At 42.8% G+C, this 144179-nt stretch overlaps 1 protein-coding gene across 1 annotated transcript; it reads left to right on the top strand.

The window, feature by feature from the left end:
* Positions 1–38078: 38078 nt before the first annotated feature.
* RGS5 (regulator of G protein signaling 5) lies at positions 38079–119619 on the top strand. The gene is made up of 5 exons (XM_030207344.1): positions 38079–38199; positions 83500–83610; positions 94728–94789; positions 112162–112328; positions 117192–119619. Exons 1-5 carry the CDS (start codon positions 38156–38158, stop codon positions 117351–117353), a joined length of 546 nt encoding a protein of 181 aa, XP_030063204.1. The 5' UTR covers positions 38079–38155; the 3' UTR covers positions 117354–119619.
* Positions 119620–144179: the final 24560 nt, after the last annotated feature.

Genomic DNA, 144179 nt, shown 5'->3' with positions numbered 1-144179 from the left:
GCATTGAATTTTAATTGCCAAACCTTAGACCATTCTTCTAGCTTATACAGTATAAAGTGAAGAGATTGGCAGAAAGTGACTGGGAGAAAAATCTTTGACAGTTTTAATTTATCATTGTCTGATTTTCAGGGTTTGGGTATGGGCAATCTCTTGGATTCTATATATGGTGTCCATGTTTGAGTGCCCTGCCAAGATGCATGTGCAACTTAATTGGCTAATGAGCTGTTAAGAATCAATAATTGGATAGTAGCTACCAATTATTGACATTAATTAGCACCAATTAGGATTTGCATGCGCATCTGGTTGTACACTATTCCAGAACACTGGGCCCCTAACTCCCATAGTACTTCCCAAAAGAGGGTGTGGCAATGGGAAGGACATGGGTGGGTCATGGAAGTTCCAAAAAGTTGCATGTAGTATGATAGAATAATGGGTCTCTGTGCTGTACTCGGGTATCAAGATTTACACCAAGTTTCAGCAGGCGTAAGTCTGGTGCTCAGAGTTGGGTGTGGAAACGGCACTAGTGCTCTTCCATAAAGGGTCACACCTCTATAGAATAGTGCTGCGTGTCAAACTTTTCTGGCACCCATATTTAAGCATCCTGCTTTTTTATATTGATGCTTCCTTGATTTAAACAGCCTGTGAATACAAATTCTCATGGGTACTTCTTGAACCTGAAATCTTCTTAACTAAAGAGGAAAAAGAACTCGGAACTTCAACAATCGCTGTTTCAAGATTGCAGCATGCCAACCACTTTTATCAGTTGATTTCCTCATCGATCTTAAAAAGAAACCTAAAATTGTTTTTAATTTATCTATTGTTATTTTTTTACTATATTTTTTTTTACTAAAAGTCCATATAAGCAACTGGTAGAAAACTTGATTTGCTTTGTTCCTTACAGTCTATACTGACCGCCCAATCCGACGGAGCACATCTGATTCGTCTCTGCTTTTCCAAGGGCTAACTCATTCGTCTTCACAAATGCGACCTTAGATCGGACATATCTTCCTTGTTGTTTGAAGTCCATTTGAATTCCCCCCAATATGATTAAAATGTGGCTTAAAACTTTTAATCTAATTGCGACTAGGTTAACCCCTAAAGGGGAGATTCATCAGGTGATGTTAGGCCTGTAACACAGTTTATTTGACCCTTAATTTGTGTTATTTGACCCTAACACCACTTGACTTAAAATACCGCCATATAGCATGACAAAATTTAAGTCACCAAGTGTTAGGGAGTAATGAGATGCAAAATTTTAAGGTGGGATTAAGCATCCTGCAGTACCAGGATCCCACAGGAAGCTGAATCCCACGGGAATCTCCCACATAAGTATACTTTAATATGACTGTTGGAAAACATCTACCATCTCTATAACTTTCAGAAAGGCAGAGCCTTCAATTGGAAAGACACTGAAAGAAAACTCAATCTTTGGAGGATTTATTTAGATTTAGAGAGCATCTATGAATTTTAAAGGATGGAGATTCCTCAGAGCATAACATGGTTTATCTCTGAATGGTTCTCTGAAGTGAGTGATAGATGATGTCACCTCTTTGAATTATTAAGGAAATTTACACAAGTATCAGGTTCTAATTTGGTAGTGGACTATGGATTGACTGCACTTCAGTTTAGTATGTTCTTTCAGAAGAACACTGAAGAGTTTTAGAGACTCTATGGGCTGGATTCTTAGGAAGACATTAGTAGAAAACTCTTTCGTACTAATGACCAGATTTTGAAACTGAGATGCAAGAAAGTTGGAGGTATTCAGGATAAGGCTGAGGGTTTGAAATCAAAACAAACTCTAGAACCTTTTGATTGGAATCATTAGAGGAGGTGGAAAACAAATTGGATAGTTGTAACAGTAAATCCTGTTCACTGGATCTGGTTCTGATTGTTTACTTGAAAGAGTATCTTGTTATTTTTTTTGGATCAATGTCTGCATGAGCTTTCTGAATGGTTTCAGTCAGCTGAATTAAAAGTGGATTTGAATAATAATTTCTATATGTGGTTTACTAGGAGAAAAAAAAACCCTGAAATGTCCCTTGTTATTGATGGGTCTTTATTAATAGAGAGGTCAGTTCTTTGCAATTTGGAGATCCTTGTTAATATGGATCTGTCCTTTAATGATCAAATATCATCTGTGGTACTTCTAGCATTTGCAAACTTATGCTTATTCTGTTGATTGTGTTCCATACAAGATCATGAATATTTTTTAGTTCAAACCTTTTGTATTAACTTTTAGAAAATATAACAAAACATAATTATTAACATGTAAGAACATAAGCATTGTTATAATGGGACAGTCCAAAGGTCCATCAAGCCCAGTATCCTGTTTCTACAGTGGCCAATCCAGGTCACAAGTACCTGGCAAGATCCAAAAAGAGTAAAACAGATTTTATGTTGCTTATCCTAGAACTAAGCAGTGGATTTTCCCGTCCATCTTAATAACGGCTTATGGACTTATCTTTTAGGAAATTATCCAAACCTTTTTTAAACCCTGCTAAACTAACTGGTTTTACCACATTCTCAGGCAACGAATTCCAGTGTTTAATTACATGTTGAGTAAAGAAATATTTTTTCCAATTTGTTTCACTACTTAGTAGCCTCATAGTGTACCCCCTAGTGCTTATATTTTGAAAACAGTAAACAAGCGATTCATGTCTACCTGTTCCACTCCACCCAGTATTTTATAGACCTCTATTTCTCCTCAGGCGTCTTTAGCCTTGCCTCATAAGGATGTTGTCCCATCCCATTTATCATTTTTGACGCTCTGTACGTTTTCCAATTCTACTGTATTGTTTTTGAGATGTGGGGTAATCAAAATTGCACACAGTATTTGAAGTTTGGTCACACCATGGAGCAATACAAAGGGATTATAATATTCTCACTTTTGTTTTCCATTCCTTTCCTAATAATTCCTAACATTCTATTTGCTTTCTTAGCCGTCACGGCACACTGAGCAGAGAGTTTCAACGTATCATCAACGATGACACCTAGATCCTTTTCCTGGTCGGTGACTCCTAATGTGGAACCTTGCATCATATAGTTATAGTTTGAGTTCCTCTATCCTACATGCATCACTTTGCACTTGCTCATATTAAATGTCATCTGACATTCGGATACCCAGTTTCACAGTCTCATAAGGTCCTCTTACAAGTTTTCACAATCCTCTTGCAAATTTAACAACTTTGAATAAATTTGGGGCTCATTTTCACAACACTTAGCCTTACAACAGTTCCATAGGTTACCATCAGGCTTATTTTCAAAAGGGATCGCCGGCGATCTTCCAACACAAATCGGGAGATTGCCGGCGGTCTCTCAATCCCGGCCAAATCGGTATTATCGAAAGCCGATTTTTGCCGGGCACAATTGCTTTTTCGTTGCGGCGCCGGCCAACCTTCAAGGGGGCGTGTTGAGAGGGTAGCGAAGGTGGGAAGGGGGCGGGGCGGGGTTACGAGATGGCCGGCTTCACCTTATTATGAAAAAAGAAATGCCAGCTCGAACGAGTATTTCGCCAGGCGGACTTGGTCCATGTATTTTTAGGACCAAGTCCCAAAAAAGAGCCCCAACTGACCAGATGACCACTGGAGGGAAGCGGGGATCACCTCACCTTACTCCCCAAGTGGTCACCAACCCCCTCCCACACACACATAAAAAAATTAAAACATTTTTTGCCAGCCTCAAATGTCATACCCAGCTCCCTGACAGCAGTATGCAGGTCCCTGGAGCAGTTTTTAGTGGGTGCACTGCACTTCAGGCAGGTAGACCCAAGCCCATCACCCCCCTACCTGTTACACTTGTGGTGGTTAATTTGAGCCCTCCAAAAAAACCCAAAACCCACTGTACCCACATGTAGGTGCCCCCCTTCACCCCTTAGGGCTATGGTAATGGTGTAGACTTGTGGGCAGTGGGTTTTGGGGGGGATTTAGGGGGCTCAGCACACAAGGGAAGGGTGCTATGCATCTGGAAGCTAATTTTGTTTTTTTTTAAAGATTTTTTAAGTGCCCCATAGGGTGCCCGGTTGGTGTCCTGGCATGTCAGGGGGGCCAGTGCACTACAAATGCTGGCTCCTCCCACAGCCAAAGGGCTTGCATTTCGTCGGGTTTGAGATGGCCGGGCCCGGTTTCCATTATGGCTGAAAATCAGAGCTGGCCATCTCATCTAAACCCGGCGTTCCTATTCTAAATCCGGCGAGCGATTTGGCCTGCGCCAAGCGTATTTCGAAAATACGCTTGGCTCCGCCCGCTTACAGTGCCGGATCCGAAGATGGCCGGCCATCAATTTCGCTGGCGCCGTTCGATTATTCCCCTCCATGGGGGTCTTTTACTAAGGTTCAGTAGCCTTTAGCTCACAGTAAAAATCAGCTGGTACTAAAAGCTATGACGCCCATAGAAATATAACGGGTGTCTCAGCTTTTAGCAGCAGCTGATTTTTAGCGTGAGCTTAAAATGCTTGCACAGCTTAGTAAAAGAACCCCTATGTAATTTTGTAAGATTTTGAAAATATACTTCTTTGTGTCATCAACAAATTTAGGGTCCCTTTTACCAAAGGGTGGTCCACTGTGGCATCGACATGTGAGATTCCCATGTGCCGAGGCCGCTTTTTACCACCGCCGGAAAAAAGGCGTTTTTTTTAAAGGGCCATTAAATGGTTGTGCAGTAATTAAAAAATTACTCCATGGCCATTTACTGCTGGAGCCTTTACTGCTTTCTATTTAGGAGGCAGTGAGGGCTCCGGCAGTAATTGGACAGCATGTGGTACTCCCCGATTGCTGCCAGGCACACCCCAGCACTAGAAAATACAAGCACTGGAAATGGTGCACGAGAAAACTGGAACTACCACCAGGCTCCTGTACAAGCCCAGCAGTAGGGCCGATTTGCCATGCACCTAGAGTTACCATATGTCCGGATTTACCCGGTCCGGGCAATCGGGCGGTTTTGCCAATCTCCCCATTTGTCCAGTAATCCAGACAAATGGGCAGATTGCTAGCCTCCCCTCCCCTTACTTACTACTGCCCTGGTGGTCTAGTGACCTCTTCCGCCTTCGGGGCAGGAAAGAGCCCCCTCTTTCCTGCCCGGAGCGCTGCCCTGCATGCATCCTTCCTGTTCCTGATCTCGGTGGCCGATTCAAAATGGCCGCCAAGAGTTGAAGTGACCTCGCGAGACTTCAACTCTCAGCGGCCATTTTGAATTGGCGCCGAGATCAGGAACAGGAAGGATGCATGCAGGGCAGCGCTCCGGGCAGGAAAGAGGGGGCTCTTTCCTGCCCCAAAGAGGTCACTAGATCACCAGGGCAGTAGTAAGGTAAGGGGAGGGGGGTGACGGGGAGGGGGAGTGACGGGGTGTGTGACAGGGGGGGGAGGGAAAATGTGACAGGGGGGCAGAGCGAAGGCGTAAAAGGGGGCAGGGCGGGGTGTGTGGTGGGGGCAGGGCATGTGACCTCCTTTTTAGGGGACAAAATATGGTAACCCTACGTGCACCGAGCCAGCAGTAGCCCTACCACCCTTTGGAAAAAGCGCCTCTTCATTACCTCACTAATTATTACTACTACTTATCATTTCAATAGCGCTACTAGACGTACGCAGCGCTGTACACTTGAACATGAAGAGACAGTCCCTGCTCGACAGAGCTTACAATCTAATTAGAACAGACAAACAGGACAAACAAGAGATAAGGGAATATTAAAGTGAGGATGATAAAATAAGGGTTGTGAACAAGTTATTCCCATCTCTAGATCATTTATAAATACAGTGCACTCTAGTTAAATGCAAGGGCTATGAACTGTAACCATTTTATACCGTTATTAAAGAAATCACACAGAGCCAATGTAGCTTAAGTTATTTATTACAGTACTGTTATTGGACTGTTAACAATTTTCTGAAAAAGATCATAAAACATAAATAAAATTTGGCAAAACAGAACTAGTGTTATTTAAAAGGTATAAAAAATCTGTAATTATTTTCTGTACAGTGTTTTGTCTATTTGTGTTGTAGACAAGGTTCAGTAGGTCATAATAATGTTTATAGCTCGTCCTTGGATGCACCCCAGAACTCTTTTGCAATGAAAGCCTGACATTTCTTATTGTCCAGTCTTTTTATAATATTGATCCTATCTGTGAGTGATAGCACTTTACACATGCGTGGTGACACAGCCATTACTGTACAGGCAGAGTGTTTAGGTACTCAGTTCAAGTTTGGAGGCCACATATTTGATACTCCGTTGCCACTACAGCCTACAGTTTTTGGACAGACACAGAATCAAACTTGCATTTAGGTGTTCAGTTCAACTTTACAGGCCACACTTTTGATACTCCGTTGCCACTACAGCCCACAGTTTTGGGACAGACACAGAATCAAACTTGCATTTATGGTTATCGGAAGAGGAGCAAAATGATTGGCACCCTCCACCTTTACTCAGCATACAGGCAAGAATTTTTTGGCTCTCCCTGTTCTGATGCCTATGAAATGTTCAATTTGCATTTACCTGTTTCCACTCCACTCAGGATTTTGTGGACCTCTATTGTATTCCCCCCCCTCTTCCCCCTCTGCCAGCTATCTCTTCTGTAAGGGCCCTAATCTCTTAAGCCTTTCCTTATATGAGTAGTAGCTCAATGCAAGTTGTATATGCAGGTACAGTGGGTATTTTCCAGACCCTGAATGGCTTACAATCCCCTGTTTAATAAGCCGTGCTGGAGGCTGCTGCTTGGCAGTGCCAACACAGCCCATTTAAAGTGAATGGACTGTGTTGGCATTAGTGCACAGCAGCCAATGGTGTGGCTTAGAAAACAGGGAGGTATGTTTGTACCTGATGCAATGAAGTGTTAAGTAATTTGTCCAAGATCACAAGAAACATCAGCTATATAAATGCTATTAGTAGTAGTAGTAGTGGGATTTGAACACTGGCTTCCTGGTTCTTAATTCGCTGCTCTAACCATTAGACTGTTCCACCACCTCCACATAAGAGTGACAAATCCTGTTTTCTCAGTAAATCAAACACAGTGGTTATCTTGTTCTTAACCAAATGAGTATTAATTTTTTATAAATTTAGCATAATAGAGCTTGTAATCTTATCATTTTCCATATATAGCTCTGATATAAGGGTGAATAGTGGCGTAAGAACTTAACCCTCCATTGCCCCAGGTACAAATAAGTACCTGTATACAATATGTAAGCTGCACTGAGCCTGCCATGAGTGGGAAAGCGCGGGGTACAAATGTAACAAAATAATAAAACAAAATTTATTATGATAAGAAAGGTCTCCTTAAAACAAATCCCCAAAAGATGATGGAAATTCAGAAAATAGACACTGTATTTTCTTGGAACTTGAAGCAGAGAAAATATTTATACCAATTATTTCCCTTCCAAGACTATCCTAACCCCCAATCACATTCAGATCATTGTTGACTCCTGATGCAGGCACTTAGCGCTGAAACATGGAACCATGTCGAGTCTGAGTTTATCTTCTGAATTTCCACCAACTTTTGGGGATTTCTTTTATGTAGACCTACACTCTTTTTTTTATCATAATAAACTTTATGTTTTATCAGTTCTTACTTCAAGGTTCCACTATTAATTTTTATTAGTCCATCCCCGCTTCCTTGTCTTTGTCATTCCTTTTGTAGGGGACCTTTCTCTCTCTTTTTTTCTTCTATTGATATAAGGACAACAATAGAAGGAGGTACTCAACTGAACAATTGTGGAAAGGATTACAAATCGAAGTGGCCTAGTGGTTAGAGTACTGGTCTTGCAATCCAGAGGTGGCCAGTTCAAATCCCACTGCTGCTCCTTGTGATCTTGGCCAAGTCACATAACCCTCCATTGCCTCAGGTGCAAACTTAGATTGTGAGCCCTCCTGGGACAGAGAAATAGTCAGTGTACCTGAATATAACTCACCTTGAGCTACTTCTGAAAAGGTGTGAGCAAAATCCAAATTAAAAAAAAAAAACCGGTGATTACAGGAATAGTGAGTCTCATGGTCTCTATGATCTCGCCAACTAACCTAACCAAATAGGGAAAAGGTGAATTATACTCACATAATGGTCAGCCCAAAATGAACCAACAAAGCATATTTAATAGTCATATGAAATGATGTACAAAGCGCACATCCCTATTATCATGTCCCTTTGCCAATGTGTCTATAGTGACATGCAACAGATGGCGCATTTTTTAATCAGAGTCCAGTTATGGCATGATAACATCTTGAAGGGGAGAGGGCAGTGCTCACCACCTCCTATGTCCAAATATCCTGAACTATGCTGTGTTTTTATCATACCCCCAATAAGGGAAGAATAGCATTTGGGACAGAAGTATCTCAAGTGGAGTCAGACAAGTCAATCAAGTAAAAAGCTGCAGGCAGTCATGGTGTTTTCCAACCACAACTATTTTTTCATCTTAAAAAAAGTAATATCCTGCTGGGTTTGTGCTGACACAGACCTCATAACTTTATGTATTCTCAGATCTAAATCTGGCTTGATCTTGGTCATGGGACAATATCCCTTTCTGCTCTCTCTTTTTTTTTTGTTGCTATTTCTTCCAGGGTAACCTTTAGCTGTTTTCCTTTGTCATTATCTATAAAACCTAATCTCCATCCATGAGGAAAATATATTGAGGCCTGGTTAATACGTACTGTGTTGTCCATAACATATTTTTCTGCTTAGACATGCTATCTAATAGTTCTTTAGGTTGCCAACCTGTGAAACTTTGCATCTCTGTGGTAAGGGGACAGCAGCTGAAAGCCTTATTGTAACCTTATCATGGTTCACTAACTATTTCTGAGCCCATGATGAAAGAAACAGCATTCTGTGGTGAGGCAGTTTCTGTGCTTTGCTGCTATTCATGCTGTATCTCTTCTCTTGGGACACAGGGCTGTGAAGCTAAAATTTACATAGAATGTAGAGATGGGAATTGAAATGTCTAGGTTGGAATGAGGACAATTTCCACCCTCCTGTTTTGTGTAAAGCCTGCAGTTAGCTTAGCAGGGTTTAAAAGAAGTTTGGATAATTTCCGAAAAGAAAAGTCCATAAGCCATTATTAAGATGGACTTGGAAAACTCCACAAGCCATTATTAAGATGGACTTGGAAAACTCCAAAGCATATTATAGGGCAAGCAGCATAAAATCTGTTTTACTATTCAACAGTTAACTAGTTACAATAACCACATAAATAGTACCACATAAAACACAGTCCATTATCGCTTGTTGATTTATTAGCCTTCCCTTCCTTAAAACTGAGTTACCATTTCAGTGCTACAGTTACATTTGGTTTTCCTTCAGCTAGGAATATCCTCTAATATATTTTCACGATGGCTCCTTTTGTTATCTGTCTAGTAAGATCTGGAATTTGTTACCTTTGCAGATTCAGATTTTAGCCAATTATTTTCAATTTTGAAAAGTTTTTTAAAAACTTTTCTTTTTAGTAAATTTTATAATATTAATTAGTGAATTTATTATTTTTTATATTCTAGTTTGGTCTTAATGGTAAGCCAGCTGTTTTCAGGGAGATAGTTTTTGTTACCTGTTTTGATACCAAATACCAAGTGCCAGAATAGAATAGAATGGCTCTGTTGGTCCCGCCCCCTTCTGACACAGACTTCCTGTTTCTGAGGGGCAGAGCCAACAGAGCCATGAGCAGCATGGCCTAGATGGCTTTGCACATTTATGTCATATTTTTTGGCAGGAAGCTAGAGAAGCTGTGCTGCTGGACTGGGGGGGGGGGGGGGGGTCCATCCACAAAAGTTTGCTCAGGGCCCCATAGGTGGCTAAAGTGGTCCTGGTTCTGAGTATAAGTAAAAGTAAGAAAAAAAGGATGTACTGGCAGGAAGTGTCAAAATCAGGTTTTTTCGGATGGAGCACATTCCTGCAGCAATAAAATGGTTTCTGGCCAAGCAAAGAGCACTTTATATGGAGTTGTATTACAAAAGCAGAAATGGGTAAACAGTCTTGCATTTGTTCTGAATTACTGTAAAGTTTGCTTTTTTTATTCTCTGGTGAAAGATGAGAGAATTACAAGCAATTTGCTGCCAGACATCCAGACATCAACAAAACTTAGGAATTGCTTAGGAAGGAAAATATGTGTTCTAACTACAGGTTTAAAAATATTGGAACACAATGAAAATTTTGCTCATTTGGGAAAGAAAACAAGGCTGCCCTACTCTGCAAAGACAGTTATATTCTTCAGATTAATGCTTCCTCCTTTGAAATATTTCCCCAGGCTGTGCATTTTATTTCCTCATGTGAGATCAATTGTAGCCAGTAACAGTTGTCTGTCATGTAGAGGGAGGAAGTTTAAATTAACCATAGCCAACGAACTGACTAAAAGGCTTCAGTCCATTTAAACTATGGTATTTTACTGTCACCCCATTCCTTCCAGCCTGGTTGAACTTGTTCTAGGTGATTTAACTCCCTGGCTGTTGACTATTGTCAACTCTAGTTTAGATCAAGCCTATTTTGCTATAGCACAAAAGCAAGGAGTAGTTAGGCTGGTCTTAAAAATGAGGGACTTGACACTGAAATTACTTATCATTCATTTCCAAAGAAAGCTGATTATGAAAGTAAACTACCTAAAATTATAAGATTTATTTATTTATTTTAAAAATGTATAAACCGCTCTATCTCACAATTCTAGGCGGTTTCTAAAGCAACATGCATAATAAAAACATAAAATTAAAAAAGCATTTTAACAAAAATTAGCATTAACTACTAAAACAAAACATAGTAGATACATGCAGCAGTTAAATACAGTAATTCTCCTACATAGCAGCTACTTCTAAATATCAGCAAATGCCTGAGCAAACACATATGCCTTCAGTTGTTTTCTAAACTGCATAAAAGAGCAGATTTCTTGAAAGAGGGCCATCTAAGACAGCCAATGTTTAAACTAGGTTGTGGAAAGAATTATAAAACGTGCCAAAGGTACACAGAGTCCAGTATCTTGTCTCTGACAGTGCCCATTCCAAGTCAATAGAAGCTTAGCCGAGATTGGGTGGCGGGGCTGGTGTTTGGGAGGCGGGGCTAGTGCTGGGCAAGACTTCTACGGTCAGTGCCCTGAAAATGGCAGATTACAAATCAAGGTAAGATACACAAAAAGTAGCACATATGAGTTTATCTTGTTGAGCAGACTGGATGGACCGTGCAGGTCTTTTTGTGCCGTCATCTACTATGTTACTATCCAGCTTATTTTCGAAGGAGATCGCTGGCCATCTTCCGACACAAATCGGGAGATGGCCGGCGATCTCCTGAACCCGGCCAAATCGGTATAATCGAAAGCCGATTTTGGCCGGCGCCAACTGCTTTCTGTCGCGGAGCCAGCCAAACTTCAAGGGGGCATGTCGGTAGGGTAGCGAAGGTGGGACGGGGGCATGCTCACGAGATGGCTGGCTTCACCCGATAATGGAAAAAAGAAAGCCGGCCCTGACGAGCATTTCGCCAGCTTCACTTGGTCCCTTTTTTTTCAGGACCAAGCTTTAAAAAGGTGCCCCAACTGACCAAATGACCACCGGAGGGAATCGGGGATGACCTCCCCTTACTCCCCCAGTGGTCACCAACCCCCTCCCACCCTAAAAAAAAAAAACTTTTTTTGCCAGCCTCTATGCCAGCCTGAAATGTCATACCCAGCTCCCTGACAGCAGTATGCAGGTCCCTGGAGCAGTGTTTAGTGGGTGCAGTGCACTTCAGGCAGGTGGACCCAGGCCCATCCCCCCCCCCTACCTGTTATACTTGTGGTGGTAAATGTTAAGCCCTCCAAAAAAACCCAAAACCCACTGTACCCACATGTAGGTGACCCCCTTCATCCCTAAGGGCTATGGTAGTGGTGTACAGTTGTGGGGAGTGGGTTTTGGGGGGATTTGGGGGGATTAGCACCCAAGGTAAGGGAGATATGCACCTGGGAGCTATTTTTGAAGTCCACTGCAGTGCCCCCTAGGGTGCCCGGTTGGTGTCCTGGCATGTCAGGGGGACCAGTGCACTACAAATGCTGGCTCCTCCCACGACCAAATGCCTTGGATTTGGCCGGGTTTGAGATCGCCGGCATTAGTTTCCATTATTGACCATCTCTAACCCGGCCATCTCTGACATTTGGCCGGCCCCAACTGTATTATCGAAACGAAAGATGGCCAGCCATCTTTTTCGATAATACAGTTCGGGACTGCTCTTTGCGGCGCCGGCCAAATAGATGGCCGGCCATCTATTTGGCCGGTGCCGTTCAATTATGCCCCTTCACGTTACTATGTTAATAGGAAGTGCCTGGTAGATCCCAAAGAGTACACCCCTTCCACGGCACAAGCAGATTGGATAGGCGGCCGGAAAATTTTTGTTTCATATTGTTTCCCATGTCTCTGGAAGTGTTTGTTTCGATCATTTTCGTTTGGTCACTTTTTTGTCGTGGGAGCAAAATCATACAAGGTAGATTCAGTAAATGGTGCTCAAAAATCGGTGCCAGAAAAAGTGCCCTTTACAGAATAGCGGGCAGCACTGATTCCTGCGCCCATAAGTGGACACCAGCACTTGCGCCTGCTGAAACCAGGTGTAATTCCTTGCGCCCAACTGAGCACACATCTCCGATATTCTATAACACTGTGTACAAATTTTCAAAATGCCCTTGGCCCGCAATGCCCATCCCATGGACACACTCCCGTTTCAGTTGCATGAAATGGGATTAGGGCCTCCAGTGTGTTATAGAACAGCTCGCAGCCAGATGTGCACACAAATCCTAATTGGTGACAATTAATGTCAATAATTGACTGTTAGTGCCCGATTATTTCTGTTAATTGACTCATTCACCAATTAAGTTGGGCGGCATCTCAGGATCATGAAGTTTTGACACACATTTTTGGGCAATCTTTATAGAATCCAAGGGATAATGTGCATTCTTTCAAAAAAGTGCATCTTATTTGGAAAAGGGACATGCTGTTACCATGCTGTAAACCATCGTGCATGCACAAATAGTGCACTGTTTTCCTTATAGCATGCATGTGTGCACTATTTGTGCATGCACGATGGTTTACACAGGCATAATAGCACCCTATCAGGAAAACAGTGTGCTCTTTCCCAAAGCACTATTATCAGCAAATAAAAAGCACGAATATTTATGGTTTTTCTGCTTGTTTTCAGGTTTTAATGACATGCAATGACATGGGATATTTGTCGATATTTCCTATGTAATTGCAAATGACAGCCTATCCCTAATAAGCAAGGTCTTTCTCCAAAATCCAACCAGCTAATAATTGTGCATAGACTTTTCCTCCAGGATCTTGCCAAACCCCTTTTAAACCCAGCTATATAGATGTCTTGATCACATCCTCTGGCAATAAATTCCACAACTAAATTCTGCACTGAGTGAAAACATACTTTGTCCAATTTGTTTTAAATTTTCTGCTGGCTGGGTTCATGGAGTTCTTTCTACTTCTAGCATAATTTAAAAGTATAAATAACTGTAGATGGTTTAACTGTTCCACTCCTTACATTTATAAACCTCTACAATCATCTCAGGGTTTTTTTTTTTTTTTAAAGCATTTGTGAATAAAGCATGTTTTAGCTATTATAGAATTGTGAGAGTGAATATACACAGACAAGTACGTGGTTAACTGATACTGACTATAAACCCCTATGATTTGTTTTCAATCTGCTGGTTGTTAGTTTCATGGAGTGCATTTGGGGGCAATTGTATAACTTGGCCAGTAGGTATCCATTCAAGGTGCCTGTGTTGCGTACACACCCCCTGTCAGACAGTTTATCTGCATTCTCCCTCCTGCCTCCCCTCCCTTGCATGCCTTCAAATCACTTCTGTTCCAGTCTTCAGCCAGACAGTGGCAACAGCACTCATAGGCTGCCTGGGCCTGCACCGGGACTTTCTCTCACTCTCAACTGTCCTGCCCCTTCTGATGCAACTTCCTGTTTTGTGAAGGGCAGGACAGTTCAGAGTGAGAGAAAGTCCCAGTGCAGGCACAGGCAGCCTATGAGTGCTACTGCCTCTGCCTGGGCAAGACTGGAGTGGAGATGATTTGAAGGTACGACAGGGGAGGGGTGTGGAAGGAAGGTACGGGGGTGGGTGGGAGATGCACCCCTGTGAAAAATTCCTGGATACGTGGCTGAACTTAGCACCTCAAGTTAGGTGCCTTGATGCCATTATAGAATTGATGTTCAATGCATGGCACTAAGATTCCGTTACAGAATACTTGTGGAACCCAGCCCGTTTCCTCAACAATGAAACAGGCCCTAGAAAGGCTCTCTTGTAAGCAATTTTTTGTCTCTCCCCTGCCCTCCTCTCCTCTCCATGTCCAGCGATTCTTCCCTTCCCTCCCATCCCATCCCCTCCCCTCCATGTCCAGTTATTCTCCTCTTCCCTGCCCTCCCATCCATGTCTCACGATTCTCTTCTCTCCTGTCCTCTCCTCCCATCCCATCCCATCCATGTCCATCGATTCTGCTCTGCTGTGCCCTGCCCACCCCTCCCCTCGATGTGCCATAATTCTCTCTTCCTTTGTACCTCATCGTTTTATGGCTGGCCTGGCTGGCTTCCCTTCCATTGGTAACATCCTGACGTCAGCTCGCCTCCAGCGTTCTCTTCCTTCTCACTGTTCCGCCCTCTGACGTCATAAAGTTTTGACGCAAGGGCAGGGCAGTGAGGGGGAATGGAACGCTGGAGGCTGGCTGACGTCATGAGATGTTACAAACCCAGGAAGCCAGACAGCAATGGAACGTTGGAGGTGCAAATTATTATATAGGATGAGTGTAAGTCAACATCGATGTGCCTATATTTAGGCATGTCCCACTTACTCCAGGTCTATGGCTGTCATAAGTTGGTGTCTCTAAGTGCACCATACAGTCCGTGCAACATACAGTTTTCTATAAGGTGCACGTGCCCCGCCCATGCTCAACCCATGTGTGCACATCCCTTGCAATTTCTTGCTATAGCACTTATGTGCTCCCTTATAGACCAGTACTTAGTGCACTTGCAAGCTAAGGGCCAATTAAGGCATGACTCACGCATGAAAGATGAGTGTAACTGCATGTGCCCGGTTATATAATTGCCTCTTTTGGCTTTAGTTTTGTTTGAACGGTTAAAACAACTGTCCCTTATTTAAGTATTCCATCCACTAATGATTTTATAAACTTCTATCATATTTCCTGTCAGTCATCTCTTTTCCAAGTTGAAGAACCCTAACCACTTTAGACTTTCTTTTCAAGGGATGCATGGATTGCATTTAACACACACCTTCTCAGTACATTTAAGTACATGATTGGGCATTTTCTTGTCCCCAGAGGGCTTACAATCTATGGGGCTAATATTAAGCCTGAGGCAGTCAATGATCTTATAGGTGTTCAGTGCTCCAGCAATAGCGTAGCCAGACTTGGCATTTTGGGCAGGCCCATAGTCAACATGGATGTGCACTAGGCACCTATCTCTCCCCCCCCCCCCCCCCCCCCCCCCCTCTACAGTTCTGGCATCTCTCTCCTCTGTGGCTAGTCAATGTTCAAACTTAACCAGCCATGGCTTAACAGGCAAAGATAGGAACACTATTTATGTGGTCTTATTTGCCTGTTAAAGCCTGGCTGGTTAAGTTCCGAATATCGGAACTTAATCGGTCATGCCCCCGCAATGCCCTCAACATCGCTGGCTTTATTTTTGGCGCTAACTGGGCATTTTCAGTGGTGATAACCAGTTAAATGCTGCTGAAAATGATTGGTTATCTGCCGAGACACCAATTAACTGGTCGACGACCATTCCCAGCCAGGTAACACATGCTGAATATCGGCCAGCACTTGCTTACTTACACCTTCAAACACATCAAATTGGTATGGCTTCGTCAGGGGGTTGTGGTATGTATAACTTTTCTTAGTGAGGCTTGCAACATGAAGAATATTCAAACCACGGCTGCCTATAAATTTAATCAGTGAGTGAAATGATGGCCCCATTAACAGATAAGTATTAGGCACACGCAAACATATATCTATGTCTATATCTATCTATCTATCTATCTATCTATCTATCTATCTATCTATCTATCTATCTATCTATCTATCTAAAATGTTGTCTTAGAGGCTCCCACATTAATTAGAGGCAGCAATTTTCCCCAACTTTTATGGAGAAAGGAACAAAAGGAACAATGGTTGATTTTCCACAAAGTTGAGTGTTGGGCTTTTTTGTGATTTTTCTATTTTTGTGACTTTTCATTATTTTTCATCATTTTAATCTTTTCAATTTCATTTTTCATATTTCAGTTTTTCATTTACACTTTTTAAATCATTTGCTTTGGTTGACATTACTACTACTTATCATTTCTATAGCGCTAATAGACGTACGCAGCGCTGTACACTTGAACATGAAGAGACAGTCCCTGCTCGACAGTGGTTGGAAGGCTTGTTTTCTCCCCCCACCCCCCCCCCCCAATGGCACATAGTTTTTCCTCCAATAGCATAGAGTTCCTTTATCATGTGAACCAAGTAGTTAAAACAAGGGGTGTGACCAGTTGGTGTCAGCATTCCTCATTAGGTTTGAGAGAAGGCTATATATGAGGTATCCTCTCCTACACTGTCTTGTTTTTCAGTTCAGTTAAAAAGATAAGGTTTGAACTTTGTGAATTTTTGATATGCTTTTTGAATGTTAATGATTTTTATTTCCAGGAACTGACACAGACAATGAACAATTTATTAAACAATGAATTTTGGGTTCCTTGAAACAGCATTTTGGGAAACGTGGTCCGTGTCGGGATCCTATAAGGTAAATCAATTACACATTTTTGTCCATCTCTCGATAGAAGATTATATGTGAGTTTTTTTATGTTGCATAAATGTCACAAATGTGAGATTGATGATCGTTGGGACACCTTGAGGGGCATAATCGAAAGGGGCGCCCACGTTTTCCTGAGGACGTCCTCGCAGGACGTCCCAGTGAAGGGGCGGGGGAAACCCGTATTATCGAATCAAGATGGGCGTCCATCTTTCATTTCGATAATACGGTCGGGGATGCCCAAATCGCAAAATTTAGGTCGACTTTAGAGATGGTCGTCCTTAGAGATGGTCATCCCCGATTTTCGGCAATAATGGAAACCGAGGATGCCCACCTCAGAAACGACAAAATGCAAGTCATTTGGTCGTGGGAGGAGCCAGCATGCGTAGTGCACTGGTCCCCCTGACATGCCAGGACACCAATCAGGCACCCTAGGGGGCACTGCAGTGGACTTCAGAAATTGCTCCCAGGTGCATAGCTCCCTTACCTTGTGTGCTGAGCCCCCCAAACCCCCCCCAACCCACTCCCCACAACTGTACACCACTACCATAGCCCTAAGGGGTGAAGGGGGGCACCTACATGTGGGTACAGTGGGATTCTGGTGTGTTTTGAAGGGCTCACATTTACCACCACAAGTGTAACAGGTAGGGGGGATGGGCCTGGGTCTGCCTGCCTAAAGTGCACTGACCCACTAAAACTGCTCCAGGGACCCGCATACTGCTGTCATGGAGCTGGGTATGACATTTGAGGCTGGCAAAAAATATTTAAAAAGGTTTTTTTTAGGATGGGAGGGGGTTGGCGATCACTGGGGGAGTAAGGGGAGGTCATCCCCGATTCCCTCCGGTGGTCATCTGGTTAGTTTGGGTACCTTTTGAGGGTTGGTCGTAACAAAAAATGGACCCAGTAAAGTCGCCCAAGTGCTCGTCAGGGACACCCTTCTTTTTTCCATAATCGGTCGAGTACGCCTTCGCTATGCTTCCAACACGCCCCCGTGAACTTTGGTTGTCCCCGCAACGGAAAGCAGTTGAGGATGCCCAAAATCGGCTTTCGATTATGCCAATTTTGGCAACCCTGGGAGAAGAACGCCCATCTTTCGACATAAATCGAAAATAAGCCTGCTTGTGTGCAGTAATTAAAAGACAATATGGAGATAAAGAGGATTATTTTTTGATCTGTGGTGGTACCAGCACACTCACAGACGCGCACACACACACACACATATATATATATATATATATATATATATATATATACACACACACACACACTGGCAGTAAATGCCAAGATGACCTATATATTCCTATGGGTGTTTCAGCATTTATTGCCAGCTAATTTCTACCATGACCTAAAAACACTACTGCGTCTTAGTAAAAGACCCCCCCTTAAAGAATTACTGCAAATTAAGGGTAAGTTATCAATGTGGGCTATCTTTAAGGCATGTTATTTTACCACTTACTTGTGCTATTTTGGCACAGGTACCATTTTATGCAATGAGACCTAGTGATTACTAAACCAGGTTAACAGTAAAATAACCCATCTTAACAGTAATCCACTGTGAGGGAGTGGGTAGTATAAATTTGGGTTTACTTAGGAACACTCCCTCACTGAAGCATAGCCACCTTAAGAATAGGTACGTTACCCTGTCTGGCCAGGAGGACAGTGCTCAAGCAGAAAGCAGGAAATTAAAAGCCCTCTGGAAGAACAGGACGTCCCAAGCAAGGATCCACCCAGAGTGTTCTGGCTGGCTGCAGCACCTGAGGGGAGTTCCAGGGAAGAGGAGTGACTCTAGCTCAGACGCTTGCACCCTGTGTTGTAGGAGGCCCTAAGTAAAGAAATCTCCAAAGGGGAGACCCCAAGTCAAGAAGCTTCCAATGGAGCGGCCCTGAGTAAGGACCTCCCAGCATATGCAGAGGGAAGGCTACAGTACCTGAGGGAAGTGCCAAGGAAGAGAAGTAGCCTAAGCCTGAGAGGTTCCCTGGGGTGGGAAACTGTGTTTATTCAACTCAGCCTCCAGGAGTTAATTGTACATGTAAGGAAGACTGCCAACTAAACCTGTGAAGTAGCAGAGCTGATAACTGTCCCTTTCTGTATATAAACCCACAAAACTCTATATAGTGGGACTAAGGTTGCGTGCGCAAATCTGGGCATGTTCTGATTTGTGCACGCAATTAATTGGTTAAGCCAATCAGCGCTGATAATTGGATGTTAACAAGCAATTATGAGCACTAATTAGAATTTATGTGCACTACTCACTATAAAGTAGTCTGCATAAATCCTACCACGTGGATCTCTAAAGGGGGCGTGGCCATGGGAGGATCATGGGCAGATCGTGAGCGTTGCTAAAATTTACTCACAGTGTTAAAGAATAACCCGTTCTGTGCCTAAAGTTAGGCACAGGCATTTACACCAGCTTTTCATTGGTATAAATGGCTGTGCCTAGTCGCGTGGATGGCGCTATGCATATTCTATAAACCGCATCTAACTTTAGGCATGGTTTGTAGAATATGTGAAGGCGCATTTTCCATCAGCACCAATTTTTTGGACGATAAATATAGAATTTAGCCCAAAGTGTTTTGACTTTTACCTGCAACCTATGCCTGTGTGTGCCATACTTTTGTGAGGTCCTGCAGCCAGCCGCTAAGGCCACATTACTATACCCCAGTGGCGTTCCTAGGGCAGCTGACACCCGGGGTGGATCACCGATGTGCCCCCCCCCCCCGGGTGCAGCGCACCCCCCAGCGAAACGACCCCCCCCCACCGGTGCATTTTTACCTGCTGGGGGGTGCCGCGCGCCTGTCGGCTTCGCTCGTTCCATGCTCCCTCTGCCCCGGAACAGGAAGTAACCTGTTCCGGGGCAGAGGAAGTACGGAACGAGCGGCGCCGACAGGCGCGTGGCACCCCCCCAGCGGCGTGCACCCGGGGCGGACCGCACCCACGCCCCCCCCCCCCCCAGGAACGCCACTGCTATACCCACACTGATAACTTCCTTCTTGAATCTCTTTCCAAGGCTTGCATGAAAAGCAGCCTTATTAGTGGCCTCTTCCACAGTCATTTCATAAGTAGCACTTAAACTAGACATTTCTAAATGATCCAAATTCCCTGCCTCATTGCTACACAGCACTGAGTTAGAAATACAATAAGCTCTTGAAGTATCTGGCAGAGACACTTGATCTATATGTTAAAATATCTGTTTAAAATTTCCTTACTAGAAATCTTTTTACAAGCAGGACACTTAATAAATTGTAAAGCATTAAATCTTAAAGCATTTTCCAGCCTCTCTATTTTATTTTCCACAATGAAATTACCCTAAATTAAGGCCTTACTAGCTGATTCCATTGCTTTAATCCTAACATTCTGCAGCATCCTCCGTGTCTCTAGCTTGTCCATCCAGGGCTGAAAATCATTCTGGCAACCTACAGTGGGGGAAATAAGTATTTGATCCCTTGCTGATTTTGTAAGTTTGCCCACTGACAAAGACATGAGCAGCCCATAATTGAAGGGTAGGTTATTGGTAACAGTGAGAGATAGCACATCACAAATTAAATCCGGAAAATCACATTGTGGAAAGTATATGAATTTATTTGCATTCTGCAGAGGGAAATAAGTATTTGATCCCCCACCAACCAGTAAGAGATCTGGCCCCTACAGACCAGGTAGATGCTCCAAATCAACTCGTTACCTGCATGACAGACAGCTGTCGGCAATGGTCACCTGTATGAAAGACACCTGTCCACAGACTCAGTGAATCAGTCAGACTCTAACCTCTACAAAATGGCCAAGAGCAAGGAGCTGTCTAAGGATGTCAGGGACAAGATCATACACCTGCACAAGGCTGGAATGGGCTACAAAACCATCAGTAAGACGCTGGGCGAGAAGGAGACAACTGTTGGTGCCATAGTAAGAAAATGGAAGAAGTACAAAATGACTGTCAATCGACAAAGATCTGGGGCTCCACGCAAAATCTCACCTCGTGGGGTATCCTTGATCATGAGGAAGGTTAGAAATCAGCCTACAACTACAAGGGGGGAACTTGTCAATGATCTCAAGGCAGCTGGGACCACTGTCACCACGAAAACCATTGGTAACACATTACGACATAACGGATTGCAATCCTGCAGTGCCCGCAAGGTCCCCCTGCTCCGGAAGGCACATGTGACGGCCCGTCTGAAGTTTGCCAGTGAACACCTGGATGATGCCGAGAGTGATTGGGAGAAGGTGCTGTGGTCAGATGAGACAAAAATTGAGCTCTTTGGCATGAACTCAACTCGCCGTGTTTGGAGGAAGAGAAATGCTGCCTATGACCCAAAGAACACCGTCCCCACTGTCAAGCATGGAGGTGGAAATGTTATGTTTTGGGGGTGTTTCTCTGCTAAGGGCACAGGACTACTTCACCGCATCAATGGGAGAATGGATGGGGCCATGTACCGTACAATTCTGAGTGACAACCTCCTTCCCTCCGCCAGGGCCTTAAAAATGGGTCGTGGCTGGGTCTTCCAGCACGACAATGACCCAAAACATACAGCCAAGGCAACAAAGGAGTGGCTCAGGAAGAAGCACATTAGGGTCATGGAGTGGCCTAGCCAGTCACCAGACCTTAATCCCATTGAAAACTTATGGAGGGAGCTGAAGCTGCGAGTTGCCAAGCGACAGCCCAGAACTCTTAATGATTTAGAGATGATCTGCAAAGAGGAGTGGACCAAAATTCCTCCTGACATGTGTGCAAACCTCATCATCAACTACAGAAGATGTCTGACCGCTGTGCTTGCCAACAAGGGTTTTGCCACCAAGTATTAGGTCTTGTTTGCCAGAGGGATCAAATACTTATTTCCCTCTGCAGAATGCAAATAAATTCATATACTTTCCACAATGTGATTTTCCGGATTTAATTTGTGATGTGCTATCTCTCACTGTTACCAATAACCTACCCTTCAATTATGGGCTGCTCATGTCTTTGTCAGTGGGCAAACTTACAAAATCAGCAAGGGATCAAATACTTATTTCCCCCACTGTATCTCTAAAGCTTTCCATTTATTTGTAAAATCTCATATACTGCTAATATTTATTTATTTTTAAAAAATATTTATAAATTTCTCAATCCATAGAGGGGCATAATTGAACGAAAACGCCTATCTCCATGGGCGTTTATCTCCGAGAACGGGTCCGTGAAGGGGCGGACCGAACCATATTTTCGAAAAAAATAGACGCCCATGTTTTATTCAACAATGCGTGAGCTGGGCGTTTTTGTTTTTCAGCGATAATGGAAAATGAAAGCGCCCAGCTCAAAAACGAATAAATCCAAGACATTTATTCGTGGGAGGGGCCAGGATTCGTAGTGTACTGGTCCCCCTCACATGCCAGGACATCAACCGGGCACCCTAGGGGGCACTTTTACAAAACCAACAAAACAGGTAAAAGAGCTCCCAGGTGCATAGCACCCTTCCCTTGTGTGTTGAGCCCCCCAAATCCCCCTCAAAACCCACTGCCCACAAGTCTACACCATTACTATAGCCCTAAGGGGTGAAGGGGGGCACCTACATGTGGGTACAGTGGGTTTGGGGGGGGTTGGACGACTAATAAGCATTAAGCAGCACAATTGTAACAGGTAGGGGGGATGGGCCTGGGTCCACCTGCCTGAAGTCCACTGCACCCCCTAACAACTCCTCCAGTGACCTGCATACTGCTGCCAGGGAGCTGGGTATGACATTTGAGGGTGAAAATAAAAATTTGTGAAACATCATTTTTTTTGTGGTGGGAGGGGGTTAGTGACCACTGGGGGAGTCAGGGGAGGTCATCCCCGATTCCCTCCAGTGGTCATCTGGTCATTTAGGGCACTTTTTGGGGCCTTATTCGTGAAAAAACAGGGTCCAGAAAAAGTGTCCTAAATTCTAGCTAAAAACGCATACTTTTTTCCCATTATCAGTGAAATGCGCCCATCTTTGTTCGGCAGATAACCACGCCCCAGTTCCGCCTTCGCCACACCTCTGACACGCCCCCATCAACTTTGTCCGCATCCACGACGGAGTGCAGTTGAAAACGTCCAAAAATCGGCTTTCGATTATACCGCTTTATTCGGTTTTGTGAGATAAACGTCCATCTCCCGATTTAGGTCGGAACTTGGGCGTTTTTCTCGTTCGATTATAAGCAGGATAGTGTTCTAGGCGGTTTACAATAGATATATTCATAATATTAAATATGACATAATTAAAACAAAATAAACAACCACATCAAAGTCTGCATTTTCGTATTAATCTTACTGTCACCTTCATTCATATAAAGTATCTCTATATTCTCCAGAGTAATCTAGTTTATCTCCATCCAAAGGCATAACTGTCATGCCACTCACTTGTTCTCTGTGGTCTCCAGCAGCATTCTGTGCCAGGAGAGTCTGATTTGCTTCCTGGAAACTCTGTACTTCCTTTATAGCCCTGTAAGAGGTCATGACTGATGTCATTACTTCCTGTCTAGTGGTATATAAGAAAGTTCCTGACTAACACCCATTGCCATTGCACCGAGTCGCCTAGCCTATTCTAGAGTGTATTGCAGTCCTGTTCCTGTCAGAGTCTTTAGCTTTCTTCTAGCTTTGTTGCAGTCCTGTTCCTATCAGAGTCTTCAGCCTTGTTCAAGCCTTGTTCCAGTCTATGTCCTCAGCCTCATTCTAGTCCATGTTCTAATCCGTGCCTTCGGTCTTGTTCCAGCCTTGTTCCAGTTTGTGGCTTTTACCAGGTTCCAGCCTACTCCCTGGCCTCGACTCCATCAGGCCAGCCCTAACTTCTCAGAGCGCCCCCAAGGGCTCATTTAAGAGCTAATTCCTGGCCTAGTTTATCTCTGGCCAGCCCCCAAGGGCTCTTTTAAGAGCCATTCTCTGGTCTAGTCTTTGCCGGGTCATGACTCAGTTGCTGCCAGCCGGGGCCCAACCTGACTGCGGCTCAAGGGCACACCTACCTTGAGTCGTGACAACATCAATCACCAAATGCTACTGATGTCAGTATAGCTGCATTCATTCAAAAAGGTATACAAATAATAAAAATTACACAGTAATAAAATAATAAGGGGTAATTCTATATAGGGTGCCCTAAGTTAGGCACCAATTAGATGCCCAACTGTAGACATGAAAACAGGAGATAATAGTAATTGAGCGTAGCAGGTACACATGTAAGTGCATTTAGGCACTATTTTATAACTGGATGCCTATGTTTCTCACGCATAAATGCAAAAGGAGCATTCCCATGGCAGGGACATGGGTGGATCATGGCTATTCCCAGTATTTTGGCACACACTGTATAGAATACTCTCATTTATGAATGCAACTGCAGCATGAGGGTATGCCCATTTACATCAGCCATAGACATGGCATGTGGTCATGCCTAAGGGGTCCTTTTATCAAGCTGTGGTAAAAAGGGCCCTTCGCTAGCAGCGGGAGCTGTTTTTGCTGTGCTGTGAGGCCCTTTTTACTGCAAGGGGGTAAAAAGGCTGAAAAAAGACACGGCAATGTGGTAAGATCTCACTTACATATGGCAGTAAGGGCTCCCATGCTAACCCAGCAGTAACCAGGTAGCGCATGGTGCTACCCAATTACTCCTGGCTAACTGCCACACTAAAAAAAATAGGGCCCTATTTTCCCTAGCATGGGAAATGGCACACACTGGGTTGGAACTACCGCTGGTGCCTGCATTGGGCCAATAAGTACATAAGTATTGCCATACTGGGGCAGACCAAGGGTCCATCAAGCCCAGCATCCTGTTTCCAACAGTGGCCAATCCAGGTCACAAATACCTGGCAAGATCCCAAAAAAGTACAAAACATTTTATACTGCTTATCCCAGAAATAGTGGATTTTCCCCAAGTCCATTTAATAATGGTCTATGGACTTTCCCTTTAGGAAGCCGCCAAACCTTTTTTAAACTCCGCTAAGCTAACCACCTTTACCACATTCTCTAGCAACGAATTCCAGAGTTTAATTACATGCTGAGTGAAGAAAAAGTTTCTCCGATTCGTTTTAAATTTACTACATTGTAGCTTCATCGCATGCCCCCTAGTTCTAGCATTTTTGGAAAGTGTAAACAGACGCTTCACATCTACCCATTCAACTCCACTCATTATTTTATAGCCCTCTATGATATCTCCCCTCAGCCGCCTTTTCTCCAAGCTGAAGAGACTTAGCCGCTTTAGCCTTTCCTCATAGAGAAGTTGTCCCATCCCCTTTATCATTTTCGTCGCCCTTCTCTGCACCTTTTCTAATTCCACTATATCTTTTTTGAGATGTGGCGACCAGAATTGAACACAATATTTGAGGTGCGGTCTCACCATGGAGTGATACAAGGGCAATATAACATCCTCATTTTTGTTTTCCATTCCTTTCCTAATAATACCTAACATTCTATTTCCTTTCTTAGCCTCAGCATCACACTGAGCAGAAGGTTTCAACGTATCATCATCAATGACACCTAGATCCCTTTCTTGGTCTGTGATTCCTGATGTGGAACCTTGCATGACACATAAGCGCCGACTCCGTGGGTGCTGTGTGTGCTCGGGCTAGGGAAGGGGATGAGGGGGAGGGGGACAGGGAGGGGGACAGGGGAGAGGAAGGGGATAAGGGGGAGGGGGAGGGGGACAGGGAGGGGGGATGAGGGGGAGGGGGGAATGCACCACCTGTAAAAAAAAAAAATTAGCATCCCCAATTATTTTGAAAAGTTGGCTCCTATGGCATGACATAGCTATAATTCGGGTTCCTGTTTCCCACATGCATCAATTTGCACTTGCTCCAGATTGGCACATGGTAAGCCTGCATTGGGCTTACCACCTCTTAGTAAAAGAGCCCGTAAAGTTGGGTGCCTACATGTCAACTAGGTCTGTCACTAGGTGTAATCATCAATTCTACCCTGAGCATGAGGTATGTGCAGAAGATGATTGGGGTGATTTTTTCTAAACTCAGAATCATTAGGCATTTAAAAGATTATTTAAAGCAGGAGAACTTCAAAATGATTATTCAGTGTATCATTATCCCTCAATTTGATTACTGTAATAGCTTTCTTTTGGGGATATCTAAAAAAACAATGACTAGAGTGATATGGTTGCTGTGTTAGTCCACATTTAAAGGTCATAAATAGAAATAAAACAAAACAGAGAAAAGAAAATAAGATGATACCTTTTTTATTGGACTACTACTACTACTTATCATTTGTAAAGCGCTACTAGACGTACGCAGCGCTGTACACTTGAACATGAAGAGACAGTCCCTGCTAACTTAATACATTTTTATTAGCTTTTGAAGGTAACCTTTCTTCTTCAGATCAGAAAGCACATTACATAATTCAGCTATTACTACTGAAAATGCCTTTGCCCACCATCTAACTTTCCTATATTTATTTATTTAATTTATTTAATAACATTTATAGGCCGCTTAAACCTAAGCAGTTTACAATTTAGAACATATATAATCCACAATAATAATTCACATGCAATCACAATATCAAACTACTTCAATAATGTGCCTACTCATTTAAAACGACCAGCTAGGTAAACAATAAATCTCCATACCATCAAACTACTCAGTAGGGGAAAGCCTGAGCAAAAACTGCTGCAAAGATATACCCGACTTTAAATAATCAGGTAAATTATTCCATAACATTGATCATTTTATTGAAAAGGCAGCAGCTTTTGTTTCTGCAAAGTGACTACGTACCAGTGATGGCACAACAGTCTTTCGTGACCCATCTGACCTTAATGCTCTTGCTGGTTTATAGAGCTGGATAGCCTGCGCCAAATATAAAGATATAGGAAGCAAACCACTTTACAGACCAGTGTCAAGATTTTATCAGCAATCCACTGGCAATCTGTGCAGACTTCTTATCCCCAGTGTAATATGCTCAAACTTTCCCCATCCCAGGATCAGCTGTGCTGTGGAGTTCCGTATAACCTGCAAGGCTTTAGAGCGAGCCATTGGAATTCCTAGATACACTGTATTGCAATAATCTAATTTTGTCAAAACCAACACCTGTACCACTGTTCGAAAATCTTATGGTGTCAACATAGGTTTCAATCTACTAAGTAATCGTATTGGGAAAAGAGAGGATCTTATCAGCTGTCCGATTTGTTCCTGCATTGACAAACGTGCATTGAGAACAACACCTAAACCTTTCACCTGTTGTTTAATACTCATTTCCCCATCTACCTTGCAAATCGATTGAGGCAACACTTCCATAGTTTAAGTGATGGAACATTTAACAAGCTAGTCTGTGAGAACCAAAGACACCTACCCAGAATGCATTCACCAGCTTTTCCTTCAAATAGCTTGGATTTTGAGAATGTATGAACTTATAGGTCATCATCAAAGTTTTAAATCCACATTTACTAAGTGGGAGCCAATGCAGTGATGGTTACACACTTTCCCTTCTCCATACTTCTGTCAAAAATCATGCAGCCATATTCCAGACTATCTGCAATTTTAAGAATGCATATCACTGCAGTCTCTATTACTGAAGACAATGCCTTGCTTTCCAGATATGGACATAATTTTTTCACCAGATATAGCCTGTAGTCAGTGCACTGCTTTACACTAACAATCTGATCCCCACCCAAACCTTCCTGGTGACTATATTCTCAATGATTTAACTGATTCCTTCAAAGGAAGGGGGTATTGGCTAACATCGGTCTTGCACTTACTCTGCTTTCATCCAACCCTCCAAAACAAGGTCATTCAGATGTTAAGCATTTAGAACTAATCTACTGTCCAGCATCCAACCTTGAACGCATGTCAAGCATGTATTCAACTGTTCAATCTTCCTATTTAAGTCTTTGTTCAATAGTATCATCAGCATAAGTAAAAAATCCCAGATCAAATGACGGCACTGTAAAACTTTTGGCATTTGTATGCAGATAATGTAAAGTACAGATGCTGTCTAGCAGTTTATAGGGGTAATTTAGAAACTGTTTTTTGTCTCTGTTCTTTATATAAATCTGTCTGGGCTATTTCAGTCTTTTTCACAACCTCTCCATTGGAATATTCTAACGTATCTTTTGAAGATATCATATTCCAAGCCATGAGATCTGGAATGTTCTTCAACATCTAGTTTAAAAGCTGTTCTGTCTCCTTTTTAAATATTAGTGGTAGCAGCCCGATTCCAACCAGTGAAGATGGTACCTCTTCTTTCAGAATAGTCTCCCCCTTCCCCAAAATGTTGTCCAGGTCCTAACAAATCTAAAGCCCTCTTTCCTGCATCATTGTCTCATCCACACTTTGAAACTTCAGAGCTCTGGCAGCCTCTGGGGCTCTACATGTGAAACAGGATGTATTTCTGAGATTACTACCCTGTATGTTCTGAGTTTCAACTGAACTTTCTATCTAAAAGTCTACATTTGACACCTGTAACCTCCCTTTTGTATCTTCTAGAGCTTGACCGGATTTCCGTTTCGGTTTCAGCACCAAAACCGGCCCCAAATCCATTTTCAGTCTGTTTTTGGGTTCGGTCAAAAATCCCCTCGTATTTTTGGCTGGAACCAAAATTAGTGCTTTGTTCCCCAGCGTCCCTCCATCCCCCTGGACAGGAGCTACCCCCTCCTTCTACTCCCACCAGAATAGGAAGAGTGTCCCCCCCCAGGTGCCTCCACTCTCCCTGATCCTATCTTACAAGCTATTGTTGATCTAGTGGTGTAGTCGGTGCAGGAGCAAGCTCCAGTTGCTCGTGCCCCTGTTGGCTCTGTTCTAAAAATGGCTGCCATGATCTCTAGATGTGATGCTCATAATGTCAGTACAATACAATAAAACGCTTTAATAGGCAGCTGAGGGAGTAGCAGCTGAGACATATAGATGGACAAGCTGGATAAGACAAATTCATGGCAATAAATAGTTGATTGGCTAAATTGAAAGCAAATTACTGTATATGTACAGTTCAATATGATATGAGGAACTGGTCTTAGTTACAAAGTGTGTGGCAGACTAGTCCTGATATGGAATAAGTGGATAGTCAGTTGCCACTTGTATTAAAGGCTTGGAAGACAAGCCAGGCATTGGGAGAGGGGAGGGGGGGGAAGGGGGCTGGGAAGTGAATGGTGGGAATCAAACACAGAGAAAGATTTGTAACCAAAGCTCCTTTCTAAACATAAAGAGCCCAATGTTCAGACTGGGGGAGGTAGCTGAGCAGGGCCGTTTCTGATGACAGACATTGAATATCCGGGTGTATTTTGGCTTGTTTAAATTTAACCGGTCAAGCCAATATTCAGCACTGGCCGGTTAAGTTTAAACCAGTCAAAGATATACCTGCTATTTTGGTGGATAGCCAGTTATATCATGCAAGTTTGGCTGTCAAAATCTTTGGCTGGTTTAAACTTAACCAGCCAGCGCTGAATATCAGCTTAGCCGGTTAAAGTTAAGCCGGCCAAAATACACCTGGATATTCAATGCTGGTCACTGGAAATGGCCCGGCATTGAATATCTAGGCTCAGAGCCAACTGAGTGAGACAGCCTGGCTGCCTCCTGCAGTCTGAATATCGGGCCCCACAGTTTGATTAATATACTTCATCTTACTCCAGTCCATATGATTGTTGAAACAGAAAAGTTTTCAAATCTCTTTTTGAATCTGAATATCTCTAACAGGTTACTGACGTCAGACAGGGGCGGGCCCAGCAGGAGAAAGACGCGCCATCGAAGCTGGGCGAAGGCAGCCATCAGCTTTCTTCTTGCCCGTGCAGCGCCTTCGGACAGAGGAGAGAGGCGCTGCACGGGCCCGGTAAGAGGGAGGGGGGCCCGATGGAAGAGGGGAATGGCGGCGACGACCCCAAAAGGGGGCGGGGCACAGGACGGAGGATGTCGGGAGGCGGAGCTGAGGTGACAGAGTAGTGAGGAAGGGAGGGGGACCGGGGCAGCTAGCATTTTGCTTTTTCGGGGTGGGGGGGAGCGGCGGAAAGTGGCGAGCAGCGGGGGGGGGGCAAGGCCATCCGTACAGGACGCTCCTGATGAGCGCCCTTGCCCCCTCCCGACCCTTTTTTTTTATTTTTGTTTTGATTTGATTTGGGAGCCATGTGCTTGTGATTTGACTGTGTTTTGACTGTTTGTGGCATGCGCAGAGCAGCTAACATAACGCTTGGCTGCTCTGCGCATGATTTGGGGGCCGATTAACGATGTGTATTGTGATTCTTTGGTACATTGTACGTTTCAATACCGATCTCAGCATGTGTGACTTTTTTTTTTGGTGCATTTTTCGTTATTTTAAAATCGTTAGGGACTTTAACGATTTAGATTTTTTTACGTTTGGTTGCTGCATCTGCCTCATAGATAAATCTTGGTCCCATCATGGCTTACATTTGAGCAGCTTTAACACTTATAGGGACAGAATCTGGAAGAATGACACCTCTTTCTTTAGTTGTTGGGCTGCCTGCTTTTTTGCATATGCTTCTTAACTAGGAGCATCTAATCTCCCTGCAGCAATTTACCATGCTATAACAGCACTAACTCTAAGGAGTCAAATAGAAACTTTACCTCAGTGGCGTAGGAAGGGGGGGGGGCAGTGGGGCGGTCCGCCCCGGGTGTACGCCGCTGGGGGGGGGGGGGTTGTCTCCGCTTGTTCACTGCTCTCTCTGCCCCGGAACAGGTTACTTCCTGCACGATGTGATGTGTTGATGTGTTATAGCAGACTTGTGTCTGGTAAGACTTAAATTACTACTACTACTACTATTTAGCATTTCTATAGCGCTACAAGGCGTACGCAGCGCTGCACAAACATAGAAGAAAGACAGTCCCTGCTCAAAGAGCTTACAGTCTAATAGACTATTAAGCTATGGAACACTTCCTCTGGAGTCTACTTTAAATATAACTGAATTGTTGCCATATACAGATGTGTGTTTTTCACGCTTGTAAGTGCTTAAAATAATTGAGTTTAAAATATGTAAATTGTCACCCATGATGCATAACAGCTGGTGAAGCTAACTTATTATCTCCTAACTTTATAATCTTGCATGCTCAGTTTTACTCTTAACAGTCCTTTTCAGTAAGGTTCCCTAACTGATTTAGCCTGCACTAAATGCTGAAAAGTTGATTGAATACCTATGGGCTGCATGGCACTTACCACTGGATTCTACATATGACACCTTAATTTCCACGCAGAAATTGAAGCATATTCTATAACGATGCACAGAACTTAATTGGTTAACTAGCTAATCAGGACTCTTACTTGCATGTTAACAAGCAATTATCAGCACTAATTGACAATTGAGATTTATGCGCACAACTCACTGTGTTCTATAACGTGGTGCACCTAAATTCTAAGTTGCAAAGGTGAAAAGGGGGCATGGCCATGGGCGGGGTGTGGGTGTTTCTATAATCTATGCGCATTATAGAATACACCTGATCTGCGCCTAAGTTAGGCATCGGGATTTATACCAAGTAAAACATAGCCTAAATTGACGCTACCAAATTTGGTTGCATGGAGAGCCGCTTAGCATATTCTATAAACCACAAGGAACTTTATTTTTGTTACATTTGTACCCTGCGCTTCCCCACTCATGGCAGACTCAATGCGGCAGGCAATGGAGGGTTAAGTGACTTGCCCAGAGTCACAAGGAGCTGCCTGTGCTGGGAATTGAACTCAGTTCCTCAGAACCAAAGTCCACCACCCTAACCACTAGGCCACTCTTTAAGTCTATTCTATAAAATTTATTTACTTATTTATTACATTTGTACCCCGCGCTTTCCCACACATGGCAGGCTCAATTTAGGCATACTTTAGAGCATAGGCCTAGGTGGGGTTTTTCCGCGTGGATTTTTCAGGCATCATATATAGAATCTAGCTCTTAATGCACATTAATTCATTAGCACACGCTAAATCCATTAACGTACCTTAGTAAAAGGACCCCTCAGTGTGCAAAGTTGGGCCTTGCAAGTTATAGAATCATGTCAGTTATGCACATTACTTATTGGCCCTTTTACTAAAGCTTGGTGCATGTTAACGGACATTAGTACATGCTAAATGCTGCATTTCCTAGTTTCATTATCAAGTTTCTTTCTTTTTTGATATGCCGCCAAAGGATATACACCATCATAGCAGTTTAGAATTTCAATAAACAGGAGAGCCATAGAAAGAAATGAATTACAATATGTATAGGAAAGTCAGGAAAAGATACTAGCAAAGAAGGAGCAAGAGAGGGATACGGAGGAAGAGCAACTATTAAAAATAAAATGAAAGAGCAAAAAATAATGTAAAAGAAAGAGAGATAAAGAATCCAACATGCTTGATAATTCAACCACAGGTCTCAACACTACGAGGCCTGTGCAAGAAACACATATACTCAACAAGGCCTAAAATCAAGTAGCCAGCTCATACAGTTGCCTTAAAAAAAAGGGTTTAATGGCTGTTTTAAATTCTAAAAGGGAGCACAATCGCCACAAATCAGTGGGAAGGCTGTTCCAAATGGCAGGGCTGGCAACAGAAATTGTGGCTAAAGGTACCTCTTGCAAAGCTGGTATGACGAGAGCATGATGATCCATGGAACGGAGCACCTGAGTAGCGAATAAGGTAATAGATATTGAAACAAAATGGGAGGTTGACCAGAAGTAAGAGTTTTGTGAACTAAAAGCATACTTTGTACCTACTTTATATCTATGGGCCACATTGCACGTAGCATGTGCTAGTGTCCATTAACGCATGCTAAGCTTTAGTAAAAGTGCCTTTTAGTTGTTTAATTAGCTGTCAATTGGCATTAACAACCAATAATAGCTATAATTGGGGGTTAATTTGCACTAATTTGCAGTTATACTTGTAACTGCCCTTAGTTGGTATTCTACAAATTGTGCATGAAAAATCCAAAGTGTTGAACTGGAAGGTAGTGTGGACCTGGGAGTGGTATGGGTGGATCAGGAGTGTGATTAGCACTTACGCACCTGAGTTACAAAAGACTGGCAGTAACACGCCTATCAAACAATAGCTGAACACAAGCATTTACACCAGCCTTGCAGCTGACATTAGTGCTTATATCTAAAGTTAGGCGCAAAATTGTAGGCTTACGCTAGTATTCTGTAACAGCAAATACATGCGTCATTGATTATATTAAATTCACACAGCAAGCAGCATCCCAGCACCTATAGAAAATTACCTCCTATTTGTTTTCACAGTTGGGAGGATGATGAAGGTACATAAGTGTTGCCGTACTGGGACAGACCGAAGGTCCATCAAGCCCAATATCCTGTTTCCAACAGTGGCCAATCCAGGTCACAAGTACCTAGCAAGATCCCACAACAGTACAATATATTTTATGCTGCTTATCCCAGGAATAAGCAGTGGATTTTCCTAAGTCCATTTTAATAATGGCTTATGGACTTTTCTTTTAGGAAGCTATCCAAACTTTTTTTTAAACCCAGCTAAGCTAACTGTTTTTACCACATTCTCTTTCAACGAATTCCAGAGTTTAATTACACGCAGAGTGAAGAAAAGGGTAGGGAAGCCTTTTTACTGCTGGATTATGGGGTGGGATGGGACAGACCTATCTGAGCTATATTCAAAACCATCTGATCAGTCAGGAACCAGCTACGTTTTGTGGTCAAATCTGTCTGCATCAATAGCAGGTCTATCTTTGGCTGCTATGAACTTAGCTGGTCAACGGTGAGTATCAACTTGGCCAAAAATAAACCTGATATTCAATGCCATTCACCAAAAATGGCATGGCACTGTATATCTGGGCTCAGCGCGTGCTAAATGATAAGCCGCCCATAGGAATATAATGGGCTTCTTATCATTTAGTGTATGCTAATATCTTAGTAACAGAGTAGATGACGGCAGAGAAAGACCCGTACAGTCTGCCCAACAAGATAAACTCATATGTGCTACTTTATGTGTATACCTGACTTTGATTTGTATGTGCCATTTTCAGGGCACAGAGCGTAGAAGTCTGCCCAGCACTAGCCCCTCCTCCCAACCACTAGCCCCCCCCCCCCCCCCCCCCCCCCCACCGGCTCTGCCACCCAATCTCCGCTAAGCTTCTGAGGATCCAGCCTCTATGCCAGCCTCAAATGTCATACCCAGGTCCATGACAGCAGTATGCAGGTCCCTGGAGCAGTTTTAGTGAGTGCAGTGCACTTCAGGCAGGCGCACCCAGGCCCATCCCCCCCTACCTGTTACACTTGTGGTGGTAAATGTTCATTAGCATGCTAAATCCATTAGCACACCTTAGTAAAAGGACCCCTTAGTGAATGGCACCCAAATTTGGGCATCAAAAGAAAAATGAGCACTGATCGTTATTCTATAAACAGCACTCTGAGTTGGGCACCATTTATAGCATAGCACTTAGCACCGGGCTTCACACCCGATTTTGGGTACAAGGATTTTATACCAATTGAACCCTGGTGTAAATCCCTGTGCTTAAATTTTAGGCAGGGTTCGTCCAGATTCTATAATAGTGCACTTATCTTTAGGGAACGCTCCTGACCCACCCATGCCCATCCCATGGCCATGCCCCCTTTTCAGTTGCACGCTAACAAATTTATGCATGCATATTTATTTTATTTATTTATCATATTTATACCCCACATTTTCCCACATGTTTGCAGGCTCAATGTGGCTTACAGTAGACTAAAAACTCTATCATTAGTCCAGTAGTTATACAAATACTAGTAAAAAAGGCCCGTTTCTGACACAAATGAAACGGGCGCTAGCAAGGTTTTCCTCGGAGTGTGTATGTTTGGGAGAGTGTATGTGAGAGTGACTGTTTGAGAGTCAGAGTGAAAGTGTGAGTGTGTGAGAGAGAGAGTGAGTCTGGGTGTGAGTGTGTTTGTGAGAATGAGAGTGTGTGCAAGTGTGTATGTGAGACACAGTGTGAGAGATAGTGTATGTGTGTGGGCGAGAGAGAGAGTGTGTGTGAGACACAGATTCTCTGTGAGAGTGAGTGTATGAGACCAAGCGAGTGTGTGAGTGACTGTGTGGCACATAGAGAGTGAATGTGATACAGTGTGAGACAGAGTGTGTGAGAGTGAGAGTCAGAAAGACATTGTATATGAGAGAGAGAGTGTGAGCCCTGCCCTCCCAATCCATGCCCATCTGTCCCCTGTCCCCTCCATTCATCCCTATCCAGCAATTCCCCTCTCTCCCTGAGGCCTGCCCTACAATCCATATCCATCCATGCCCATCTGTCCCCTCCATTCATCCCTATCCAGCAATTCCCCTCTCTCCCTGAGCCCTGCCCTCCTAATCCATGCCCATCCATGCTCATCTGTCCCCTGCCCCCTCCATTCATCCCTATCCAGCAATTCCCCTCTCTCCCTGAGGCCTGCCCTGCAATCCATATCCATCCATGCTCCTCTGTCCCCTCCATTCATCCCTATCCAGCAATTCCCCTCTCTCCCTGAGCCCTGCCCTCCTAATCCATGCCCATCCATGCTCATCTGTCCCCTGCCCCCTCCATTCATCCCTATCCAGCAATTCCCCTCTCTCCCTGAGGCCTGCCCTGCAATCCATATCCATCCATGCCCATCTGTCCCCTCCATTCATCCCTATCCAGCAATTCCCCTCTCCCTGAGTCCTGCCCTTCCAATCCATGCCCATCCATGCTCCTCTGTCACCTGACCCCTCCATTCATCCCTATCCAGCAATTCCCCTCTCTCCCTGAGGCCTGCCCTGCAATCCATATCCATCCATGCCCATCTGTCCCCTCCATTCATCCCTATCCAGCAATTCCCCTTTCTCCTTAAGTCCTGCCCTCCCAATCCATGCCCATCCATGCTCCTCTGTCCCCTGCCCTCTCCATTCATCCCTTTCCAGCAATTCCCCTCTCTCCCTGAGCCCTGCCCTCCCAATCCATGCCCATCCATGCTCCTCTGTCCCCTGCCGCCTCCATTCATCCTTTTCCAGCAAGTCCCCTCTCTCCCTTCCATGACCCCCCCTCGCATCCATGCTCCTCTCTCTCCCATGTCCCAGCCTGGCCCGCCCTTTTCTCCCCCCCCCCCCCCCTTCGCATCCATGCTGTCGTTTCTCCCCTGCCCTCCCGCTCCCATTGTTCTACTTTACTGGCCACCCTCTTCTCTCCCCCCAACATCCCTTTTTGTTTTTTTTCTTCTTTTTAAATTTACCTCCGTGGTGGTTCCGGCAGCGAAGCGTCAGGGAAGGAGGCGGTGCTCCCGACGTCTAGCCTTCCCTTCGCTGTGTTCCGCCTTCTTTTGACGTCATCCTTGATGTCAGAAGAAGGCGGAACACAGCGAAGGGAAGGCTAGACGTCGGGAGCGCCGCCTCCTTCCCTGACGCTTCGCTACCGGATTTTTTTTTTCCCGCCCTCGACGTCATGACGTTTGACGCGAGGGCGGGGCAGAGACGGCTGGCTGGCTGGCTGGCTTGAAGGCTTCACACCACGAATCCACGAACCCTTCAGCCTGGGAGTGACGTCAGGTGGCTTCAGAACGTTGTCCTCAGAACGTTGAGGGTGCGTTTTATTATATTAGATGATAGATTGTGGTAGTCAGAGTGGATAGAAAGAACAGGGTATAAAGGGAAAGGGTAAAGGTAAGAGAGTCCAAAATAGTCCATTTATATGCTATTTTGAAGGACTTTGGGTTTTATGTTGGAGCTTGGGGGTAGGCCTTCCGGAATAGGCTGGTCTTGAGTAATTTCTTAAAGTTGAGATGGTTTTGAGTAATTTTGACAGCTTTTGGCAGTGCATTCCATAATTGGGTGCTGATAAAGGAAAAAAATGAAGCATATTTATAGAATACTGCCTAACAAGATGTGTGTATAAATTCAAATTGTTGCCAATTAGTGCCCAATTACTGGTGCTAATTATCTCATCGTTCAATTAAATTTTGAGCGCCATGTAAAGAATTTGAGAATAAGTGTAGATTTTTGTCCTCCCCAAGCCACGCCAATCCCATGTTCCCATCATGCTCTGTGTGCTATGAATCTCCACATGTAAAGAGTGGCTTTCTGAAATTGCCGTTTTCTTGTGTAAATGCTGCTATTTGCCCATTGCTTGCAGAAACGTGTACTTCCATCCTGTCCTTTTCAAATTTAAAACTCAGACTGACTTTCTACTACTAACCATTTCTATAGCACTACTAGACATATGCAGCACTGTATGCATTATATCCAGGTACTTTTTCTGTCCCTAGAGGGCTCACAAACTAAGTTTTTGTACCTGGGACAATGGAGGGTTAAGTGACATGCCCAAGGTCACAAGAAGCTGCAGTGGGAATGAAACCCAGGTTGTCAGGATCAAAGCATGGTGCATTAACCATTAGGCTGCTCCTCCACTCCTATCTGACATGGTGTTATATGACAAACCTAATTTTGTATTTAGCATGCTCACAACTATGATTAACACATCACATAATTTTGGCACTCAAGAAAAAAATATATGGCCACCTCCGGAATGGACAGCCTGGCATCTGACATGCATGCCAACTTCCAAAAGGGAAGAAGAGCAATATTAATGTTATTATTCTCAACACATAATTCCAGTTGTATCAATGGTGCCATAGGGAGATAAGGTGACTTGTCCAAAATCATACAGAGTTGGTGGCAGAGCCAGAATTAGAACTTAGGCACAAGGAGAGAAAATGGCTTGCCCAAGATTAAACTGATGCTAAGGAAGGAGCCAAACTTTTATTCAACCCTGGTCGTTTTCTTTTTGATTTCTAGGATCTTAATCTGATCTCTGGTGGTTACTCCCACACATGCAAACTGAGTTATCTTCTAATAAAATACAGTCGAAGCATATTCTTAGCTCCTGGAAATACATGTTCATCAACCTCTTCTGGTTTACTGATGCTCAAACAAAGGGATTTATTGACGCTCAAAGGAAGGGATTATGGGATTTGTAGTCCTGTATTGTGCACAGTGCCCTGAAAACAGCAGTCCCCTGAACTCCCAGAATGTAAAAACCAGGACTGGGTCCAAGTGAAGTACCAGAGATAATGCAGGGATGTCAGAAAGGTAGCGGGATAGGACTTTCATACACACACAAAAATTGATGGGGAGGAATACAACATTTTTCAGTCTGACTTTTATGCACCTGTGTTTACATTAGGATTCCTCATTCATAGTCACTAGTATTAAAAGCGTCTGGCTATATTCATGTGCATAAACATTACTTCCCAGGAAAAAAGAACCTTTGGGGGTGCCAAATCCTGTGGGAATTACCCTTCCCTGGACACAGTTTGCTCAATGTTGGAGGTGCTCAAGCACCCACAAAGCTGGCTCGTATGCTCATGCACAGTGATTGCTATGAAAAGGGCTCCGGCTGGATTCATGTACTGCCCAGGAAAGAACCCCTTCTGCCCTGCGTTTCCTATGCTGTCTGTTTTTCTAGCCTGCAGTCTCTTCATCAGCATGTGATTGGCTAAGAGTCTGGCTGGGCTCCAGAACGGAGCCTGTATATAATCCTGAAAAGAGGAAAGCTGATACTCAGTGGACCCTGCACACACGGTCAAGTTTCATTCAAGAGGAGCGGAGACAAAGCCAAATACCAAAATGTGCAAGGGACTGGCTGCTTTACCCCATACATGCCTGGAGCGGTAAGGGAAACTCTTTCTTTCTGTCACTGAAGGTGATGGGAGGGTGCGTGCAGTCTATTCACACGTTATTTCAGCTCTTCTACATGCAGAAATAGGGATTCGAGAGTGTTTCTTAGCAGAAAGTGGTGTGGTAACTGTGATAGTCCAGTTTTAAAGGTGATAAATAGAAATAAAACAAAACAGAGAAAAGAAAATGATACTTTTTTTTGTTAGACTAACTAGTCCAATAAAAAGAAGGTATCATCTTATTTTCTTTTCTCTGTTTTGTTTTATTTCTATTTATTATTTTAGCAGAAAGAAATGCTTTGGACATGATATAATGAAAGCTACTAGCTTAAATCTAGAAACTAGGACATACAGGTTGGATAAGCCAAATACATTTTGGTTGTATTAGCATGATATAAGAATTTTTTGAGAACTAGAAATACAAATTGTTCACCCTAAATAAATGATGAACAGCCCAGAGTAGGCAAAACGAATAACATGAAAGCAAATCATTCCAAAATTCTTCACTTACTATACTACAAACTGGGTAAATTATTATACAGGACAGAATAGTTTTCTGCATGGAATGTGTTAGTATTTTCGCTTTACGGTGTACAGTAACTTTTATTTTTGGATTTTATATGACTTTTATTGGAAGAACCCCTGCCTATGTACAAGGAAAAGAGTGCTAATGCCCTGCAAGTCAATTTGCAAGACTTTTTTTTTTTTGGCTAGAATGTAACCTCTTGCAACCTCAAGACAGAGATAAAACCCAGATATTTGCAGAAACATCTTTTGGAAAAATGCTGCCATGCTCCTGCCCCGGGGGCGGGGGGGGGGAGCAAATTTAAAATTGGGCAAACCTCCCTTCAAGTTATGCAGATTTTGCTTATGTATTTTTTTTTTCATCTGAATTTTTATCCCTTCAAGAGGTTGTATGAAATTAAATCCTTTAGTACAAAATTCAGTGTTTCAGAGTTGTACAGTGACTTGCAAACTTTTACCCAGAACTTAAATTTGGCCATAAGTATACAAAAATGTGCAATTCCTTTGCAAAACAAGTACTCCAAAATACTGTATGTTGTCACATGGAGTTTACAGGAAAGGTACATGGCAATTTGTGAGCAACGTAAATCATCTAACTTTATTTTTTACTGGAAAAAAAATATACAGAAATGAAGCTGTGAAAGGACTAAAGACTAATACAGTCTTATAACCAATGCCTATTTAAATGTATAAGATGCATCAAAATGTCTTCTGCTCTGTAATACTAAGAGAAATTCTAGGAATACAATAGAAACACTGAGCATCCAGTTTTCAGATTCAACAATGGCATGGCCTTGTGTACATCACAATTACATAACACTTGTGGTGCACTCTTACCCTAGCTGAGATAATATTTAACTATTTCTCTGACCTCATGTGCACCTTTCTTTAAATTAGTCACCTTATTTTCTAAATCCACTTACTCTATCTCTCTGATCTCATGTTTAACTTTCTGTAAATTAGTCACCTTATTTTCTAACTGTTCTTACTCTCTTGCCTATCTATATGTCCAATCTTTGCTTATAACCTACACTGTCAATTAATATGTTCTATTACGTATTGTGTTGACATTGTAAGTAGTATACTCACTCCATACTTTGTATTGTTATTTGAATATTTTTACTGCTGTAATTGGCTATTGCTCATGTTTGATTTATTCTTATTGTACACCACCTTGAGTGAATTCTTTCAAAAAGGCGGTAAATAAATCCTAATAAATAAAAAAATAAATTTGATATAGATATGTGTGTCTTCCCTTATAGTTATTATGAGATCACCAGGCACTATCCCCTGGATTCTATATATGGCACCTAGATTTGCACACCAACATTGTGCGTGAGCCCAAGATGTATATGCAAATTAATTGAGTAACTATCAATAATTGGGTGCTAACAATCAATTATTGAAGTTAATTGGCACTCATTAAAATTTGCATGTGCATCTGGCTGCTTGCTGTTCGATAAGGCATGGCGCCTAACTCTACTAGCATATAACTCAAAAGGGGGCATGGCCACAGGCATGTCCGAAAAGTTGCATGCCTAATTATAGAATATGGCCTCAGTGCACCTAACTTGGGCACCAGCATTTACACGAGGTTTCAGCAAGTATAATTCTACCAACTAGAGTTAGGCAGGGGAATCGGCACTAAGCACAATTTTTTAAAGGACCCTTTATAGAATTGCGCTGAGCGCCAATTTATTTCCCAGTGACGAATTTTGAGTACCATTTACTGATTCCAACCCTATGTGCTCAGCATCTGTGTTACGGTAGCGTCTGATTCTTTATTTATCTAGTTACAGGGCAGAGCAGGATAAATCTGCAGTCATTTGCAATGCTCCCTAGGTGACTTTGCAGAAGCCGTGGGAGTCAACAGCCCTAGAACGAGTGGCACTGCCATAGTAAAACTGGCAGGAGAAAGAATATCTAGAGCAGGCGAAGAACATCTGGACACACCTGTGGCCAGTGCCAGGGACAATGTTTCCGGTGTGCACCGATACTGCAGTTTCTGCGCCTGTACTATGCGACTGTCTGCATTCTCTACCAGCCACTGCAGTGGCATTCATTATATCTGAGGATCTTAAGCAAAGAGAAACTCAGATCAACGTGTCCAGTCATGTATTCTATGTGCACAGTTTTAAGACTCAAGACTTAAACAGCTCCTAGAGTAACACATTTACCCCCTCATTCCATAAATTGGTGACTAAATTTAAGTGCACTTTCCAGCTTATAATTGAAAAAGAAAAATGCCTATATTGCGGCCCAAATCGGGAGATAGACGTTTATCTCACAAAAACGAATAAAGCGGTATAATCGAAAGCCGAATTTGGACGTTTTCAACTGCACTCCGTCGCGGATGTGGACAAAGTTGATGGGGGCGTGTCGAAGGCGTGGTGAAGGTGGAACTGGGGCGTGGTTATCGGGCGATCAGAGATGGGCGCCTTTCGCCGATAATGGAAGAAAAATATGCGTTTTTACCGAGAATTTAGGGCACTTTTCCTGGACCCTGTTTTTCCACGAATAAGGCCCCAAAAAGTGCCCTAAATGACCAGATGACCACTGGAGGGAATCGGGGATGACCTCCCCTGACTCCCCCATTGGTCACAAACCCCCTCCCACCACAAAATATGCCGTTTCACAACTTTTTATTTTCACCCTCAAATGTCATAACCACCTCCCTGGCAGCAGTATGCAGGTCACTGGAGCAGTTATTAGGGGGTGCAGTGGACTTCAGGCAGGTGGACCCAGGCCCATCCCCCCACCACCTGTTACACTTGTGCTGGTAAACTCACTGTACCCACATGTAGGTGCCCCCCTTCACCCCTTAGGGCTATAGTAATGGTGTAGACTTGTGGGCGGTGGGTTTTGAGGGGGATTTGGGAGGCTCAACACCCAAGGGAAGGGTGCTATGCACCTGGGAGCTTTTTTACCTTTTTTTTTGTTTTTGTAAAAGTGCCCCCTAGGGTGCCCGGTTGGTGTCCTGGCATGTGAGGGGGACCAGTGCACTACGACTCCTGGCCCCTCCCACGAACAAATGCCTTGGATTTATTCATTTTTGAGCTGAGCGCTTTCATTTTCCATTATCACTGAAAAACAAAAACACCCAGCTCACAAATTGTCGAATAAAACATGGACGTCTATTTTTTTCGAAAATACGGTTCGGTCCGCCCCTTCACGGACCCGTTCTCGGAGATAAACGCCCATGGAGATAGACGTTTTTGTTCAATTATGCCCCTCTTTGTAAGTTATAGAATGCTAGAACTTACATAGGTAAACGGATGCTTGCGTGCGTAAATGATAGCTGTGCACTCGGCGCTAATCGATAAATGACACACACAACTCGTTTAGGGGTCCTTTCACTAAGCTGTGACAAAAAGTGGCTTTAGCTGGCCCTCATGCTAGTCTTTCTGCATGATAAGGCACTTCAAGTAATTGCCACAATAAAATCCTAGAGCTACAGTCCATTCAAAGGGGAAATGGGACTTGATATACCACCTTCCTGAGGTTTTTGCAACTACATTTGCGGTTTACATAGTATATTCAGGTACTAATTTTGTACCGGGGCAATGGAGGGTTAAGTGACTTGCCCAGAGTCACAAGGAGCTGCAATGGGAATTAAACTCAGTTCTCTGGATTCAAAGTCCACTGCACTAACCACTAGGCTACTCCTCCACTCCACTTTAATGCAGAGGCTCTCAATTCAGTCCTCAGGGCACACCAAGCCAATCTGCTTTTCAAGATATGCACAATGAATATGCATGAGATAAATATATTTATTTATAAATCCTTTAATATACCCTCTCCTTGGCAATGCCATTTGAGATGGTTTCACAATCTTACAATATAAAAATCATCAAATTATGTAAAAACAGTAAAAATCGCAACATATTCTCCTTCTATTTAAACAAAGGAATAAGGCTTGCACTGCCTCTGTTATATGCAAATCTATCTCATGTATATTCATTGTTGGTATCATGAAAACCGGACTGGCTGGGTATATCCTGAGGACTGGGTAAAGAACCCCTGTTTTAGAGATATTTAAAGTGAAAATGCCCTCATTTATCTTACTTTACCTTTCACTTAAAAACAGATGCACAACCTGTATTGATAAAAATAAGTCCTAGTCTGTGCTGTGGTCAGGTAATGACACTAGCTATCCAAAAACATTTAAATGCATGCAAACGTATGCATGTGTTTTACATTAGCATACCAATGTGTTTTGAAGACATGGTTTTGTAACATCTGGGATCTCTTGGCATACAGCCTAATTTTTTTTAGGATATCCAGGTCAGAACACAAATGTTTAGGTCTGTGCATGCCAAATTGCCATAGCATTTTGAAAAAGGCCAAGTAAAGCATGTCCTAAATAGACACAAATACATTTGGTCGCGTGGAGAGGCGCTCGGCGTTATTCTATATACTGCACGGAAATGTAAGCCCTTTCCATAAAATTTAGGTGTACCATAAAGAATATGCCAAGGCATATTTTTTTACCGCTCAGATTTTTCAGGCGCCATCTATAGAATCTAGCTCTATGTGCTTTGCGCATGTAAGAGCATAGAAAAGTATAACTTACAAGCATAAGTGCACTACATTGTATTCTATAAAGACGTGTAAGTACTGTAAAGTGCTTAAATGAAAGTGGGTGGAGCATGGGGGCATGGGCAGTGCAACTACTTATGTGCATAACTTACAGAATAATGTAAATTCTGCATGTTGCAAGCCATACTTAGATGAATCCATTTATACCTGCCATTGACCTAGCATAAATGGACACACCTGCATTTCGGTGCATTAAAGCAGATTTATGCTAGTACTTTATGGTGGAATCCAAGTGCCCAGATGCTGTTCTAGAATAGGCACTACCCACACAACACTAGAGTGCCTACAAAAGGGGGGAGTTGCCCAATTATAGAATTTGCACCCTAGCACATTACTTCAAATAAAACTCAAAGGGACTCATTTAGTCTTCCCAGTAAGGTGGTTGGGATTCCAGCTGTCGCTCTTTGCCTTCATTTAGGGTTGTAACTGCCACACCACACAGATTGCCCCTCCCCCCACGATTTAAGTTAGGATTATAACTGCCATTCCATTCAGGTTATTCCCTCCTACAGGATACCTCTCATGTCTTCTTAGAAGTGCAAAAAAACATTTCACTGCTTTGTTTAAGCTGACGTGCTCAATGTTTGGTTTCCATCCTCTTACCATTTGAAAATCCTCTATATTTATCCCACTTCTTTCTCAATTCTAGCACTATTTTTTTACTTTATCATTTGCTTCAGGATGGAGTCTACCACCCTCTCTCTGAAAAAATGTCCCAATATTGCTACTGAGCTAACCTCCCTGGAAAACGTTTTTTTGTTGATTAATGTCCTTCAGGTTTGAATATCTGTACGTACCTCCTTTCTTCCTTCTCTCCTCTGGTGTATATGTATGTAGGTCCTCAAGTCTCTTCTTATATGTTCTCCTGAGCAGACCCCATACCATTTTTGTTGCTTTTTCTGGAATGCCTCTTTATATTCTTACCAAGATATGGCCTCCAAAACCGAATACAGTTGTGTCAACATTCAGACGCAGTGGTGAGCATTTAAATCATATTGAGCGTCTCAGGAGGGAATGTTTAGCAGTACTTAGGATTTTGCGAGTACAAAAGCTTCTGTGGTTCAAACAAACATTCACTGAATCATGTCAGGAGGCAAAAAATGGTGCAGGTGGTTATTTGGAGCTGCAAAGGTAGATGCACAGTTACCAAATCCATTCCCACCCCCACCCCCCACATGGTTTGCTTGAACCACAGGAGTTTTCAGTTCTCATAAAACCCTAAGTGCTTCAAACAGAGGCTCACCAAATTGTGCGGCACTGGTGACTAGTTAGATGCTGCAAAGTTAGAGCTGAGATTATCTGTGCTGGGATACAGAAGAACAGTAGCAGGAATTGAGGTCTAGAGATACCCCTTGGTATTAAGCCGCATTTGGGGTAGTAGACACTTGTTCCGATTGCCTGAGTAAAACTGATTCAAATATTCAAAATTCACAACCTGGTCTGAATGTGCATTCTCATCCCTCCTAGCTGAAATGCTCCATGATCACTCTGACCTCATTCCAGATACAGGGTTGAAAGCCTTGGGGGTTGGGGTCATGGGGAGGTCACTGGATGAGTGGTTTTCAACCCAGTCCTCAGAAACCACCTGACCAGTCAGGTTTTCAGGATATCCACAATGAATATACATGAGGGAGATTTGCTTGCACTGCCTTCTTGGTATGCAAATCTCTCTCATGCATATTCATTATGGATATCCTGAAAAGTCGACTGGCCAGGTGCTAAAAATTATCACACACTAAGGATATAGACACCCATTATATTTCTATGGGTGTCTCTAGTGTTAGCGCACATTAAGTTTTAAGTGGTCGTGCCTAAAAGTGGTCACAGTTCCTGGTGCTGTTCTATAAATGGTGTCTGTTTGAGTGCTTAATAGAGAATAGCGCTAAGAGCTATTTTTTTCAGTAGCAAACAGTCCTAAATTTCCTAAAGTTGGGTTATTCCAGGGCAATGGTGCCAGCCTAAAAAGTGCCTTTTCCCGATTTGCCCCCCCCCCCCCCCCCCCCCCATTGAGCTCTAGCAAAAATGCAGTACCACCAATCTGTGATCCTGCAAACATCTGAAGTATTGCACTGGAGTATATGGAATAGTCATGCAATTTAAATACAACGGTTGTTGTTCATGCAGGATCTATGCGTTCAGCAAAGAATTTTTAATTTTACCCTGTAACACACCAGCAACCAATGATATCTAATATACAGTGGAGTAAGATGGTCAACTTTCCCAGCCTATCCTAACACTCTAATTGCCATATTCTGCAGTGTTTGTAGGACTTCAGTTGTGTACCTGGTATGCATATGCAATATTCTCATAATTTAATCTTGATATGACAAGAGCATGCAGCAAGGTATGTAAACTAGGCTCATCAATGGGTAATTTTATAAAGGCATTTTTGCATGTATGTGGTTACGTACATGTACTAATGGCCTCATTAAAATACCAACAAGTGTAAAACTATGCGTCTTGACATGATGGCACTACTTTGCTTGTAGGCATATACAGGGGCTCAAGTTGGGTGAAAAATGGGTGGAGTTCCCCAGTAACATACATGAGGGGCCATTGTATAACTGGTAACCTGCATGTACATGCCCCTTATGCATGTAAAGCACAGAATACTAGCACTTATGCACAGAAGTACACACTTGCCCATGAAAGTGTCAGCAGGGCATCTAAGAGCTAACCTGTAATGCGTAAGTAGCACAACACATAAACGCAAGGGGGTGAACACGTGGATAGGCCATAGGCTTGTCTCCCACTTATGCATAGCTTACAGAATACTGTAAGCTTCACGGTTCAACTTTAATATACTGTGACTCAATAAAAATCTAAGCGGTTTACAAAGACAAATATAAGTTAGTAGTAAGAAAAAGGAAAGAAACAGAGAGAAACACAAAAGAACTACTAGATTACAAAAATTTGCATTTATTAGGGGAGGGAATGATGTAGGAAAAATTAACCCTTGGTGAAACAAATGGGTGGGAGGGAATGATTGGAAGAGACTGCGCACAAGTGAAGAGTAGCCCAGGGCCTACAACACAAAGCCATTATTGGAGTGGAGGAGTGGCCTAATGGTTGTTGCAGATGTGAGGAACTGGGTTCAATTCCCACTGCTACCTAACAGATAGCAGTGGGTTGAGATCCTGGGGAACCAGGTTCAATTCCCTCTGCAGCACCCAAGTACAATATATAACTTACATTGTGAGCCCATTAGGGACAGTGTAAAGTACCTAATTGTAGACTGCATAGTAAGCTTAGGAGTTGTTTGCAGTATATCAAGTGCTAAAAAAATAAATAAATACAAATGACTAATCACCCTTCCCCTTTTTTATGTGATTTTAATATTAGGATGTTTATGTCTTAATATTGCATGTTTTATTACTGCAATTTTTTGTTCTTCATTTTTAATTTGTTTTCCTATTGATTGCATGTCTATATGCATGCTTTTTCATCATATTTTACATTTTTATATGTATGTTTGATTTAGTAGTGTGTAAATAATCCTCTGATGCAGCCTGTTTGGTGAAATGTGGCCACGTCAGGTCTATTTCAATAAAGATTTCTCTGAGCTCCAGGAGTACTCTGGTTTCTGTTCCTTAATCACGAGAGGCCATAGAACAGGCTTGTCCAACCTTTTTCTATCAGAGGCTGCATTTTATATTTTGTAACATTTGAAGGGCCAAAACACACACCATCGTATTTTGCCACATGTTTCACCAAATAATGGCAAAATACAATGGTGCATCGTCCCCTCACCGGCTTTCACTCAGTCTCTCTCTCTCACTCATGTAATGCCCCCCACCAGCCTTTACCTAGTATCTCTTGCTATGTAAACCCCCTAGCCTTCACCCAGTCTCACTCACTCCTATAACTCCCCAGCCTTCACCCAGTCTCTCCTGCTCATGTAACAACCCCTAGCCTTTCCACAGTTTCTTTTCCCTCACCTGGCTTTGGCTGCAGAAGGACCAGTGGGATTCCTGCTTTCTCACCAAGACTTGGCTCTCTGCAAGTTTGAGTCACATGATGGCAGAGGTTTGGATTGGTCTCATGGTTTCAAGCCTCATGAGACTTGAAATGTGAGATCAACTTGAACTTCTGACACCACAGGGCTCCTGTGTAACTCTTTGTGCCTGCAAGGTAGGCTTGATTTCTGTAATTTCATATCAGGACACCTGGTGTAAGAGGGTAAGTAGACACCTATATAGATGTCTGTGTGTCTTTATAGAATAGCACCGAAGTAGACACCTACCCTCTTAAACCATGCACCCTGTTATAAAATTAGCCTCATAGAATATATTTATATCCATTTATATACTCAACGTGTAATTAAACTCTGGACTTCATTGCCGGAGAATGTAGTAAAAGTGGTTAGCTTAGCGGGGTTTAAAGGAAAGGTCCATAGACAATTATTAAAATGGACTTGGGGAAAATCCACTGCTTATTTCTAGAATATCAAATTGAACAAGAGTAGAGCTATTATTCAGAGGGATAACTGCTGCTATAGGCTGCAGGCACAAAGAGTTACACTTGCTCTCAAGCAGGTACAAATGTTCACATCTAGAGGAGGAAGAACTGGTAACTTCTTGAGGAGAGGGAACCAGTTCTGTTGAGACCAATAGAGCATTTTTCTATGTTTTTATGTTTCTATGGAAGTAAAATTGAGCTAAGATTTGCAAAAACAAGTTATGAAATCCAATTGCTTATTCATTGTCTTTGAGCACATTTCAGTTTTACTTAAGATACTACTACTACTACTACTACTTAACATTTCTAAAGTGCTACTAGGGTTACGCAGCGCTGTACAGTTTAACAAAGAAGGACAGTCCCTGCTCAAAGGAGCTTACAATCTAAAGGACAACATGTGCAGTCAGCTTACAATCTAATGGACAACATGTGCAGACAGTCAAATTGGGGCAGTCTAGATTTCCTGGATAGAGGTGAAATGGTTAGGTGCCGAAGGTGACATTGAAGAGATGTTGATGTTTTAATACTAGGGAGAAAATAAGATGTACTAAATTTAGTGTACTTTGCTGCACTGGAAATAATTGGAGTTTGCAACTCATTAACATGCATAATAATACAAAGAATGCATTACTATGCCTACAGTGGTACAATCAGAGCAATGGTTTACTTCCTTTATTTATTTATTTATTACCAATATTTGATATACTATTGTTCATGCTGTGTTACATCATAGTGGATTACAAAAAAAACATTTGAAGCAACACAGTGGAAAGAACAAAAAAAGGACATGAAAAAATTATAGGAAGGGGAGGTTGAAAGAGGAGGAAGAAAAGAATGGGGGAGAAAGGGGAAGGGGTGTGAAGGGATTAATATAGATTTTTTGTATGCTAAAACCCCCATACGCATTGGAAGTGCACAAAACATCTGTGCTAAACACAAAATAAGCCACTGTTTTATTACGTTAATTCTATTGGGGGGGGGGGGGAGGAGAAAGACTAGGAAATACATAGGGTGGTTGATGCCTGGAATGCTCTCCCGAGGAAAGTGGTGGAGTAAAAAGCAGTGACAGAATTCAAAATGATATGGTCTGAAAACAGAGGATCTCCGAATAGAAAATGAACGGTATAAAAAGCAAAACCTTTTTTATTTATTTTGCCATATTTGTATCCCACATTTTCCCACCCATTTGCAGGCTCAATGTGGCTTACAATATGTCGTAATATCAATTATCATTTACAGAGTAAGAAGCTCAGTATATTGTTACAATTAAGATGCGAAGAATAATAGGTAAATTAAGGTAAGTAAATAAGTAACACATAACATAAAAGTGAGATTAGGATGAGATACAATGATCAATAATGATATTGTGATTGAGGTGATCAAATTAAAAAGGAAATCAGTATTGGTTGATTCAGGTGTAGTTTATGAGTCAAGTCATTGTGAAGGGTTTTTGTTGTAAGTCTTTTTGAACAAGTTAAAAAAAGGTAGATCTTTTCATCTGTGTAGGGTTGCTTTACATGATATTTCACCTATGTAAAACTTTAAACAGCAAAAGGGTTATGAAAAAACAAGTGTGTGTATATACTTTATAATTTAGCTTTATACCTTTCAGGAAATCTAGACTGCCCCAATTTGACTGACCCTATTTGACTGACTGTACATTTGTCCTTTAGATTGTAAGCTCCTTGAGCAGGGACTGTCCTTCTATGTTAAATTGTACAGCGCTGCGTAACCCTAGTAGCGCTTTAGAAATGTCAAGTAGTAGTAGTAGTAGTACTCAGCACTTCTTGGCTTGACACTTACGTTCACAAAATGAAGCCTCCTTTGACAATGTCCAGCAATAGTCAAAGCATTGATGGGCTCCATTTGCCCCATAGCATTTGTCCATTCTTGCAGTGCCCTGGTGAAATTGCTCATGTGTGAGGGTGGTAACAAAACGTCTTTGATTCAAGCAGCAGTGGATGCTAAACAATTTTCCTCCCAGGCTCCAATGAGTGTCTAGGTGGCCAGTCTCTCTTGATGTAATGGGGATATATCTTGCACAATTATCCCAGCTCGGAGAAAACAGCAGTACTTTTGTGTATCCAGTCTGCAGACCAAGAGCGCAACAACCGTTGTCACTGATGCTGATCCTAGTTTATGCAACTCAAAACTCATTTCATGTGGTTGATAGATTTCCTTGAAAGGAAGTACATAACCAACTGGAATTGATAACTCCCATTATGCAGCAAACAGCTGTAAGATTGTTCGTTGCTTCGTCATAAATGATGTCGAGGACTGTCAGACCATGGATAATACGGCAGGCTACAAGATCACCTTCCACTTTCAACGGTCACAGAACATCACCTGCCAGGAGATTCCACTGCTGTAGTCTGGAGTAGAGAGTTGCACTGGGTCCGAAATCATTCCTGCCCATCCCTGCCGCAAGTAATCTCCATCCCGGCCTGACTAACCCCTGCTGCACAGTAGTCACCTTGCTTCCCTCCCTAAAGAAAAATCTGCATTGAATATTTACTTTTATTTTGACTTATGAAAACCACTTGTCCCTAAAACATGCTCAAAACGGAATAATCCATTTGTACAAAAGAGATGAAGTGAAGATAGTGATTCCCAGGGCCGCCGAGAGGGGGGGCAAAAGTCCCTGGGCCCAGTCCCACCCACCTGTCCCCACGGCTCCGGGGCATGTGGTTTGCATGGTTGCATGTGTGTTTGCATGTCAAGTGGTGCTTAGATGGTGACTCTGGCTGTGAAGAACTAAGGCTAGTGCTGGGCAGGCTTGTACAGTCTGAGTCCCATATATGGCAATCCGGTTTAGGATGGGCTGGCGAGGGCTTCGACAATCCCAGGGCAAGCAGTGGCTTCCACCATGTCCATCTCAATAACAGACCATGAACTTTTCCTCCAGGAACTTGTCCAAACCTTTTTTAAACCTAGATATTCTAACCGCTGTTACCATATCCTCCAGCAAAGAGTTCCAGAGTTTAACTATTTGAGTGAAAAATGATTTCCTCCTATTTGTTTTAAAAGTATTTCCATGTAATTTCATTGAGTGCCCCCTGGTCTTTGTACTTTTTGAATGAGTGAAAAATCAATTCACCTCCACACCCCTCAATATTTTGTAGACCTCAATCATAGCTCACCTCAGCCATCTCTTTTCCATGCTGAAGAGCTCTAACCTTTTTAGCCTTTCCTCATATGGGAGCAGATCCACCCCCTTTATCATTTTGGTTGCTCTTCTTTGAACCTTTTCTAATTCTGCTGTATCTTTTTTGAGGTACAGTGACCAGAATTGAACACAATACTCAAGGTGAGGTTGAACCATGGAACAATACAGTGGCATTATAATATTCTTGGTCTTATTTTGCATCCCTCCCCAAGCAGGGGGCTCCTTTTCCCAACCAATTTGGCAGCAGCAGCAGCAGTTTAGCAAGTCTTCCTGAAGCCAGAGCGAGTAGGAGAAACAGTGTGAGAGCCGGATCACATTGCTGTTCCTGCCTATTCCATTCCTGGAGCTGGGCACTCTACCATAGAGTTGGCTCTCACAATAGGGCATCCTTCATTGTGGGGCCCCAGTGTTGCTGCTCCCCTCTACCCCATTATCACCACCCCTTGAGGCTGAACATTGTTCTAGGATCTGACAGGTACTTACTAGTGACCCAGACTGGCCATTGTTGGAGACAGGGCGATGGGTTCAATGGACCTGTGGTCTGAACAGGTGCAGAGAAACCACAGACGTGGAATGAACACTAATATCCAACGGGGAATCACACAGAGAGACAAAGAGTGGGAACAGAGTCAGGCTCTTCAAAACAGACCAAAGACACTGAATAGGAATAGCAAATTTTAATAAAGGATGACTCTACACGGTACCATGTTTTTATATGCTTTTATTTGTATTTGTGCAGACTCCTGAAGAAGGCTCTTTGAGTGCCGAAACATGATACCGTGTAGAGTCAGCCTTTATTAAAATTTGCTATTCCTATTCAATGTCTTTGGTTTGTTTTGAAGAGCCTGACTCCGTTCCCACACTTTATCTCTCCCTGTGGTCTCAAACCGGCATAGAACATTTTGGGAGTAATTCTATAAAATGGGCACTAACATATATGCACCAGTTATACAAGTAAATGATTATAATAATGGCATATACACACATATGTGTGCACATAACCTATAAATGCCAGAATTCCATCCAAGCGCTTAGTTCATATTTTACAGATAAGCGCTTGGGTGGAATACACATAGGCGGAGTCTGAGTGGAGCACGGAAAGGACTTACACTTATGTAACTTATAGCATACGAGGAATGGAGGAGTAGCCTAATGATTAGTGCAGCGGCCAAGGAACCAGGGGAACTGGCTTTAATTCCCACTGCAGCTCCTTGTGACTCTGGTCAAGTCACTTAACCCTCCAATGCCGTAAATACAAAATAAGCACCTTTATATCAGTGGCGTAGCTACGTGAGGGCCTGGGCCCCCACAGATTTGGCCCTGGACCCCCCTGCCGATGACTCTCTCGACCCCCCTCCAACCACCAACCCTCCCCCGTCGCTGTCGCCATCCAGTACCTTTGCTGGTGGGGGACCTCAACCCCCGCCAGCCAAGGTCCTCTTCTTCCGGCGCAAGGCTTCGTTCTGTTTCTGTAAGTCTGAGGACGTCAGGCTCACAGAAACAGAACGAAGCCTTGCGCCGGAAGAAGAGGACCTCGGCTTGGCTGGGGTTAGGGTCCTCCAGCATCAAAGGTAAGTGTCGGCGGGGGAGGGTTGGCGGTGGGAGGGGGGGTCAAGAGGGTCGTTGGCAGGGGGAGTCAAAGTTGTTGGTGGCGGTGAGGGGGGGGGTCGGGGGTGCTGGGGGGCTAAAATGTGCCCCCTCACGTTGGGCTTTGGACCTCCTTCCCGCCAAAGTCTGGCTACGCCCCTGCAGTGTATATAATAATATAAACTGCTTTGAGTATAAGCACAGAAAGGCAGTATATCAAATCCTATACCCACCCCATCTGACACCGGGGGCGGGTCGCCGCTGCGCACCCCCCCCCCCCCCCCCAGGTGCAGTATGGCGCACCCTCCTCCCGCTGGAGCGCACCCCCCCCTCGGAGCGCATACCTCCCCCCCCCCCCGGAGTTCATACCTGCGGCGAGGGACGGGCGGGAGGGCCGATCCGCCCCAACTGCACGTTGCTGGGGTGTGTCGGCTCTGCGGTGGTTCACTGCTCTCTTTGTCCCGGAATAGGAAGTAACCTGTTCCGGGGCAGAGAGGACAGTGCACCAGCGCGGAGCTGACACCCCCCAGCGGCGTGCACCCGGGCAGACCGCCCCCCCTGCCCCCCCTTCCTACGCCACTGGGCATGTGCTCTAAAAAATTACAAACTGCCCAGAACACAGCTGCTAGGCTTATTTATGGTAAATTGAGGTTTGAAAGCTCAAGACCGCTGTGTGAGAAACTGCATTGGCTCCCTGTCAAGGACCGAATAACATTTAAAATTTGCGCACTGGTGCATAAAATTCTCTATGGAGAGGCCCCATCGTATATGGACACCCTTGTCAGCTTACCACTTCGTAACTCTCACAGATCAGCTCGCTGGTACCCAATCTACAGAGGCCTCAAGTATAAAACCACCTACATTCCTACATTAGCGCACAATTGTGGAATGGTCTACCTAAATTTGTGAAAATCAGCCCTGATCATCCGACCTTTAAAAAGCACCTTAAGACCTTCTTATTCGGGAAAGCTTACACTCCTGACCCGCCCCGCACCGCTGCCTATTGAATTCCATTTCTCTTTCCACATTTCCCCACCTCTGCTATTACTTACTAGCCTCTTTCACTACAATGCCACTGACTGTTTGTTGTACACTTGATGTATGCTTTCTGTAAATTCCTGTTAGCCACATTGGGCCTGCCCTTGGGTGGGAATATGTGGGATATAAACGCTATAAATAAATAAATAAATAACCTGTCATGCTAATATTCCTACTTTCCTGCATAAAATGTGCTCCAATCAGGCATCCACTAGAAGACTGATATCATAAATTAGGTGCTGACATAATTGTACAGGTTAAGTTAATTCTAGCATATACACACATATGTGCAAGCCTGCTATGTAAATACTGTTCTTTAAATAGCTGCTTAACTTACATAGGACTAAATTCAGTAAATGGCACCCAGATTTGGGTGCTGAAAAAAATGCGCACTGAGCGCTATTCTATAAATAGTGCTCCGAGTTGGGCACCATTTATAAAATAGTGCAGTGCCGGGATCCATGCCCAACTTTTAGGCACAAGAATTTACACCAGCTGAAACCAAGTGTATATCTTGGCACATAAATTATGAACACCCCTGACTCGCTCATGCCCCTCCCATGGTCACACCCCCTTTTCAGTTGTGGACATAAAAATTTACACACGCGTCTTTTCAGTAGTGCCTAGCATGATGCATGCATTAATCCAAATTGTTGTCAATTAACACCAATACCTTCCCCCCTGCCTCACCCCCGCCCCCACCCCGCCACTGGTCTAGCATCTATTGTTCATCTTCCCAAGTCCAGCACCTCTTCTTGTCTGTCCCTCCCAGGGCCCAGTACCTCTTTCTTCCTCCCTCCCTCCATAGGTCCACTTTCCTTCCACCCCATCCCCGTGGTTTAAGCTAAGCCTGCTCTGTTAGAAACCTGCCAAACTGTAACAACAGAACCCTTGAAAATTATTGCAGTTGGACTTCCAGACCTAAATCTATAGTGTTGTAGTTATTAAGATTTTCTTGCAGTGCCAAACTGTATCACAGTAGCATAGCACATTTGAGACGTCATTTCACATCACTGCTTTCTGAGCAAACGGTTGCAGATCTTTCTGTGTGGTGAACCTCAGGCAACCTATTATAACATTCCTTGTGTCCTGCATTCTCCAAGAATTTATGACTGTTTGTATTCATGTTGTACTCTGCAGTAATACCCTTGCTTGATTTATACTATTTATGGTATTAGGATATGAAGTTTTAGATCTCCGGACTGTTTTTTTATTTTTGGTAAAACATTATAAGTTCCAAGAAACTGATTCAGATGGAGGTGCCCAGTTGCCATGAGTCTTGAGTGTTATAGCAGAATGCGAGGTCACAGAAGGGGCAGACAGCACCAGTGGACTGTCATCTACCCTCACCGCACAGAATCCACATTTCAGCGTGTATTATAGTGAGCAGTTTAAAGGGTCTATTTACTGAGGAAGTTTGTGGGGGGGGGGGGGGTTTAATCATTTTTTCTTTATTTGCAACAACCAAAATAATTTCACCAGACAAATACATCGGCAGTACAAACAACAATTGTTCTGAATTAGCAACAGAGCTTCTAATTCAAAGAGAAAAACTAAGGTGTTCATGTTCGAAAGAGAAAAAAAACATCTCAAACGCAGCACAAAGCAGCAGATGGATGTTTTCTCACAAAAACATCTAAGTCACGAATAATCTTACTGCGTGACCATGAGGGGCATAATCGAACGAAAACGTCTATCTCCATGGGCGTTTATCTCCGAGAACGGGTCCGTGAAGGGGCGGACCGAACCGTATTTTTGAAAAAAAATAGACGTCCATGTTTTATTCGACAATTTGTGAGCTGGGTGTTTTTGCTTTTCAACGATAATGGAAAATGAAAGCGCCCAGCTCAAAAACGAATAAATCCAAGGCATTTGTTCGTGGGAGGGGCCAGGATTCGTAGTGCACTGGTCCCCCTCACATGCCAGGACACCAACCGGCCACCCTAGGGGGCACTTTTACAAAAACAAAAAAAAAGGTAAAAGAGCTCCCAGGTGCATAGCACCCTTCCCTTGTGTGTTGAGCCCCCCAAATCCCCCTCAAAACCCACTGCCCACAACACTACACCCTAAGGGGTGAAGGGGGGCACCTACATGTGGGTACAGTGGGTTTGGGGGGGTTGGACGACTAAGCATTAAGCAGCACAATTGTAACAGGTAGGGGGGGGGATGGGCCTGAGTCCACCTGCCTGAAGTCCACTGCACCCCCTAACAACTGCTCCAGGGACCTGCATACTGCTGCCAGGGAGGTGTGGGTATGACATTTGAGGGTGAAAATAAAAAGTTGTGAAACATCATTTTTTGTGGTGGGAGGGGGTTAGTGACCACTGGGGGAGTCAGGGGAGGTCATCCCCGATTCCCTCTGGTGGTAATCTGGTCATTTAGGGCACTTTTTGGGGCCTTATTCGTGAAAAAACAGGGTCCAGGAAAAGTGCTCTAAATTCTAGCTACAAACGCATACTTTTTTTCCATTATCGACGAAAGGCACCCATCTCTGTTCGGGTGATAACCATGCCCCAGTCCCGCCTTCACCATGCCTCCGACATGCCCCCGTCAACTTTGTACGCTTCCGCGATGGAGTGCAGTTGAAAACGTCCAAGTTTGGCTTTCGATTATACCGTGTTATTCATTTTTGTGAGATAAACGTCCATCTCCCGATTTAGGTCGGAACTTGGGCGTTTTTCTCGTTCGATTATAAGCAGGCATGTCTTTTTTAGGGGCTTTTTACCCACTGCAGTAGAAAGGGCCCAAGTGCATGGCAAAAACGACCTCTACCACTACCACAGGACCCTTTTTACCACAGCTTGGTAAAAGGACCCCTGTGTGCATTGATATTTATTGTACTATTGGGGCTGGTTCTGGGTGCCTATTTTATAAGGGTATATAGGTGATTGTGGAGGGGCATAATCGAACATCGCCGGCGATCTATTTTGGCGGCGGTGCAACAGCTGGCTGGAACCGTATTTTCAGCGAAATCCAAGGCATTTGGTCATGGGAGGAGCCAGCATTTGTAGTGCACTGGTCCCTCTGACATGCCAGGACACCAACCGGGCACCCTAGGAGGCACTTCTAAAAATGTTACAAAAATAGACAGATAGCTCCCAGGTGCATAGCTCCCTTACCTTGGGTGCTGAGCCCCCCCAATCCCCCCAAACTCACTCCCCACAACTCTACACCATTACCATAGCCCTTATGGGTGAAGGGGGGCACCTACATGTGGGTACAGTGGGTTTGGGGGGGGGGGGTTGAGGGCTCAACACTTAGCACCACATGTGTAACAGGTAGGGGGGGTGGACCTGGGTCTGCCTGCCTGAAGTGCACTGCACCCATTAAAAACTGCTCCAGGGACTTGCATACTGCTGTCAGGTAGCTGGGTATGACATGTGAGGCTGGCATACAGGCTGGGCGAAAAAGTGTTTTATTTTTATTTTTTTTAGTGTGGGAGGGGGTTGGTGACCACTGGGGGAGTATGGGGAGGTCATCCCCCATTCCCTCCGGTGGTCATCTGGTCAATTGGGGCACCTTTTTTGAGACTTGGTCGTGAAAATTAAAGGACTAAGTAAACCCGGCGAAATACTGCTTAACGCCACTTTTCTTTTCAATTATCCACAAAAGCGGGCCATCTGGTAGCCACGCCCATGCCCACCCATGTCCCGCCTTCGCTTCGCCGCTGACACACCCCCTTGAACTTTCACCGGTGCGGCGACGGGAAAGCGGCGATGGTGTCAAAAACGCCGCTTTTGCGAGATGACTGGCGATCACTTTCGAAAATAAGCCTGTATCCTGCCTTTATAAAGCTAAGGGGTTCTTTTACTAAGGTGTGCTAATGGATCTGGCTCATGCTAAATACAGTGCAGCCCATTGAATACCTATAGGCATCATGGCACAATAGGGGGAGGGAATGGGATTTGATATACTGCCTTTCTGTGGTTACAATCAAAGCTGTTTACATATTACATACAGGTACTTGTTTTGTACCTGGGGCAATAGAGGGCTCAGTGACTTGCCCAGAGTCACAAGGAGCTACAGTGGGAATTAAATCCAGTTTCCCTGGCTCTCAGGTCACTGCAGTTACCATTAGGCTACTCCTCCACATCATAACTTGTTAGCATGCACTAAACCTGTTGGCACGTTTGAGTAAGCGACAATAAGCCTCATTATTCCTCACTAATTAAATAGTTATATTTATGGAATCTCAGAGAATGGGTAATATGGAGTCAATTTTCATCCATTACCCACATCACATTTCTTCTTAGATCCTTTTTCCTCACACACCATATACAAGCTATGAGTAGCCTAGTGGTTAGAGCCACATTCGTAGCAGCCTGAGGTTGCTGGTTCAAGTCCCACTGATATTGGGCAAGTCACCTTAGCTCTCCAGGGACAGAAAAAATACCCAGTGTACCTGAATGTAATTCACCTTACCTACTGAAAAAGGTGGGAGCCAAAGAAAACTAAATCTTATTTCAAATTCAAGCATAGTATAAATATGTCTCAGTATTCAAAATCTGTACTTTACGTCAAAATATTGCAGAAGGATATCATTCCTTCTTCCAATCTCCATGCAAGAATATATCAACATAGCACTATGTGTGGCCCAGCTATATTAGGAAAGATATTCCTGAATCAAAACAGTCCAGATAAAATTTAAAACTCCCTTCTGACACAGCATTTTTCTATAGCATGTGTCACAATGTTTTGCCTTTATAAAACTGACACCTGTTTGAATTTCTCATATAGGTACCCTGTTATAAAACCAAGGCAATCAAATGTCCAGATCAAACTGGGGGACACATGCATGGTTTATAAGTGTTCACATAAGGATACATTTCCCCTTTTTACATAGATATGTGTGGGGGGGGTTTTACACAGGTACATGTTATATTCATATTTCAGTTCTTTTCAAGTGGTTGGTTTTGTTTTTATATACTCACGAAGGTATGTTCACACGCATGTATATACATAGGTATATATAGGTATTCTGTATACTGTTCAGTTTATATGTTCACCTGTGAAAATATATATACACAACACACACACATATTTTATTTATTTATTTATTTATTTATTACATTTGTATCCCACATTTCCCACCTATTTGCAGGCTCAATGTGGCTTACATAGTGCCGTAAGGCGTTAGCCAAGTCCGGCAGAGGAACGAATACAGGTGATGTTGTGGTCAAATAGGGTACATTAGAGTCAGGTACAAAGGGGTTCGAAGAGAGGGAAGATTATATAAATGTCCAGTACGATCGTTGGTTTTACTGTGTTGCAGAATGTAGGCATTTATGTTGGGTCAGTAGGGTATGCCTTTTTGAATAGGTTGGTTTTTAGTGATTTCCTGAAGTTTAGATGGTCATAGATTGTTTTCACTGCTTATACACATATATATGTGTATACAGGTACAGATATATGTACTTTAATCTTTTTGTGTTTTTAAATATACTCTAACACATGATTTTGATTCTATTTACATTAAGTTTCTGCTTTATTCATTTCCATATTTATATTGTTATGTTGCTGTATGATTTTCTTATTTATGTATTATTTACAGACCCCCCTGAAGCAGGCTTTATAGATCCAAACACAGTCCCATGCTGGGTCCTTTTGCTTTCTAATAAACTACATCCTTGAGAATCCATCAAATGTATGTGTGATTGGTTGGAAGACTCATCCATCGATCTTACTGTTTGACTGTCTCCAGACTCCATAACGTCTTTCTCGTTCCTCCATTTTGGTGGTAGATCTTCCTCTGTACATCTTCTTCTGTAAAGACCAAAGCAAAGAATTCATTTAATCTCTCCGCTCTTGGCTTGTCCTCCCTTAGTGCCCCTTTTGCTCCTTCATGTGATTCCCTCACAGGCTTTCTGCTTGTGATGTACCTGAAAAAGTTGTTACTATAACTTTTCGACTCTGCGGCAAGTTTTTCTTCATAGTCTCTTTTAGCTTTCTTATCAGTGCTTTGCATCTAGCTTGCCAGTGCTTATGTTGCTTCTTATTTTCTTCATTCGGGGCTTCTTTCCATTCTTTGAAGGATGCTTTTTTGGCTCTAATAGCCTCTTTCACTTCACCTTTTAACCTTGCTGGCTGTCGTCTGCTCTTCTTTCCACCTTTGTTAATACATAGAATATATCTGGTCTGGGCTTCCATAATGGTATTTTTAAATAACATCCATGCCTGATTTAAAGTCCTAGCCTTTGCAGCCAATTCTGTTAGATTCTTTTTAACCATTTTCCTCATTTTATCATAGTTGCCCAGTGGACCCAACACCATTACCTCTAATACTATGCCCTCCATTCCGCTAAGGACTAGATTGTCGATTCTTGGACCAGTTGCTCTGAGAAGCAGTCATTTATTACATCTAGGAATTTTACCTCCCTAGTGCTCCCTGATGTAACACTTATGCAGTCAATATTGGGATAATTGAAATTGCCCATTATTATTATAATGTTGCCCAAGTTACCACCGTTCCTAATTTCTGTAAACATTTCTTCGTCTGTTCCTTCTGTCCTAGCAGACGATAGTACAGTCCTACCAGTATACTCTTTCCCTTCACACATGGAATTTCTATTCACATGGATTCCACGCTGCTATCTGTTTCATGCAGAGTGTTCATTTTGTTGGACTCAATTCCCTCTTTAACATATAGTGCAACTTCCCCTCCAATTTGATCCACTCTGTCATTGTGATATAATTTGTACTCTGACAGCACAGTGTGCCATTGATTGTCCTCCTTCCACCAGGTCTCTGAGATGCCTATTATATCTACCTGTTCATTTAATGCTATATACGCCAACTCTTCCATCTTATTTTTTAGGCTTCTAGCATTTGTATATAGAAACTTTATATTGTGTTTTTCCCTAGCATCTGCAAGCTGCTTTGAAATTGATGGGGATAATTTGTATCCTTTACTCTGTTCTCCCATTAAACACACCTGACTTTCTTTCACCATTATTGAAACCTCTCTATTGGGATTCCTTAAAAATCCCATTTCAATAGTATGCTCAAGGATACTCCACACCGAACCATGGGCTCCTAGGTGACTGTTGGCTCCCCCCACCCCCATTTTAGTTTAAAAGCTGCTCTTTCTCCTTTTTAAATGTTAGCGCCAGCAGCCTGCTATTCAGTATGATGTTATTTATAACTCGCTAAAGAAATGTAAATATATGTTTGAGAACATATGATTTAGTGAAGAAAAACAGATAGGTTGCACACTGAAAAACCAATTTTTTATTTGTATATATTTATTTATTTTTGGGATCCACTGCTGTGTACTTATAATATGTGTCATAGACATTTGTACCACCCAGAACAGGTATATATGTCTGTGCTACAATTTGTCAAGTACACATGTAAACTATAGCATTTTATAATCCATGCACGTGCTTGCATGCTTTGCCAGTGCTCTGCCCATACTCCAACCATATGCATGCCAACTGGCTCAATAAATGTCATCATTTCAAAGTGCATACTTTTGTGCCAGTCAGTACTTTAGAAGTGACACACTCACAGAGATAACTGAATGAGTGAAAAGTGAAAAAAAAAAATATATATATATACAAAAATGGAGGAAAACACCTCAGAACATGTCTGTGGACGTTAACTATATTGATGCTAATGTCTCAACAGACTCCACTTCAATCTTAGGTCAAAAAACCTCCAACATCTTTATATGGATACCTCCATACTAAAAAAAATAACTAATGGCTCCTTTACGAAGCTACAGCAAAAGGAGGCTTGCGCTGGCATCAGCGTGTGTTTTTGACCTCAGGCACCTGCACTAACCCGGCAGTAACTGGGCAGAGTGCAGCACTGCCTGATTATTGCTGGGTATACACAGGGGCTACAAAAGTAACAATTTTTATAGCGTTGGATAGAGGGCCAGCCCAAGGCAAAATGCCGCCTGAGGTGGAGGTTGCATTCCTCCTCTCCCGGCCGAGATGCCATCCCCCCCCCCCCCCCCCCCCCCCCCCCCCCCCGGCGCCTTACCTGGTCATGGTGACTTTCCAAGCCTGGCAGTGACAGTGATTCCCATATGCTGCTCTGCTGCTGCCAGCACCCGCCTCTTCCTTTTACTGCGGCTGCCTGAGCAAAAAATGTTATCTCAGGTGGCCTCAGTAAAGGGAAGAGGTGGGTGCTGGTGGCAGCAGGGCAGTGTATGGGAATGGCTGCTGCTGCTGGGTTTGGAAAGTCACCATGACCAGGTAAAATGCCGCAAAGCCGCCCCCCCCCCCCCCCCCCCCCGGAGATGCTGCTTCTAAAGAGTGCCGCCTGAGGCTCCCGCCTCAGGTGGCCTAATACTCAGGCCGCCCCTGGTCGGATATATGACATGCGCTAGGGGAAGGAACTATTAGCGGGAAAGCGCAGGGTACAAATGTAATAAATAAATAAACTACTGTCGGGCTGCTGCAATAGCCCGGTGATACTTCCCTTTTAGCGAGCAGTAAGCCCATGTTGGGCTTACCAGGACCCCTAAATGTGATGCAAATAAATCTCAATTGCAGACATAAATGGCAAGTTCAGAAGCACTACTTAGCTTATCTTTGAAATCCCAACGGGGTTCCCATTTCACTTGAAAAGCTTTGTCAGGGGAATTTCATGCTCAGAACCATATATTGATCTTGCAGGGAATTCATTTTAAAGCTGTCGACATAATTCAAAATGGTGCCTCATTATAACGAGAACACCAACCCGTGGGCCAACTACTGCATTGGTACACACTGACACCATTAATGTACATGTTTAGTAAATAGGTCCTATGGCACAAAATGGGAACTTACATTAAATAATGTGTGCTAATGCATGGTAGTCACTGTTCCCTCTAAGCCGAGCTTGAGTCCTCCACCTACAGTCCTGCCAGTGGAGGATGCTGTTCCACTATCACATTTTCAATAAGGACAGACAGGCAAGCTCTTCAGGACTCCAGAGAACCTGTCTGTCCCTAGCAATGAAAAACACAATATTAAAGTACCACTAGAGAATGACACGGGGACAAAGTTTGTCCCTGTCCCGTCCCCGTGGGTTCTGTCTCCATCCCTGTTCTGTCCCCACAGGTTCGATCTCCATCCCTGCCCCGTCCCCGCAGGAGCTGTCCCTGCAAGTTCTGTCCCTGCTCCGTCTCCATGGGCTCTGTCCTCAACTGCAGAAGCCACAAACAATTATGATTTTATATTTAAATCTTTTTATTAAAGTATAAAAAGGAACAATATGCTGTGCAACTATTGTGTATAAATTACAAATAGAAAACAATAATAACAGCAAGCAGATATAATAATCCTCCTTCACCACCACTCTCTACCCTTCCAATCCCAACAATAGCTGATTTCTACTACCCCAAGGAATCCTAATCTACCCTGTTAAAATGTCCACAAATACAAAATACAACCCGTTCTGTATGTCCTAGAGGGGAGAAATATGCCCTATGAAGCACTGTTATGATTTTTTAATCTGTGGATGAATAAGAAGTCATCAACAATCTCAGGATTCAGTCTAGCTCCCCTGTCTTCCACAGTCCTTCCTACAATTGAAGATGTTTTCTTAGAAGATGTACTGGTAGCAGGATGTACAGGATCCCCCGTGCAAATTTTGCTAGTTGTGGCTAGTATGTTTGCTTGTTTCCCCCCCCCCCCAAAAAAAAAAAAAAAATCAAAATATCGTTGTCTGCATCACTCAAACATAAATAACAGTCCAGTTTATAAACAGGCTTCAAAGTAGAAAATGGCACAGGGACAAAGTTTGTCCCCGTCCTCGTGGGCTCTGTCGCCATCCCCGCCCCGTCCCTGCAAGCTGTATCCCCATCCCCATCCCCGCGGTTACTTCAGGTCCCTGTCCCTATGTCATTCTCTAAGTACCACTTCCCACTGGCAGCAATGCAGTTGAAGGACTCCAGGTAGTGCCTGAATTTCGTCCCTAGTTTACAAATGGCTTGAAAACCAGGACCAACAGATCCAACCTAGTCAGGATAACTGGAAGAACTTTGGACTTGTGCTGCAGTGCAGTAAGCTCCAAATGATCCATCTCTTTAATTAGAAAAACATGTTCCTTTTATTGAACTCTAAGTAACCATTCCTGCAAAAGAATGTTTTTAAAAGAATTCACAAACTTCTCCTTAAGCATCAATCACATATCCAGAAGAGTCTGTTTCCCAAACCCCCAGACAGTGAGGAATGGTGTATGGCTGAGTAGCTTCAGAGTACCTTTGTTCTCAAGATTGCTCATTTTAATCGCAAGTATGCAGGAAGAATTCAGCCACCCAGCGTTAATTAGTTCCAGCGCAACTCGCCATCACTTTGGTTTTGTTTTTTTTTAGTTCCACTGATGAAAAGAAGAAATATAATGACAAGTAATTAGAATGTTTCTGTAAACAAACGTCAAAAGAAGGGTGGCAGAGTGAAGAGAACAATGGCTCTAGACTTGTACCAGGGCTGAGTGCTACCATTTCCTCTTCCTGCCTCTCATCACTGCTCTGCAGCATCTCTAATGAACGCAAGAACAAAGCCATCTTGTTAACATTCTCTCATCTGAACTGTGTGTGAACCACAAACTTCCAGGCTGGGGTTACTCTGTTTTTTTCACTGGAATTTAAGAACATAACTCACAAAGGGGTCCTTTCACTAAGCCGCGTAAACGTCTACGCATGTCCAATGCGTGCCAAAATGGAGTTACCGCCCGACTACCATGTGGCTGTTGCGGTAATTTCATTTTTGGCTCGTGTCCACTACGCACATCTGAAAAATATTTTTTATTTTCTAGCGCGCATAACGGACACGTGCCAAGTGGCATTTGGCATGCGTAAGTCATTACCACCTGGTTACCGTGTGAGTCTTTACCGCTAGGTCAATGGCTGGTGGTAAGGTCTCAGACTCAAAATGGACACGCGGCAATTTTCATTTTGCCACACATCCATTTTCAGCAAAAAAAAAAAGGCTTTTTTATGGGAGGAAAATTTCAGATTTTCCCAGATGTTTCTAGGGCTGTGCAAGTAAGGTATAAGCAGTTAGAGGTAAGAACTCTGGCCTTGGATGCAACTTTTTTCCTGAACTTTTCCCTCAAAATATCTTGTCACTTTTTCTGATGCTAATTATGTATTTTTGAGCCACAACAGTCAGAAAGACTTCTGTTAGATAAGGAAGACAAATGATAGGTTTTTTGCTGGGAATATTGTTAGACTACCTTAATGTATCCAGTAAATATGGATATATTATTTTGATTTCCTGTTTTTCTTTTTTTCCTTTATGCATTCCTGTCTCACTCTAGATGCAGGTTTTCATTTTGCTGTATATTGAATGCTGGTTGTGTTTAATAAATCAACTTGAAATAAAAGAAACTGGCCGAACGACGGACAACAGCAGGGGTGTAGCCAGAAGTCCATTTTGGGGGGCTCCCAAAGGTAGACTGAGGGGGCTTGGTATTCTCTTCCCACCCTGCCACCACTGCAACAGTAAAATATTATCTTTGCTAGCAGGGATGCTAAGCCCTGCATGCTAAAGACATCTCCTGCCCCAGCATAACTAAGCATGCAAGGAGAGCCAGTATTAGTAGCCAAAGTGCACCTGCTGAATTAAGTGCTGCTCATTCAGCACAGGCGGGGCTCATATAGGAAACGTCTTCAGCTGGCAGGGCTTGGCCATAAAAGCAGAGGAAGTCTGAGCCAAAGGTGAGGTCCACAACCCCCCCCCCCCCCCCCCCCCCCCCCCCCCCCCCGTGGCTATGCTACTGCAACAGAGGGTAATAGAATTCACTCGACTCACAAAAGGTGAGTAGCAGTGTACTTCAGCGATCAGTCTATGAGCTGGTTTTGTTTAAAATCTTAGAGAGTGACATTATGGTGGGGTTAAAAGGAAAAGTTTGTTGTTTGCAGATGACACCAAGATCTGCCACAGAGTGGTCATTCTTGAAGGATTAGACAGAAAGGAAATAAAAAATGTTGAAGAATACCAAATGATTGGCAATTAAGATTCAGTAAATATTGAATATTTATTTATTTTTATTTGTTACATTTGTACCCCACGTTTTCCCACCTATTCACAGGCTCAATGTGGCTTACATGTTGCCAGACAGGTGTTGGTAGACTCCAGAGTAAACAGTTACAAATACTCCAGACTCAAACTGAAACAATATCAAAAATATTTATTAAGAAACCCACATCATTCCAACCACATCCATACTAGCCACTCATATATACAACTGTTTAGACACAATAATTTTTTTTTGTTTTTTACAGGAGCCTTATATTGGACAATCGTAATTTTTTGATAGCAGCATTTTGTTCAGCTATCTGGCCAAAGTCAATCCAGTCGCTTAACTCCAAAAGCGACAATAAATAACAACATCATCCCAGAAGGAATTTCTTTAAACAGTTATATTGATATTGACTTTCATACAGCACAAACTGAATCTGTTACATTCCAGATGGAGATATTCCATTTTAGTCATCATCTCTTTCCTAATAATTCCTGAGTAGAGAGGTGTGGTAGCCATGTTAGTCCACTTTTAAAGGTAATCAATAGAAGTAAAACAAAATAAAACATGGAAAAGAAAATAAGATGATACCTTTTTTATTGGACTAAACATTTGCTTATTTCCGATCTGACAAAGAAGGGCAACCTTCGAAAGCTAATCAAGAAATGTATTAAGTTATATCCAATAAAAAAGGTATCATCCTATTTTTCCATGTTTTATTTCTATTGATTACCTAATAATTCCTAGTATCATGTTTGGTTTTTTGGCCGCCGCTGCACACTGAGCAGATTTCAGTGTATTATCTACAATGACACCTAGATCATTTTCTTGAGTGCTGACCCCCAAGGTGAACCCTAGCATCAGCTAACTATGATTCGGATTATTCTTTCCAATGTGCATCACCTTGCATTTGTCCACAGTAAATTTCATCTGCCATTTGGATACCCAGTCTTCCAATTTCCTAAGGTCTTCCTGCAATATTTCAATGCCCACTCGTATTTTAACAACCTTGAATAGGTTTGTGTCATCTGCAAATTTAATCGCTTCACTCATCATTCCGATTTCCATATCACTTATAAATATGTTAAATAGTACCAGTCCCCGTATAGATCTCTGCGGAACCCCAATGTTCACTCTCCTCCATTGGGAGAAATTACCATTTAACCCTATCCTCTGTTTTCTGTCCAATAACCAGTTCCTAATCCACACCAGAACCTTGCCTTCTATCTCATGACTTTAATTTTCTCAGGAGTCTCTCATGAGGAACTTTATCAAACGCTTTATGAAAATCTAGATATACTACATCAACCGGCTCACCTTTATCCGCATGTTTATTCACACCTTCAAAGAAATGAAGCAAATTGTTGAGTCAAGGCTTCCCTTGGCTGAACCCATGCTGGCTCTGTCCCATTAAACTATGCTTATCTATGTGTTCCATAATTTTATTCTTTATAATAGTTTCCACTATTTTGCCCAGCATCGACATCAGGCTTATCGATCTGTGTGAATATGAGATGAGAACAAAAATGAGAGTGTGTGCGGGACAGTAAGAAGAGAGAGAGCGTGAGAGACAGGGACAGCAAGAAAAACAAGCAAGAACTGAAGGAGGAAGGAAGATCAAGACGATGTTTGTGGGATGGGGTAGAGAGGAGAGTTAAAATAGAAAGAGAAAGCTGGGTGAAGGATGGAGAAAGTGTGTGAAGAGAGGAGAGAGCAAGATGGGGGAGGGAGAACAAAGGTGGGGAATAGGCAGGAGTAACAAAAAGAGCTAAGGGGAAGGAAGAGGATCAGGGGTGGCAGAAAATGGAGAATATGAGGACCCTGGGCTAAGAAAGGGAAGGAATCCAAGGTGATAATGTAGGAGAAAGCGGTAGAGAAATAGTGAAAAAAAAGAACACTTAGGATAAGAAAAGAAGACATAAAGGATGAGGAGGAAGACAAAAAATGAAGGGGACAGAAAAGAGAGAAAAGAAAGTATTTGCTGTTGTGGAAAAGAGGTAAGGAAGGAAGAGAGAGAACTGAAGTAGAAAAGAAGAAAAGAAGGAAGCCTCTAGAAAGAGACTAGAAAGGGAAAAGAATTTGAAAAAGGCACTGAGCCAGAAAATCAAGCCATAAACATCAAAGGTTGGAAACTATTTTATTTCCTGAGAGAATATTAATTAATTAGAAAAATGTTCCCTGGTTGGAGCTGGGAGGGTGAAGAAAGAGACCCTCTTCCTGTCATCTCTGCTTCAGCCTCCCCAAATAAGCAAGTCACCATAATAAAACAGAAAACAGGTGGGTCACCAGAGAATTGCCTCCCTCTTTAATGTTTCTGTCCTGGTTATCTAAGATAAGAAAGCTTACTACAACAGAAGCTTTTTAGCTGCTTCCAAAACTCACATACAATCTCCAGCATTCTGACCTCTAAATGCAATTTGTTTCACTCCGCTGGAGCAGCAAACGAGAAAGTCCGGTTATGAGTTTCAGCAAGATGAAAAGCCTCACTGATGGAATCATCAGCTATCATCAGACTGAAGTGAGCACAAAGGCTTATACATTTTTCAAAGAGTACTACTAATGTACCATGATTCATCTCCACTGAATACAGTGCACCAGATCAAATAGTTTGAACTTAATACACAGTAGTAAAAGTAGCCAATGCAAAGCTGGTCATTCCAGTCATTACTCACACACCAGTGTATTCTGAGGTAGTGATGTGCAGTCTTTTGACGCAACATAGACCAATGTCATTTCCTGTTGTTTTCCTACAAAAACAACAATAAAAACCTGAAATTCCATTTCATTTTTTCTGTCATTAATAGCGCACACTGTTGCAAAGGTAATGCACTGTTTTTTTTAATAGTGAGCAATGTTTGCAAATAGAACTCATTATTTGCAAATACTGCTTACTATTGAAAAATAGAGTGGAGGGCGCAAATGAGTAGTCTGATGGTTGGAGCAGCAGGCTGGGAACAGGTTCAAGTCTCACAGCAGCCTCTTGTGGCCTTGGGTAAACTATTTGACTTTCTATTGCCTTGGGCTTACTGGGGACAATGATCTGCCGTGGAAATTATCACACCCATGGCAGCCCCCATAAGGGATTCACAGCTTAATGCTTGTGTGCAGGGGGAACTAACCTGAAATACATTAGGTTATTCAGGGGTTCTTGTACAAAGGCACGCTGAAAAATGGCTTGTGGTAGTGTAGGCGCGGGTTTTGGGTGCGTGCCAATCCATTTTTCAGCGCACCTGTAAAAAAGGCCTCTTTTTTTGCCGAAAATGGATGTGCGGCAAAATCAAAATTGCCGCACGTCCATTTTGGGTCTGAGACCTTGCCGCCAGCCATAGACCTAGTGATAAAGAATCTGGGCGGTAATGACCTACGTGGGTCAAATGCCACTTGGCGTGCGTCCGTTATGCGCATCTGAAAATAAAAAATATTTTTCAGATGCGCGTATCGGACACGCACCAAAAATGAAATTACCGCTAGAGCCACGCAGTAGTCGGGCGGTAACTCCATTTTGGCATGTGTTGGGTGCACGTAGACGCTTACGCAGCTTAGTAAAAGGGGCCCTCAGCTTCTTATTTTTATAAGCTACTTAAATCTATCAATTATAATAACTGGGTTAAAAAGTTGCTGGGAAAAAGATTTAAATTATACTTTCCAGGAGGGGGCGTGGAACGGATTCTGGTCCACTACTTTCTCTTCATCCAGATCTGCTACACTAACTCAGTCTATGTATTTTCTCACACATAGGGGCCCTTTTACTAAGCTGCGGTAAAAAGTGGTCTATGGTAGCTAAATATCCATACCCGAGCACAGTAACCATACTATCAATAAATTACCAAACAATAAGTCATACAAACATACTAAATCAAGCATAAAAACTCTCAAAAGACACATTCATTCAAATAAAATATATTTACTATATCCATGTCTCTGTGTGGCAGCCCTTCTCTGAATCTAAGTTATTGGTAGACCAAAAGCCAGTGTATAATAAACCAAAGTACCTGAGATTAAAGAGGTATCAAAGATTCCTCTGTCTCTATGGCCTCATGTATCTCAGCTATATGTGTATGACCAGAGACCATAACCTTGCTCTTACTTAAATTAATGGCTAGACTGTTGCTAAAAATCCACTCTTCAGTGACGATCAGATATTTTGACACATTCAAAAATGCCTTTGTTGGAGCGCAGTCAGCATTGTTTTAAAATATCAGTCTCGGTATTTAAATAAGGCCTGTTTTTAATCAACCCCTATGTACAATTACACTCTGTGGTAAGTAGGGTATATTCAGTATATATCCAGTCTAGTGATGACCACTGAACTGCACATAGTTGTGATACCAAGCCACTACCTTATAGCTAAATGGTGACATTTAGGACAGCCTTTATGCTTTGTAGATTACAGGCCCTATACAGTATAATTAGATGCTTCATTAAAGTATCGGTGACCCTGTTTGCCCTTCCCAATCAGCTTCAGTATTCAGTATTCAGCTGGAGTATTGTGTTCAGTTTTGGAGGCCGTATCTTGTTAAGGATGTAAAAAGAATTGAAGCGGTGCAAAGAAAAGCTACGAGAATGGTATGGGATTTGCATTACAAGATGTATGAGGAGAGACTTGCTGAACTAAACATGTATACTCTGGAGGAAAGGAGAAACAGGGGTGATATGATACAGACGTTCAAATATTTGAAAGGTATTAATCCGCAAACGAACCTTTTCTGGAGATGGGAAGGTGGTAGAACGAGAGGACATGAAATGAGATTGAAGGGGGGCAGACTCAAGAAAAATGTCAGGAAGTATTTTTTCACGGATAGAGTAGTGGATGCTTGGAATGCCCTCCCGCGGGAGGTGGTGGAAATGAAAACGGTAATGGAATTCAAACATGCGTGGGATAAGCATAAAGGAATCCTGTGCCGAAGGAATGGATCCTCAGGAGCTTAGTCAGGATCGGGAGGCGGGGCTGGTGGTTGGGAGGCAGGGATAGTGCTGGACAGACTTTACGGTCTGTGCCAGAGCCGGTGGTGGACAGCGGGACTGGTGGTTGGGAGGCGGGGATAGTGCTGGACAGATTTGTACAGTCTGTACCAGAGCCGGTGGTTGGGAGGCAGGGCTGATGGTTGGGAGGTGAGGATAGTGCTGGGCAGACTTATACGGTCTGTGCCAGAGCCGGTGGTTGGGAGGAGGGGCAGGTGGTTGGGAGGCGGGGATAGTGCTGGGCAGGCTTATACGGTCTGTGCCCTGAAGAGCACAGGTACAAATCAAAGTAGGGTATACACAAAAAGCAGCAAATATGAGTTATCTTGTTGGGCAGACTGGATGGACCTTGCAGGTCATCTACTATGTTACTATGTTCAGGTACCTGATGTAACTGTTGTCAGTCCATTAGAGGTCTCTTCTTTGGAGATCTGTACAAAATCTGCAGGAGGTATTGGGACAATGACCACCACATCAGGATAGCTCCTGTCCAATATGGAAGAGTCTTATCTTTCTATCCTACTTCTACAGGGCCAGTGGGGGGGGGTGACAAACAGAGTAATTGCCCTTGGCTTACAAGCCTGCCTCATGCTAAAGGAGTCATAGCCTATAGGCAAGTTTTAGGGCTCCTTCCCAAGTTTCTGCCCTAGGTCCCTGTATGCTTAACACCAGCTCTGCACTTCTAGATTAGATCCATTCAAACTCCTAGGAGAATTAGGCAGTGTATCTATTGATATCTCCTTTTCCCAGGAGGTCCTCATGGAGTTTGGCTAAAGCAATGTGAGTAATAATTTATTGCTGGGAACTGGATGAATTGCAGCCAAATTCTAAGGGCTGGGATTATCAGGAGATTAAAGGAACAAGAAGAGAGCACGCAATGAAGCTACTAATAGTAAATGTAAAACAAATCAGAGAAAATATTTCTTCACTCAATGTGTAATTAAACTCTGGAATTCACTGCCAGAGAATGTGTTAAAAGCAGTTAGCTTAGCAGGATTTAAAAAAGGTTTGGACAAGTTCCTACACGAAAAGTCCATAAGCCATTATTAAGATGGACTTGGGAAAATCTACTGCGTACAAAACCCCAACCTTGGCTGACTTCTAATATCCGCTACCTACGTTCCTGTACCCGCTCCGCCGAACGCCTCTGGCGGAAATCTCGGGCCCTTGCTGATTTCTTACACTTTAAGTTCATGCTGACCTCCTTCCAATCTGCTCTTTTACGTGCCAAACAGGATTATTATATCCAACTGACCAACTCTCTTGGCTCTAATCCTCGACTTCTCTTCACCACATTGAACTCTCTCCTCAAGGTGCCCCCTCCCCCAACTCCCCCTTCATTATCTCCTCAGACCCTTGCTGAATTCTTTCACAACAAGGTTCAAAAGATAAACCTTGCTTTCTCTACCTCACCAGCTCTCCCTCCACTAGTCCATTCCCCTCTCTCTCCTTCCCCTCATTCCCTTTCCTCCTTTCCTGAAGTTACTATTGAGGAAACTACACTTCTCCTTTCTTCCTCAAAATGTACCACCTGTTCCTCTGATCCCATTCCCACCCACCTTCTTAATGCCATCTCTCCTGCTCTTATTCCTTTTATCTGTCACATTCTCAACCTCTCACTTTCCACTGCGACTGTCCCTGCTGCCTTTAAACATGCTGTGGTCACACCTCTCCTTAAGAAGCCTTCACTTGACCCTACTTGTCCCTCTAATTACCGACCCATCTCCCTCCTTCCTTTTCTCTCCAAATTACTTGAGCGTGCTGTTCACCGCCGCTGCCTTGATTTTCTCTCCTCACATGCTATTCTTGACCCATTACAATCTGGTTTTCGCCCTCTCCACTCAACCGAAACTGCGCTTACTAAAGTCTCCAATGACCTATTACTGGCTAAATCCAGAGGTCAATATTCCATCCTCATTCTTCTTGATCTTTCTGCTGCTTTTGACATTGTCAATCACAGCATACTTCTCGATACCCTGTCCTCACTTGGATTCCAGGGCTCTGTCCTTTCCTGGTTCTCTTCCTACCTCTCCCTCCGCACCTTTAGTGTTCACTCTGGTGGATCCTCTTCTACTTCTATCCCTCTGCCTGTCGGCGTACCTCAGGGTTCTGTTCTTGGTCCCCTCCTCTTTTCTATCTACACTTCTTCCCTTGGTTCATTAATCTCATCCCATGGCTTTTCCTACCATCTCTATGCTGATGACTCCCAAATCTACCTTTCTACCCCTGATATCTCACCTTGCATCCAAACCAAAGTTTCAGCGTGCTTGTCTGACATTGCTGCCTGGATGTCTCAACGCCACCTGAAATTAAATATGACCAAAACCGAGCTTCTCATTTTCCCCCCCAAACCCACCTCCCCGCTCCCCCCGTTTTCTATTTCTGTTGATGGCTCTCTCATTCTCCCTGTCTCCTCAGCTTGAAACCTTGGGGTCATCTTTGACTCTTCTCTCTCCTTCTCTGCTCATATCCAGCAGACCACCAAGACCTGTCGTTTCTTTCTTTACAACATTCGTAAAATCCGCCCCTTTCTTTCCGAGCACTCTACCAAAACCCTCATCCACACCCTTGTCACCTCTCGTTTAGACTACTGCAATCTGCTTCTTGCTGGCCTCCCACTTAGTCACCTCTCCCCTCTCCAGTCGGTTCAAAACTCTGCTGCCCGTCTCATCTTCCGCCAGGGTCACTTTACTCATACTACCCCTCTCCTCAAGACCCTTCACTGGCTCCCTATCCGTTTTCGCATCCTGTTCAAACTTCTTCTACTAACCTATAAATGTATTCACTCTGCTGCTCCCCAGTATCTCTCCACACTCATCCTTCCCTACACCCCTTCCCGTGCACTCCACTCCATGGATAAATCCTTCTTATCTGTTCCCTTCTCCACTACTGCCAACTCCAGACTTCGCGCCTTCTGTCTCGCTGCACCCTACGCCTGGAATAAACTTCCTGAGCCCCTACGTCTTGCCCCATCCTTGGCCACCTTTAAATCTAGACTGAAAGCCCACCTCTTTAACATTGCTTTTGACTCGTAACCACTTGTAACCACTCGCCTCCACCTACCCTCCCTCTCTTCCTTCCCGTTCACATTAATTGATTTGATTTGCTTACTTTATTTATTTTTTGTCTATTAGATTGTAAGCTCCTTGAGCAGGGACTGTCTTTCTTCTATGTTTGTGCAGCGCTGCGTATGCCTTGTAGCGCTATAGAAATGCTAAATAGTAGTAGTAGTAGTAGTAAAATCTGTTTTACTCTTTTGGGATCTTGCCTGGTACTTGTGACTTTGATTGGCTACTGTGGAAACAGGATATGAGGGGGTCCTTTTACTAAGCGGAGGTAAGCACTAACCTGTTCTTACCATGTGGGGAAAATGCACTATTATGAGCATCCAGCGGTAGTGTTGGCATCTTTACATGCTTCTCACACGCTAAAAAATACTTTTTCTTTTTTAGCGCTGGGGCATGTTTGGGGGCAGAGAGTAGGCATGCCCAGCACTAGTGTGGCTACATTGCCACGTGCCTACCGTTTAGTGCATAGTTAGCATGTGAGCCCTTTCAACCTACTAAATAGATGTTGGTAAGGGCTCACATGCTAATGGCACACTAATTGGGAAATTAGCACATGACAATTGAGAAAACTAAAAATCAGCCATTTTACAACTGCTCTAAACATGGCCTCAGCACATAGGGAAACCCACGCACTAGTCATAGCGTAGGCGACCTTTTTGCACAGCTTAGTAAAAGGGCCCCCGGGTTTGATGGACCTTTGGCGTGTCCCAGTATGGCAATGCTTATGCTTTTATCTGCTTATGTTAAGAACTCCTCCACTCATGGAGGAACAGACTGAACCAGTTCTCCTGTAATTACCCCAAACTCTCCTGATAGTTCGAAGGCTGCATATTTTCAGATCACCCAGAAATGTATTCTGAGGATGTAATATTTTGAGGTTGCTTTTAATGTTTTGGAATATTAACAGAAGATAATTCACCATTATTCCTCAACATAAGTACTCCTTTGAAACCACAATCACCTGACTACAGCCAGCTATGATGATTTGGAATATGGCTAAAGAATTCTTAGAGTAAAATATCTGCTTTTACAAGAGGGGTTGTTGCCATTTTACAGAGGGGCTTGGCCAGCCCTATAGAGAGTCATTCATCCTCTGATTCACTACACCACCTGATTGATCATTGAGGGCCCTTTTGTGGAGGGGGAGGGGATACATTTAGAACAGGTGTCTAGTGAACAGTAATCATCTATTGTAAGCCTATTTTATAAAGGCACATAGGCCTAAAATCAGCCAAACTCATAGGTAAAATTTGGCAGGGTACATTTATACCAGCAGGGAGCAGGAGTAAATGTACACTGCTAATGTCCTCGTGTAAATGTGTGTTTTATAACCTATGGGACCCTTTTATAAAGCATTGGTAAGCCCAAAGCAGGCTTACCACATGCTAAATTGGAACTACCGCTGGCCCCAGCTACTGGCGGTAGTTACAGCTCGAGCATGCACCATTTCCGGCATGCCATTAAAAACATTTCTAGCGCGGCGCTAACCCAGTGGTAATCGGGCATCGCTGTGCACTGCCCGGTTACTGCCGGGTTACCACAGGAGCCCTTACTGCCACCTCAATGGGTTGTGGTAAGTGCTCCTCGCCTCATGGTCATGCAGTAAGAGTTATCTCACCACATGGTCATTTTTTGGGTGGCTTTTTACCTGCTGTGGCAAAAAGGGCCCTGATGCTCAGGAAAAATGGCCCCTGCCACTACCACAGGGTCCTTTTTCCCACAGCTTAGTAAAAGGACCCCTATATGCATACTCTACCCATGCTATGCCCAAACTCTTCCCTCAAACACATCTACAGTCAGGTCATGTACAAGTATATCCCTACTTACCATAGAGTGTACTTGTACATGGGGGCTGATTATATGAGTTCTTTTATGTGTAAAAAAATACTTTATAAAACTTCCTCCTGTTATGGACTTTGTCTCAGATAGGAGTTACATCAATAAAATCAGTGTATCGTCATCAAGAGTCATATTCATTGTGTTCCTTAAATCCTTTAATCAGTTTACTAGATACTGTATGAGGAAAATAAAGAGAAAAAAGTTATTTTGTGAAGCCGTGATGAAAACAAGGAAACGTAATTATAAAAGTTCCTGACATTGTGTTTGAGTATTTCAAAGACATTTAAAAGAAAACATCAGGATTTGTATCTGCCAGCTGGCATGTTCTTAATAACTTAGTGTTCGGAAATGCACTTTTGTCCCCCTCCTTCAGAATTAGCCACTTACACGTTTTCATGATGTAAGTCATTAGAGAGAGAAAACATGGTAAAGATTCTCTTGAACTGAGACAGGAAACCTTTACACTAGGCAACATCTGCGTGCTAAGACTCAGGAAACCATAAACCTTGATGGGAGAGAACATTCCTCCTCTCAGGGTAGCTCGCCAAAGGGGAATAAAATGGGCCATGCTGCAGATAACTCAAGTTAAGCTTTAGTTTAAAAAACCCTAATTGTCACTCGTTGCCCCCTGGTCCTGTGTCTTTCTTATTTTACATTTAGGATTATAAACTATGTCCCTATCTCAGAAGGGGGACCATTGCTTTGTGCCAGAAAGAGTCAGCCAAAGTAAAGGCACTGAAATATTAACTTGGTTACCTAAATAAAAAAGCTGATAGAACTCAGATAAATTTGAGCCTAAACCAAAAGACAGAAAAAATAAAAATAACTTAAAATGGTAGGTTTCTTTCTAGAGTGTCCTTACATTTCAGCATTTGTTTTTCACTATTATGCATAAACGAGCCTTGAACCTACAACTTTCACATGGGAACGCAGTCACCTTCCAGTAGGAGCTACATTGCTTCTTGAGCAATGCTTTGTTGTGTCTTATGATGCTGGTAGTCTGTTTCCTGAGTGGTCCAATAATAACTTGTTCAGGGCAGGCTTGAGCATTTCTGACACACCTGTAGGCTTGTTTCCTGTTGCTGCCATATTGTTTTTGTCCAGTTGTGCCCAAATAAAATTACAAAAAGAAAATGTAACAAAACAAAATGCTTGAAAATGACACACAAAACCATAGAAAATGAATTTTTTGGCCTCTCATCCCTAGTAAATAACTGTGACCTGTTCCAACTCCCTCCTGATTTTATAAACCCCTAGCATATCACCTCTCAGTCATCTCTTCTTTAAACTGAAAAGCCCTAACTTGTTTAAGCTTTCTTGATTAAGATCACCTATTTATCATTGCGCTGCACCATCTATATTGTTTTTCAGATGGGATGACCACAACTGTACACAATTCTAAAATAATACATTTACTGACTAGATAGATACGATTTCATGAGACTGAGTAAGCCTGGGTTTAATAAAAAGCAAGTCTATAGGGCCATTTTACTAAAGCTTAGTGTGTGCTAATTCCATAAGCAAGTGTTAAAAGCTAAGGGGTCCTTTTACCAAGCTGCGGGAAAAAGGAGCCTGCGCTAGAGGCGGGGGCTGTTTTTCCTGCACGCCAGGGCCTTTTTTACCACAGCGGGTAAAGGGCCCCCAGACACACATGGCCATGCAGCAAGGGAGCCGTTACCGCAACCTATTGAGGTGGTGATAAGGGCTCCAGCGCTAACCCGGCAGTAATGCTGCTCGATTACCACCAGGTTACCGCCGTGCAAGCCATTTCTGGGGGGGTTTCTTTCCCCCCCCCCCCCAGAAATGGTGTACGCTTGGGGGTGGGACTACCGCTGGCGACCGTGTTGGGCTGGTGGTAGTCCCAGAAGAGCACGCGGTAAGCCCGTGTTGGGCTTACCGCCGATCTGTAAAAGGGCTCCTAAGAAACCTATAACTATAAAATGGGCTTCTTAGCATTTTCCTCCTCATTCTATTAAAGTTGCCAAAAATTGTGTGCACAAATTTGGACATGTGCCCAATTTGCTTGTGAAATTCAATTGAATAATGAGCTAAGTAGTGCCAATAATTGGCTTTTTAACTAGCAATTATTGGCACGAATTAGATTTAGGGGGTCCTTTACTAAGATACGCTAGCATTTTTACCTTCTGCTAAAAAATCAGCTGGCGCTAAACACTGAGATGCCCAAAATGGATTTGCGCACGCAGCTTAATTAGTTAAAAAGCCAATCAGTGCAGAGAATTTCCAATTAACAAGCAATTACTGACAATAATTGGCATTAATTAAAATTTACACACAAAACTGTCTAAGCATATTCTGTAACATGATGTGCGTAAATTTTAAGTCACATAGTTGAAAAGGGAGCATGGCCATGGGCGTGGAATGGGTGGGTCATGGGCATTTCTAAAATCCATGCACGTTGTTATAGAATACACCCAGTCTGTGCCTAATTTAGGCGTTGCCATTTATACCGAGTTTTACGTGGCATAACCGCCCGCAACTAAATTGTCATGCAGACAGGCGCTCAGCGTACTCTATAAACCATGAGGAATTTTAGGCATATTCTACAAAGTAGGCCTAAAGTTAGGAATTATTAGGAAAAGAATAAAGAATAAAACAGAGAATGTTATAATGTCTTTGCATTATATTTGAGGTGAGACCACACCTCAAATATTGTGTGCAATTCTGGTCACAGCATCTCAAAAAAGATGCAGCAGGATTAGAAAAGGTACAGAGAAGGGTGGCGAAAATAATAAACGGGATGCAATGACTTTTATAGAAGGAAAGGAGTGTAGGGATCTTCATCTTAGAGAAGAGATGGCTGAGGGGAGATATGAGAGAGGTCTATAAAATCATTTGTACAGTGGAATCGGTAACCGTGAATTGCTTGTTTACTCTTTCCAAAAGTACAAGAACTGGGGAGCACACAATGAATTTACTCAATAGTCAGGGGCGACCCAAGACAATCTGCCGCACCGGCTCCTCCACCGCCACCCCCCCCCCCCTTCCTTCTCCAACCCCCTTCCCTGAAATTACCTTTTCTTGTTTTTCAAAGGAAGATGGTGGCAGTGACTCCCATGGGCTGCTGTCCTGCCAGTTCAGCTCCTTCTTTCTATTACAGGCGGCCCAATTTCCTGTTTCCCATGTTGCTCCTGCCGCCAGTGGCTCTGTGTTTTAAATGGCAGCTTCGTAAGAGTGCCCTGGGAGGTCGCTGCCACCATTTTGGGAATAGCATAAGCAGGAGATTCTGCAGCCCTGCTATGTGTCTGATTGGCACAGCCTCCTCCTAAGTAATTTGCCACTAAGAGGGGTCATTGTGTTCATGCCATACTCCTCTGATGCTTTTGTCCAAGTGGGTTATCTGTTTAAAATTATGCACGTAATCAGTGGAGCTCTGCACGACGTCTGAACCCTGAGGATGCAGGCATAACTGTTAAACAGATTGCATGACTTCTATTGCAGGCATTTATATGCCAAAACACGTCTCCGTGTCAAGTCTTTTGATACTTCAATGAACATTGTGTCCTTTCATTTATACCTAGAAGCCTCATATTGGGTTGTAATGGAAGGCCAATTCTCCAGTCCTGATTTTTTTTCTGATGTGTCTAACTAATGCCCAGCATGATGGTCCCAGGCAGTATAAACAGCGCAGCTTGTGAGTTTGATTATAAGCTGTGCTATTCATATACTGCAAGAGATACTGCAAGTCGGTTGGTCACTCCCACGGGAAATTAAGGTGCAGTAAAAGCCCAACTTTTAACATATCTTAATAACAGTTCCAGTTACAATAAAACTTTACATCTTATCCTACGACATCTTAATTTCTTCAGAATTCTCTAATGAGAAACTTTACGAAATGCTTTCTCAAGAAACAGAACTATTTAGAATGCAAAGTACATAAACATCAACAAACAATCTCTCTTCATCAAAATATTTTCTTTGGAAAGGAGGAAAAGACCTCAGATATCCCAAGCTTATCAAAATCGACCACTCTTTAAGGATTCCACGGTCAAAAACCTTCATACATTTTCTTTATTATAACTCTCAATGTTTAAATTGTTTAAAAATTTAATTATTTTTTTAACATCCTTAAAAAAAGTATGGAACATTTTTAAAAAACCAATAGCACTTATCTTAAAGCTCAATGGAGCTGTCATTTCACCCTGCGTGCTCTGTTTTCATTCTTACAGTAAGACTTTCCACATATTATTCTATGGCATCTTAATTTCTTCAGGATTCTCTAACAAGAGACGTTATCAAATGCTTTCTCAAGGAACAAAATGGCTCACTCTTACGTAGACTTCCCTTGGCCCCATGTTAGCTATGATCCTTTAGGGCATGTCTATCAAGATCTTCAGTCATTTTGCTTTTGAAAATAGCCTCTATCGTGTTGTCTGTGGTTTTCCAGATCTGGGGTCCTGCACACAGAATAGGCAGCATTTTGAGAATTCTAATATGGAGAATCCGGATTTCAATTTTCTGCCTAAAAGCCTAAATTTGGCCTCCAAAACTTCCCTCTTGCATTTTTTCTAAGTGAATGATGGTTTTGTACCTTGACAATGAATTGCTAGGTGGAATGTAAATCTAATAAATGAAATAAGAGATAAATGTACCCAACACCCCATCTAAGAGATGCATGAGATCCATTATGTCTGCACCAGGCAGGCATGTAACCAAGCAGTCCTCAGGATCACCAGCCACCCTTCTATCTACATTCCTAATACTCAAGGGGTAGATATTCAAATCAATTTAAATGGACAAAAATGGCTTCTGGCCATTTAAATCACTGATCCAGGACTAAACTGGTATTTAAACTGACAGTGCGGCTGAAAATGTCTGGTTAGCTCCAAAGCAGAAACCAGCTATTTTGTGGGTTTTACTAAGGCAGAGTCATTACTTACGGCCCTGTTACAGGCAAATAGCCTTTTTAGCACATGCTAAAACATTAGTGCGTGCTAACCATATAGATGCCCAAAATATTCTTATGGGCATCTACATGGTTGGCATGCACTAAAAATGATAGTGTGCCTTTGTTCGAAAAGGCATACCACAATGATCCATCCTAAATACCAGACAACAAAACCCATACCAGAACGGGACAAAACCGAACTCTCGACACTGGATTGCTTAACTGTTTTTTGGCACTAATGAACTTTATCGTTATACCACTCTATTTCTCATGCCAGAAATGAACTCGCTACACTTGATTGCTTAATCTACTCTGTCACTTAAGAACCATTTTGTATTTCTCAATCCGGAAATGGCAATCGCCATTACGGCATTATGTAAGCCACATTGAGCCTGCAAATAGGTGGGGAAATGTGGGATACAAATGCAACAAATAAATAAATAAATAAACAGGGCCTTAGCCAGTTAAGTGTTGATATTCAGCACTCAGCTGCATAGTGAGGGGATGGGATTTGATATATCACCTTTCTGTGGTTACAATCAGTTTACATGTTATATACAGGTACTTATTTTGTACCTGGAGCCATGGAAGGTTAAGTGACTTGCTCAGAATCACAAGGAGCTGCAGTGGGAATTGAAGCCAGTTCCCTAGTTTTCAGGCCACTGCACTAACCTTTAGGCCACTGTAGGTTGGCATAAAGCACAGTCCTATCTTTATGTGGTTCACTTTAAATAGAAGGAAGTCCACCACAAATAAGTTATAACAGCACTAAAAAGTGTTCACAGGCAATACAGTAGGAAGAATGACTTCAGGAGGCAGCTTGAGCGAACGCTAAGCATTAACAGTAACAGCTGGACAGAATCCCCTGAAGAAGACTAGGAGGGGGCATAATCGAACGTCGTCAGCGAAATAGGTCGCCGGCAATCTATTGTGGTGGCAGCGCAACAGCTGGCCAGAACCGTATTTTCGAAAAAGATGGCCGGCCATCTTTTTTTCGATAATACGGTTTAGCCCGCCCAAATGCCAGAGTTCGCCGGATTTGAGATCGCCGGTTTTGTTTTTCAGTGATAATGGAAAAAATGGCGGCCATCTCAAACCCAGCGAAATCCAAGGCATTTGGTCATGGGAGGAGCCAGCATTTGTAGTGCACTGGTTCCCCTGACATGCCAGGACACCAACCAGGCACCCTAGGGGGCAATTCTAAAAATTAAAAAAATATATACAAATAGCTCCCAGGTCCATAGCTCCCTTACCTTGGGTGCTGAGTCCCCCAAATCCCCCCAAAACCCACTCCCCACAACTCTACACCATTACCATAGCCCTTATGGGCGAAGGGGGGCACCTACATGTGGGTACAGTGGGTTTTGAGGGGGTTTGGAGGGCTCAACACTTACCACCACAAGTGTAACAGGTAGGGGGGATGGGCCTGGGTCCACCTGCCTGAAGTCCACTGCAACCAACAAAAACTGTTCCAGGGACCTGCATACTTCTGTCAGGGAGCTGGGTATGACATTTGAGGCTGGCATAGAGGCTGGCAAAAAAGTGTTTTATTTTTATTTTTTTAGTGTGGGAGGGGGTTGGTGACCACTGGGGGAGTAGGGGAGGTCATTCCCCATTCCCTCCGGTGGTCATCTAGTCAATTGGGGCACCTTTTTGAGGCTTGGTTGTGAAAATTAAAGGACCAAGTAAACCCGGCGAAATACTGCTTAACACCGCTTTTATTTTTTCCATTATCCGCGAAAGCCGGCCATCTGGTAGCCATGCCCATGCCCACCCATTTCCCGCCTTCGCTTCGCCGCCAACACGCCCCCTTACACTTTCGCCGGCGCGGCAATGGTGTCAAAAACGCGGCTTTTGATTATACCGATTCCGCTGCTTTTGCAAAATCGCTGGCCATCTCCCGATTTATGTCGGAAGATGGCCGGCGATCACTTTCGAAAATAAGCCTGTAAGTGAAACAGGTGCCTATTGGGATCCAGCACGTTATACACAAGGCAGCTAAGTGTCACTGAAATGTATTTGCTGCTTTCAATTGAAGTTTTTGCAATCATAAAGATCATAAATTATTTGTGGGCCTGAAAAGGTTGTTGAAAGATTGTAAGAATTAAATGAAAATATAAAAATAAGAAAAATTAAATTTAAAAAATGCAGTTAAGAGGTTTCCAAGTTAACCAGCATGATTAAAGTCATGGTGGCTGGTGAAAATGGAGGTTTTTCAGACCAATGATTGAGTCATCGCTAAAAACAGTTATTTATTGTCCACGTTTCAGTTCGTGGTGAGAAAAACTCTGCAATTTCTGAGGTCTTTTCCTCCCGCTCTATGTTGCCTGTGAACATTTTTTAGTGCTGTTAAAACTTACTTGCAATGGACTTCCTTCCACTGTTTGAGTTTCAGTATTTGTTTTGATATTTGTGGAAAATTATTTGTGCCTATTTTGGGATTAAGAGTTCACTTAGGTGCTCCATACTTAACCAGCTATGTTTTCACTGCCTGAATATACTCACCTTTTGATGCTGCTTTTAACTCCTAACCCTTATTCACTTGTTCAGAACCCTTATTATATCATCCTCTCTTTAATATTCCCTTATCTCTTGTTTGTCCATCTAATTAGATTTTAAGCTCTGTCGAGCAGGGACTGTCTCTTCATGTTCAAGTGTACAGTGCTGCATACGTCTAGTAGCGCTATAGAAATGATAAGCAGTAGTAAATTCAGTGCTGGAGAACGGATATGACCTAGCATTGGATTTTCAGGGATAATTCCAGTGGCAGTCAGCAAAGTTCTGAGCACCAGCAGCTGAATATCTACCCTGAAATTACTAACCACAGCAGCAATTCCCACCCCTGGGCAATGTGAATATTACCAGCATTTTCTGCAGGTAAAAATGTGTAGAGGCTTTCCTGGGGAAAGGTTAGGGTAAGGACTGCCACAGTATGTAGAATTTTGTATTTCCAAAACAACATGTGTTGTTTTTGCTGACCTTTGCAGTAATGCGGACAATGTAAGTTTGCTTTCACAGTGTCAGCCTGAGAAAGAAGGGTGATGCACTCCTGTGCCCTACAGCACTTATTTGTATACCAAGATACATCATACGTGAGCTGTGTTGTTCCATTACATGCTCCCAGATTCATTCTCATGCTGTGCTCTTATGTTATTTTTTCTCCTCCCCCCACCCCCCACCCCCCGCAGTGCCAAGGAGATTAAGATCAAGCTAGGCACCCTTCTCCAGAAGCCCGAGAATGCCATCGACTTGATCATCCCATATCCGGAAAAACCCGAAAAGCCAATCAAGGTCCAGAAGTAAGTCATGAACCTTTATATTCTGCTGAACTATATTTCTTTACTTTGCGAAAACTTGAATTATGCTGATCCAACAACAAACATTCCCTCAGTGAAAACTACACATAATAATACCACAACATAAACCAGACATGTCTCCTTGCTGGACTGGGTCTGCAAGGTATGATTTTCTTCCTCCCTTCTCCTTTTCTGGCCTATATTCATTGTAGTTCATTTCCTTTCTTGAGCAGTTGGAATTAGGTTACTGTAAACCAGTCAGAAGCAGGGCAACCGATAGACAGAGCCAGGCCCGGGCAGGGTCTCCCCTGCCCTGACCCGCCCCCCTGCCCCAGGGTTCTACGCTGACACCAAGCTGCCCAATATTTATCCTATGGTAGGCAGCAATTTTTTAAACCCTGACTGCTACAGGTGTTTCTAGGCCCTGATATACAGCGGCAGACCCCAAATAGCTATCTGGGCAAATGGGCACATCTTTTTCTTCGACCTCACTTGTATGAATAACTATTTGGCACCAATTCTGAATATTGGCGGTACATAGATAAATTCTGGTTCTGCCCTTGCTCCACCTACGAAGTGTTGGTACTATCTGGATACTCCTGGTTAAGTGCCGCTAAATATCTGACCAAGAATCATTTAGTGGAAATTAACCAGGTAGGAGTCACTTTACCTGGTTAACTCATGCTGAATATTGACCCCAGTCGATTTATTAAATTCATTGATGACCTAGAAAAACTAGTAAAGATCACACAATATTATCCAAGATTGCCATTACACAGACTGGCTGTGAGGACCTACAGGAGAACCCTGTCAGACTGGGAATCTGGGCGTCTAAACAGCAGGTGGAATTTAGGACAAGACAAATGCAAAGAGACGCACATAGAGGAAAAAAATCCAAACAGTGGGCACAGTGCTAGGTTTCCATACTAAGAGTTAGCTTCCAGCTAAAGGATCTCTATACCAGTCAGCAACACTTAACTGTTGCTGCAAAATACTGACCCATGAATAAATAAAACCAAAGGCAGAGGAATTTGAGTAACTTAATCCTGCCTGGACAAACAAAACTTATCATGGACAGATCATTTTCTAATAAAACTTTTTATAAAGTGCTACCTAAAACAGATGGGCCCAAACAAATTTTGGAAGAAAATTTGAAACGTGAGAAATCTGACTACTGAGATTTTCCTGAAGGCCTTGTCCTACCCCCATATGGGTGAAAAGTAGACCACAGAGTGAAACAGGTTGATATCTGGAATGCACAATTGGCAACGGTCGTAGAAAAAAAATGGCGGCGGGGGGGGGGGGTCGGCAGTGATAGGGGGGTCGGTGGCACCGGGGGGGGGGCTAAAATGTGCCCCCTCACCTCAGGCTCTGGACCCCCTCTCCTGCCGAAGTCTGGCTACGCCCCTGCTATGGGATCCAATTACTAAGGTGTGCTGAAAAATGGCCTACGGTAGTGTAGACATGTCTTTTGGGCGCATGCAGAATTATTTCTCAGCGCATCCTCAAAAAATGCCCTTTTTAAATTTTTGCCAAAAATGGACGTGCGGCAAAATGAAAATTGCTACACATCCATTTTGGGTCTGAGACCTTACCACCAGCCATTGATCTAAAGGTAAAGTCTCACGTGGTAACTGGGCGGTAATGACCTATGCGCATCAAATGCCACTTGGCGGACGTCTGATATGTGCATCCGAAAATAAAAATTATTTTTCAGATGCGCTTATCAGATGCACGCCAAAAATGAAATGACCACAACAGCCACGTGGTAGCCTGCCGGTAACTCCATTTTGGCACACATTGGGTGCGCGTAGACACTTACGCGGCTTAGTAAAAGGGCCCCTATGTTATTTGAATGTTCACCTATTAAAGTGTTTCATTTGTATAATGATGGCATTATGAGCTTCATATCTATTTATATGAATGTTCTTCCGTGCTGCTTATTATGGTATTATTGTTTTACTATTATTTTTTGGATTTTGTTCACACTGTTTTCAGTAGTTGCTCAAGGTGAGTTACATCCCTGGAGGACTCACAGCCTAATTTTTGTGGCAGTGGAGAATTAAATTGCTTGTCCAGGATCACAAGGAGTAGCAGTAAAAACGTAAAACAAAGGGATTTGTTCTCTGTGCAGTGCCTAAATGGAACAGATCTACTTGATATTCACGCTGAAGGTATCAGTGGATTGGTTGTGATGTCCATATATTTATGCTATCTCAAGTACATAAGTATTGCCATACTGGGACAGATCGAAGGTCCATCAAGCTCAGCATCCTGTTTCCAACAGTGGACAATCCAGGTCACAAGTACCTGGCAAGATCCCCAAACAGTACTATATATTTTATGTTGTCTATTCTAGAAATAAGCAGTGGATTTTCCCCAAGTCCATTTTAATAATGGTCTATGGACTTTTCCTTTAGGAAGCCATCCAAACCTTTTTTAAACCCTGCTAAGCTAACTGCTTTTGATATATTCTCTGGCAACAAATTTCAGAATTTAATTACATGTTGAGTGAAGAAAGATTTTCTCTAATTCCATTTGCATTTACTACTTTCTAGCTTCATTTTGTGCCCCTAGTCCTAGTATTTTTGGAAAAAGTAAACAAGTGATTTACGTCTACCTGTTCCACTCCACTCATTATTTTATAGACCTCTATCATACCTCCCTTCAGACGTCTTTTCTCCAAGCTGAAGAGCCCTAGCCGCTTTAGTCTTTCCTCATAGGGAAGTCATCCCATCCCTTTTATCATTTTCATTGCCCTTCTCTGTACCTTTTATAATTCCACTATATCTTTTTTGAGATGCGGTGACCAGAATTGAACATAATATTCGAGGTGTGGTTGCACCATGGAGCGATACAAGGGCATTATAACATCCTCATTTTTGTTTTTCATTCCTTTCCTAATAATACCTAACATTCTATTTGCTTTCTTAGCCGCCACCACATAGTGTAAAAGTGTAAAGTATATATGCCTTAGACTACCTTTGTTCATTTTCTATACTTGCCAGAATGTCTCTTTTCCAGGTGGCAGTAAGTATGCCTGCTAAAAAATCCATTGAGTTGCACAAGGCTGATTTAAGTAGGCTAATATTTATTTTATACACATAAAAGGCTCAAGAGTCTGGCTGTATCCACATCATGCCCAAACACAGAGCAAGGTTTAAGGAGATTGTCAGCATTCAGGTGAGCAGCCTGATTTATAGATCTGGGGTAAAAGTGGGCCCAATTGCATACATCTCTCTCTGGAAGGAGAATCATTTATCTGATTTCCAGAGTTGGAGCTGCAGTGCAGCTGTTCAGTGTAGCAAGGCTGCCTGGCTGTGCATCCCTCAAGCTCTGCAGATGTTTATTCAGACACCGCAAGCCATGATCTGCTCTCATTATTGACTATGAACTTCACTGAACAAGGCCTTAAAAGCAAATTCTGTTTTATGTTATTGAATGGTACTGTGACTCCTGGACAAAATCACAAAGAGGTTTTCAGCCAGCAAAGCCCAACTTCAGCATGATTAAATAGGTTTCTGTTTAATGCTTTACTTCACCTTTCATTTTCGTGATGGTGAAATACAAATAACATAATCAGATGCATGAAGAAGCTGTAATTAATTATGCAAAAAATGTGTATGGAATAAAAACACTTCAGAACAAGACCAGTCATAGAAACTCCCTGAATCTGAAATGTCATGTAACTGATCATGATAGGTCATAAAATCCTCCACTATTAACGGGGCAATTCTATATCCTAGGCGCACCTAGGTGTGTGTAAATGGTAGCATAGCACCCAAGTGCTATTATGCCATTACCTGCTTAACTTACTTAGCACATATCTGCAAGGAGGGCGTACAAAGCAGTGGACCATGGGTGATGCATAGGCGGGACTTCCACTTATGCACATAACTGCAAGTGCTTAAATGTTAGGCATGTTAATGCCTGGTTACGCTAGTATTCTATAAGGGAAGTTAGGTGCCTACTTTCCTTTATACACCAACCTTCTACCACGCACACTCGGAATACACCCTGTTCTGCCCCCCTCATTTGTTTACAACACAATAAGCGGGGTAAGCACGGCAGGGGGAGAGGCCAATATTCAGGGGGCACCAGTGGCTGCTCCCGCTTACCTAATGTGTCAAACCTGCATCACAGCACCATTGGCATAGGAGCGTGTGCTGTGCTCCACCAAAATCATCTTCTGCAAGACCGCAGCTGCTTCTTTTCCAACCTAGTTGAAGCAGGAAGTAGTTCATCTTTCTAACGCTGTACCAGCAGCAGCCATATGAAATGGGAGGCAGACAGAGCAGTGGCAGCAGAGACATAGAGGGGCATAATCGAAAAGGACGCCCAGGTTTTGCTGAGGACGTCCTTGCAAAACGTCCCAGAGAAAGGGTTATCAAAAAAGACATTTAGGTCGTCCCTAGACTTGATCGTTTCTGATTTTCGGCGATAATGGAAACTAAGGATGCCCATCTCAGAAATGACCAAATGCAAGCCCTTTGGTCATGGGAGGAGCCAGCATTCATAGTGCACTGGTCACCCTGGCATGCCAAGACACCAACCGGGTACCCTAGGGGGCACTGCAGTGAACTTCAGAAATTGCTCCCAGGTACATAGCTCCCTTACTGTGTGTGCTGAGCCCCCCAACCCCCCCCCAAAACCCACTACCCACAACTGTACACCACTACCATAGCCCTTACGGGTGAAGGGGGGCAACTAGATGTGGGTACAGTGGGTTTCTAGTGGGTTTTGGAGAGCTCACATTTACCACCACAAGTGTAACAGGTAGGGGGGGGATGGGCCTGGGTCCGCCTGCCTGAAGTGCACTGCACCCACTAAAACTGCTCCAGGGACCTGCATACTGCTGCGATGGACCTGAGTATGACATTTGAGGCTGGCATAGAGGCTGGCACAAAATATTTTTAAAGTTGTTTTTTGAGGGTGGGTTAGTGACCACTGGGGAAGTGAGGGGAGGTGATCCCTGATTCTCTCTGGTGGTCATCTGGTCAGTTCAGATACCTTTTTGTGCCTTGGTCGTAAGAAAAACAGGACCAGGTAAAGTCGTCCAAATGCTCATCAGGGACGCCCTTTTTATTTCCATTATGGGTCAAGGACACCCATGTGTTAGGCACACCCAAGTCCCGCCTTCGCTACGCCTCTGACACGCCCCCATGAACTTTGGTCATCCCCGCGATGGAAAGCAGTTGGGGACGCCCAAAATTGGCTTTCGATTTTGCCGATTTGGGTGACCTGGTGAGAAGGACGCCCATCTTCCAATTTGTGTCGAAATATGGGTGTCCTTCTCTTTCAAAAATAAGCCTGATTGCCATCGCTATGCAGAAAATTTTGAACTGCAGGGTAGGTGGGAGAAGGGGGCAGAAAAGGGGATGTCTAGAAAAAGTGGGCTGGACTGGGGGCTGAAAGGGAGGATGGCTGGAAGAAAGGGCTGGGTTTGGATCTGGGGCTGAAAGGGGGGCAGATGGGAGAAGGAGCTAGGGGCTGAAAAGGGGAGAGCTGGAGCAAGGGGCTGAAAAGGGGGGGCAAGTGAGAGAAGGGAACTAAAACTGGGGGGGCTGAAACAGGGGAGCAAGTGAGAGAAGGGGACTAGAGCTGGGTGATGAAAAGGATGAGCAAGTGGGAGAAGGAGGCTAGAGCTGGGGGCTGAAAAGGGAGGACAGGTTAAAGAAGGATGCTGGAGCTGGATCTGGGGGCTGAAAAGGGGGGCAGGTTAGAGAAGGGGGCTGGACCTGGAGTTGGATGCTTAAAGGGGGGGACAAAGAGAAGGGGGCTGAAAAGAAGGAGCCATGTGGGAGAACGAGCCTGGACTAGGCTGGGCTGGGGGCTGGAAAAGGGGGCAGGTGGTTGAAGGAGCTGAAATTGGATCCATGGACTAAAAAGAGGGACAGGTGGGCGAAGGGGGCTGGGGATAGGAAAAAAGGGATAATGCTGGCAGATGGTAGGGGTAAAAGACATGCCTGAAGATGGAAGCAGATTCAAGAAGGGGCTGATGCTGGGGTGGGGAGGAAGTGGAGCTTGGCTATCAGATTTGGGTTAGGAATGGGGGTGGGAGAAGGGATCTCATGAATGAACAAAGGGGGCTGGGGTATAAAAAGGGCAGATGGAATATAAGGGTTAAGGGTTGATGTAGGGGCTGGGAGAAGGAAGAAGAGGACACATACTTTGTGGGATAGGGAGAGAAGCAAGGGTATAAACAAAGGAAGGTGATGATGGAAGGGTAGAGGGATGGGTACTGGAGTTGGAAGAAAGATAGGGTAAATGAATATTAGAGAAGGAGATAGGTGGATGGATGCTAGAGAAAGGGAGAAAGTAAAATGGGAAATGAAGCATAAGCAAAAGTTGATGGGGAGAGGGTTATGAAGAGGGTGAGGGACAAATGAAAGGGTCAGATCTTTGAAGGAGGTGAGAAAGGGTAGAAATAGGGAAGGTAAAAGGGGAAATGGGAGTCTGAATAAGGGTACAAGACATAAAGGGATGATGCCAAAAAAATTGGCACGAAAAAGCGCTATTCTATAAGCCACGCTTAAAGTTAGACTTGGTTTATAGAATAGCACTTACATCTGGGAATCACACCTAACTTTAGGCATGGCCATTTGCACCAAATGAAATGTGGTACAAGTGTACGCACCTAAATTAGGAGCATAACCTCCTTATTCTAGAACTACATGCATAATTTTTAGGAATGCTCCCGTTCCACCCATGACCCTCCCATTTTTGCACCCCCTTTATAAACATGCTTACATTTACACATATATATTTCAATTAAATATATTCAAGTAAATCATATGTGCGCCTAAATGTTTAGCAATTTTTATAGAATTCATGGGGAAGAGACTGGAGCTGGAGAGGGGATGAGTGACAGGGAAGGAGCTGGGGTTGGTGAGGGATGAGAGGCAGAGACAGATAAGCTGGGGAGACAATGAATAGAGAGAGTGGAAACGTAAGACCAGAAGGTAGGGGAAAGAAAAGAGTCGATTGGTGGTAGAATAAGACTCAGGTGAGAATGGGAGAACTAGGGAGGTAAGTGCAGGAAGCAGCTGAATGACAGAGATCTAGGAAAGAAGGGGGATTAAAATCTAGCTTCATGTAGGTAAAAAATATAATGCATGTGAGAGAAATGAGGAAACAGAAGAATCAGAGTCAGAGTTAGACAGACAGTGAAAAGTAGAAAATGGAAATTAGATCCTGGAAAAGGACTTAGGAGAAAACCAACAAGAGGATGTAGTAAGAAGAGTCTAGGACCAAAGAAAGTGGGAAAAAGCAAAATAGACAGCAAAGGTACAAAAAAAATTGCGAGAAATGAGATGTCAGCTTTGAAACTGTGGATATCTTGTATTTCATTCTTACAAGAAGAAACATCTTCCTGGGTATTTCTTTTTTCAGTGTTCCATTGCTCACAGTCCGGTTTCTTAGGTTTTCAATTTCATGTGCTTTTTTTTTTCTAAGTATTTGTTTCTAATCTGTAGTCTCTTTTTTGCTAGGTGACAGGTCTGTGTTTTCCTTTTGTAACCGGAGAGAAGGACTCTTGTAACTTGTAGACTCTGTGTTCGATTGTTCTCTTTTTCTAACTGGAGGTGTTCTGGTGTTTTAGAATATTTACAGTGCAGACTTTTCATAAGTAGGGTTAGTGCAGCTTGAGTGTCTATTTGCAAGGTTTTATGTTACTTCTCAGAGTCTGGTAGTGGAGGGAGTTTATGTTGCTCTCACTGATGTGATAGCTGAGTTTGAACAGAATGTTTTTGTAATTCTATTTCTGTACCACTTGCTGAGAGTTTTATTGGTTGATTTGAGAATGTTCCATGTGAATGAATAATTACACTCTATGGGAGCAAATAAGTGGGTGCCACAATTTATGCATGCCAATGCTGCACCCTGTCAATTCTATAAAGGCATCTGTGCATCAAGATGCCATTAGAGCAGTGGCTCTCAACTAAGGCCTCGGGACACACCTAGCCAGTCAGGTTTTCAGGATATCCACAATGAATATGCATATGATGTATATTTCCCAGGATGGTGCTCAGAAAACCTTGTAAACAAAGTGAAAAATTCACATATATAGCCACCTTTCTCTATCATCGCACTTCCTCATTGATTTAAGACACAGGGATTTTATAGTTCACTCAATCCACATCCGAGGATGTCAAAATTCATAAAAAGCACTTTTCAAAAAACTGTCTTTGTCAATATATCATGAGTAATGCAGTTCCCAATATAATTCAAAACAATGATGTACTTATCTTCCAGTTGTTGAGTATATAAAGCAGTGGTGATAGATCTGGTGCGCTATAATCCCATAACAACTGTTCCCCGACTTGGATCCAGGTTTTGCAATTATTTGTTTCATCATGGGAATACCTCCATACAAACCAAAATTATATGTCAATTATACATACTTTCTGCTTTAGAAAATCACAATCAAATCAAACATAATACCTATAAGCCAAATCATAATGTCAGGCTTCACACGGGCATCAGTTCAAAAATGGCACCTAGAGAGACTGATTTCTCTAACAGTTCTTTTTAAACTCGGTCACCTGATTATTGACCAATCAACTTCCTTGTTTAGACCAGCTGGCTCAACCGTATTCCGGAATTTGAGAAACATCGCCCCCTTCTCCTTAGGAGGATTTGTTGCAATACCACAAATTTAAAGTCCAACTCTGTGTGTCCTTGCGTGATCCAATGTTGAACTAATGGAGCTTCGATTGTAGCAAGACGAATGTTGCATAGGTGCTGAACAACCCTAAATTTTATTTTCCTTTTTCTTTGACCAATATATTATTTTTTAAATTTTATTTTCCTTTTTGTTTGACCAATATAGTATCTTTGACAAGGACTTTGCACACAATATACAACTTGGGCTGAATCACAAGTAGTTCTACTATTTAAGTAACAATCACTGTGTGGAATTGGAACTTGAATCATACTCCTTACATTTTTACAATAAGTGCAATGCCCGCAGGTATAATGACCATTATCCTCTTGAGGCACCATATTATCAGAATTGATTAAATATGAATTCATCAGCATATCCGCTAAATTCTTATTATGCCAATAAGCAAATTGAAGTGGTAACATCTCCCAAGGTTTCTGTATAATTCGTCTACTATCAAAAATCCATGTTATGACTTGTTTGAAGTCCATGAATATTTACAGAGGTTTTTCCAATTGCTTAAATTAAAAATCCATTTATCTGATTCTGAAGACCTGGATTCGGAAGATATTGTGTTACGTAAAATGAAATCTCCCCCAAGTCCAAATGATCTGATCCTTGAAGCATTTGAGAAATTAGTTATACAGGAAAAGAACAAATTAAATAATCAACAACATGTTCTGTATTTTAATATGACTAAACATCAAAGAAAGCTATTAAAGGAGTTACAGCAGGATTCTTCATTGATAAAAAAACATGCAGAGAATGGGGGCAGGGGTAGCTTTTATGGATCGGGAAGAGTATGTATGGGAAGCTGTTCACCAATTAACAGATATTCATTTTTATACTAAATTGAAAGTAGATCCAACTACAGCTACACCACTGAGTTACACATGTAACTGGAAGCCTAGTCCACATGTATGATCCTTGAACTTATGTGCTAAGTGACTCGTGCATGTAAATTATAGGATAGTACTTTAGCACTTACCAGGGCCAACATGAAGGGGTGAGCAAATAGGGCAATTGTCCTGGGCCCTCATGTCATTGGGGGCCCCAAACCTGCCTGGTTGAAAGACGGACAATCTGTAAGCAAGCTTTGGGGCACCCTGCCCAGGGGCGCAGCCAGTCTTCGGCGGGAGAGGGGTCCAAAGCCCAGGTGAGGGGTCACATTTTAGCCCCCCCCCCCCGCCATTGCCGACCCCCCCCCCCCCCCGCCATTGTTGGACCGACCCCCACCACCACCACCGCCGCTGCTGCCACCACCAACTTTGCCCCCCCTGCCGACGACCCTCTCGACCCCCTTCCCTCCGCCAACCCTCCCCCGCCGCCGCCGTCATCACCTACCTTTGCTGGCGAGGGACCCCAATCCCCGCCAGCCGAGGTCCTCTTGCTTCCCGTGCAAGGCTTTGTTCTGTTTCTGACGTCCTGCACGTTGTACGTGCAGGATGTCAGACTCACTGAAACAGAACAAAGCCTTGATCTGCAAGGCTTCGTTCTGTTTCTGTGAGTCTGACGTCCTGCACGTACAACGTGCAGGACGTCAGAAACAGACGAAGCCTTCTGCGGGAAGCAAGAGGACCTCAGTTGGTGGGGGTTGGGGTCCGCCGCCAGCAAAGGTAGCCCACGGCGACAGCGGGGGAAGGTTGGCAGCAGGAGGGGTGGTCGAGAGGATCATTGGCAGGGGAGTCCAGGACCAAATCTACGGGGGCCCAGGCCCCCGTGACCCCACGTAGCTACGCCCCTGCTCCTGCCTAGTGTCTACCCTGGGCCCCATCATGTCTAGCAGCTGCCCTGGCACTTCCACACATAAGTGTATATTATATGCATGTTAGTACTAATATTCTATCACATAAGTGCACACATGGCACCTAACTTCATGCCCATTGTTATAGAACTAGGGGATATGTCATTTACATAAATTTGACTACATGTAAATTGGTATGGGAACTGAAGGTGGTGCTGGGCATGGATCTTGTGTCTGCTCAAACATAAAAAGGCATTCTTCTGTCCCTGGGAAGGGGAAAGAAGAGAAGAAGATACTAGGCGGGGGAAGGGGGGTTGGGAGAAGAGATGATGGACGGGGGGGGGGGGGGGGAGGCGCTGAATGATAAGTTTGCTGGGATGTACTAGAAACCCTTGCATTGGTCCTGAGAATAGTATAAGTTATGTGTGTCTCTCTGGAATCTAGGCACAGCATATACACCAGATTTATGGCTACCATATGTTTATTTTCATTTCGTTTATTAGACACACTTGATATACTGCATATTCTGAAAAACAAAACAGGTCACTGCGGTGCTTGAGCCCAAATGCATATGCACATATATACCCAGTTATGCTACTATCTTCAGAGGGACCTCTTTATCAAATTGCCCTCTACATGTCTTTGTATCTCTATGAAGCAGAACTAGAAAAATGCAATCTGCATACAGTATTTTCTGCTGTGCTTTTTTTTCAGACCTCCTGCAGAAGAAGTCGTGCAGTGGCGTGACTCCTTGGAGAAACTCTTACAAAACAACTGTAAGTGAATTACCTGATCCTTTCTCCTGTTTCTTAGTGTACGATGATTGCGATTTCAGGCATCTTCTATTGCTTCTAGCCATTATCCTCCATTGCCAGTGATTTTTCTTATTAGAGTCAATTCCCTTCATCCACACAGTTGCCACTTCTGCTGTCTGTTAGGGCAATCCTGTGATATTAAACATCTAAATCAAATTCATAAGAACATAAGCATCGCCATACTGGGACAGACTGAAGGTCCATCAAGCCCAGTATCCTGTTTCCAACAGTGGCCAATCCAGGTCACAAGTACCTGGCAAGATCCCAAAAGAGTCAAACAGATTTTATGCTGCTTGTCCTAGAAAAAAGTAGAGGATTTTCCTGTCCCTGAGCTTATCAACCTGGCATAAAGTTGTATAAATATCTGATCTTGTATATTTGTTTAACCAAGAAATACTGAGGGGCCCTTTTACTAAGCTGCATAAGCGTCTACGCACACCCAATGCACTCCAATTTGAAGTTCCCACCCAGCTACCATGTGGCTTTTGCGGTAATTTCATTTCTGGTGCATGTCTGATACGTGCGTCTGAAAAATAATTTTTATTTTCTGGCACTTGTCCGCTATGCTCACCAAGTGGCATTTGACACGCGTAGGTCATTACTGCCCAGGTAACGCATGAGACCTTACCATTAAGTCAATGGCTGGCGGTAAGGTCTCAGACCCAACATGGGCACACACCAATTTTATTTTGCCGAACTTCCATTTTCAACAAAAATTTTTAAAAGGCATTTTTTGCAGGCGTGCTGAAGAATGGATCTGCACGTGCCCAAAACACATGCCTATATTACCGCAGGCCATTTTTCAGCGAACCTTAGTAAAAGGACCCTTGATGCAACCTGTATGAAACAGCAAATAAGATTTAGCTTTTAAGTGCATCCTGTACTCTACAGAGGGCTACCAGAAGGTGGCAATAACGGGAATGAACCTGGAAGAAAAGGGGAGAACCTTGTAGACCCAGGTCACCCTTGTAAATATTGGTATTAACATTAAAAGTCTCTTTTGTGAGTAGGTGGTCACACACATGGCTATACAACTTAAAACAGCTTCACTGATTTTGTTGTATTGATTACAAACTTTAGTTATCAGACATTGAAGGGAGCTTGAGCACTGATTTTGTAATGATGAGAAGTTCTGAAATAGCCTACTCACAGAAGTGGTGGAAGGTCAACGCCGTAACAGATTTTGGGACAACTAAGGAGAGAGTGATATAAAAAGAAGGATTGAAAAGCCAGACAAAAGTCATGGGATGGGGGGTGAGCTGGTTTTAATTTGCATATGGGAAGCTATGTGTAATTTTACAAAAGGGCATAACAACAGCAACGGCCAGTGAATCTCTCTTATTAATGATGTATTATTATTAGAGGGTGAAAATTAATTGAGGAAAACAAACTGAAGTTCTAAATGTCCTTAAATGACTAACAATACAATGAAGAACCCAGCAAATAATTCAATAATATATGGTATAATAAAACACAAGGAAAAGACCTTGAAACACCCAAACGCTTACTACAATTTCAGCATCTTTCACTGGGATTGTGTTATTCATCATTGGTCTAAAAAAAACCTTGTGATATTTTAATTTTATTTAGGACAGGAAAAAGACGACCGTAACTTTATCCATTTTACTATCTGGTTTGAATATAGCTGCTAACCTGGTAGCACTTTGGTTTAGCTCTGAATCTACATATTTACCTGCTGATATTCAAAAGCATTTAACTGACCAGGATCCGCACCTAGCTGGTTAAATGCCCTCAAACCGGCTATCCCCCACTGAATATCATCGGTTAGTAGCTAGTGGATAGTTGGTTATATCACACAATATAACCGACTATCCGCCAATTTTTAACTTGGGTTTGGGAGCCATTTTTGGCTGCGTGTATACGTAGGTAGTATACCTTTGCCAAGTTTGAACTTAACCAGCCAGTGCTGAATATCAGCTTGGCCAGTTAAGTTCAAACAGGCCAAAAATAACCTGGATATTCAATGCTGGTCACTGGAAATGGCCCTGCATTGAATATCTGGCATTAGCACTGACTGCGGGAGTTAGCTGGGCTAACTCCCATGGTCTGAATATCAGTCCCTTAGATTCACCTGATATCTGAGGGTGAAAATTAATTGAGGAAAACATACTGAAGTTCTAAATATCCTTAAATGACTAACAATACAATGACGAACCCAGCAAATAATTCAATAATATATGGTATAATAAAACACAAGGAAAAGACCTCGAAACACCCAAATGCTTACTACAATTTCAGCATCTTTCACTGGGGTTGTGGACATCATATGAATAGACATAAACATCATATGAAAAATGCCAGTACCAACAAAGATGTCACGCCTGTGGGACAGCACTTTACAAAACCAGAACACTGTACCAGTGATTTTATGATAAGGATCCTGAAAGGGAACTTTAAAACAATACAGGAACGTAAGACCTTTGAAGTCAGAATGATCAAATATTTTGACACCCACCAGACAGGACTTAACAAAGATTTGGATTTTCTAGACCACTATAAAGCATAAAATTGTATTGCTTTGTAAATTGTATTGCTCTGTCACCTTCCTGTCTCCCTGACTCTCACCTATCCACCCCCATCCTGTTAAACTGTCACTGAAATGCTTTGCTGTTTCACTTATATATACTGTCATCTACCAACATTTGCTTATTTCCAATTGGACGAAGAAGGGCAACCTTCGAAAGCTAATCAAGAAATGTATTAAGTTATGTCCAATAAAAAATCATCTTATTTTCTTTTCCATGTTTTATTTTGTTTTATTTCTATTGATTACCTTTAAAAGTGGACTAACACGGCTACTACACCTCTCTACCTGATATCTGGATTTCCAGTCTTAGCTTACCCACAGCAATCAGCATCTTGAAAAACCGCTGATAGCTGTACATGTGTGCTGTAGCAGTTATTGCGCTGGGCTGGGCCAAAGACGCTTATTTCACTGCACAGGGAGCATAAGAATATAAATATTGCCATATTGAGTCACACCAAAAGTCCATCTAGCCCAGTATCCAACGTCCAACAGTGGTCAAGCCGGTCACAAGTACCTGGAAGAAACTAAAAAGTAGTTAGATTCCATGCTGCTGACCCTTGGGTGTATCTTGATATCAGTTTATAGACTTCATCTCCAACTACACTAACTCCTTTACACATCCTCTGGCAAAGAGTTCCAGAACTTAACTGTGTGTTGATTGAAAAAAAATTCTCCTATACATTCTAATAGCATTACTATGTAATTTTGTGGTATGTCTCCTAGTCTCTGTACTTTCTCAACCAATAAGAAATCGATTTGTGTTTATCGGTTCCATTCCACTCAGGATTCTGTATACAGTTGAAGTTCAAAACTCCGGGCTGCCTGAGGATTGGGTCAGTCCAGATGTATGGTTTTTCTGGATTCTCAGGCTGTCCCCCCCCCCCCCCCCCACGGTTACGCCTCCCCTTCCTTCCCTCCCTCCCTTCCTCCCTGTATGATCCGGCGTTTTTCCCCTCTCCTGGCCCCTGGCTTGCTCCCTCTCTAACCTGAAGACTTTGCAATACAGTACCAGCAGCAGCAACAGGCCCTTCTCCTCTGACCCATACCTCCCATACTGGGTGCAGGTCAGAGGGGAAAGGCAGGGAGCCAATGAGTCTGCTTCCTCTCCTTCCTTTTCCTCCTTCTCAGAAGATTTTACTGAGGAAACTGCCCTTCTTCTTTCCTCCTCTAAATGTACTACCTGTTCCTCTGATCCCATCCCCACTTATGTACGTAACACTATCTGTCCTACTATCATTCCAGTCATCTGTCACATCCTTAATCTTTCACTCTCCACTGCAACTGTTCGTATGGCCTTCAAACATGCTGTTGTCACTCCACTTCTTAAAAAACCCTCACTTGACCCTACCTGTCCCTCCAGCTATCGGCCCATCTCCCTTCTCCCTTTCCTTTCCAAATTATTTGAACGTGTCGTTCACCGCCGTTGTCTTGACTTTCTTTCTGCACAACCTATTCTTGACCCACTCCAATCTGGTTTTTGCCCTCTTCACTCTACTGAAACTGCATTTACCAAAGTCTCTAATGACCTGCTGCTGGCTAAATCCAGAGGTCTGTATTCTATCCTTATCCTTCTTGACCTATCTGCTGCTTTCGACACTGTTGATCACACTATACTTCTGGATACGCTGTCCTCACTTGGATTCCAGGGCCCTATTCTTTCCTGGTTCTCCTCTTACCTCTCACTTCGTTCTTTCAGTGTTCACTCTAGTGGATCCTCTTCAACTTCCATCCCGCTTTCTGTTGGTGTGCCTCAGGGTTCTTGAACCCCTCCTTTTCTCCATCTATACCTCTTCCCTTGGTACCCTGATATCATCCCATGGCTTTCAATACCATCTTTATGCTGATAACTCTCAGATCTACATCTCCACCCCTGAAATCTCAACCTCAATCCAGGACAAAATCTCAGCCTGCTTGTCCGACATTGCTGCTTGGATGTCTCAATGCAATCTAAAGCTCAACATGTCCAAAACTGAACTTCTCATTTTTCCCCCTAAACCCACCTCCCCTCTACCCACTTTCTCTATCTCTGTTAATGGCTCTCACATCCTCCCTGTCTCCTCGGCTCGTAACCTTGGAGACATCTTTGATTCCTCTCTCTCCTTCTCTGCGCATATTCAACAGATCGCCAATATTCACCCCTTCCTTTCTGAATACGCTGCCAGAACCCTTATCCACACCCTTGCCACCTCTCGCTTGGACTATTGCAATTTACTTCTCACTGGTCTTCCGCTCAGCCATCTCTCTCCTCTCCAATCTGTCCAAAATTCTGCGGCATGACTTATTTTCCGCCAGAATCGTTATACTCACACTAGCCCGCTCCTCAAGTCACTTCACTGGCTCCCTGTCTGCTTCCACATTCAGTTTAAACTTCTCGTACTGACCTTTAAATGCATCCACTCTGCAGCCCCCCATTACCTCTCCACTCTCGTCTCTCCCTACATTCCTCCCCGTGAACTCCGCTCACTGGACAAATCTCTCTTGTCGTCCCCCTTCTCCTCCACTGCTAACTCCAGGTTTCGCTCCTTTTCTCTCGCGGCACCTTATGCCTGGAATAGACTTCCTGGACCTATACGTCTAGCTCCATCTCTACCTGTTTTCAAATCTATGCTGAAAACCCACCTTTTCACTGCTGCTTTTTAGCTCCCATTACTTCCCTCACCCGTAACTGTCTTGTCAGTCTGTATTATTTAGATTGTAAGCTCTTTTGAGCAGGGATTGTCTCTTTGTATCAGGTGTTCAGCGCTGCGTGTGTCTGGTAGCACTATACAAATGCTAATAATAATAATAAGGATGCCGCAGCCGCTGTCACTGGTACTGCGAAGACTTCATGTTACAGAGGGAATAAGTGGGCAGGTCCAGGACTAGGGGAGGAAGGAAGACGCTAGATTGTGCAGGGAGAGAGGTGGAGGGAAGGAGGGGAGAGGCTTAGCCACAGGGTGCCTTGGTGGGCCTGGGAACAGAGAGAGAGCGTGCAGGGCCAGGAGACAAGCAGTACCATGTGTGGGGGGAAGGAGGGGGACTCCGGACTCTCAGGCAGCTTTCTGGATTCTCGGGCGATCGGGATGAAAAGTTGAAGGGTCCAGATTCTCGAGTGGTCTGGATTTCCAGACTTCTACTGTACCTCTATTATATCTCCCTCCCAGCCATTTCTTCACCAAGCTTATGATCGCTAACCTCTTTAGCCTTTCCTCAAATGAGGGTTGTTTCATTCCCTTTCACCTTCCTTGTACCATGTCTAATTCTGTTATATCTTGCTAGAGATGTGACAACCAGAATTACACACAATACTCAAGAAGATGTCACACCATTGAGCAATACAGAGGCAATATAATATTCTTTATTTTCTATTTCTTTCCTAATAATTCCTAACATTCTGCTTGCCTTTTCAGCCACTGATGCGTACTGAGCAGAACATTTCAACATATTGTTACTATGACACGTATATCTTTTTCCTGAGTAGTGATTCCTAATGTAGAATCTAGCATTGTGTAGCTATAATTTGGGTATTAAATGTGCATCACTTTGCACTTGTTCACATTAAATTTCATCTGCCCAGTCTTATAGTCTCATTAGGACCTCCTGCAGTTTCAGTCTGCAAGCGATTTAACAACTTGGAATAGTTTTGTGTCATCTGCAAATTTGATCACCTACTTGGCGTTCCCATTTCTAGATCATTTATAAATATGTTAGAAAGCACTGATCCCAGTATAGATCCCTGTGGCACTCCAATATTCACCCTTCTCCATTGAAAGAACTGGCCATTTAACCCTACCCTCTGTTTTCTATATTTTAACTAGTTCTCAATCCACAACAGAGCATTGCCTCCTATCCTATGGCTTTGTAATTTCTTCAAGATGAACTGGCTCACTTTTATCGACATGTTTATTCCTGCCTTCACAAAATCTAGCAAATTGGAGAGGCAAGACTTTCCTTGGCTAAATACATGTTGACTTTGTCCCATTAAACCATGTTGTCTATGTGCTTACTACCGCTGGATGAATATCAACCCCACAATTCCTAAACTTACTGAAACAAAAGAAAAGCCCACAGCATCTGCCATATAAAAATTATCTTACAGCAGTTAGTACTATAGTAAAGCAATACGTGGAGGGGCATAATTGAACGGAGCGCCCAAATTTTCATGAGGGCGTCCTCGCAGGACGGCCCCACAAAGGGGTGGGGAAACTCGTATTATCGAAACAAGATGGGCGTCCATATTTTGTTTTGATAATACGGTCGGGGACGCCCAAACCTCATCAAAGATGGTCGACCTAAATGTTGAGACGGTCGACCTTAGAGATGGTTGTCCCCGGTTTTCAGCCATAATGGAAACTGAGGCCACCCATCTCAAAAACGACCAAATCCAATCCATTTGGTCATGGGAGGAGCTCACATGCCAGGACACCAACCGGGCACCCTAGGGGGCACTGAGGTGGACTTCACAAATTGCTCCTAGGTGCATAGCCCCCTTACCTTTGGTGCTGAGCCCCCCAAAACCCACTCCCCACAACTATACACCACTACCATAGCCCTAAGGGGTGAAGGGGGGCACCTACATGTGGGTACAGTGAGTTTTTGGTGGGTTTTGAAGGGCTCACATTTACCACCACAAGTAACAGGTAGGGGGGGATGGGCCTGAGTCCGCCTGGCTGAAGTGCACTGCACCCACTAAAACTGCTCCATGGACCTGCATACTGCTATCATGGAGCTGGGCATGACATTTGAGGCTGGCATAGAGGCTGACAAAAAAAAAATTTAAGTTTTTTTTAGGGTGGGAGGGGGTTGGTGACCACTGGGGGAGTAAGGGGATGAGATCCCCGATTCCCTCCGGTGTTCATCTGGTCAGTTCGGGCACCTTTTTGAGGCTTGGTCGTAAGAAAAAATGGACCAAGTAAAGTCAGCCAAGTGCTTGTCAGGGACGCCCTTCTTTTTTCCATTATCGGCCGAGCATGCCCATGTGTTAAGCATGCCCCAGTCCTGCCTTTGCTATGCTTCCGACACGCCCCCGTGAACTTTGGTCGTCCCCGCGACGGGAAGCAGTTGAGGACACCCAAAATCAGCTTTCGATTATGCCAATTTGGGCAACCCTGAGAGAAGGACGCCCATCTCCCGATTTGTGTCGGAAGATGGGCGCCCTTCTCTTTCGAAAATAAGCCTGATAGTGGCATGGAGGAGTAGCCTAGTGGTTAGGACACTGGTCTTGTTATCCAGAGGTGGCCGGTTCAAAGTTCACTGCTTCCTGTTGTGGTCTTGGGCAACTCACCTAATCCTCCATTGCCTCAACTACAAAATTAGATTATGAATCCTCCAGAAACAGAGGAATATCCAGTGTACCTGACTGTAACACCTTCAGCTGCTACTGAAAAAGGTGGGAGCAAAATCCCAATAAATAAATAAAACCTAAATTTTCATTCTCTGGCAACACCCAAGTAACATAAGAAATGCCAAGGGGTGATCAATGGTCCATGGAGCCCAGTATCCTGTTTTCAATAGTGATCTGTCTGGGTCATTTGGAAGGCCCCAGCAGTTCAAATAGAAGTTCATTCCTATTACCCACTCTCAGAAGTTTATCTAATTAATGTTTTTAAAGACTCAGTGGGGATATGATTTCATTTCAAACATCATAGGAAATTAATAATTTCCTGTTTAGTTTCAATTTCTTTTGAAAACAAAAGAAAAGGAACAGCATGTTGATTTTTCTTTTCTTTTCAAAACATCAGCTCGAGCCGCTCAATAGCTCACACTGCTGCCACTGTAAACAACCTCCCAGGGCTCTCAATAGTCTCCTACTGTCCTGACCCCCCCCCCCCCCCCCTACCCTGTCTGTACTGTATCTTGAAATAGGGGAACTGATCTGTAGTTGAATTTGCCCCTCTGGTACATATTGCATTTTGAAGAATGGTGGTAATAGACCTGAGGCCAACCCCATTTCCAATGGTTACCTTACAGCAAAATAGAATGGGCTTCAGGTTAACTGGTATCGTGTTGAGCAATAGAAGTGAGGAGGGGATTAGTAATGACTGTTCTGAATTGATGGCATGGGAGGAGAGACTGGGGACCACAGTGATGATCTGGGGCAAAGAGGCAGAAAGAGGGTAAGGGTGGGAGTGCCGGCACTTGCATAGCTAAGTGAGTAAATTTTAGACAGCTCAAAAGCTTAAGTACCTCCTTTCCACCCCCCACCCCCACAACAACCCCCTTGGTGGTCTAGTGGGGGTGATGGAGGCAGAAGGAAACCCCCCTCTAGCTCCTGCCCCTAGTGATGGCATCATTGTACTACTGCCCTGAATATCTGGAGCTAGTTTCTAGCAACGGTCAGCATTTAAAAAAAATACTGACTGCCACTGGCTGAATATCGGCTGGTAAGATAAAATTATACTACTCAATTTACATTCAACTCATAACTTTTCATGAATAACTAAGTCTTCCCTTTTTTATAGAATTGGAGTACTAACAGCTTCCTTAAGCTTATTTGGAACACACAGTTTCTGAAAAGAAAACTTTATTAAACATGCTAAGATGAGCGCAACAGATTCATTGAATTGAGACAAATAACAGTAAGGTATCCGATCTAACAATATAGCGGATGACTTGATTGAGTGAAGATATTTGCTCACCTGAGTTGTTCCAGGGATTGTGCATGTTAACATACACCCTAATTCTCCCTCTTCGACATCTGTATCATACACAGTAGGTAATTCAATTGTTCCTACTTCAGATTATACAGAAAATCTTCCAGAAGAAAATAGTTTAGCTAATTTATCCTAAAAATAATTTAGCAAACCCAATACTAGTTAGAGACTCATCCAATGATACAGGATATGAGAAGTGGTTAGTTCTCTTACTATTTTAAAAAATTGGTGAGGGTTATTGTCAAATGCTGCCAATTTTTTATTTAAATACTCCTTTTTAACTTTTTAAAAATTTCCTGATGATAATATTTACTTTGCAACTGGCATTTCCTCTTCAATTCCTCTGTGCCACCTACATTCGAGCTGTTGAATCTGGCATAGAATAAAAAGCAGCTCATGATGATACCAATTATTTCTTGCTAAAGAATGTTTTGGAATCCAAGAAAATTCAAACAATTGTTTTTTACACAAAATTAAAAAATTCATGCAATTTAATAACATACTCTTCCAAATCTAAATCTATAAAATCTGGAATCAATGTGATTGTAGTTGTATTATATTGTAAGCCACATTGAACCTGCAAATAGGTGGGAAAATATGGGATATAAATGCAGCAAAATAAATAAAATAAATAAAGGTGATGGCATACTATTTAGATCTGCATTCACTAAATAGAAACACAGAAATATGATGGCAGATAAGGGCCAAGTGGCCCATCCAGTCTGCCCATCCTTAGTAACCACTACCTCTTCCTTTCCTAAAGGATCCCACATGCCTGTCCCTTGTTTTCTTAAATTTTGACACAGACCTTGTCTCCACGACCTCCACGAGATGCCATTCCATGCATCCACCACCCTTTCCGTGAAAGAGTATTTTCTTAGATTCCTCCTAAGCCTATTTCCTCTTAACTTCATTGTATGCCCCCTCATGCCAGAGTTTTCCTTCATTTGAAAAAGACTCACCTCCTGTACATTAACGCCACTGAGGTATTTAAATGTCTCTATCATATCCCCTCTCTCCCGCCTCTCTTCCAATGTATACATGTTGAGGTTCCTAAGACTGTCCCTACATGTTTAATGACCAAGACCACTTACCGATTTTGTAGCCGCCCTCTGGATCAATTCCATTGGACTCAGAAGTGGTGGGGAGGGAGGGAGGGAGGGAGAGATGATAAATGGGAGGGCAGTTGGGAAGAAAGACCCAGGGAAGGAAGGGAAGGAGAGGTAGGTGTTGAACAATGGGAGGGGAAGAGGTAGGGAGAGATGCTAGCCTATGTGGGATAGGGTGGGAGGGGAACAACAGTAGCAGGAAACAGAGGGAGCAATGTTGGACCATGGAGGGGAGAGAGAAGAAGAGAGATGATTGACAATGGGGGGGGGCAGGAGGGTACAGAGTTGGGACAGGAAGATGATAGGGGTGTGGAGAAAAAGGGACAGGGAGGTGTTAGGCCATGGTGGGGGGGGGATAGTGAGAAGCAATATTGGGCTCCAACAGTGGAGGGAGGAAGGGAGAGGGAGGGGAAATAGTGGAAATGGCGGAACCATGTGGGACAGGCCAAGAAGGGATGGCAAGATAATTAGTGAGAGGAGGATAATGAATACAGAGGTTAAAATGTAGTAATGGAGGGTAGATAAAAGATGGAAGGGAATAGCAGGCTAGGGAATGAGTGATGGGAAAAGGGACAGCTAAGGAATGAGAGAAGAATATGGAAAGCTAATAGGTAGCTGAAAAGTTAAAAGAAGAAAGGTGAAAAAGAAGATGAAGTTTGAGTGGATAGAGAGACTGAAAAGGAGATAAGACAGATAAGGGAAGGATCAATATATCAGAGACAGGTGTAGTGAAGGAATAGAACAAGACAGGAGAGAGAAGAAAAGACAAATAGACAAAAGTCGCTGAAAAAAAATTAGCAGAAGACAGAGAAACCGGGACCAACATGACAGAAAAATAAAATGTCCAGACAACAAAGATAGAAAATTTATTTTCAATTTATTAACTGGAATTTAGCTTTGGGATTTGTGTATCACAAATGACTTTGTATTGTGTTTATTGGCATAGCCAAATGGTTGATTGGTGGGGGAGGGGGAACAGAGCTAAACATAAGTGGGTGAGCACCAAATTCTCTCCCTGCTGCCTGCTTCCTGCCCCCCACCCCACCCCACACACACACCTGAATGCAAAATATAAATGCCTGCGCTGGTAGGGATCTCTAGGTCTCTCCAGGTGAAGATTTCCTCTTTCTTTGCTGCTCCGAAAGCCAGAACTCTTCCAAGGTCTGCAACCAGTGGCAGTGTCCCCGAGCTGCTGCCGCCACTGCTGACCCATGCCCGTGAAGGCTTGATTTTTCTGCATACATGAAAACTGAGCATGCATGGGGTGGGGGGGTCCAGCAATGGCGACGGCAGCAGCTTGAGGACACAGCCACCAGTTGCAGAGCTTGGAAAGCTCTGGCTGCTGGACCAGAGAAGGTGATCTTCAGCTGGCGTAGCTTGGGGATTTCTACCAGCCAATTTTGGTGGGTCTGAGCCCAAAGTGGGGGAGGGGGAGGACACCCCCCCCCCCCCCATAATGATGCTACCAATTGTGTTCAATACAAAAAGGACATGCATGTTTGTTTTTATTTCTTCAGTGTTGCAGTACTTGCCATGTTTCATATTTCCATTTTTCAAATTTCTGATCCCTTGTTCTGTATTTGGTGAAGACCTGTGTTTTGTGTGCGAAGTAATTTAAAGTTGTTTCATATATGGCAGCAGTGGTGGGTGGGAAGATTGGGGGAGGGGGGCCCCTCCTTAATTTCTGCCCTGGGCCCCAGTCTGCCTTAAACCAACCCTGCATGCTCTCTCCCTGAGTTCCTCTCACCCTCACAACCTTGTTTACTCCTCTCCTACTGCTTCAGTATCAGTCCCTGTCCCCATCATCCATCCCTTTACAGCTTCTCTCTTGCCTCTACCAGCATTTCAGAGCAGAAGTCTCTCTTCCAGCCAATAACCCCTTTCATTCCCTTCACCCCTTCCTACATAAGTACATAAGTATTACCATACTGGGAAAGACCAAAGGTCCATCAAGCCCAGCATCCTGTTTCCAACAGTGGCCAATCCAGGTCAGAAATACCTGGCAAGATCCCAAAAAATTACAAAACATTCTATACTGCTTATCCCAGAAATAGTGGATTTTCCCCAAGTCCATTTAATAATGGTCTATGGACTTTCCCTTTATGAATCCGTCCAAACCTTTTTTAAACTCCGCTAAGCTAACCGCCTTTATCACATTCTCTGGCAACGAATTCCAGAGTTTAATTACACGTTGAGTGAAGAAACATTTTCTCTGATTCATTTTAAATTGACTGCATTGTAGCTTCATCGCATGCCCCCTAGTTCTAGCATTTTTGGAAAGCGTAAACAGATGCTTCACATCTACCCGTTCAACTCCACTCATTATTTTATAGGCCTCTATCATATCTCCCCTCAGCTGCCTTTTCTCCAAGCTGAAGAGCTCTAGCCGCTTGGGCCTTTCCTCATAGGGAAGTCGCCCCATCCCCTTTATCATTTTCGTTGCCGTTCTTCACCTTTTCTAATTCCATGATATCTTTTTTGAGATACGGCAACCGGAACTGAGCACAATATTTGAGGTGCGGTCGCACCATGGAGCCATACAAAGGCATTATAACATCCTCATTTTTGTTTTCCATTCCTTTCCTAATAATACCTAACATTCTATTTGCTTTCTTAGCCGCAGCAGCACACTGAGCAGAAGGTTTCAACGTATCATCAACCTAGATCCCTTTCTTGGTCTGTGACTCCTAACATGGAACCTTGCATGACGTAGCTATAATTCGGGTTCCTCTTTCCCACATGCATCACTTTGCACTTGCTCACATTAAACATCATCTGCCATTTAGATGCCCAGTCTCCCAGTCTCGTAAGGTCCTCTTGTTATTTTTCACAATCCTCCCACGATTTAATGACTTTGAATAACTTTGAGTCATCAGCAAATTTAATTACCTCACTAGTTACTCCCATTTCTAGGTCATTTATAAATATGTTAAAAAGCAGCAGTCTCAGCACAGACCCCTGGGGAACCCCACTAACTACCCTTCTCCATTGAGAATACTAACCGTTTAACCCTACTCTTTGTTTTCTATCTTTTAACCAGTTTTTAATCCACAATAGAACACTACCTCCAATCCCATGACTGCCCAATTTCCTCTGGAGTCTTTCATGAGGTACTTTGTCAAACGCCTTCGAAAATCCAGGTGCACAATATCAACCGGCTCCCTTTTATCCATGTTTGTTCACCCCTTCAAAGAAATGTAGTAGATTGGTGAGGCAAGATTTCCCTTCACTAAATCCATGTTGACTTTGTCTCATTAATCCATGCTTTTGAATATGCTCTGTAATTTTGTTCTTAATAATAGTCTCTACCATTTTGCCCGGCACCAACGTCAGACTCACCGGTCTATAATTTCCCGGATCTCCTCTGGATACTTTTTTAAAAATCGGCGTTACATTGGCCACCCTCCAATCTTCCGGTACCACGCTCGATTTTAAGGATAAATTACATATTACTAACAACAACTCCGCAAGTTCATTTTTCAGTTCTATCAGTACTCTGGGATGAATACCATCCAGTCCAGGAGATTTGGTACTCTTCAGTTTGTAGAACTGCCCCATTACATCCTCCAGGTTTACAGAGAATTCATTAAGTTTCTCCGACTCGTCAGCTTCGAATACCATTTCTGGCACTGGTATCCCACCCAAATCTTCCTCGGTGAAGACCGAAGCAAAGAATTCATTTAATCTCTCCACTACAGCTTTGTCTTCCCTGATCACCCCTTTTACTCCTCAGTCATCTAGCAGTCCAACCAATTCTTTTGCCGGCTTCCTGCTTTTAATATACCTAAAATGCAATCTTTGGCCTGGGGAACATCTTATGGCTGAGTCTGGGTATTTGACAGGTCCAGAGCACAAGCACCTACATAGATGGGAGTAAGCTGGTGACATCATTGAGTGCTATCTTTACATTCAAAGCCCCTACCACAGAACACAGCCGTGGATTCCTGAAGGGGCATGACCTAAGGGGCAGGTCTGGTCCCTTAGAAGCCCCATCTAAGCTGTTTTAGGAGCACAGAGTGGGAGATTCTGGTCTATTTTATTGAGGGGGAAATGGAAGACTAAAGGAGGAGGAGTGGAGTCTCAAAGACTTCACAAGTGAAGGTCCCCATGGATCAACACATCTCTGTGGTAAGTGGAATTGTTTCTGATGGAACAAGGTTGGTATCTCCCACTGAAGCCTTCTTAATGTCAAATGAGCAAACCCACCCCCTAAGCTGCTTTGTTGGAGAGGTCTCTTCCCTATCTTAATGAGGGCAGTTCATCCCCCAGTGGTTTATCTGGAGGTTCTTCTAGTTCTTTGGTAAAATCTATAAAGTGAGTGACAATATTCCTTTGCTCATCCCTATTAAACTGTCATCTGACATATAATCCAACTGTGACTCTGCAGCAGTTTCTTTTACCACTTGGGTAACTTTAAAAGATATTCAGGCTCTAGTGACTAGAATGGAGAGTGTGTTACAGGAAAACTTAGCCCAGTTATGCAAATTTTCCTCAGCTAAGAGCTTGGAGCATGGATGTTGAATCACATCTTAATAAAACTGAGACTCAGTGATCTACATTGCAATCAGTGATTACAGCTGCTGCAAAAGATAGCTTGACTGTACACTTGCAGTTAGAAGCTATTGAGAATGTCTCTAGGGCTTGCAATTTGAGAACAGTTAATTTTCCTGTTACACACTATTTAGCACTTTCTGAGCTATTTAAGGTACACTTAAGAGATGCAGTGCAGTTTCACCAGCCAGCCTGTGACTGTGGTTAAAACTTATTATTTGCTTAGGGGCTCTAGGGTGATTAACGGAGCCTTAGATTCAATTAGTTCTCCTGATAGTCTAGACTTGTCGAAGTTTGTAGAGTCTTAACAGGATTTTATTATTAAGAGATCTATTTCGATTGTAACTTTTCAGTCTGAGGAGTAGAAATTAGTTTTATTATCATAATATTTTTCTAACAAATTGGTACCATTTTGTGGACAGGATGTTACGGTATTCCGAAATGTAACCAGACCAGCTCAATAGAGAAGGAAAACTTTCTTACCACTGAAGCCTAAGGTTTTAACTGTGAGGGCTTCCTTCTTCTTTAAGGTTCCCTGCAAATGTATGGTTACTTATAGGAATAAATTGATGTGTTATTTTTTCAGATCCTTTTCAATTTGAATATTTTCTTGAGGAGAAACCTGTAACAATAAGAAATCTCTTAACAATAAGCATCGCCATGCTGGGACAGACCAAGGGTCCATCGAGCCCAGCACCCTGTCACCGACAGCGGCTAAAAGAACAAGCAATTTGTCCCGCCCATTCTAGAAATACTGTATTACTCCCTCGTCCATTCAATAACATTCTATGGCTTTTTCCTCCAGGAAGCCGTCCAGCCATTTTTTGAAGTCCGCTAAGTTTACCGCCTTAACCACCTTTTCCGGCAGCGAATTCCAGAGTTTAACTACACATTGAGTGAAGAAACATTTCCTCAGATTCGTTTTAAATTTACCACACTGCAACTTCATCGCATGACCCCTTGTTCTAGCATTTTTGGAAAGCGTAAACAGACCCTCCACATCGGCCTGTTCCATTCCACTCATTATCTTATAGACCTCTATCATATCTCCCCTCAGCCGCCTTTTCTCCAAGCTGAAGAGCCCCAGCCTCTTCAGCCTATCCTAATAGGGAAGTCGTCCCATCCCCTGTATCATCTTTGTCGCCCTTCTCTGCACCTTTTCCAATTCCACTATGTCTTTTTTGAGGTGCGGCGACCAGAATTGAACACAATACTCGAGGTGCGGTCGCACCATGCAGCGATACAACGGCAGAATAATATACTTATTTTTGTTTTCAATCCCTTTTCTAATGATACCCAACATTCTATTTGCTTTCCTAGCCGCAGCAGCACATTGCTGTACAGAATGTCGATGAGCAGGAAAATATTACTTACTTTGGTTATCTTTTGTGTTTTCTCTGAAAGGGGATTTAGATCCTAGTTTCTTATTCTGCACCTGGTCTCTGTTTCTTTATGTAATTGATTGAGATTGTTGCTGGTATTCAGCTGGTAGTAGTTTCCGCCAGATGTAAGCTTGTTGCTGAAATAGTTTTATTTTATTTCTTTGTTTTTTGCGAATATTGCATTTCTTTATATGTTCTTATTCTAATTCATTAAAATCTATAATATAAAAAAGCACCCAGGCTGCTCTTCATTTCTACCATCTCAACCTGTCAACTTGGCCACATGGATGTCTGTGTTATTACTACGACTGTCATTTCATATCAGCCTAATTGCCATACATTCTGGCAGCCCCAACACCCACTGCAAACCAGGAGGTCCTTTTACAAAGGCACACTGAAAAATGGCTTTCTGTAGTGTAGGCATGGGTTTGGGGCGCACGCCAATCCATTTTTAGGCGCACCTGTAAAGAAGGCCTCTTTGTTCACCTGAAAATGGACGTGTGGCGAAATCAAAATTGCTGCGTGTCCATTTTGGGTCTGATAACTTACCACCAGGCATTGACCTAGCGGTAAAGAATCCGGGCAGTAATGGCCCACACGCATCAAATGCCACTTGGCATGTGTCCATTACGCGCATCCAAAAATAAAAAATATTTTTCAGATGTGTGCCAAAAATGAAATTACCACAAGAGCCAAGAGGTAGTTGGGCGGTAACTTCATTTTGGCACATATTGGGCGCATAGACGCTTACGCAGCTTAGTAAAAGAGAACCCAGGTGAGTAAGGTGATATGAATGCTGAAATAAATGTCACCAGGATGTACTGTGCTCTCTCCACTTTTAAAACCAAGAGAGGAGGACAGCGAGCATAACGTGGCAACATCTGTTTGATCAACTGTAGTGCCGTGTTCGCCTGTGTTAGCAGCAAGTGATAGGTCTGGGCAGGGCTGGCCTTAAGCAAGTGTCCTGACATTGAATATCCAGGCTGTGGCTGCCTCCCCTAAGTTAACCAGATATCAGCGATATTCAGACCACTACCTGGTTAGCTGACTATTGGTTAAACCCTTTTGAATTTCAGGTCCCACATTTTTGTTTCTGTTGTTTTATTGTCAGATGGGCTTGCGACTTTCAGAAATTTTCTGAAATCAGAATTCAGTGAGGAGAATATTGAGTTCTGGATTGCATGCGAGGACTACAAGAAGACCAAGTCACCCACCAAACTGGCTTTGAAGGCCAAGAAAATCTATGAGGAATACATCCAAGCAGAGGCTCCCAGAGAGGTTTGTGGGGATATACTGATCATGATTCTGCAGAGTATGTGTTGAGAATATGAATTTGTGTCCTAATTCCAAACAAAGACTGATAAGATATAGGTTTATACTACTACTACTTCTTAACATTTCTAGAGCGCTACTAGGGTTACGCAGCGCTGTACAGTTTAACAAAGAAGGACCATCCCTGCTCAAAAAAGCTTACAATCTAAAGGACGAAATGTCAAGTTGGGGGAGTCAAGATTTCCTGAATAGAGGTGTAGTGATTAGGTGCCGAAGGCGACATTGAAGAGGTGGGCTTTGAGCAAGGATTTGAAGATGGGCAGGGAGGGGGCCTGGTGTATGGGCTCAGGGAGTTTATTCCAAGCATAGGGTGAGGCGAGGCAGAAAGGGCGGAGCCTAGAGTTGGTGGTGGTGGAGAAGGGTACTGAGAGGAGGGATTTGTCTTGCGAGCGGAGGTTACGGGTAGGAACGTAAGGGGAGATGAGGGTAGAGAGGTAAGGAGGGGCTGCAGATCGAGTGCATTTGTAGGTTAGTAGGAGAAACTTGAACTGTATGTGGTACCTGATCAGAAGCCAGTGAAGTGACTTGAGGAGAGGGGTGATATAAGTATATCGGTCCAGGCGGAAGATAAGACTTGCAGCCAAGTTCTGAACAGACTGAAGGGGGATAGATGGCTAAGTGGGAGGCCAGTGAGGAGTAGGTTGCAGTAGTCAAAGCGAGAGGTAATGAGAGAGTGGAAGAGAGTTCGGGTGGTGTGCTCAGAGAGGAAAGGGCGAGTTTTGCTAATGTTATAGAGGAAGAAGCGACAGGTCTTGGCTATCTGCTGGATATGCGCAGAGAAGGAGAGGGAGGAGTCGAAGATGACTCCAAGGTTGCGGGCAGATGAGACGGAGACGATGAGGGTGTTATCAACTGAGATAGAGAGTGGAGGGAGAGGGGAAGTGGTTTTGGGTGGCAAGACAATAAGCTCGGTCTTGGCCATGTTCAGTTTCAGGTGGCGGTTGGACATACAGGCAGCAATGTCGGATAAGCAAGCCGAAACTTTGGCCTGGGTTTTGGCAGTGATGTCTGGTGTGGAGAGATAAAGCTGGGTGTCGTCAGCATAAAGATGATATTGGAAGCCATGAGATGAGATCAGGGAGCCCAGGGAAGAGGTGTAGATTGAAAAAAGAAGGGGTCCAAGGACAGATCCCTGAGGAACTCCAATAGAGAGCGGGATGGGGTGGAGGAAGAACCATGAGAGTGTACTCTGAAGGTACTCTGAAGGTACTGTGTAGGTTTATAGTATAGGTTTATAGTCTCATGAGACCATGATATTATAGTAACAATGGAAGAGCATAAATCTATGGAGTACCTCCTAATAATAAGATTCAAATATAAAATCTTTGGGGATGGGTGAACAAAGTCCCCAGATAATGAAAACCCCTATGACACTAAATACCTCTATAGAAATGGTGAAAGGGCAATAACTAGAAAGATGCATATACTAATGCCTGTAGTTTGGATCTAGTTTTTAGTGTTGTCTTAAATGTATTAAAAGAAAGTTCTAACTGGAAACTGAGGGGTACGGAGTTCCAAAGGGTAAGAGCAAGTACGGAAAAGCATGCAAATCTATCTCAGTGGGAATGAATCCATAGGTGCAATGGGTCAGCATGCAGCTGCTGGTCCACAGAATGCAGGGTACGCATTGGTGTATAAGGAATAAGCAAACAAAAGAAAAACTGAGGGATCCCCATATGAATAATTTGGTGATTTAGTGCCAATATTTTAAAAGAAATGCAGTGATGAATACGGAGTCAATGTTCCAATTTCAGAAGGGGGGATAATACTATCACACTTACATGGGCTGTGAATGAGCTTAACTGCAGTATTCTGAATTAACTGAAGATGACAGATTTGATATTGAGGAAGACCAACACAGGAAATAACTAAAGAATGTATCAGTAAATGGAGGGACTGTAGATCAAAAAGAGAGCGGGCAGCTTGAATTTGCCTAAGAGTAGAAGTTGATTTCTGAAAGAAAAAGTAAGATGATTGTTTACCACAATACCCAAAATTTTAATGGAATCTTTCAAAGGAGAGATGGAGAATGTGGGAGAATAGCTGGACCTACCAAGGGAAAGAACACTCAAACCGTCTTTGAAACATTTAGTTTTAGATACTTTGAACATAGCCAATTGGAAACTTTGGCCGGTTTTGCTGAGATATCATTGACAACTTGTGGAGAATGAGATTCAAGGGGAAAAAGTGGCTGGACATGTCTGCATAAATATAAAAAGTAATTCCTAAAGACTGTAAAAGCAGTGCAAGTGAGGAAGGGTATCACAGGTTTGGTTATATGCAATGTTTTTTGCATTATAGTCTTTGATTTTGATTTTATCATTATATTGATGTGTCTATATAATCTGGTTAATTGCGGAAATTATGTGTGTTATCTTGTATTTAACCTACTTGTAGGCAGACTAGAAATGTGTAAATAAATAAATTTAGATGTGTGTGTCTATTTGGCAATAAGTAGGCATCCACATTCATATTTTAAAAGCATGCACTTACTCTGAAACGGGTTCCTCTCTTCTGTCTTTATAGCTGTGTATATATGTTTACCTTTTGTTTGTACTGAACTGACAGTCTAAAGCTGTTTCTGCCTTGGTCCTAAAACCTTCTTAGATTAAATGTTGTAGGTGATCCCCTTCTCTCCTGCCTCCTTGACATCTGCTTTGCTCATTTCTCAGCCAGGAGTAACCTTTGACCCTATTGTTCGATTCCAGAACCCCTAGCCCCTTGGGTAGTCCTCTGCATCCACCCCCCCCCCCCCCCCCCCCCCCCCCCCCCCCCCCCCCCACACAAGGGAGAAATTCTCCATCTTGGCTTCGACACAGCAAGGCAAGTTCTCACGAGCTTTCTCTCCCCCCTTTTACCCTTGCAAATTCATCACCTTTTTACTGGTTTGACATTCAGCAACTGCAGCATTCATCTCCTTTCATTCCCATTGAGGTCATTCAGCCAAGTTAGCAACCTTTCCTCTCCATGGTTGCTGAACTGAGATGATTATTTCAGACACACTCAGTCCCGCTCTCATTTCAGTGATCTTCATGCAGTAAATCTCTTGTCTTTACTTATCTGTATTAAACAGTTGAAAACCAACTGCTCAATATTCAGCCAATGGCAGTCATTGATTTTTTTTAATGCTAACTGCTGTAGGCTGAATTAGGTCTTGATATTTGATGCTGGTCCACTGACACTGAATATTGGGGTTTGACTGGCCAAGCGTGCACCACCCTGACTTATACGGACCCTGGCTGAATATTGTCTGGGACCCACATAAGGGGAAGTACCAGTCTGATCCCTCCAATCCTCTTCCCAGCCACCACCACCCCCAGATCTGAGCCCCCTCATCCCTCTCAATACATGAAGCACCACCCAAAACCCAAAAGCTATCCCTCCCCACACGCCCCAGTCCTATGCATAACCCTCACTGATCTCAGGACTTACCCTTGGGAGATCCCTGGTGTCTAGTGGGAAGGGGCTGGAATGATCTCCTTTTTTGATCCTGCTCCTCAAACTCTAGTTATCAAAATGGCAGTGTCTTAGCAGTAGTACTACAAAACAACCACTAGGGGCACTGCCATTTTAGAAAAGGACATGTGTCTTTTGTAGGATTGTGCTTAGTGCCGATTCTTTTGTCTGCTGAAACCTGATATAAATGCTGGCACCTAGGTTTGGCACCACTTTTCAGAACGCCCCTGATATTCACATGGCCACACCCTTTTTGAGTTACGCACTACCCTGTTTCCCCGAAAGTAAGACATCCCCCGAAAATAAGACCTAGTAGAGGTTTTCCTGAATTGGTAGATATAAGGCCTCCCCCGAAAGTAAGACCTAGCAAATTTTTGTTTGAAAGCAGGGCCGCCGAGAGCCGGACAAGGCCGCCCCCGGGCCGCCCCCCCACCCAAGGTCACCGACCCCTCCCTCCACCCACCCTCCATCACTCCCGGAACTAACCTTAAATACCTCCTTTCACCTTCGCAGCAAGTAGCAGCAGGGCAGAGAGGTCGCGAATGTTAAGTCAGGCGAGGGCGGGACACGGAAGGAAGGAGTGGCCTGCCCTGCTGCTGCTTGCTGCGAAGGTGAAAGGGGGCATTTAAGGTTAGTTCCGGGAGCGACGGAGGGCGGGCGGGCCAACCCCGATCCAACCCCGATGTTTCCCCAAAAAATAAGACAGCCCCTGAAAATAAGACCTAGCACATTTTTGGGGGCAAAAATTAATATGACAGTGTCTTATTTTCGGGGAAACACGGTAGTAGAGTTAGGCACCATGCCTTATAGAATAATGTGTAACCAGATGCATGTGCACCTTTTAATGAGGGTCAATTAACTTCAATAATTGGTTGTTAGCACCCATTTAGTGATAGTTAAGGGCCCGTTACTCAATTAAATTGTGCTCACTTCTTGGGTATGCAAATCTGGGCGCCATATATAGAATCTGTGGAATTGTGATGAGCGTTAGCAAATTCAAATAAAAATTATGGGTTCTTCCTGTTTTATCACATTATATGCAAGCATCTGTAGTTCTGTAATAGTAATTAATCTCTGCCACAGATTTATATTCCTAGTGCCAGCTTATGATATGAGCCAGGTGAGGTACTGGCTCAGAGCGACATAAGCCTACCTCACTGGCTTACCCTTCACAGTAGTGAGAACATGTTCTTTTGCCCTCACAAAAGTTGGCTCAGGGTGCCATAGCCCCTTGAGCCGGTCCTTTATATACCATTTTGCATGAATTGCAGAGGAGGACAAAAGAACCTAGCAGATTTTATTTTTAGCAATATTTAGTAGATGATAGTAATTGAAATTTTCTCCTCTTCACAGGTTAATATTGATCACGTTACCAAGGCAGTAACCATTGAGAACCTGGTGGAGCCTTCTGTCACAAGCTTTGACCTGGCTCAGAAGAAGATCCATGCTCTGATGGAGAAAGATTCCCTCCCCAGATTTGTGCGGTCCGATATGTATCAAGAGTTAATCAAGTAGCTATGTGCAAAGCTGTGCAGGGCATTACTAGGGGTCCAGATCCCAGCTTTCTGTAGCAGCGATATATATGTACTGATGTTGCTGAGTGATTTACCATATTCTTTAGGATGCTGTGCTGAATTTGCCAGATATCAGTTCCAGCCAAAGAATAGTCTCTTACACGTTTTTTCCACAAAAATCCTCAGGATGTTAAGAATTGACATACCAAAATTAAACGTTTTGCAAATTACTTTGATTTAATCTCTTATTTCTGATGCATGATTCAGAATCTAGTAGCCTTTTGATTTTACTCACAGTGCATTTCTAACCCGTTTTTAAATGCTTTACATGGCTGTTGGAACTGAAGCAGTTTAAAACGATCAGCGATTGAACTCTCTGGGTGAGAAAGTTAAATGAGTACTGTCATGAATTAGAAGAAAGAAATTTGTTATTGTTCACTGTGTAACAGGATCGCTCGTGGTTAATTCCATTGCTGTTTGTGTCCTGCAGAAGTATCAACAGACATTAAAGCAGCTTTACCTCCTAGTGTCATACGTGAGAAAATCTGTCAAAATCTACCCTTGTCCACAGAAAAAGTTTTGCTTGCCCATCCTTTATAGGATGGAAAGTCATATTCTAACACAAAGGACGGACAATTTGGAAAAATCCAAGGCAGCTTATGGCCGCTATTTTAATGTGGATCCCCCGTTTTGGGGAGGGGGTTGGTTTTTTTACTAATTCCAAAAAAATGAAAGAGTGAAAGCTAGAGTACTAAACCAAAGTGGTAGAAGATCAATCTCACATTTGATCAAAATTGACTGATTATGAGATACTGCTGTTTTAGCTGAACTTTCTCAAGATTATACCTTATATTGGAAATTGAACTGAAAAAGAGGAATGCTTTATGATTCATATATTTCCCACAAACTGTAGTCAGTAGTTCTTCACTCTCTTTATGTGGTTGTGCCAGTTGCTGTTACTAGGTCTCATGCATTTCTTTATGGAAGATGTTTTTGTAGAATGACCTTATAAACTTAGAAGTTGGTTTGCAATAGTTCTTTTCTTGGAGTTAAGTATACTCAGTTCGCATCTAGACATCTTATGTTAAAGTGCAAAGTGAAAACAAATTCTATCCGAGAAAACTTCGTATAATGGCCAATTTCAAAACAGAACAGGTACCTGAAAAGTCTGTGGGTGCTTTGCAGCAGTTCTGAAGGGAAAGTAAGTACACCTTCTCTTTATCTCTGAGACCTGTTTAGCGCAGTGCTTCTCAATCCTCCCTGGAGGCACCAAGCCAGGGTTACCACAAAGAGCATGTATGAGATAAATGTGCATATAATAGAAGCCTCTTGTATGCTGGCTAGGTGTGCCTCCATAAGAGAGTGGGAAATATTGATCTTGGGAAGCAGTACCGGCAGAAATTTGCACCCACTTTTTTCACTAATAAGTTTTACCCTTTCTAACAATATGTATAGTCTTAAAAATGCAAATATTTTCCTCCAGATTCTATATAGGTCGCCCAAAGTTGGGTGTCCAAATTTGAGTGTGAAGGGTAGATGCACAAGCAAATGAATAAGTTAGTGAGATGTCAATAATCAATTATTGATGATAATTGTCACTAATTTGGATTTACATGCAGGCCTGACTGAGTGCTATTCTATAACACTGCATACCTAAATTGTCTCGAACGCAACCCAGAAGGGGGTGTGGCCATGGGAGGAGCATTGGCAGGTCAGGAGCATTCCAAAAATGTTGGTGCAGTGTTCTAGAACACCGAGGTTATACGCCCAACTTGTGTGCCAGGTTTCAGTAGCTGTAAATCCTCGCTCTCTGAACTATTCTATAAAGGGCACTTGCCTAATTTTTTCCCAGAGCCTCTGACCCTTTCTGCCTGCCTTTCATATGGCGTGATAGCACCTAAATGTTGGCCGCAAAGGCTACCACAGATGTTGTTATGGAATTCATGCTCATCGCCCTGCATTTTAGCTCCCAAATTTGGGCATCTTTTATAGAACTGCCCCCTCCCCATGTATTATAGCATTCTGCTCTCTAACTCTCCCCTATGGAATAACTGTATTCGATGCACATAAAAGTACACACAGTGGGACAACACATGTACTTTTGCTCATGGAGGGCTGGATTCTATATAAGGCGTCTTAAATGTAGGCATGTCAGAATAACGCGCATAGCGTTCTTCTGTAAACCGTGTCTACAGTAATACATGGTTTATAGACTAGCACATAGGCCAGGGGAATGCATGTACCTATAGGCATGGCATTTACACCACTGAAAACCTGGTGTAAATGCCCACACCCAAATGTATGCGTGTTCCCCTGAATTCTATAACAATTCATGTAAATGTGATTGATACACAAAAACAAGTGGGAAGTGGACCAATGACTTCAGGACGTAGAGAATATGATGGTGTGTAAAAGAGTAAACATTATTGAAAACTTGACACAGTACTGTGTTTTGGCCACAGGCCTGCCTCAAGAGTCTATACCTTGTGGGATTTAGTGTTCATCCACTCAGTGGAGAGCCTGCCCCAATGTGATTGATACCCCAACACGCTTACACTCCTCCATGGCCATGCCTCCTTTTCAGCTATGCACATTGGAATTTACGCACACTTCTTTTTAAAATATGCCTAAAAAGATGCACAAGTAAATTCCAATTATTGCCAATTAGTGATGATAATTGGTTATTGTCGGCCAATTATTATGACTAATTGGCTTGTTACTCAATTGAGTAGCATGTGTAAATTAGCCACACACACAATTTAACACATGCTACTCGCTGCGCCTTACATAGAACCTGGAAGAGAGTGAGTGAACAATTTTTAGTCAGCCAAAATATGCAGTAGGATTCTAAGCTATGCTAGTCAACTTAAGTTTTGGAACTGTCATGCAGAGAGAGAGTACTTGACTGTACTCCAAGAGAGTAGGGTTACCATACGGCTCCAGAAAAAAGAGGACACATTGATCCAGTCCGGGTTTTGCTTCCATTGAAAGCAATGGACGTAAAATCCAGATTGGCTCAATCTGTCCTCCTTTTTCTGCAGCCATATGGTAACCCACAGGAGAGGTCATTCTCAAACGTAGTGTACATGCACAAAACTGATGCTGGCAATGAGCACAAAATGGCATCTTCTAATCGACTGTGGTGATCTCCTAGCAGCAATATCTTTTGTATATGAATCATGTATTAGCTTCTAAATTGTGTTAGTTCTATCCATGTTCTCCCAGAAGCCATGCACAGCAAGAAGGAAAGCATATTTCTTTGTTTTATGTTCTCTGTCATACTATTCATATTGCATTTCTTTATTCTCTTGCCTGTAGTAGAGGCCTCAAATTAGTGTTACAAAAAAAACAGTACCACTCAAAGATAGATGGTTTGTCTAGATTAGATTTCCCTGGTAACAGATTGTACTTATTGTAACAGAGTCTTCAGTATTTAGCAATGTCTGTTCTTTCCATATCATTGCACCCAAGGCCTACTGGTTATGTTATTTGCTTTTCATTTACACGCATTTATCTGAGTGGAAATATCAATATAAAATTTCTAGTTTAGAAGTGGCTGCTGGAGCTTTCTGAAGCATTGGCAAGCAAACCAAGAAGCAGAAAAGAAAACTAATAAGCATAACTGAATTTCAAGGCACATAATGTGGAGGTGAATTTACCTAGTCATGCGACATTCCTGCACTGGGAGGTTGGGAGATGTTGTTGCATACCATCTGGTTCAAGGCCACGTTCTTTGCATTAGAATTTGAATGAACTTTACTGACTCTGCAATGACCCAGCTTTTGAGTTGGAAGCACTACAGATTTCAGCTTCAAACTTGGAAAATTAGGTTATTTGGTTTAGTTCAGTTTATTCAAATTTGATATACCGCTTTGTCAACAAAATCACAGCGGTGTGCAATAAAATTAACAAACAGTATAAAAGAAAGAGAACGGAACTCCAATAATCAATAGAAAAGATAAAAATTCATTCTTCATATACAAGGAAAATTCTCAGACAAGAAGGAACATCCGTTAACCCAAGGTCTGACCTTCAAAAGCAAGTCGAAAAAAATGAGCCTTTAAACAGGCTTCCTTCTGCACGAAGGTTAAGTGGGAATTGATTCGAGAGATGAGGAACTAGATAAAATAAAAAGTGGAAACCTGAGAGGTAACCTAACAAACCTTAGAGGAGTGTGGAATAAACCATCCAGAAATCAGCAACAGAATGGAGGGGTCTGCTAGGGACATAAGGATAGGCCAAAGCTGCAAGATAGCTGGGGACTTACTCATAGTAAGTCCTATGAGCGAAGGGCTAGATCTTAAAATCAATATGAAATTTTATCAGAAACCAATGAAAACAGATAAAAAGAGGTGAAATATGATATCAGTAACAAGCATTAGTGGAGTGGATGAGTAGCCTAGTGCAGTAGTTCCCAAACCTGGTCCTGGAGGCACCCAGCCAGTCAGGTTTTCAGGACACCCACAATGAATATTCATGAGAAAACTTTGCATGCACTGCCTTCACTGCATGCAAATCCCTCTCATGAATATTCATTGTGGATATCCTGAAAACCTGACTGGCTGGGTGCCTCCAGGACCAGGTTTGGGAACCACTGGCCTAGTGGTTAGTGCAGCAGACCTGGGAACTGGGTTCAATTCCCACTTCAGCTCCTTGTGACTCTGGGCAAGTCACTTAAGCCTCCATTGTCTCATATATAATATGTAAACAACTTTGATTGTAACCACAGAAAGGCAGTATATCAAGTCCTATCCCTCCATTACCAAAAGACAAATTGCAGTGTCTAAAGATGCTTCAACAACCTATTAGGGAGACCAGCATATACAATATTGACACTTCTAAGTGAATGAAGGGCTTTGTCCTCTAGGAATCCTTTAAAGGTGCATATCTGATATCTATCTCTCTATTGATATATGGGCTCTGTTTCTAAAGTGCACTAGAATCTGAGTTTATTGTGTGGTAACATGGGATTTTCCTGTGCGCTAAGCCCAGATGTAATGGGGCAGTTTTAAGGTCATTTCTGGTTTGGATTTTTTGCAGGTCACACACTAATGTTCCCATTAGCATGTGAAACCTGCAGAAAATGAATGTGGGAGCCCTTACTGCCTCCTGTTTAGGAGGTGCTAAGTGCACCTGCGTTAACTGTGCGAGATCTTGTTAACACGTTCTAATCATAACACACTAGCTGGATAATGCAAGAATGCTCATACCCTGCCCATGACACGCCCCTCCCAAAAATAGTAGCCAAGATCTGTAATGTACGAGCTAACATTCTGCAAAACACTTTAATGCATTTCTGCATTAGCCTGTTGGCACGCACTGATCATACACTAAGGGCTTAATGTAAAAGAGACCCATCTCAATATCTATATCTATTTCTTTCTATCTAAAGCCAAACTCTTGTTCAGCTCCCTTTATGTTTCTTGAGTAGCCTTCAGGAATCATGCTCCATTTATCAAGGCAAAATAGAATAAAACAGTAATGAATACAGAAGTGAATCACAGATTCCATTATAATGGTAGAGGGAAGGGGGTGGGGGTGAGTGACATGTTAGTAGAGTATTAAAAAGTTGACAGAGAATCAGAAGAAATATGTCCGAGTTAGAAACCCATGTCTCTGTTAAGTCATTTTGAAGATAATAGTTAAACATCCTACCCTCACCCCAGTGCAGATTGCAATGCCATGAGTCCTTCAGGCTCATTTTCAAAGGGAAGCTCCATGTGGTATTTTGCCTTGACACACAGAATGGAGATATACCCACCTGTTTTTGTATGTGCATGGAAGCAGGTACAAAAGTATGAGCTGGAAAGGACATGCTGCGATATATTATGCAACTCAACCCAATTTGCATGGCAAGTAAACAGTCGCACAGACTGGGACTTTAATCAGCCCTTATACCAGGGTATGCATGCATTTATCCATGTCTCAATGTTTATTTCGGAATGACTGAGGCATGGGCTTTCTGATGTTCCTCTGTCACCTTTTTATCAGTCTACTGACATTTTCACCTATCCTCTTCTCTCTTCCCCTTCATACCAACTCACTTCTATGTTCAAATAACATTATTCTTTGTCTTTACAGTTTATTTTGGCTTGATGAAGGGAGTGTTACTGTTAGCCAATGTATAAAGTTAATCTAATAAAAAGATTATGATCCTTTTTTGTCTACTGTTCAATCAATAGGGCTAACAAGGCAACTGTACCAGTTTATATGGGCTGCCAAAAAGCATGAAATGAGCATGTTTCTCTAAACCAAACAAGCTCCAAAGAAATATGATAGTGCTTCCTGTATGGCTTGAGCACGTTGATTGGGTTATAACTTGGTGATTCTGGTAGTGGTTTATAACACTATAACCCAAGCTGTAAATTGGCTTGTTGGGGTGAAGCACTTTAGAATAGATACCACCAATGGTATACAGTTTTGTATGTTGTGTAATTTTTCAAGGAGCTAGATGTTAACCCAGGAATAATATCTGCTTAACTTTTAATTTTTAATTCAAGTGCTTTCCTAAAGTAGGCTTCATAGAAAGAAATCAGAATTTCCTCCCTACAACTTTCCTCTGAAACAAGGGTGGTAGTTAAAGGATATATGCAATATTTTGAGGCTCAATTTTAAAGCACATAGACTTACAAAGTTACATAGGTTACTATGGAACTTTATAAGTCTAAGTGCTTTGAAAATACGTTTCCACGTAACTTTGTAAATCTATGTGCTTTGAAAATGAGCACCAATGTGTATTGATCCATACATAATGTCTATTGATCCATTGATCAATAAACCAATGTGTATTGATCTGTGGTCCATAGAGCTCCCTGCATGGTCTGTAATATTTGGTTAGGATTCTTAGGATTTTTGTTGTGGATTTTAACCCGAGGTAAGCCTCTTTCAATTGAAAGGAAACTCTTCAGTAAGGGGGCATAGGATGAAGGTGAAAGGAGACAGACTCAGGAGTAACCTAAGTAAATACTTCTTGGAAAGGGTGGTGAATGTGTGGAATGTCCTCCCAGTGGAGATGGTGAAAATGAAGACTGCATCTGAATTCAATAAGGCTTAGGATTTCTAAAGGAAAGGAAGGGACAGTAATGGTATGGACTGGCAGACTGGATAGGACATGTGGTCTTTATCTGCCTTTATGTTTCTATGGTCCTATGTGTTTGAGGAAAAATTCCATTAGAGATCTAAACTAGAATTGACCAAGGTAAAGTAGAAGTCTGATCAATGCTTGTGGTACTGCCATTGGACTAATAAGGATCATGTGACCCAGCTAGTCTGCCCAATTGCCCTTCCAGCTTTATCACAAGAGAACCTACCCAATTTTTTGTCATCTTCTTCTCTTGCTCTAACCATCACTTCTGTACATATCCCAATCCAGCTTAATACTATCACAGGTTGCTCAAAATTTGTGCCAAATTATACTAAATTTCTATTTTTCTTCCTATCGTGGACAATTTTAATATTCTTTAGGATTCAAACTAGCAACCTCCTACCTTCAGGGGTAATGACATTATAATCAACCTAGAACACTAGGCCTGTAATGAATGGTCGCATTGATAATGCTGTCATGCCAAACCCACCCAATAGCTATATTTTCTTCCATTTAGATGATTGTTCAGTTTCAGCCCTCAGAAAAAGATCTTACTCAAGCAGGATACAGGAGAATAACTTCCACATGTTATAAAAACTTCTGCTCATATCCACTTATGTTTATTGGTGTGCCTATTGGTGTCAAGAACATTGAGTGATTTGAAAACTGACTTTATTGAATAAACATCTATTGCACAGATTAATAAATGTCTTTTTTATCCATTAATTTATATATTTTCTAAGCTACATGAATGCATAACTCCCATAATTATGTTATTATTTAGCATAAGACTTACTTCTACTTCATATTTATAGCATTTATTTTCATATCAAACACAATATATTTTATAGCTACATCAGTATTGTCTTCTGTGGAGTCCTTTATGCAATTGCTGAACACAATGTTGATTGAAAGAAAAGTCTTTGGGGTCCTTTTACCAAGGTTCACTGAAAAATGACCTGCGGTAGTGTAGACACGTGTTTTGGGCACGCACAGAATCATTTTTCAGTGCACCTCCAAAAAATGCCTTTTTATTTTTGCCGAAAATGGACATGTGGCAAAATGAAAATTGCCACGCATCCATTTTGGGTCTGAGACCTTATCGCCAGCCATTGACCTAGCAGTAAAGTCTCACACAGTAATCAGGCAGTAATGACCTATGTGTGCCAAATGCCACTTGGAGCGCGCCCAATAAGCGCGTCCGAAAAAAAAATGATTTTTCAGACGCACGTATTGGGCGCATGCCAAAAATGAAATTACTGCAAGAGTCACGCGGTAGACGGGCATAAACTCCATTTTGGTACATGTTGGGCCTGCATAGGCGCTTACGCAGCTTAGTAAAAGGGCCCCTTTGAAAGGTAATATATAAAACTTAGCTATGCTTTCTATGGAAGTCATTTCAAAAAGGATTGCTTGGGTGTAAAGTTACATTGAATGCAAAAGGGACAACACAGGTGCCTTTATAGAATGAGCATAAATTAGGTATCTTTTTTCTTTAAAGCACCCTATTATAAATGCCATTGAGATAAGTTGGGTTGACAAGGGATAATATACATTGTTGAGCTCATCCTCTTATGAATCAAAGTATTCAGGTATATCATGCAAATGAAATGTTTGCCTGTCTATAAAGTCCAGCTCTTTCTTGTCTTTACATCTTGGAATTACTTGGCGACTTCTGATTTTTCGCACTTTTCTCCTTTGTAATATTATCTGTCTGTCTATGTACACATTCAACCTGTCAGGACAGATTTGCCTACAGAAAACCTAAAAACTATAGAAAGGTTTTCCCATAAAATATATGGATCTGGCTGGGATCCAAGCTGGCAGCAGCTGTACTACTTTCTCCATGATGGCCCTCGTTTCTTATTAGTATCTTGTTTGTTTGTTTGTTTATTATTTATTTACAAAAGCTTGATATACCTCATTGCCCAAAGGCACTGCTGGATGGTTCTCAAAAGCAACAAATATCTAAAAGAGAGAGGAAGAGCAATGAAAGAGAGAAAGAAATAAAAAGTACACCGAGCACAAAGAGAAGTCTCGTATCACAAAGGGCCAGGGCAAGGAGAGGAACTGGGTTAGGTGAGGCCATAAACTTGCTGGTATAACCAGGTCTTAAGCTTTACTTTGAGCTTTGGTTAAAAGAAAAGGTTGACTGCAAGTGTTCCTTCTGAGTCCTGGCCACCTCCTCCATGGTCTAAAGACTCCATTCGGCAGTGTCTGGTGCCTCAGGATGGTGATTCATGAGTGGTCCTGGCTTGGTTGGCATTGAGGCCATGTGGCCCTGCTCTACTGTTCATTAGATTGGAACGGTTGCCAAGTAGCAGAAACCACCTCCTATGGCACAGATGAGATGCCTCCTGGATGCCTTTGCCTCAATACCATAGGAAGAAGATGCAGCTCTTTGTAGGCCTAGGGGAAGGGTCTAGGGTGGGAGCTACCTGTTTAGATATCTTATGAGTCTGGTTTCTTTTCTCTTCTGTTCCTCCTGAATTTTCTTTAGTGCAACCGTCTGTTCTATTAGAAATTATTTAGGAAGCTGTTCTGGACCTTGGGAAGGTTCTATCTCCTCAAATAAATATTTTGAAATCCCAAAGTCCAAGAAAATGTCAAAATTGTTTTTAATGAAGTGGAAACTGCCCATATTAAAGCTGTGATGGGTGATTATGAAACCATTATGTAGTGCTGAATCTATAAATGCATCCTTAATATGGTATAAGGCCTTGAAATATAAGGTTCAAGTCATGTGGCAAGGAACTTCAATCTTCGGGTTATTAGTTTCCCCAGAATGCCACTAGTGTACCTTATGGAAATGCTTTAAAACTATTTGTTTCAATTTTGAAGGTTCCTGTGGAATGTATTCCACCATTATCAAGAATTTATTATATTGAAGAGGAAACCTATGGTGGAGCAAAATGATAGTATCCAAACAATGGATATCTTGAATGTAATGTCTCTTTTGGAGAAATTGGATTCTAAGAATATGGTACTCATTTACAAAGCAGATGGACGTCTTAAAATGCCTTTAAAAAAAGTCCATCTGCTAAAAACATCCAGATCCTGATTTTGGAAAGTAGGAATTTGAACGCTTTACACTGCAGTTCATCCAAATAGCAAATGGGGCGTGTTGTGAGCGTGTTTTGGGCAGGACCAGGGAGAGCCCAAAATAGGATATCCAACAGAGATTTTCTAATGGGAAGAAACATCCATGTCTAAAAAGAAGGATGTTTTTATCTAGACTTTTTTCAGTCACATGCAAGTTGCAAAATGTTGCTCTACTTGAGCATTTGACCACTGGAGGGATTAAGGCATGACCCCTCCTTATACCCCAGTGGCTGCTGTCCCCTTCTCTCTGCCCTGGAAGTGAAAAGGGAAAGAAAACCAGGCCATTCTGAATAAAGCAGTAAGCAGGTCAGAGGAGCAGCCCAGTGGTTAGTGCAATGGACTGTGAACCAAGAGACCCAAGTTCAATTTCAATTCTTTTTTTTTTTTATAATTCTGAGCCTTCCAGAAAATAAAATACCTACTGTACCTAAATATATAAGACACCTGCAAACCTGAAGGCTGTTGAAGTGGTGTACATTCAGGTACAGTAGGTATTTTTGAGGAACTGGAGGGATCACATTTATAAAAACATAAATAGTTAAAACGGGGTTTGAACCTGCATCCCTTCATTTACCGTCAACTGCACTAACCACTGTAGGCTATTCCACTACTTTGCAGGGACATCTCTGTGGCCATACTTTCGAAAATGATTCCAGACAGACATTCATGTCCCTGGTTTTTTGTCATTCAAAAGTTGGACATTTCACTTTGGAAAATGGAAATTCATTTTGGATGTTTTCAGTGCAAAAATGCCTATCTCACAGCCATAGTCAAACAGAAAATCTAGACGTTTTTAACTCGCAGTAAAAATCAGTTGGAAGTAAACGCTAAGACACCCATAGGAATATAATGGGTGTCTCAGTGTTTACTGTCAGCTGATTTTTACTGTGAGCTAAAAACACTAGCATGGCTTTGTGAAAGAACCTCAAAGTGCCATGTAGCCAAAAGGCTTATTTTTTAAGAAACTGATAGTAAGGATGTTTCCTGAGAAAAAAGCATGCAGGGGGTATTTCAGATGAGGGTTCTTTTCTTTTAGCCAACAGCCCAAATTAATCGCAAAAGAGTTTCAGGAGCTTCAAATAGACCCCTTGAGATTGGTGTCTAATAACTGCTGATATAATTTGATATTCTGGATTGATTGGGTGCAGCTATTTTCTCTCTCTTACTATCATTATATTTTAATTGTTCGTTCATTTTCTTCTTCAATCCATTCATATACATTATGGACTTCAGATATTCAGGTAGTTTTGAGATTCCATTACACATTTTGAATATTTTTTGTATTGTATTATATTATATTGTTTTGTTTTGTTTATTTGTCCCCTGACACATTTCTGTACATGGTTTTGTGCTTGATTAGTGTAATTTGAAGTCATAAAAATACATAAAAAAAAAATAATGAATCTGGCCCAAGAATGAAAAAAAAAAGAATCATCTAAAAAGTGCTTTAGAGTGGAAGCACTGGCTAAAGTTGCCAAGCTAACAATTCACTAATTTTGTGCCTTCACTATTCCTTTCTGTGGTGTTCTATCTATCCTATTGTTTGCCATCGTAAATATACTTTACAAAAATGCATTGCCTTTTTTAAGGGACTTTCTGGATTTAGAATTTAGCTCAGGCCTTTTCCAGTTACAGATCAAAGGACCCTGTTTACTAAGGTATGCTAGCATTTTTAGTGCATGCTAAAAATTAGCGCATGCTAACCATATAGACGCCCATAGGAATATTATAGACATCTACATAGTTAGGGAGCACAGAAAACATTAATACATCTCTAGCGTGGCTTAGTAAACAAAAAGGGCCATTTTCGATATGACATCTAAGTTCAACTTTGGATGTTTTGCAAAAAAACGTCCAAAATCTGAATAGCAAAGATGGTCATTACCTCACTAGTTACTGCCATCTCTAAATCATTTATGCATATGTTATAAAACAAAGGTCCCAGCACAGACCCCTGGGAAACCCCACTATCTACCCTTCTCCATTGAGAATACTGACCATTTAACCCTACTCTCTGTTTTCTATATTTTAACCAGTTTTTAATCCACAATAGGACACTATCTCCTATCCCATGACTTTCCAATTTCCTCTGGAGTCTTTCATGAGGTTCTTTGTCAAATGTCTTTTGAAAATCCAGACACACAGTATCAACCAGCTTACCTTTATCCTCTGACACAGGCGGAACACAGCAAAGGAAACACTTCAGAGACCAGCCAGAATCGAGTTGCTTCTTTTTTTATGATGCTGGCAGCCTGCAGGAATACTGCTGAGGCCGGGGAGGAGGGAAAGACGAGTTATTTTTTTTTTTTATTTTTTTTTTTTTATTTATTTATAATTTTATAATTTTAACAAGGTAATCCTTGCTAGAAACACAGACAAATAGTATATATATACAACATTCTCATCCAATATTGCCAATAATAAGTAAATATGAAAAACTTACAAAGGAAAACAAGTCTTGCAATGGACAGGAAGTTTGTACATTTAAAGATAAAGAAAATAATTAACCTTCCTTAGACCTCAAGAAAGACGAGTTATTGAACTGTGCAAGGGGTTGGTGGCAGCAGGCAGGAAGGAGAAGGAGGGTGCAAATTTTGGCTAGGGCCCAGCTTTGTCTCTTGGCAGCCCTGATGCAGGGTTAAGTGACTTGCCCAGAATCACAAGGAGCTTCAATGGGTATCAAACCCGGTTTGCCTGGTTCTCAGGCTGCTGCATTAACCATTAGGCAACTCCACTACCATATGTAGCACTCTTTCGGTTTTAGTTTCCTTCTCTTCCATAATGCAGTCCAAACATCTTGTGAAAGCAGAAAGAACTCATGAAATGTCCATAGCATTTGTTCAGTCACTGGGCTCCTCTGTTCTCAAACTATAAAGGCTCATGACCTTTCCAACCAATGATATTAAAGACATAGAATGCTTTAATAAGATGAAACTACAGCCTCATCCCATAACTCAGCTCTGAATAATAAAGATCACATCCTGGAAAGCTAAACATTGCCAGTAAGCATAAGAGATATGTATCAGAGTGCTATGTGTGATCTTCATGTATGTTATGTACCATGTATACTTTGCATAGGCATGATTAGTAGACTTGTAATGTAATGTGCTCCAGAGGTCTGAATGCTAGTTGATGTCATATGTTTGTACGCATGCAATTTTAATATAATCAATACATAGAAGCATTACTGTTAGCACTCTATGATTAGTTATGCATTTATTGCCTTACTTATTGGCAGTCATCTGTCTAAGTGCTTTTTCTAATGTTGTGAAGAGGGCACAGTGAATCATCTGATTGTACCATAAACCTAGGAATATGTTTACTAAGTGTTAGCCTGACTGAGACATCACATATTTTAATTACACCAGAGACTGCAATAACCTTTGTTACTTACCTGTCACCATCAGTTTACACAGCCTTATGAAGGATAATCTCTTTGAGGTCAATGCACCCTGGCCATTTTGGGCCTTCCTTTGTATTTTGCAAAGCAGCGGCTGCCAGAAAAAGTTTACTTGGCAGGTATAGACAGGACTGATAAGCACCAATTTGGCTAATCTTGGAAAAAAGATCCACCCTGCTCCGTCTCAAACCAGCCTACAAGGAGTTGTTTTTATTCATATCCCATTCTGAATCTATCTACTCTGGTGGAAGACTGTTAGGTGCCCTAGGCAAGTCTTCAGTCTCACAGTCCCCTCAATTAAATTCAAGGCCCTAAGGCTCCCCCTTGAGACTCTGATAAATTCAATAATCATGATCACCTTAATGCATCACCTCCCAGAACAATCATATAAAAATGCATAATTGGAAATCCTACATTTAAATATTACTTGATTTAGTGTACACCTAATGAGGACAATGAGCTGTTTGCAAATTTCTACTCTCCCTGTGGTAAAAATACAGGCGGATGGGGGGAGGCTGAGTTTGGGATAGCCATTTAGTCATGGCTAGTGCAAGGGTATATTACTCTTCAGTTTTGTGGCATTTTTAAATCATTCCAAGGCTCTGGCCCCTCCAGCTGATAATTGGAGCGTGAATACCCCAAAAATAAAGAAACACATCCCAGTGGAAGAGAACCCTAATTGTTATAATAGCTGCCTGAGAACCAGGGCAGCCAGGTTTAGATCCCACTGTTGCTCCTTGGGTAACTCGCTTAACCCCTTGGAAAATTCCTAGTGTACCTGAATGTAAATCTACTGAAAAGACGTGCTACATCCCGATTCCAGTGGAAATAAGAGCAGGTCATTTCATCAAGCAGCAACAGGTAGGATACCATGAATATACCAAGCTACCAAAAATGAGACACAACGCAGAAAATGAAATCATTAGTTTTTTTGGGGGGAGGGGGCAAAAGACACCATTGGGGAAAACAGCATATTAGGGCAGCTGATCACACCATGCAGCAGCAGCAGCAACAACAGCTCTGAAATTCCACAGGGCAGTAGCAGAGCTTGGAAAAGGTGGGGGGGGAGGCAGTGACGCTAGCTCTAGCAGCACCAGGTACAGAGAAACTCAGGATTGACATTCCTGTGCAGGGCCGCCGAAATACTAGGCCGGGCCCAGGGCAAGGCCGCCCCGCCTCCCCCCCCCCCCCCCCACCGCTGCCGCCCCCGCCGCTCCCCCTGCCACTGCCGCCCCCTGTCACTCCCCCCGCCGCTGCCGCCCCCTGCCACTGCCCCCACCGCTGCAATCCGCGGTCTCACCTGCCTGCCTCCACAGCTCCAGGCCCCCTGCATTCAAGGCGGCAGTCACAGATTGCCTCTCTTCTGGCCTTCCCTCCCTGTGTCCCGCCCTCATCTGATGTAACTTCCGGTTTCCGCGAGGGCGGGACACAGGGAGGGATGGCCCGAAGGAAGGCGATCTGTGACTGCCGCTTTGAATGTAGGGGGCCCAGAGCTGAGGAGGCAGGTAGGTAAGACCGGGGACTGCAGCACCGGCGGCCTGACCCTGGCACCAGGCCCCCCTTAGAGGCCCGGGCCCAGGGAATTTTGTCCCCCCTGCCCCCCCCCTCTCGGCGGCCCTCTTCCTGTGTTTGTACAGGGTGAGGCAAAAAAAGAAAAAAAAGTAATCTAGAGTTTTTTTGCTTGGAATTTCAATGTAAAATTTTACAGCCTTATTTGTTGTTACTATCTACGTTTATGTACCTAGTGAAAATTAGATTATCTTTAAACACCGCAAAGCTACAGACTTTTTAGCGTGACCACCCAACAATTTTCACACATTCAAAAATGTTTGCACTGTAAAACTACCGTTATTTGAAAAAAAATAACATGGTACTATTATCTTACTGTTAATAATAGCACAGTGATGTAGACTTTTATCTGGGGAGCAATGTTAGAGGCCTATCACAAGCTCCACCCAAAGCTCAGGGAAGCGCTGCAGATGATCTGGGACAGCCTATCACAGGGACCGATCAACAAGGTTATTAAGAACTTCCCAAAGTGACTAAAGGCCTGTGTTAAAGCTGGGGGTGGACACTTTGAGCATTCACAGTGACTGCATCACTACAAAATTATGACACATTGTTAACTGCATCATTTGGATGGTGTTATTTTACTGTGTTTTAGCTCAAACATTTTTAACCCACAAAAATCACTAGGCAGTAACTCTAAAATATCAATAACATCAACATAGCATAAGAGAATTAAATGTTGTTTAATAGTAATATGTAAGTATGATGACTAAATAAGGTGTAGTGATAGGATGGTATTCATGCTGTCAGTAGTACTTGATGGTGTGCCTACCGTTTCCTGTGCTCCATCACCATCACCACTGCCCCTCTGTCTCAGGCACTCTCTTTCCTCAATCTGAATCACCAACTTATTCCTCTGCTTCAATGTGTTACACACGATGGCTAGCATGCAATGTTTCCTCTAAGAAGTGGCCCGGTGTGTGCAAATTTTTTTTTCGTGTGAGCAACAAGTTTTAATAACCGACAATTTTTTGAGCACCAGTATTAGCAATGCATTTCTGTATATAGCACACACACAAAAAAACATTTTTGTGAGCATCCATATAAAATCTGTGAGCGATGCTCCTGCAATATATGAGCAATAGCTCATGCTCTCCGCTTAGAGGGAACATTGCTAATATGTAAGCATCCTCTTTGAAGGGGTTTCAACCTACTTCAACATGCACACACAAGGACTCCATCAGCACAAACACCTCTGCACGCAATCCCTCTCACTGCTAAAAACCCTTTAACTTCACCTCTAGGATATTGTCTATTGAGATGAAAAAATCCAGGGGCCCTTTGTGAACTTAGTTTCTCTGTGGCTTCCTTCAAAAGGCTTCATGACTTCTATTGCCTGAGTCCTATTTGTTCAATCTTGATGCGCCATGGGACTTTCAGTACTGACCTCTGTCTGTAGTGATATCATACGGAGGGCTTCCCATTGTTCCACAAACCTCTCCAGCATCAGATAGGTGGAATTCCACCTGGTGCCAACATCCTGGATGCTGAACACATGCGTCTTCTGCTTTATGCCTCTCATGCAGTTCATGCTCACCCTTCACACTCCAGTGGAAATACCCTATTTTTGTCACTTGATTGGTAGCCTTAGGACAAGGCAGCCACTTCCCTTGCTCCCCAAGTCCAGGGAATATCTTACTACCAGGTGCAGCAAAAGTGTACAGCAAATACCAAACTGGTTGAGTGTAAGATGACAAAGGGTAGTGGTAAATGGAGTTCACTTTGAGGAAAGTGGCATTACCAGTGGTGGGCCGCAGAGAGCAATTTGTGGTCTTGTTCTTTTTAATAGTTTTATAAACGATATTGCGAAAGGGATGTCCAGTAAGTTTTCCCTCTTTGTGGACAATATCAAACTCTTCAATAGGGTAGACATCATGGATGAGTGGATAACATGAAAAATGTTCTAGGAAAGCTTGAACACTGGTATAGAGTTTGGCGGCAATATTTAATGCTAACGAAGGGAGCAGCACATTTTAGGGGGTGAAGTATTTTTTTTGTGCATGAAAAAAGAGCTGGATTTGGGGGTGATGATATCTGATGATCTTAAGGTAGCCAAACAGGTAGAAAAGGTGACAGCAAAAGCTAAAAGGATGCTTGGATGCATTATTCAGAATGATGCACCAAGACTAATAGAAGGTTGTAAGCGACGTGACCACATCACACCATTTTTGCATAAAATTCATTGGCTACCAGTACAATACAAAGTCAAATTTAAAACTCTCCATTTGACCTTCAAGGCCCTTAAAGAAAATGGCCCAGAGTACTTGAAGAACAGAATCTCCCTCTACACACCTTCAAAGTCACTAAGGTCCTCCCAAGGAGTTTCCCTAACCACACCCTCTCCAAAGAACATCCAGAGTTTTTTTTTCAATTGAAAGAGGCCTATACCTGTGCATTTATGCCATAGATGTATTGAAATGCCTCTATCATCTCTCCTCTCCTGCCTTTCTTCTAAAGTATACAAATTGAGATCTTTAAGTCTGCTCCAATACAATTATTGGTGAGACTACTGACCATTTTAGTAGCCACCCTCTGGACTAATTCCATCCTGCTTATATCTTTTTTTTTCCATTATGGGTCAAGGACGTCCAAGTCCCGCCTTCTCTACGCCTCCAACATGCCCCCTTGAACTTTGGCTGTCCCTGCGATGGAAAGCAGTTGGGGATGTCCAAAATTGGCTTTCGATTATACCGATTTGGATGGACGTCCTTCTCTTTCAAAAATGAGCCCATAAGTGTGACTCCTAGTGGCCCATTTCCTTACTAAATGTAGACATTAAAATCTTAGCATGCATTCTTGGTAATAGGTTGGAGGCTTTACTTACAAGCACAATAGGGGATCATCAGGTGGGCTTTATTAGGGGGTGACACTTGGTCATTAATGTGCTAGCTATGGCTGGGGCACAGATGGAATGGGTCCCAGGTCTGTTGGTGGACATAGATGCTGAAAAGGCCTTCGACTAGGTCCGATGGTCTTACCTTTTCCCTGTTTTGCGTTACATTGGTATTTCAGGCTGGTTTTATGATGCTATCCAGTTGCTTTATGAGGGTCCCATGGCATCTGTTTTGGTGAATCGTGTTTGTACAGATCATTTTGTCATTGAGAGAGGCACCCATCTGTAAGCCCCTCCGGGTGGTGTGGAGTAAGGTGGGACAGATGCTAGGTCGAAGTTCTCGAGTAACACCTTTCTTGCCTTTGATGGAGAATTCAGAGTTCCTGCCTGGCTTTTCGGAGGAAGCATTCAAACGCTGGGTGTTGAACGGTGCTCTGTATCTTTTTCATGTGGTGACTGATTCGGGTCATTTGAAATCTTTGGTGGACTTAAGAGCAGAATTTCAGCTGGGAGTACAGGCCTATTTCCAATACTACCAATTGTGAAATTATGTGGCTTCCCTGCCGGTGGAGGCGCTATCCTCGTCCTCTCATGAAACTTTTACAGAGGTGTACTGGTTGGATGCCCAGTTGTTGGTTCCGTTGAAGTGCTATCATAAACAGCTTCAGGAGTTAACCCCCCGATCTTGATTATAAAAGTTATATGGATAAATGGAATGCAGATCTAGATACTACTATTACTGAGGAGCAATTGAAACACTGTATCCTTCAAAAACATGCTGTTTACACAGGATGTGCTGCATGATGAGTTGCAATATTGCTTTTATCTCCGACTTTACGTCTCTCCACATAGGGCGTATTTGGCTACTTTACGGCCTACTGTGGAATGTCCGAAGTGTACTCAGGAACCAGCCATTTTAGGTCACATGTTCTGAAGGTGCCCACTTATGTTGTCTTTTTAGAGAAATGTAGTTTCTCATGACAACTATGGTGGTAGGCTAAGCCTGAAATGTTGTTTGACAAGATTTAGGTTACTCAACCTACTCCCAGAGGTTTATTGGGCTTCTAAAATGAACCATCCTTTTGGGAAAGAAATGTATTTTGCAAAAGTGGCTGGACGGAGATTCTCAAACCTTGGCTCAATGGAGATCGGCGATGCTACATCTGACGGCCCTGGAGCGCCGGTCATTCTCATTCCCGGACATGGTCCCGGGGAAAGGCTTTGAAGCTCATTGGGAACCTTTCTGGGACTCACTGACACCGCTGGCTCGTAGCCGGTTATTGAACTAGAAGCATACTTTACATAGACTATGTGTATAGAGCTGTGGAGGCAAATGGGTAGGTGTTTATTTTCTGAAAGTTGGGTGCCTGTTAACTTACATATTTCACTGTATTAGTATTATGTATACCCAATAAAGATGAGTTATTAAAAAAAACACATTGAAGACTTATTATGTTTTTTTGTTCATACTTTTCTCCAGGTAATGCGGTGAATTGGTATCTGGATAAGATTAAATGGAGATGTCTTAAATTGTTTTCTTTTATTTAATATTTTAACTGGAGAATTGTGGATGGTTGTTTGTATTTTTATTTTATGCATGTTTTATGATATAAGCCACTTAGGTTTAAGCAAGTACGAAATGTTTAAAATAAATAAACACTCTCTCTTTCTTTAGCTTAACCATGTTCCTCCTGCCATCTGTTACAAAATAGTCAAAAGCCAGTTATCTCCCTCTGGTCTAGCTGTCCAAACCCCATCATTCCCCTTATTTCTGTTAAGATATTGGTTTAACCATAGTTGTCATCCATCACCTGGGTGTGCAGTACAGCTTGCCTGTACCCTCTTGCTGGTGTACCCCATCTATAGGTACAGCCTGTATCGTCGTACTTGTGTACCCTATCTATACTTACAGCCTGAACCCTCCCGCTCATGTACCCCATCTAATACTCTGTACCCTCTTGCTGGAGTGCCCCAACTATATCCACAACCTGCCCCTGTTTCATCCATTTGCCAATGATGTGCCATCAAGGACAGGTAGGCATGTGTAGTGTTGTAACTACTGCAGATGCCACTGGAGATTGGGGACTAGGAGATGCAGTAACTTCTTGAAACCCATGTTCTTAACCACCTGCAAGGGCTGGTTATTCAGGACAATCAATTCCATGATTTCCAGTCATCATCTTCAATGATACCTGGCATTTGCCCTGAGGTAGTGATGTCAAATACCACCACATCTCCTCTATAGGATCTCAGTGGGGAAGAAGCTGGGGGCTGAGCTGAGAAATTATTTCCTCTCTTCTCTAGTTTTCTTTTCATAGCTACTTCCACTGCTTGGTGTCATTCTCAGTATATTATTAGCACTTCCCTTCAACCTAGCTTGTAACGGTTATATTTCTGCAAATGATGCAGCATGCTAATGTTGGAAAGATGGCTCATTAGCTTTCCTTTACTAATGGTTTTCTGACAGTACATTTATTTTGCATTACACGGATCCTCAAGTATATGAAAATGCCTCCACATCTCTGATGTTTTGCATGGCTTCCTCTCTACTTCTTTTGGTACTTCTGCTGCTGGAACTGGAGCTGTGGGCACAGCAGAAGTTGAAAGGCCAGGGACATCCTTCACATTCTCTAATGTCAGCTTTACTCATGGTGTGGGGGGCTCATGTTCTTGGCAGTATCACTTTTTGCTCTTCACCATTTAGCACTGACATTCCTGGCTATTTGTTAGCAGATGATGCAAAGAACATGATAGAGGCATTGAAGGAGGGAACATTTATGAGAATTGATGTTTTGCACACATATAGATTAGTAACAGACTAACTAGGCCTGGGGACCAAGGAAAGCAACAGCCCTGTTCTGAATCTACTCATCAGAAGTGCAGAGAAATAGCAGGGTATTTTAACTGGTGTGTGAAGAGCGAGCATGAGCTGCATAAGAAGCAGGAAGCAGAAGGAGCAGCTGTGCGCCAGCTCGTTCAGGCTGTTGCACCAGGTGAAATTCCACTTAGAAGATGCTGGAGAGGTTCGTGGAGCAGTGAGCCACCCTGTATGAGATGTCACAGGAGACCAAGAAGGTCAGTATTGAAAGCCCCCTAGGGCACCAGGAATGGACATACATGACTTAGTCCATAGAAGGCCTGAGCCTTTCATGGATGCCACCAAAGAACTGATCTGTAGAAAAGCTGCCCTCATTGACCATGGTGTTTTGTCCTCAGAAAGAAGAAAAAAGCACAAAAAAATCCCCACAACAAAACATTAATGTTCATGTTTACTTACTTATTCTTACATGCAATGGAGCACAAACAGAAATGCTGTTCCTCATTTGCTGAACAAAATACAAAGATAAGAGATGCATGTATGCTATTCTCCTTTCACAATGGTCTACTTCATATTCCACCGGTTCGCCTTGCACTGTACAGTCCACATGCCAACATGCAATTTTCTGTTCTGCTCCTCTATTTTGAAATACCCTGCCTCTGAACTTGCGCATTGAGTCCTCCTTTTCGAAATTCAAAGCAGCCCTAATATTCCATCAGGCTTTTGCTAATTAGATCTGTCAGCAATGGATGACCAGGGTTGGTTTTGGCTACTATGGAGGGTTCTGGGGTGGGCAGCAACAATTCTATTTCCTGTTCTCTTGACTTTCCTATTTATTTATTATTTTTTTATTTATTGGGATTTATTAACTGTCTTTATGAAGAGATTCCCCTAAGGTGGTGTACAGCAGGTACAGTTTAACATAAAACTTGCATTTTTGATAACAGCATAACAATAGTAAAATGACCAAATATAAACATAAATATAATAAATGAAGGAAAAGGCAAATTGAAACCTAATAATAGGACTAACATAAAACAGTATAAAAAATATACACATTTAGGGTTCCTTTTACAAAGCAGTGCTACCACAGTACCATAATAGACAGCTTGGAAGAATATTCAAATAACATTGATGTGATGTTAATGCTTTTCTACAATACAGCTTACCATCTAGCTGAGGGGCCAAGTGCAGATATATAGATGGGGACAAAACACTTGGTACAGAGTCAGTTTTGAGATGGGTGGCTAAACTCAAGGCAAGTTCTTTGTATGGTTAAACAAGATACAAGAAACTGATCTAAATTACATGGGGTTATTTTCTTGACTCTTATTTTCTTGTTTTAATATTCTAAATCACTCTGTTGTATCCTCACAAAGGGTAGTATATTAAGAGAAAAACCTGCATTTGGGGTATTTTTGAAACCAATTTTTAGACATTTTTCTATGAAGTCTGTCAGAAATGCATTCAAATCACAAGGGGGCATGTCAGGGGCATGTTAAGGGCGAGATCTGGGCATTCCTAACACTTGGACATTTTTCTGTCATAATGGATGTTTTGGTGTAGACCTCTTTTATTAACGAATAACGGCAATATGAACAGAAGAACAGGGACCCTCATAACTCACAAACAAGCCAAACACAGCAAGGGTGACAAAAATGTTGATGGCAACAGACCGAACCTTGATGCACCAAGGAAGCAAAACATGCTGCATGTCGGCGAATGGTCCGCAATTAATATATTGCTGAAAAGTAAGCATTTTTTATACAGTCAAGTACATATTTAAAGACTAACCCCCCTTCTTACTGAGCCATGCTAGTGGCTGCCGGTGAGCCAATGCCGACTCAGGCCATTCACTTTGAATGGTCTGTGTCAGCATTGCCGCGCGGCCTAGCAAACAGGGGGATAAATGTTTTCTAAAAATGTATAAAAATTACATAAAGTTGGATTGATACTAAAGTTGAGATTAAAGTTTTGCTACAGATCAATGAAGAGGCAGGCGAACCAAGAGCCAGTTAACTCCTGTGAAACGAGTCGCCGCTGAGATCTTTCAATCTAATAATGAAGCCTGCTGTTGAGAGAAATTTTGGCAAAGACACTTTTAGCACTGACCATCAGAAATTTATGGCATCAACACGCTAACTACAGCTCAGAACACATTGATCGGGACATCTAACACATTTGTTCATGAATAAATTATAGTTCTTTTGATGTATTTTGTAATAGCATGCTTTATGTAAACAGATCTGGTTGTAATAATTTATTAGGGACTTCCACAAGCATATGCACATCTTTATATCATGCTTAGCACACTATCTCTGCAACTGCCAAAGAGGCTGGTAGCAGTTGCTAAGGGCTTACTCATGGTAATTCAGTTAAGTGTCCTTTTTATGTGGCACAGTCACTTTTTGTATAAAACAAGCTGATTGCTTGGTAATGTACAGCCAGAAGCCCAAATCCCCTAGGCTGTGTGTTCTAGCACAGAGGAGGCTGTTCAGTATGGAACAGAAATCAACAACAGCCATTATAAAACAAACCAAAGGACAACAGCGGAAAGGTGAACGCGAGGGATGAAATAGAGGGGGAAAGGAGGGAGAAAATTTGCATGGAAGAAAAGCAAGGAGGAAAGAGGGGGAAGTGATCTTTTGAGCTACAGATTTAAGAAGACATGCACACGGTGGAGCATCTGATCATCAGGATGGAATCCTCAAGACAGTACATCTGTATTCTATAACTTTATCTTTCCTATTCCACTTTAATAATCTCTCTACTATTTTTTTCATCTATCTTTCCCAATTCAATTAGTAACCTTTCAAGTTAATAAATTGTTATTCTGCAGCCTGGAGTCAGGGGGGAAGCAAAGTTAAATACATATCGATACCTGGTCAACTTTGTCAAAATATTCAGCAGCTCTTCCATGCCAGTCTACAGCAGTCAGCAAGCATTGTTTCTTTTCATAAAGAGGAACTTATCAAGCTTGTTTTCTGAGGGCGCACCCAAGAATTAGGGACCAGTGCACAAAGGCATCCGTTAAATACAGGTGCTGCAGGAAAAGTTACCGAGTCACAAACAGTGACCAATGCACAAAGGGGATGGCATGCAAATGAGATGCATGGATCCCCAATCGTGCATCGGTCGCTGTTTGTGACTCAAAGCTGTGAAATGCATTTGACAGTTTGCCTACCATGGAGTTTTTAGAGTTGTGTGGTAGGGGGAGACTCGAGAGGGGGTCCACCAGAGTCCAGCAGATCCCCTCTCAAGCCCCCCCCCTCGCAACACTAAAAACTCTGTGGTGGTCTAGAGATCCCCCCATCCCTCACAGTAAATCTCTGATGGTCCAGGGCACCGGGCCTTTCCTTTCTGACCCATATTGCCCCTTCTGAAGACAGGAAGTTGCATCAAAAGGAGCGATACAGGTCATAAGGAAAAAGCCCAGTGCATGCTGGAGGCAGCCAGTGAGTAAGGCTACCACTGCTGCTGGACTGCAAAGACTTCAGGAGTTCAGGTTAGAGAGGAAGAAAGCAGGCAGGGTTGGGAGTGGGGAGAAAGAAGCTTCAAAAACCTGTCTGAGAATCTAGAAAATCTAAAACTTTGGACTGACCCGATCCCCAAGCAGTCTGGATTTTTGGACTTCTACTGTAATTAGTTTACAGGTGGATCTGTGATCCGTATATACAGAATCTGGGGCAGAATGCTCAAGCTATGATTGCACCAAGGTCCTATACAGAGGTATACTAATATTTTCAGTTTTGATCTCTACACCTTTTCAAATATGCCCTAATATATATATATTTTTAGCATCCACGGCACACTGGGCTGAACATTTCAACTTATTGTGGAAAAATATTCAACTTATTTTTCCACAATGAGTCCAAGATTCTTGGGTGGTGGCTCCTAACTCAGGACCCGGCAGTTTCTACCTGTAGTTGGAATTATTTTCCCCTGTCTCCACCCACTTTGCACTTATGCACGTTACATTTCATCTGATATTTTTGCTCAGTCTCTTAGTTTCACAAGATCCTTTGCAAATCCTCACAATCCTCTGTAGTTCTAACAATATGTAGTTTTAATATTTTTATATCATCTTACAAATCTGATTGTCTCCCCTCCTCCTCCTTTTCCCAGATCATTTATAAATACGTTAAACAACACAGGTCACAGTACAGATCCTTAGGGCACTCCACTGTTGACCTATTTCCCATTTGGAAAACTCATTCTTAGTCCTTGTCCTATCTTTAACCAGATATCTCCACTTAACTATTCCATGACTTAAATATCCTGAGATATCTCTTATTTTAGATACATATCCACATATAAACAGTGTCATCTGCACATATTTATCACATACACATGTAAATACCAATTTACAGATGGATATCCACAACACAGATTTCAAGAAGGCATCTCTTCTACTCCAAAGTAAATCCCAGGACTTACAGGTATGGATCCACTGCTGGGAAATCTGGACTGGAGGATGGATGCTATTTTCAGAGATAGCTTTGTACACAAGAAAAAATAATTAAGCACAAGTAACATAAAAAAGGGAGGAAAACAGTTACAAATATAAGAACAGACAGGGAGTGCAGTGTACACTGCACAAGGAAAAATAATGTAAAACATAACAATGGACAGATTAGGTTATAGCCATCGAGAATAACCTCAAATTATTCACAATAAAGCACATCTATTTTTTGCATGCAACAGGAATCCTCAAAAAATACAGAAGAGAAACTATGCCATAGCACACAGATGCACTGACAGAAGGTTTAGCAGATCCTCAATGTGCCAGTAGGACACCTTTAACCATCTCCTATTCCCACCTCTACCACTTTGACTCCTAGATCAGTAGAATGGCAGTGGCTCTGTCTGTAAAATATAATGCAGCAGTGGCTCTTAAATCTGTCATGAGAGACATCCAACCAGTCCACTTTTCAGGATATCCAACATGAATATCTGTGTTTTACTGCCTCTGCATGCAAATTTATCCATACATATCTATTGCTAAAGCCCTGACCAAAGGGATGTTCTTAAGGACTAGTTTGAGAACTATTGTAATAAAATCGAAATGAGTTCATGACCTGCTTAAGATGACCTCCAAGCTATAAGTGTACAAATCAGTGGCATAGCCAGAACTACTATTTTGGGTGGACCCATCCAACCACCACCCCAGCTCAGCATTTCCTCTGTCCTTCCCATCCCCCCCACTTCCATCCCTGCCTCTCCTCCGGCATCTGCCCCCTCTGCTAAACCCCCCCATTCCTCCCCAGAGTACCTCAGAGGCGTCCAGACAATTGCAGTGATTCAATTTGCTGCCTGCGCTGGCCCCCACAGGCTTCCCTCTGCTGCATCCCGCCCTTGCTAACATCACTTCCTGTTTCCTCACTAGTTTGGCACAGCAGAGGGAAGCCTGCGGGGACTGGCGCATGCAGTGAAATTGAATTGCTGCAGCAGCTCGGATGCCTTCAAGGTATTCTGGGGAGGGACAGAGAGGGGACAGATGCTGGACCACTGGAGGAGGAGAGGAAGAGAAGGGAATGAGGTACCACCGCTGGCTGGGCCTGAGCCTACCCAGACCCATCCATAGCTACACCACTGGTACAAATAATGGACACTGTTACCAGACAGCAAAACAATGATACTAGGAAACTCTGCTCCACCTTGGTAAACTGGAGGCCTGTTGATATTATTCTCAGACTTGAAGCTACCCATAGCAGCAGAGAACCTTCCTACAAGCTAAGACAGCTTGCAGTCTATTTCAGCACTTTTCAACCGGTGTGCCGTGGCTCATTGGTGTGCCACGACTGGTCCGCAGGTGTGCCATGGTAGAGGGTCATTTATTAGTAGGACCAGCTTAATTTGGGCCAGAACGGAGTATATATTTTAAAAGTTTCCTTGTCTCTAACGGTCAGTGCCAGCAAACAGTGATTCATACAGCCTGTTCGCACCAACCCCAGAGCCTTCTCTCTGATGTAACTTTCTGCTTCCACATAGGTATGAAACAGGAAGTTACATCAGAGAGAA

This window comes from Microcaecilia unicolor, chromosome 6, assembly GCF_901765095.1.
Source record: "Microcaecilia unicolor chromosome 6, aMicUni1.1, whole genome shotgun sequence".
Taxonomy (NCBI): domain Eukaryota; kingdom Metazoa; phylum Chordata; class Amphibia; order Gymnophiona; family Siphonopidae; genus Microcaecilia; species Microcaecilia unicolor.
This window is presented reverse-complemented; position numbering and strand designations above follow the sequence as displayed.

What these genes read in the sequence shown, in the direction of transcription:
- RGS5 (XM_030207344.1), top strand. Translation starts at nt 38,156, where the DNA reads ATGTGCAAGGGACTGGCTGCTTTACCCCATACATGCCTGGAGCG. An exon ending in GAAACTCTTACAAAACAACT is followed by an intron (nt 94,790 to 112,161) that starts GTAAGTGAATTA and finishes TTTTATTGTCAG; the next exon opens with ATGGGCTTGCGACTTTCAGA. An exon ending in AAGCAGAGGCTCCCAGAGAG is followed by an intron (nt 112,329 to 117,191) that starts GTTTGTGGGGAT and finishes TCCTCTTCACAG; the next exon opens with GTTAATATTGATCACGTTAC.